At 43.5% G+C, this 144,179-nt stretch overlaps 2 protein-coding genes, 1 long non-coding RNA gene and 1 pseudogene across 5 annotated transcripts in view; 2 read left to right on the top strand and 2 right to left on the bottom strand.

The window, feature by feature from the left end:
- Window positions 1-11,335, bottom strand: part of LOC130368531 (uncharacterized) — a 40,981-nt gene extending 29,646 nt beyond the window's left edge. Inside the window, exons 1-2 of the long non-coding RNA XR_008892497.1 lie at window positions 11,235-11,335; window positions 8,536-8,677 (exon numbers count right to left, since the gene is read on the bottom strand). This is a non-coding gene — a long non-coding RNA (uncharacterized LOC130368531). The remainder of the gene's footprint in view (window positions 1-8,535; window positions 8,678-11,234) is intronic.
- Window positions 11,336-11,351: 16 nt separating this feature from the next.
- On the top strand, window positions 11,352-47,382 carry LYSMD2 (LysM domain containing 2). Of its 2 annotated transcripts, XR_008892496.1 has the most exons (4): window positions 11,352-11,731; window positions 31,763-32,103; window positions 39,392-39,493; window positions 45,882-47,382. XR_008892496.1 is itself a non-coding variant. In XM_056572321.1 (3 exons), exons 1-3 carry the CDS (start codon window positions 11,489-11,491, stop codon window positions 45,925-45,927), a joined length of 630 nt encoding a protein of 209 aa, XP_056428296.1. In that variant the 5' UTR covers window positions 11,352-11,488; the 3' UTR covers window positions 45,928-47,382. The 2 variants fall into 2 exon arrangements, 1 of the variants encoding a protein (XP_056428296.1); XM_056572321.1 differs by lacking the exon at window positions 39,392-39,493.
- An 18,801-nt stretch (window positions 47,383-66,183) lies between these two features.
- On the bottom strand, window positions 66,184-128,653 carry SCG3 (secretogranin III). 2 transcript variants are annotated; one of them, XM_056572312.1, is made up of 12 exons: window positions 128,146-128,653; window positions 127,701-127,753; window positions 127,122-127,170; window positions 126,815-127,021; window positions 124,973-125,115; window positions 112,258-112,410; window positions 107,527-107,689; window positions 106,891-107,007; window positions 82,624-82,707; window positions 78,799-78,918; window positions 75,885-75,965; window positions 66,184-69,519 (listed from the first exon to the last, which is right to left on the bottom strand). In XM_056572312.1, exons 1-12 carry the CDS (start codon window positions 128,231-128,233, stop codon window positions 69,401-69,403), a joined length of 1,377 nt encoding a protein of 458 aa, XP_056428287.1. In that variant the 5' UTR covers window positions 128,234-128,653; the 3' UTR covers window positions 66,184-69,400. The 2 variants fall into 2 exon arrangements, with proteins under 2 accessions (XP_056428287.1, XP_056428286.1); XM_056572311.1 differs by having other exon boundaries at window positions 127,116-127,170; window positions 128,146-128,652.
- LOC130267977 (U2 spliceosomal RNA) lies at window positions 102,897-102,969 on the top strand (annotated as a pseudogene).
- Window positions 128,654-144,179: the final 15,526 nt, after the last annotated feature.

The following is a 144,179-nucleotide window of genomic DNA, read 5'->3' as shown; positions in this document are numbered from 1 at the left end:
GAGCCGGAAACAGGAGTGGGAGAAACAAGTTTGGGAGAGAAACGGTTGATGATGAGTGGTTTAAGAAGAGAAACGTGAAAGGCATTAGGAATACGAAGAGAAGGAGGAAGAAGAAGTTTGTAAGAGACAGGATTAATCTGGCACAAAATTTTGAAAGGACCAAGATAGCGTGGTCCCAATTTGTAGCTAGGGACACGGAAGCGGACATATTTAGCAGAGAGCCATACCTTGTCTCCAGGAGAAAAAATGGGGGGAGCTCTTCTTTTCTTATCAGCAAACTTCTTCATGCGTGATGAAGCCTGTAAGAGAGAATTTTGGGTCTCTTTCCATATGGTGGAAAGATCACGAGATATTTCATCCACAGCGGGCAAACCAGAGGGCAAGGGAGTAGGGAGGGGGGGGAAGAGGGTGACGGCCGTACACCACGAAAAATGGGGATTTGGAGGAAGATTCAGAGACTCTGAAGTTATACGAGAATTCAGCCCATGGTAGAAGATCTGCCCAGTCATCCTGGCGGGAGGAAACAAAATGCCGTAAATAATCACCCAGGACCTGGTTAATTCTTTCTACTTGCCCATTGGATTGAGGATGATATGCAGAAGAAAAGTTTAATTTAATCTTGAGTTGTTTACAGAGAGCCCTCCAGAATTTTGACACGAATTGGACGCCTCTATCCGAGACGATCTGCGTGGGCAACCCGTGAAGACGAAAAATGTGTACAAAAAATTGTTTTGCCAACTGAGGCGCTGAAGGAAGACCAGGAAGAGGGATGAAATGTGCCATCTTGGAGAATCGATCAACGACCACCCAAACAACAGTGTTGCCACGGGATGGGGGTAAGTCTGTAATAAAGTCCATACCGATCAGAGACCAAGGCTGTTCGGGGACAGGCAGAGGATGAAGAAGACCAGCGGGCTTCTGGCGAGGAGTCTTATCCCGGGCACAGACAGTGCAGGCTCGCACAAAATTCACAACATCCGTCTCCAGAGTCGGCCACCAATAGAAACGAGAGATGAGTTGCACGGATTTCTTGATGCCCGCATGACCTGCGAGATGGGAGGAGTGACCCCGTTTGAGGATTCCGAGGCGTTGGCGTGGAGAGACGAAGGTCTTCCCTGGAGGAGTTTGCCTGATGGAGGCTGGAGAAGTGGAGATCAGGCAGTCAGGAGGAATGATGTGTTGCGGAGAGAGCTCTACTTCCGAGGCATCCGAGGAACGAGAGAGAGCATCGGCCCTAATGTTCTTATCGGCAGGCCGAAAGTGAATTTCAAAATTAAATCGGGCAAAGAACAGAGACCACCTGGCCTGGCGAGGATTCAGCCGTTGGGCAGACTGGAGATAGGAGAGGTTCTTGTGATCGGTGTAAATAATAACTGGAAATCTTGATCCCTCCAGCAGATGCCTCCATTCCTCAAGTGCTAATTTAATGGCTATAAGCTCTCGATCCCCGATGGAGTAGTTCCTCTCCGCCGGAGAGAAGGTCCTAGAAAAAAAACCACAAGTAACAGCATGCCCGGAGGAATTTTTTTGTAGAAGGACCGCTCCAGCTCCTACTGAGGAGGCATCAACCTCCAATAGGAAGGGTTTAGATGGGTCAGGTCTGGAGAGCACGGGAGCCGAAGAAAAGGCAGACTTGAGCTGTTTAAAGGCGTCTTCCGCTTGAGGAGGCCATGACTTAGGACTGGCATTCTTTTTGGTTAAAGCCACGATAGGAGCCACAATGGTGGAAAAATGTGGAATAAATTGTCTGTAATAATTGGCGAACCCCAAAAAACGTTGGATAGCACGGAGTCCAGAGGGGCGTGGCCAATCTAAGACGGCAGAGAGTTTGTCTGGATCCATTTGTAGTCCCTGGCCAGAGACCAAGTATCCTAGGAAAGGAAGAGATTGACATTCAAACAGACATTTCTCCATTTTGGCATAAAGTTGATTGTCACGAAGTCTCTGAAGAACCATGCGGACATGCTGGCGGTGTTCTTCTAGATTGGCAGAAAAAATCAGGATATCGTCCAGATATACAACAACACAGGAATATAAGAGATCACGAAAAATTTCATTAACAAAGTCTTGGAAGACGGCAGGGGCGTTGCACAGGCCAAAGGGCATGACCAGATACTCAAAGTGTCCATCTCTAGTGTTAAATGCCGTTTTCCATTCATCCCCCTCTCTGATGCGGATGAGATTATAAGCACCTCTTAAGTCCAGTTTGGTAAAGATGTGGGCACCTTGGAGGCGATCAAAGAGTTCAGAGATGAGAGGTAGGGGGTAGCGGTTCTTTACCGTGATTTTATTAAGACCGCGGTAGTCAATGCAAGGACGTAGGGAGCCATCTTTTTTGGACACAAAGAAAAATCCGGCTCCGGCAGGAGAGGAGGATTTGCGGATAAAGCCCTTTTTTAAATTTTCCTGGATGTACTCAGACATAACAAGAGTCTCTGGGGCAGAGAGAGGATAAATTCTGCCCCGGGGTGGAGTAGTGCCCGGGAGGAGGTCAATAGGACAGTCATAAGGCCTGTGAGGAGGTAGAGTCTCAGCTTGTTTTTTGCAAAAAACATCCGCAAAGTCCATATAGGCCTTAGGGAGACCGGTTACAGGGGGAACCACAGAGTCACGGCAAGGAGTACTGGGAACCGGTTTAAGGCAGTCCTTGAAACAAGAGGGGCCCCACCTCTTGATCTCCCCAGTGGACCAATCCAGGGTTGGGGAATGGTGTTGAAGCCAGGGTAGTCCAAGGAGAATTTCGGAAGTGCAATTGGGGAGGACCAAAAACTCAATTTTCTCGTGATGAGGTCCGATGCACATTAGGAGGGGCTCCGTGCGGAAACGTATGGTACAGTCCAATCTTTCATTGTTAACACAATTGATGTAGAGGGGTCTGGCGAGACTGGTCACCGGGATGTTGAACCTGTTGACGAGAGAGGCCAAAATAAAATTTCCTGCAGATCCGGAATCCAAGAAGGCCATAGTAGAGAAGGAGAAGGTAGAGGCAGATATCCGCACAGGCACAGTAAGACGTGGAGAAGCAGAGTTGACATCAAGGACTGTCTCACCTTTGTGCGGAGTCAGCGTACGTCTCTCCAGGCGGGGAGGACGGATAGGACAATCCTTCAGGAAGTGTTCGGTACCGGCACAGTACAGGCAGAGATTCTCCATGCGGCGTCGTGTCCTCTCTTGAGGTGTCAGGCGAGATCGGTCGACCTGCATAGCCTCCACGGCGGGAGGCACAGGAACGGATTGCAGGGGACCAGAGGAGAGAGGAGCCGGGGAGAAAAAACGCCTCGTGCGAACAAAGTCCATATCCTGGCGGAGCTCCTGACGCCTTTCGGAAAAACGCATGTCAATGCGAGTGGCTAGATGAATGAGTTCATGTAGGTTAGCAGGGATTTCTCGTGCGGCCAGAACATCTTTAATGTTGCTGGATAGGCCTTTTTTAAAGGTCGCGCAGAGGGCCTCATTATTCCAGGATAGTTCTGAAGCAAGAGTACGGAATTGTACGGCGTACTCGCCAACGGAAGAATTACCCTGGACCAGGTTCAACAGGGCAGTCTCAGCAGAAGAGGCTCGGGCAGGTTCCTCAAAGACACTTCGAATTTCCGAGAAGAAGGAGTGTACAGAGGCAGTGACGGGGTCATTGCGGTCCCAGAGCGGTGTGGCCCATGACAGAGCTTTTCCAGACAGAAGGCTGACTACGAAAGCCACCTTAGACCTTTCAGTAGGAAACTGGTCCGACATCATCTCCAAGTGCAGGGAACATTGAGAAAGAAAGCCACGGCAAAATTTAGAGTCCCCATCAAATTTATCCGGCAAGGATAGTCGTAGGCCTGAAGCGGCCACTCGCTGCGGAGGAGGTGCAGGAGCTGGCGGAGGAGATGATTGCTGAAGCTGTGGTAGTAGCTGCTGTAGCATCACGGTCAGTTGAGACAGCTGGTGGCCTTGTTGCGCTATCTGTTGTGACTGCTGGGCGACCACCGTGGTGAGGTCGGCGACAACTGGCAGAGGAACTTCAGCGGGATCCACGGCCGGATCTACTGTCACGATGCCGGCTGGCAGGAGGTGGATCCTCTGTGCCAGAGAGGGATTGGCGTGGACCGTGCTAGTGGACCGGTTCTAAGTCACTACTGGTTTTCACCAGAGCCCGCCGCAAAGCGGGATGGTCTTGCTGCGGCGGTAGTGACCAGGTCGTATCCACTAGCAACGGCTCAACCTCTCTGACTGCTGAAGATAGGCGCGGTACAAGGGAGTAGACAGAAGCAAGGTCGGACGTAGCAGAAGGTCGGGGCAGGCAGCAAGGATCGTAGTCAGGGGCAACGGCAGGAGGTCTGGAACACAGGCTAGGAACACACAAGGAAACGCTTTCACTGGCACAATGGCAACAAGATCCGGCGAGGGAGTGCAGGGGAAGTGAGGTATAAATAGGGAGTGCACAGGTGAACACACTAATTAGAACCACTGCGCCAATCAGCGGCGCAGTGGCCCTTTAAATCGCAGAGACCCGGCGCGCGCGCGCCCTAGGGAGCGGGGCCGCGCGCGCCGGGACAGGACCGACAGAGAGCGAGTCAGGTACGGGAGCCGGGGTGCGCATCGCGAGCGGGCGCCACCCGCATCGCGAATCGCATCCCGGCTGGAGGCGGTATCGCAGCGCACCGGGTCAGTGGATCTGACCGGAGCGCTGCAGTAGCGAGAGTGTAGCGAGCGCTCCGGGGAGGAGCGGGGACCCGGAGCGCTCGGCGTAACAATACGGTTCGCATACGGTTTTCCAACCGGAGGCAAAAACGTGGTCGACAGCGTTTTTGCCTACAGTTGAAAAATCGGTAAAACCGTATCCGAGGCAAAACGGATGCAACCGTACACAACATTTAGAATACGGTTTACAATGCATTCTCTATGCATACAGTTTCGGATACTGTCGTATACTTTTTTTGCGGAACGTGGTGTGAACCCAGCCTGAGACAGCTTGTATTAGCTCATATTTATCAGTGTAGAAGGCATTGTTGACTGCTGTATAGTGGTTGGAACTATAGAAAGGCATTGTTTGGAAAAACCTGCAGCTCCGAGGTACTCCTATAACAACAGGGTAAATATACTGTATATGTAATCAGAATACAATGCTCTCTTTTGCTATCATGACAACAAGAAGCAGCATGTACAATGTATGTACAATAAGGGCCATATTACACAGAATGATCTATATAATAGGGCAGCAATCAGTAAAGAAGCTAATGCTTGTTTGTCGGCTCATCACATGCTTTTGCCATGTTTAAAAATCGTTGTTTGTCGGCCGCACGTTGCCCTGTGTAATAGGTCACGTGTGGCTGAAAAAGGACAGAAGTAAACAGCCTGTTCACTGATACTTAGTAATAGGCTCAGTAAATGATCGCTGATCTAGGAGATCAGTGCTTGTATCAGACTGGGGTTAAGCTATGTAGTGCAGCAATAAAGAGAACCTGTCATGCAGGCATAATGTTATAAAGAAGGAGGAGCTGAGTAGATTGAAATATAGTTTTGTAAGAAAAGTTCCAAGATAAGTAGTCTGGGCTAAGTAGTCAGGTGGGCGGTCCTACTCAGTGACTGTCAGCTCTCTATGTGCACATTTATACACAGATAGCTATCAATCACTAAGTATGTAATACTCCAGGCAGGCAGCATTGGACATTTGGTTACATACTTTGCTACATTTAGATTGATCTGGTCACCAAACAATATAGATGAGAAAAACTATACAGTGGTCCTCATAACTATAAACTCCAAACACTACAGACCAGAGTATAAATAGTGATATATAACAAATCTTTATTGAGACATGAATAAAAAACAATTAAAAAACATATAATGAGAGGTAAAGCGGACAATATAGGAAGATAACAAGGTGGGAGACTCTGCAGAATATCCAAGAAGTTTTCTTCCAAGCACATATTGTATATGAAACAGGATGCTTCAATGGCATATATGTCAAGTTCAATATGAAAAAGTGAATAGCATCACATAATATACTAGTACACAGCACAGGAAAAAAGGATGTAAACACAGTAACATGTAAACAGAGTATGGATATTACCCAGAGATGGTGATGCACCCTGCCTGAGCTCCTCACCCCAGCCTCAAATGCATTTTCGCACCTGACGAAGCATGTTACTGTGTTTACATCCTTTTTTCCTGTGCTGTGTAATAGTATATTATGTGATGTTATTCACTTTTTCATATTGAACTTGACATATATGCCATTGACGCATCCTGTTTCATATACAATATGTGCTTGGAAGAAAACTTCTTGGATATTCTGCAGAGTCTCCCGCCTTGTTATCTTCCTGTATTGTCTCTTTACCTCTCATTTTATGTGTTTTAATTGTTTTTTTTATTAATGTCTCAATAAAGTTTGGTTATTTAGATTGACCTGTAGATGCCCCCCCCCCCAATAGGAATTCATAATCTTTTTAAGGTTTTGCCAATGGTTTTATAAAAACTAGTATTCCTCTTGTCGTATAGCCACAGCATTGGTAACATCATGTGGTCACTGGCCATTGCATGCAGGTGTTGCCTCATAGTATCTAGGGCTTAAACAACAAATCAATTAATCAGAAACTAATCAAATTATGAAAATAGTTGTCAACAGTTTTAATAATTAATCAGTTGGTCGATAAGCTGGTCAGACAGATTTGTAATTTGTAAAGTTCACATACACTTAGCGATTATCACTATGTATATATGGAATTGTGGTCCTCGGCAGGCTGTTTAGTGAAGAGGGGGTCCAGCACACACTATCTTCTGCTTCCTCCAGCTCATTCCTGCAGCTATTGGGAGTCTCCGTTTGTCAGGCTCTGTGCTAAATGCCAGATTCGCAATAGTTACGGAAAAAAGACGCAGAAACTGTGTGCTATGTGTGCTGACCTCCTCTTCACTAAATGGCTGCTGGGGTCATGTAGGATGGACAAGCAGGGAATGTGCTGCCTCTCCTATGTGGCCACAAGTAAGAAACAGGGAGGGGGGGGGGGGGGGTATAATCCTTACAAGGAGGGAAAAAAAAGAAAATTTAAAAGAATTATTATACCTATTTAAATATAATAATAAAAAAAAAACTATTCCTCTCACTCTCCGCAAGGCTCAGAATGTAGCCGACCCCACAAACTGTCTCTTAACACACAATGCATCCCTTACCTGAAACACACAGAAGACCTTCAGCCCGGTCCCCTCCCCCATTAACTCCCTCCCTAATCTAACCTACAAATTATCTTCTTCTGCACTATAGTTCTTTTTATCCAATTAGTCGCAACAATAATCGGAACAATAATCGGCCAACTAATCAATTCTGAAAATAATAGGTAATCGATAGTTACAGCCCTAGTAGTATCTAGATTTAATTCCTCAGGCAACCCCTTTAGGCTATGTTTACATGGTGGAATTTCTTGGCTTCCGCTCAGATTCCTTTCTGCCAAGCTGGCAGTGGATTTTTTTTTTGCAGTTTTGCAGATTCCTTGCAAACTGTGTGTAGAATTTATGCAGAATTTCTTGCACTCAATGCACAGATTCTGAACAGAACTCAGAGTCTGATTGACTTCATTGGATTCTGCTGAGGAATTCTGCAAAAACTATTGACAGGTTCAATGTTTTTGCAAAATCCGAATGCAGAATTTGCGCAGCGGAAATGCTGCAGCAAAAAAATTGCTGTTTGAATGGGACAAATGAAATTCCATTCACCACAATGTTTCCGAGCTGAATTTTTCCTCCGGATTCTGTATGGAAATTCTGCTATGTGAACATAGCCCTTAAAGGGGTATCCACCCCCAGACGTCTTATCCCCTGGGACCCCAGCAATCTCCCTGCTGCACCCGGCAATCGTTTAGAGCGTCGGGTGCAGTGCCGGAGACTCGTGATGTCGCGGCCAAGCCCCCTCAATGCAAGTCTATGGGAGGGGGCGTGATGGCTGCCACGCCCCCTCCCATAGACTTGCATTTAGGGGCCGTGATATCATGAGAGGGGCGTGGCCGTGATGTCACGAGTCTCCGCCCAACATCACCAGTCATCTGGCACGGAACAAAGTTCGCTCAATGCATCGGATGTCTGGGGTGCTGCAGCCGAGATCGCAGGGGTTCCCAGACATCTTATCCCCTATCCAAAGGATAAGATGTCTAGGGCAGAGTACCCCTTTAAAGGGTTATTCTATCCCCTATCTAAAGGAGAAAGTCACAAAAGTGCAATAAAAAGGTGCACTTTATTGTATGAAATGACCAGAATACAGGACATAAATTGGTGTTTATGTCCTATATGCCAGTAATTTGCTACAATAAGGCTATGTTGACACGGCGGAATGTCCTTGCGGAATTCCACATAAAAATTCAATGGGATTCTGCTGCACTGTGCACACAGAATTTTCCTGATTCTAGCATCCGCAGAAAAAATTGATTTGGATTCCTTCTGCGGATTTTGTTAAGAAATGCATTGGTGTCCATGAGACGGACCATTTTTGAGTGACTCTAGCGCCCGCCGGATTATGTAAATGTGTGGAATGTTTTCCAAGCGGACATTCTCGAATGTGCGAACCTGGCCTAAAATGTTCCTTTCTATTGCTTGGTTGTGAGCTGGACAGTTTTTCTAGAATCCTCGTCGTTGTTGATTGGAGGCGCTGCCAGCCAATACTTGCTCAGGTGCGGATCGTGAAGGTGGAAGCTGGTAATCTTGTACACTGCCCAAAAAAATAAAGGGAACACTAAGATAACACATCCTAGATCTGAATGAATGAACTAATCATATGAAATACTTTCGTCTTTACATAGTTGAATGTGCTGACAACAAAATCACACAAAAATTATCAGTGGAAATCAAATTTATCAACCCATGGAGGTCTGGATATGGAGTCACACTCAAAATCAAAGTGGAAAACCACACTACAGGCTGATCCAACTTTATGTAATGTCCTTAAAACAAGTCAAAATGAGGCTCAGTAGTGTGTGTGTCCTCCACGTGCCCGTATGACCTCCCTACAATGCCTGAGCATGCTCCTGATGAGGTGGCGGATGGTCTCCTGAGGGATGTCCTCCCAGACCTGGACTAAAGCATCCGCCAACTCCTGGACAGTCTGTGGTGCAACTTGGCATTGGTGGATGGAGCGAGACATGATGTCCCAGATGTGCTCAATCGGATTCAGGTCTGGGAAACGGGTAGGCCAGTCCATAGCATCAATGGCTTCCTCTTGCAGGAACTGCTGACACACTCCAGCCACATGAGGTCTAGCATTGTCTTGCATTAGGAGGAACCCAGGGTCAACCGCATCAGCATATGGTCTCACATGGGGTCTGAGGATCTGGTCTCGGTAACTAATGGCAGTCAGGCTACCTATGGCAAGCACATGGAGGGCTGTGCGGCCCCCCAAAGAAATGCCCCACACCATTACTGACCTACCGCCAAACCGGTCATGTTGGAGGATGTTGCAGACAGAAGATCATTCTCCACGGCATCTCAAGACTCTGTCAGGTCTGTCACATGTGCTTAGTGTGAACCTGCTTTCAGCTGTGAAGAGCACAGGGCACCAGTGGCGAATTTGCCAATCTTGGTGTTCTCTGTCAAGTGCCAAACATCCTGCATGGTGTTGGGCTGTAAGCCCAACCCCCACCTGTGGATGTCCGGCCCTCATACCACCCTCATGGAGTCTGTTTCTGACAGTTTGAGTGGACACATGCACATTTGTGGCCTGCTGGAGGTCATTTTGCAGGGCTCTGGCAGTGCTCCTCCTACTCCTCCTTGCACAAAGGCGGAGGTAGCGGTCCTGCTGCTGGGTTGTTGCCCTCCTACGGCCTCCTCCACGTCTCCTGATGTACTGGCCTGTCTCCTGGTAGCGCCTCCATGCTCTGGACACTACGCTGACAGACACAGCAAACCTTCTTGCCACAGCTTGCATTGAGGTGCCATCCTGGATAAGCTGCACTACCTTAGCCACTTGTATGGGTTTTAGACTCCGTCTCATGCTACCACTAGAGTGAAAGCACCGCCAGCATTCAAAAGTGACCAAAACATCAGCCAGGAAGCATAGGAAATGAGAAGTGGTCTGTGGTCACCACCTGCAGAACAACTCCTTTATTAGGGGGGGGGGTTGTCTTGCTAATTGCCTATAATTTCCACCTGTTGTCTGTTCCATTTGCACAACAGCATGTGAAATTGATTGTCAATCAGTGTTGCTTCCTGAGTGGACAGTGTAATTTCACAGAAGTGTCATTGACTTGGAGTTACATTGTGTTGTTTGCGTGTCCCCTTTATTTTTTTGAGCAGTGTAGTTTATCCACAGGATAAGGGTCTATTCACACGGCAGGATTTCCACATGCAGATTCTGCCTCAAATTAAAGCCCAATAGACTTCTATGGGATTCCGCACTCCTATTCACACCTCTGAATTTCCACATGCAGATTCCGCACCAAATCCGCACAAGCCAGAAACCACCCAAATGAATGCAGATGCGGAATTGGTGCAGATGTGCGGAAATTCTGCCGTGTGAATAGACCCTAAGGCCGCGTTCACATGGCAGAATGTCTGCACAGAAAATCTCAGTGCGGACATTCCGCACAGTGCGGGGCGCCGGCACTAGGACCCCACGGAATGCACCGTCTCAGACAGTTAAGCATTTAATGCGGAATCCGCACAAAGAATAAATACGTTCATTCTTTGTGCAGACACAGAAAAAGGAATTTCTGGCAACATCTGGCACGGGAATTCCGCTGTGTGCACAGTGAAGCAGAATCCTGTTGAATTCAACGGGACTCTGCTGCAGCGGAAATTCTGTGCGGACATTCCAAGCGGAAGTCTGCAAGGAATTTCCGCCGTGTGAACGCGGCCTAAGCGTCACATTTTAGAGGGTCCGACTGCAGCTCCATAGACAATAAATGGGGTGCATGTGTGATTCCATTCCAAAACAAGATCCGATAAGGGTTTTAACTAGTTATACCCCTTAAAGGCCATGTTTTCCAAACAGCGAGCCTCCAGCTCTTGCAAAACTACAACTCCCAGCATGCCCGGACAGCCAAAGGCTGTCCGGGCATGCTGGGAGTTGTAGTTTTGCAACAGCTGGAGGCTCGCTGTTTGGAAAACACTGCTTTATGAGGTTAATAATGTATTATTTCCCAATTCTATAATAAGTGGTGTTGGATACAAAATACTCAACAAATAAAATACTAATATTACTAATAATAATAATGCTTTTGACCTGTGTCCTGGAGATAGAACAGTGTACAGTAAACAACACCAGTATTTACATAACGATGCTGTGTGGAAAACCCCTGCAGGCTGACCGAGTGAGGGGCGGGGATGACGGTGTGTACCGGGTCCTGAGCGGGGAGGTGACCGTGCTCTATCCGGTATCATACAGGACGGTGAGGTACAGCCGCTCCTCCCCGTGTGGGGATCTTATCAGCGCCCCCTACAGCTGGCTGCGGGAGATGCAAGCGGGGGATCCAGTCCATGTAGTTGTGTTGTTACCGTTACCGGAGCGTCTACTCCTCCGCAGAAGATGGCGGAACTGTCTCCGGTGCTACAGCCGCACAGGGACGGAGGGAGCCGGCTCGGTTACACCATATTTCCCGGCTCGGAATGCGAATCTGAAGCCGAGCTGTCCCTGAGCCTGGCCCGGATCAAGACCCGCTCGTACGGGAGCACGGCCACCGTGACGGCGCCCTGGGCTGAACGCTTCATAGAGCACCGGCTCAGCCCCAGCGACACCCTGCAGGGCATCGCGCTCAAATACGGGGTGACGGTAAGCGGGGGCCGAGGCCTGGGGGGGGAGATTGTTGTGTGCCGGTATGTGGGCCTAGTGCAGACCGGAGGAGGAAGGATGCTGCTGTGGGCTGCGGGCACACCGACTGGCACCATCATAGCCAGACTCCTTCCTGCAAGATGTGTGCCTGATGCCACAATGGCTGTAGGCCCAGTTCACACTGTGCACTCTGATGCAGATCTTCCCTGCACGTTTGTGAATGGGGCCCAACAACAGTGCGTTATATACAGCGAACTATAGTCATTAAGGATTAGGGCAGGGGTTCTCAACCAGGGGTAGGGCAGTTCGCATTGGCCAGTATTCGTCAGCGCAGAGCGGGGAATGGACGCCGTAGTTGCATCGGTAGCTCACGATTAGGGTGTCCATTTTAGGACATTGTCAGTCGTCAGCCGTACCTCCGTCCTCCGTCAGGCAAAACAGTGTCCCGCCTCCTCCCTCTGACCAATCATCGTCAGCGGCAACTCCGTCAGGCAAAACAGCGTCCCGCCTCCTCCCTCTGACCAATAACCGTCAGTCGTCAGCGGCAACTCCGTCCTCCGTCAGGCAAAACAGCGTTCCGCCTCCTCCCTCTGACCAATCACCGTCAGTCGTCAGCGGCAACTCCGTCAGGCAAAACAGCGTCCAGCCTCCTCCCTCAGACCAATCGCCGACAGCCGCAACTCCGTCCTCCGTCAGGCGAAACGGCGTCCCGCCTCCTCCCTCGGACCAATCGCCGTCATCCTTCAGCCACAACTCCCTCATCCAAAACGCCGTCATGCCTCAGACGATTCTCCCTCAGACGCATAGCAGAGCCGACGCTGCACAGCACTGTATAGCAGAGCAGACATTGAATAGCATGTACAGCGGAACCTGTATAGCAGAGAGCTGACACTGACTCGGCACTGCTACACGGCAGGAAGATTTTTCGTCTGAGGGATGACAGAGTTTTGGATGAGAGACTTTAGGATGACAAAGGAGGGAGGAGGGACTTGCGGCTGACGCCTGACGGAGATTGGTCCGAGGGAGGAGACGGGACGCTGTTTTGCCTGACGGAGGACGGAGGTACGGCTGACGACTGACGATGTCCTTAAATGGACACCGTACACGATATTGTACTGTGGCCAGTGTTGGGTGCGAATATTCACATTTCGAATTTATGTCGCAAATTCGCGAGTATTGTAACTATATTCGCTATATATTCGAAATTACGAATAATCACTTTTTTGTGCGTATTCCTTTTCACTTGTGGGCCAATTAGAATGATGCAAATACACTTGTCAGAGGTTATGAACAACATCCCTAGCAACCAATAGTAAAGTTGCCCACCCCTTCGCTGTTTCCTTCCTCGACTATGCGAATATAACGAATATGCGAAATTCGCGAATATAGGATGAATATTCGTTTATATATTTGCGAAATATCGCGAATTCGAATATGGCCAATGCCGCTCATCCCTAGTGGCCAATTTACGTGAGCTGCCAGGCCTGACGTGTGACATCCCTGACGAGGTGACGGCACAGCGCAGAAGGACATCACCCGTCAGTGTGACCTACTGCGACTCCCGCCGAACAGAATAGACGCAGGCCTGGTAATCATGTCAAACCTAGTGTAACTCCGCAGTATGGGAGGGAGGGAGGGTGTTAGTGTATGTATCTCATATATTGGCAAGGGGATTAAGATGGAGGGAGGGATAAGACGTTAGATCGTGGAGGTTCCGCCACTCCGTAGCTTGCAGCTTCAGCATTCGGAGCGTCGCCGCACGCCCCCCCCCCCCCCCATTCATGTCAATGGGAGGAGGCATGACTGCTATAATGTAGCCGTCACTCCTCCTCCCATAGAAGTGAATGGTGGGGGCGTGGCAGCAGCTATGACAGTCATCGACCATAGAGCGGGTGCTGTGCTGGAGATCGCGGGGGTCCCCAGCGGCGAGACCCACGCAACCTAACATCTTATCCCCTATCCTTTGGATAGGGGATAAGATGTTTTGGGCAGAGTACCCCTTTAAAGCATATTCCCTTTAAGGGTAGGGTCACACCACACGGATCTGCAGTGTAATTTACGCTGCAGACCCGCCAGTGACCCGACCCTTCTTGTAGGGGGCAATCCGCCGCTCTGAGCAGTCACAGGGTGAATTGTGTGTGAGTAGACTGTGAGCACGTGCTGCGATTCATAGGCCCCTGTGACTGCTCGGAGCGGCGGATTTCCGGGGGGGGGGGGGGTTTGGGGGACACAGCTGGGGGCACACTAAGGGTCGGGTCATTGGCTGATCCACAGCTTAAAATACACTGTGGATCTCTGTCATGTGACCCTACCCTAAAACTTATAATTGGAGCCACCAGATCCTGCCAAGGTGTTCATTGCTTTAATAGAAACAATAGTGCTGCTTGGAATTCAATGACAGAATCTGACTACATCTAATTTGCAGGCACGTCATAGGTATAAAATAAGAGTACTCCCTAACCTATACGGTACTCCAACCTGTCCATGGGAATTTCGAGCGATAAATTCTGGTGCAGCAGCCTCCCATTGACTTCAGTAGGATTCTGTTGCATTGTGCAGACTGCAGAATTTCCCCAGCGTAAATTCAAATTCCAGACACTGCTAAAAGAATAATGACATTCATTCGTTCAGGGGAATCATCAGGGATTGCATTACAGTCTATTACCGTTTATGGCGCCTGCTGTGCATGAGATGTCTTCCTGGAATTTCATTTTTATCTGGTTCATTCGCAATAGAACACTGTGTATTAGATTTAGCTGTCAGTTTCCCTTTAAAGGGGTTATCCAGAAATTGAACAACAGAGCTAATTTCTTTCAAAAACAGCATCACACCTGTCCAGCTAATCGCCATTCACTTCAATGCAACTGAGTGGCAGTACCACACGCAACCTGCGGACAAGCGTGGTGCTGTTTTGGAAGAAATCAGCTCTGCTTTCCTAACCCTGGATAACCTGTTTAAAGGGGTATTCTGGGATTTATTAACTTTTAACTTCAAGCCTGTTATGCAAAGTTATGTGGGTTATGCATTTACTAGATTTATGTGTCTGCCACGGATCGTCCACTTTTTCATCTTTCTTTGGTTCCCCCCAGATTCAGCATTTGCGGCAGTACTGATGACTGTTGTCTCGAGCCTTTCCCACGATCCTGTTTGGCTTGTGACAACAGCTGATTACAGGGAGCTCATTCTGGACTTCCTGACAGACTGCCGAGCTCACCGGATGTCAGGACTTCCTCAAGCTGAACAGAATCATGGGAAAGGCTTGAGATGACCGTAATCCATACCGCAACAGAAAGCTGAACCTGGGCGGACCAGAGAAAGATGAAAAGTGGACGATCCGTGGCAGACCTATAAATGCATAACCCACATAACTTTTCATAACGGGCACCAAGTTAAAAGTTAATAAATCCCGTAATGGCTATGTACAGTGTGTGGTCAGGGGGGCTCCAGCTGATCCTTGGAGAGAAGTATCAGACACACCAGGGCAGCGCCGGCCACCTGTTTGGCGTCACATTGGACATCACATTGTTTGGCTTCTGACCAGGGCTTGTTCACACTGCGGACATTCCACCGTCAGAATTCCTCTTGCAGAATCCCATTGTTCTCAAAGGGATTCTGCTGCTATGTGCACAGTGCGGAATAGACGTCCGCCCAAAGCATGAACTACATTGTCGTCTATAAAACTGCGTACGTCCTCACAGTCCCACTGCCGATGATTTAAACACTGCCTGCTGTAGACACACATTCAGCTGGCGGAATTCTGACAGCAGAATATTCACAATGTGAACAATGCCTAAAAGGCTGTCTGTGAAGCCTCTGAAGGAAGCCTATCAAGAGTCAAAGGGACATGATACTTCCCTTGTTTTAGTGTGGTGTCTCAGGCTGTGATGGTGTATGGGGCAGGTGTTAATAACCCCTAAATGTTAGTTTTCCCAGTAACCACCCGAACGGTAGTACCGCTATCCCTAAGGTTAGGCAGGGCAATAATAGTCCAAAACCAGGTAAGGGTTAACGGTAGCTTTACTGAGGTAGACAGATGGAAATAGTCTTTACAGCTAGGCCAGGATCCCAGAGAGATGGCCAGTAACACAGAGGGGACCTTGCAGCTTGCTGGGATTTGTAGTGACTTTGACAGACTTTAGGACAGCCACGCTGACTATAATAGACTTGACTATAATTGACTTGACTGTAGGTAGTGACAGCAGACATAGATGACTTGACTTACTGGCATGTGGCTGTAGATGGCTTGAGGCCTCCAGATGTGCTGGACACTAGCTCTGAGATGTCTGGTCTTTACTGTGTCTCAGGATCTAAGAGAGAGATTGTAATGGCTCCCCCTCTTATAAAGGGGGGCTGAGCCAGAAGCCCATAGGTCACCTGGTTAGCTGGTGCTCTCTGGGTAACAAACACATCATGTGAACACTTTGACTAACTCAAAGGTCCTTAAAGGGGTACGCCCACCCTAGACATCTTATCCCCTATCCGAAGGATAGGGGATAAGATGTCTGATCGCGGGGGTCCCGCCGCTGGGGACCCCCGCATTATTGCATGCGGCACCCACCTGGTTTTTCACTGGAACCGCTGGAGGGTCTGAGTCGCGACTCCGGGAACGGAAGTCCGTGACGTCAGGACTCCGCCCCCCGTGTGACGTCACGCCCATCCCCTCAATGCATGTCTATGGGAGGGGCCGCGACTCAGACCCTCCAGCGGTTCCTGTGAAAAACCAGGTGGGTGCCGCATGCAATAATGCGGGGTCCCCAGCGGCCGGACCCCCACGATCAGACATCTTATCCCCTATCCTTCGGATAGGGGATAAGATGTCTAGGGTGGGCGTACCCCTTTAAGGCATAACAAACATAACACTATAAAATGTTTTATATATATATATATATATATATATATATATATATATATATATATATATCTCTATGAGGGAGACACTGCAGGAGAGCCCCTAGGACACAGAGGGACTCAACCTGACAGGGCCAAGTACTGTACAGGAAAATATCCCGTACTGGGACATCACATTAGTACAGTGTTTTTTTTATCCAGCGTGCCTTCAGCTGTTGCAGAATTACAACTCCCAGCATGCCCGGACAGTCTTTGGCTCTCCGGGCATGCTGGGAGTTGTAGTTTTGCAACAGCTGGGGACACACTGGTTGAGAACCGTTGTTCTAGAGATATGTGGTGATCCAGAAATTGATGGCATATCCTTGCTATAATCTGTCCCCTTGTTAGTATTGTCAGAAGGGATTTTAGAGAACCTATTAGTGCCAGAGTTTTGTTTTTGTTTTTTCATTTTTTTTATTTATTTCCCGTCCTCCTATCCCGACCCGTAATATGTGTACCAGGTATTTGACATACATTTCCCATTTCCCATTGATTTGCATGGGACTTTACATAAAAACCCTGACCCTCACAAATGGGGGTAGTTAAGGGTTAAATTAACTATCCTATATTTTAAGTTGACATATAAGTAACATGTGACCAATTATTATCGAAATATCTCCTGCCGTTTGGAAGTTATGCAGTAACATATATTTCCCATAGACTTGTATAGGACTTTAAACATAAACCCCGCCCCTGGCAAATGGGGGGGGGGGGGGGAGGGGAGAGTAAGGGTTAAAGGGTACCTCTCATCAAATAAACTTTTGATATATTTTAGATTAATGAATGTTGAATAACTTTCCAATAGCATGTTAATGAAAAATATGCTTCTTTCTATTGTATTTTTCCCGATCAGTCCAGTCAGCAAGCATTTCTGACTCATGCTGGAGTCCTAAACACTCAGAGCTTCCAGCCTGCTTTGTTCACAGCCAAACAGGCTGTGAACAAAGCAGGCTGGCAGCTCTGAGTGTTCTCCTTTGTGAACAAAGCAGACTGGCAGCTCGTAGTGTTTAGGACTCCAGCATGAGTCTGAAATGCTTGCTGCCAGGACTGGTAGGGAGACCCCTAGTGGTCATTTCTTCAAAGTGGAAAATGAAATAGAAAGAAGCATATTTTTTAATAACATGCAATTGTGAAGTTATTCTGCATACATTCATCTATAATATATCAACATTTTTTTTGATGAGAGGTACCCTTTAAATGACCTATTCTATGTTTGTTGCTGACATATAAGTAACGTGTGCCAAGTTTATAATATCTTTAGCCGTTTGAAAGTTTTTGTGGAACATACATACATACATACATAAACACACACACACACACACATACATACATACATACATACATAAACACACACACACATACATACATACATACATAAACACACACACACATACACACACACACACACACACTGAGTTTTCTATATATATATTACACTACTGTGTGTGTGTGTGTATGTATGTATGTATGTATATATATTATTATAATTTTTACGATACATATAACAGAGCTGCCCCACTCCCACCTTCTCTTCCCAACAGGACGGGGATGGTTTATAGTCAAGGGATCTGTAACCTGATTTGGCAGTGACATTACCCACAGTCCCCAGATAACCCAGTCAGACCCTTTGTTCTGTGCCTTATCTGAGGCGGTACAATAGATCTGTCTTTGGGTCATTATTCCTCTGCCAATGATAGGAAAGTGATAACATTCTCTTTCACCAAAGGCCGTACTATCAGATGCTATTATTTTACCCTTCTGTTTGGCTCTAGATGTCAGCAAATCTATAAACTGATATTCCATTATTTCTTTTTGCATATTAGTTTCTCATCTTGTCACTTGCAGGGTAGATAAGCACTTGGCGGATCATACAAATTGGAAGCTGCTTTATGTTCTACTTCTTTACAATGACTCTATATTCAGTATCACAGTATTTGTCATCCATAACCACACACATACTCTGGGGTAATAGTACGTTGTCACTTTTCACATAAAGAATTCTATCATCGGAAAAGTAGTGTATAAAAATACTTCATAGATCATTGGTTTATATTAAAGGAGTAACCTTATCTACCTTTTTGAAAAAAACTAAAATTAAAAATGAATGGTTTAAATGCCATAAAATAACAACAACAAAAAAAAATACATTTACTCACCTTTCCGATACTGCGCAGGAGCTCTTTTGGGTGCTCAATCTCTGTTTACTAACCAGCACATGAATGCTGCTGACATTAAGGTGTTTATATTGTTTTATAACATATGTGCCTTTTTAATTTTTGTTTCAGTATTTAAAGGGCAGATAACTTCTTTGTAGTGTTTTTGTGTGTGTGTTTACTGTGTCCCAGTTGTTGTTGGTGTCGTATTTGCTAGATGTGGACTTTGTTATGGGCAGTTGTTTTCACTAGACATCTAGTTGTAAGTTTTCGTTTGTGCTAGTTGTTCTTTGGACTGTTTAGATACAGATTTTCTTATCAGTTTTTTTCCTTTAACCCTCTAATATAAAAAAGTTTTTTTTAATCAACAGGTGCCAGAAAGTTAAACAGATTTGTAAATTACTTCTATTAAAAAATCTTTACCCTTCCAGTACTTTTTGCAGCCGTATGCTACAGAGGAAATTTTTTGCTTTTTGAATTTCTTTTTTGTCTTGACCACAGTGCTCTCTGCTGACACCTCTGTGGACAGTTCCTGATACGGGCATCAGGTGTCAGCAGAGAGTGCTGTGGAGAAGACAAAAAAGAAATTCAAAAAGAAAAGAATTTCCTCTGTAGCATACAGCAGCTAAAAAGTAGTGGAAGGATAAACATTTTTTAATAGAAGTAATTTACAAATCTGTTTAACTTTCTGGCACCAGTTGATTTAAAAAAATAAAAATAAATAAAAAGTTTCCCACCAGAGTACCCCTTAACCTCTTAAGGACCCAGCCATTTTACACCTTAGGACCCGGCCATTTTTTGAACATCTGACCACTGTCACTTTAAACATTAATAACTCTGGAATGCTTTTAGTTATCATTCTGATTCCGAGATTGTTTTTTCGTGACATATTGTACTTTAACATAGTGGTAAAAAAAAAAATTGTAACTTGCATCCTTTCTTGGTGAAAAATTTGAAAATTTTATGAAAAATTTGAAAATTTTGCATTTTTCTAACTTTGTAGCTCTCTGTTTGTAAGGAAAATGGATATTCAAAATATTTTAATTTTTTTTTCACATATACAATATGTCTACTTTATGTTTGCATCATAAAATTGATGAGTTTTTATTTTTGGAAGACACCAGACGGCTTCAAAGTTCAGCAGCAATTTTCCAATTTTTCACAAAATTTCCAAACTCACTATTTTTCAGGGACCAGTTCAGGTTTGAAGTGGATTTGAAGGGTCTTCATCTTAGAAATACCCCACAAATGACCCCATTATAAAAACTGCACCCCCCAAAGTATACAAAATGATATTCGGTCAGCCTTTTAACCCTTTAGGGGTTTCACAGGAATAGCAGGAAAGTGAAGGAGAAAATTCACAATCTTCATTTTTTACACTCGCATGTTCTTGTAGACCCAATTTTTGAATTTTTACGAGGGGTAAAATGAGAAAATGTATACTTATATTTGTAGCCCAATTTCTCTCGAGTAAGCACATACCTCATATGTCTATGTAAAGTGTTCGGTGGGCGCAGTAGAGGGCTCAGAACCAAAGGAGTGACAAGGGGATTTTGGAGAGTACGTTTTTCTGAAATGGTTTTTGGGGGGCATGTTGCATTTAGGAAGCCCCTATGGTGCCAGAACAGCAAAAAAAAATCACATGCCATACCATTTTGGAAACAAGACCCCTTGAGGAACGTAACAAGGAATTAAGTGAGCCTTAATACCCCACACGGGTTTCACGACTTTTGCATACGTAAAAAAAAAAAAAAAAAAAAATCATTAAAATGGGTGTTTCCCCCCAAATTTAAAATTTTTGCAAGGGTTAATAGCAAAAAATACCCCCCACAATTTGAAACCCCATCTCTTCTGAGTATGGAGGTACCCCATACGTTGACCTGAAGTGCACTACGAGCGAACTACAATGCTCAGAAGAGAAGGAGTCATATTTGGCTTTTTGAGAGCAAATTTTGCTCGGGGGGGATGTCGCATTTAGGAAGCCCCTATGGTGCCAGGACAGCAAAATAACCCCCACATGGCATACCATTTTGGAAACTAGACCCCTTGAGGAACGTAACAAGGGGTACAGTGAGCATTTACCCCCCACTGGTGTCTGTCAGATCTTTGGAACAGTGGTCTGTACAACATTTTTAATTTGCACAGCCCACTGTTCCAAAGATCTGTCAGACACCTGTGGGGTGTAAATTCTCACTGCACCCCTCATTACATTCCGTGAGGGGTGTAGTTTCCGAAATGGGGTCACATGTGGGGTTTTGTTTTTTTTGCATTTGTCAAAACCGCTGTAACAATCAGCCACCCCTGTGCAAATCACCTCAAATGTACATGGTGCACTCTCCCTTCTGGGCCTTGTTGTGCGCCCCCAGAGCACTTTGCGCCCACATATGGGGTATCTCCGTAGTCGGGAGAAATTGCATTACAAATTTTGGGGGGCTTTTTTCCCTTTTACCTCTTGTCAAAATGAAAAGTATAGGGCAACACCAGCATGTTAGTGTAAAAAATTTATTTTTTTACACTAACATGCTGGTGTAGACCCCAACTTCACATTTTCATAAGGGGTGAAAGGAGAAAAAGCCCCCCCAAAATTTGTTAGGCAATTTCTCCCGAGTATGGCGATACCCCATATGTGACCCTAAACTGTTGCCTTGAAATACGACAGGGCTCCAAAGTGAGAGCGCCATGCGCATTTGAGGCCTAAATTAGGGATTTGCATAGGGGTGGACATAGGGGTATTCTACGCCAGTGATTCCCAAACAGGGTGCCTCCAGCTGTTGCATAACTCCCAGCATGCTTGGACAGTCAACGGCTGTCCAGCAATACTGGGAGTTGTTGTTTTGCAACAGCTGGAGGCTCCATTTTGAAAACAGTGGCATACCAGACGTTTTTCATTTTTATTGGGGAGGGGGGCTGTGTAGGGGTATGTGTATAAGTAGTGTTTTTACTTTTTATTTTATTTTGTGGTAGTGTAGTGTAGTGTAGTGTAGTGTAGTGTAGTGTTTTTAGGGTACAGTCACACGGGTGGGGGGTTACAGCGAGTTTGAGCTGCCGCGCAAAATTTGCTGCATCGCAAACTTACAGCCTGATACTCACTGTAAGCCCCCTGCCCATGTGAATGTACCCTGTACATTCACAGGGGGGGGACCTCAAGCTGTTGCAAAACAACCACTCCCAGCATGCACAGTCTATCAATGCATGCTGGTAGTTATAGTTTTGCAACAGCTGGAGGCACACGGGTTGGGAAACACTGAGTTAGGAAACAGACAATGTTTCCCAACCAGTGTGCCTCCAGTTGTTGCAAAACCACAACTCTCAGCATTCTCAAGCATGCTGGGAGTAGTAGTTGGCAACATCTTTAGAGCCAGATGTTGCCGAACTACAACTCCCAGCATGCTTGGAGTTGTAGTTTTGCAACATCTGGAGGACTACAGTTTGCAGACCACTAATACAGTGGTTCCCAATCTGTGCCCTTCCAGATGTTGCAAAACTACAACTCCCAGTATGCCAAAACTGTCCAGGCATGTTGGGAGTTGTAGTTCTGTAACATCTGGCCCTTCAGATGTTGCAGAACTACAACTCCCAGCATGCCTGGACAGTAAGGGCATGCTGAGGATGTGTAGTTTTGCAACATCTGGAAGGGCACAGTGGTCTCCAAACTGTGGACCTCCAGATGTTGCAAAACTGCAACTCCCAGCATGCCCAGACGCCAAGGGCTGTCTGGGCATGCTGGGAGTTGTAGTTTACAGGGTCCCATTACAGCAATGCATGTCGCTTTACGGCGACGTGCATTGCTGTAAAGGGCCCGACCGCGGCTGAAGATCTACTCACCTGTCACCGCCGCCGCCATCTTCCTCGCCGGGATCCGGGTCTTCAGGGACGAGGTAAGTACCGGGGCCGGGCCCCAGCACTCCCCCGTCCCCCCCGCGTCCTCCGGTCTTCCTCCCGTCCTCTCCGGACTTTCAGGGGCCGGGCAGGACGGGAGGAAGTAACCGCCCCCCCTCCTGCGATTGGTCGGTTAACTAACCGACAGATCGCAGGGGATCGGAGGAGGTGGATGGCTTGCCACCTCGCTCCTATACATTAGAATGGTCCTGGCTGTCTGTGACAGCCGGGATCATGCGAAATTACCGGGCGGTGGGGTCCCAGAGACCCGATCAGCCCGGTATCGCCGCAGATCGCAAGGGCGATTTCCCTTGCGATTTGTGGCGATTGCCCACATGGGGGGCCTACATGGCCCCCCTCTGCGTTTGCCCTGGATGCCTGCTGAAGGATTTCAGCAGGCATCCAGTTCCGATCTCTGCCTGGCGCGCGGCAGAGACGGGAAAACGCCAGGGCGTATGGATACGCCCTGGGTCCTTAAGGCCCAGGGTGTGAGGGCGTATCCATACGCCCTGGGTCCTTAAGAGGTTAAGGACGCAGGACGTAAATGTACGTCCTGGTGCGGTGGTACTTAACGCACCAGGACGTACATTTACGTCCTGTGCATAACCGCGGGCATCGGAGTGATGCCAGTGTCATGCGCTGCTGATCGCAGCCAGGGACCCGCCGGCAATGGCCGACGCCCGCGATCTCGCGGGCGTCCGCCATTAACCCCTCAGATGCCGGGATCAATACAGATCACGGCATCTGCGGCAGTGCGCAATTTGAATGAATGATCGGATCGCCCGCAGCGCTGCCTCTGTCCGGCTCCCGGCATCTTCTGCTCTGGTCTGAGATCGAGCGGACCAGAGCAGAAGATGACCGATAATACTGATCTGTTCTATGTCCTATACATAGAACAGATCAGTATTAGCAATCATGGTATTGCTATGAATAGTCCCCTATGGGGACTATTCAAGTGTAAAAAAAATGTAAAAGTAAAAAAAAAGGGAAAAATCCCCTCCCCCAATAAAAAAGTAAAACGTCCGTTTTTTCCTATTTTACCCCCAAAAAGCGTTAAAAATAAATTTTATAGACATATTTGGTATCGCCGCATGCGTAAATGTCCGAACTATTAAAATAAAATGTTAACGATCCCGTACGGTGAACGGCGTGAACGAAAAAAAAAGTCCAAAATTGCTACTTTTTTAATACATTTTATTAAAAAAAAATTATTATAAAAAATGTATTAATTTTTGTATATGCAAATGTGGTATCAAAAAAAAAGTACAGATCATGGCGCAAAAAATGAGCCCTCATACCGCCGCTTATACGAAAAATAAAAAAGTTTAGAGGTCATCAAAATAAAGGGATTATAAACGTACTAATTTGGTTAAAAAGTTTGTGATTTTTTTTAAGCACAACAATAATAGAAAAGTATGTAATAATGGGTATCATTTTAATCGTATTGACCCTCAGAATAAAGAACACACGTCATTTTTACCATAAATTGTACGACGTGAAAACGAAACCTTCCAAAATTAGCAAAATTGTTTTTTTCTTTTTAATTTCCCCACACAAATAGTGTTTTTTTTGGTTGCGCCATACATTTTATGATATAATGAGTGATGTCATTACGAAGGACAACTGGTCACGCAAAAAACAAGCCCTCATACTAGTCTGTGGATGAAAATATAAAAGAGTTATGATTTTTAGAAGGCGAGTTGGAAAAAATGAAAACGTCAAAATTTAATTGTCTGAGTCCTTAAGGCCAAAATGGGCTGAGTCCTTAAGGGGTTAAATTTAATCTATTTACCATAAATAAGAAGTTCAAAATAATTTTCCTTGTGCTGGATGTCCTGGTTTCTTACATGTTTTACGAGGATTATATTAGCTGTTTCTATCATCAAGGGGTTGTCTAGTGAAAAATTTTATTAAACCAATGTGTCCGCTGTATAATAAAACAAAAACAAGCCTTTACTCCATGGTATCAGCACCCTGATGCCTTCAGTCCTTCTGTTGGAGCCCCTGTCGCTCTTGGACTTGTATTTAAAGGGGTACTCTGGTAGAAAAACTATTTTATTTCTCAAATCAACTGGTGTCAGAAAGTTAACCAGCTGCCGTCTAAGGACGAGCTTTATTCTTATCAATTGAGTGCAGAGCACACAGATCAATGTAGTTCTATGGAGCTAGATTGTTCTGTATGAGGAAGCCTAATGATTCCTCCTAGAAGTCCCCTAAGGGGACTAAAAGTGTAAGGAGGAGGGAAAAAAAAAACACATTTACCCCTTCCATATTAAAAGTATGAATCCCCTCCCTTTTCCCAAATTCCATATAGAAAATATGTAAACATAATAAAAATAAACAAATGTGGTATTGCCGCCTGTGCAAATGTCCAAACTATAAAAATATAACGTTAATCAAACCGCACGGTCAATGGCGTTTACATAAAAAAAAAAAAAAAACAATGTCCAAAATTGCATATTTTTGGTCACTTTCTAAAAAATTTCTAAAAAACAATCAAAAAGTCCTATCGAAGCAAAAATGGTACCTTTAAAAACTTCAGATGACAGCGCAAAAAAAGGAGCCCTCATACATCCCCATATACAAAAAAATAATAAAGTTATAGGGGTCAGAAGATGACAATTTTCAACATACAATATAATATAATTTTTTTTTTAGGTAGTAAAATAAAATAAAAGCTATACAAATTAGGTATCATTGTAACTGTATGGACCTACAGAATAAAGATTGTGTAATTGTTACAGAATATTGCACTGCGTAGAATCGGAAGCCCCCAAAAGTTACAAATGGCATTTTTGGTTGTTTTTTTTCAATTTTCCCCCACAAATATTATTTTCTGATTTTGCTGTAGATTTTGTGGTGAAATGATTGATGTCATTACAAAGTAAAATTGGTGGTGCAAAAAAATAAAAATAATAATAATAAAACTCTCATATGGGTCTGTAGGTGCGAAGTTGAAAGTGTTAGGATTTTTAGAAGGTGAAGAGGAAATAACAAAAGTGCCAAAATGAAAAATGGCCCGCTCCTTAAAGGAATAGTCCAGTTAGGGCTGGGCGGTATGACCAAACATGTGTATCGCAATATTTTTGTAACATTTGGCGGTTCCACGGTATAGAACGGTATTTCAGATCGTGGGGGTCCTACCACTGGAGCCCCCCCCCGTGATCTCCTGTACGGGGCCCCTGCTCGCTGGCCAGATAGCGGGTGTAGACCACCGCACAAATGGTGGCCGACACAGCCCCTCAATACAGCGCTATTGCAGAGCTGGAGATCTCCAAAGGCAGCTCACCGGCTCTGCCATAGAGCTGTATTGAGGGGGGCGTGTCAGCTGCCGCTTCTTGTGGAGGTCAACATGCCCCCTTACCGTTGGATGATGGGCTCTGTACAGGAGATCACGGGGCCCCCAGCAGTCGGACCCCCGCGATCTGAAACTTATCCCCTTAGGATAGGGGATAAGTTTTTCAGCACTGGGTATCTCCTTTAAGGGGTTAAACAGATTTGTAAATTACTTCTATTTAAAAATCTTACTCCTTCCAGTGATATGGATTTTATCAGTGACCCCCTTCCGAATTCGTAATCAGAATGCATGCAGAAAAGTAAATCAGACGGACGCTGTGCCAGTTGTGAATACTTCTCTCTTTATTTGAAGTTATATAGACATTGCAATTAGCATAAGTTCCCGCCCTCACTAGGGAGGTGTGTAGCCTTGCCATACCATATAAGGTATGCCTTTTCTCTTAGATATTTAGGAAGACTTTAGGCATTGGCTAGAACAGGAAATCTTCTTACACGGAGGGTGGGGGGAAAACAGGGAGCATGGGGGATGGGCTTTGGAAAATAGTCCTTTTTATACTGCATACACATGCACAAAAAAATATATATTATATACACTACACCAGTACTTATCAGCTGCTGTATGCTCCACAGGAAGTTGTATTTCTTTTTGGAGTTCTTTTCTGTCTGTCCACAGTGCTCTCTGCTGACACCCCTGTCAATATCAGGAAATGCCCAGAGCAGGATAAGTTTGCTATGGGAATTTGCTCCTACTCTGAGCAGTTCCTGACATGGACAGAGGTGTCAGCAGAGAGCACTGTGGACAGACAGAAAAGAACTCCAGAAAGAAATACAACTTCCTGGGGAGCATACAACAGCTGATAAGTACTGAAAGGATTAAAAAAATTTATATAGAAGTAATTAACAAATCTAACGTTCTGGCACGAATTGATTTACATTTTTTTTTTCCACTGGAGTACCCCTTTAATGCTTGGACTTTATATACTACTGTTGTCCTATCACACATTGTTTACATTACTAACAGCACCTCTCTATGTTGTAAGCATTATTCTTTTATTGTTTGATTCTGTGAATATGCAAAAATAGGAGAAAAAAATGTTTTGTTAAATATTTTTCTTTTTTAAAACGGGGATATGTTTTTAAGGGATGATATACCCCCTAAGTGTCTCATCATTTGGGGTCTGACCTCTGGGACTCCCAGCAATTGCTAGAATCCCCTTGATGCATTGAAGTATGAGCTGTGGGTCGCCCTACGCTCCATTCATTGTCCATGGGAGCATCGGAGATACCGAAGATTTTTCTTCCACAGAATTTAAAGGGGTTATCCAGGAAAAAACTTTTTTTTTTTTTTTTTTTTAATAAATCAACTGGCTCCAGAAAGTTAAACAGATTTGTAAACTACTTCTATTAAAAAATCTTAATCCTTTCAGTACTTATGAGCTTCTGAAGTTAAGGTTGTTCTTTTCTGTCTAAATCCTCTCTGATGAAACGTGTCTCTGGAACCACCCAGTTTAGAAGAGGTTTGCTATGGGGATTTGCTTCTAAACAGGGCGGTTCCCGAGACAGGTGTCATCAGAGAGCACTTAGACAGAAAAGAACAACTCAACTTCAGAAGCTCATAAGTACTGAAAGGATTAACATTTTTTAATAGAAGTAATTTACAAATCTTTTTAACTTTCTGGAGCCAGGTGATATATAAAAAAAAGTTTTTTTTACTGGATAACCCCTTTAACCTCTTAAGGACCGAGGACGTACCGGTACGTCCTTGGTCCTGCTCCCGTGATATAACACGGGGTTGCACGGTAACCCCGCATCATATCACGGCGGGCCCGGCGTCATAGTGAAGCCGGGACCCGTCGCTAATAGCGCGCGGCGCCGCGCGCTATTAACCCTTTAGCCGCGTGTTCAGAGCTGAGCTACGTGGCTAATAGTGAAAGTAAAAACTGCCGGTCAGCTCAGTGGGCTGTTTGGGATAGCCGCGGTAAAATCGCGGCATCCCGAACAGCTTGCAGGACAGCCGGAGGGTCCCTACCTGCCTCCTCGCTGTCCGATCTCCGAATGACTGCTCAGTGCCTGAGATCCAGGCTGAGCAGTCAAGCGGAAGAATCATCGATCACTGGTTTCCTATGAGAAACCAGTGATCAGTGTAAAAGATCAGTGTGTGCAGTGTTATAGGTCCCTATGGGAACTATAACACTGCAAAAAAAAAGTGAATAAAGATCATTTAACCCCTTCCCTATTAAAAGTTTGATTCACCCCCCTTTTCCCATTAAAAAAAAATGTGTAAATAAACATATAGGGTATCACCGCGTGCGGAAATGTCCGATTTACAAAAATATATCGTTAATTAAACCACTCGGTCAATGGCGTACGCGCCAAAAAATTCCAAAGTCCAAAATAGTGCATTTTTGGTCACTTTTTATATCATTTAAAAATGACTAAAAAGCGATCAATAAGTCCTATCAATGAAAAAAATGGTAGCGTTAAAAACTTCAGATCACGGCGCAAAAAATGAGCCCTCATACCGCCCCATACACGGAAAAATAAAAAAGTTATAGGGGTCAGAAGAGGACATTTTTAAACGTATACATTTTCCTGCATGTAGTTATGATTTTTTCCAGAAGTCCGACAAAATCAAACCTATATAAGTAGGGTATCATTTTAATCGTATGGACCTACAGAATAAATATAAGGTGTCATTTTTACCGAAAAATGTACTACGCAGAAACGGAAGCCCCCAAAAGTTACAAAACGGCATATTTTTTTTCAATTTTGTCGCACAATAATTTTTTTTTCGCTTCATCGTAGATTTATGGGCAAAATGACCGACGTCGTTACAAAGTAGAATTGGTGGTTATGATTTTTTAAAGGCAAGGAGCAAAAAACGAAAACGCAAAAACGGAAACCCCCCCCCCCCCGGTCCTTAAGGGGTTAACTTTACAGCTGGAATTGTTGCAGCTGTAAGATGGAGTTCAGAGGACTCTGTTTGCTCAGTTTGTAATTTGGGACTTATTTTGGGATGTTAACATGCGCTTGCTATTTATGCTTTTGCTGCAGCCCAAAAAAACATCTGGAAATGCAGAAAATGTTTAAAAAAGGACTGAAATGTTGTTGTTTTTTTTCATTATTTATTTGATGCTGTATTTAAAGAGACAGTTTTAATGTTCCTTTACTGTCCTGTGTCCACTCTTTATATTCTGTCGGTATGTAGGAATTTTAAGGCCATAAAACTGATCTATCTCAGTACAGAGACTGAATTTACACTCCGTAAATAGCTGTACAGTCACTACTTCTGCTGGCAGAGGAGTCATGAAGAATGACGTATTATCTGCTGTGTGGTTATCAACATTTCCCAGCCACATACAGGAAATATTAAGACTTTATTTATAATATGATGAAATCTGTCTTCCTGTTCCTCATTGGTTTTTCTTAAACCTTTTGCTTTGGCTTAGTCTGTAGAACAGTGGTCTTCAACCTGCGGACCTCCAGATGTTGCAAAACTACAACTCCCAGCATGCCCGGACAGCCGACGGCTGTCCGAGCATGCTGGGAGTTGTAGTTTTGCAACATCTGGGGGTCTGCAGGTTGAAGACCACTGCTGTAGAATATAGGCCAACTGGAAGCATTTATTTATTCATTGTCTGAAGGACAAAACATTTCTTGAGGGTATGAAGTATCTTTAGAGACCAAACTATACTCCGATCCCATTATCTGATGATAAACCAGGCTGCTGTAAACAAAAGGTATACTGTATATAAAATCACATTGACAGCAAACAATATATAATGTGCATTGGGAGATGTTTCTCCGGTGAATTTCTGTGTATATATTAGGGGAAGGAGCAGAGAATAGTGAAGGCTTTTACAGTTGTTGTGTCAGATGTAAACTAGTGATTATTGTGGTGTGTAACAAAAGCAATCTTTCAGTCATCCTTTTTTTTGTTGGGGGGAAAAAATAAAAATCTGTCAAAACTTGATTTGACATGTTGGATATTTTCATTTGCTATTAATGTGTAGTTAAAACATAACTATAATCATACTCCAGCAGCAGGATACCTGGTTAAAGGGGTACTTTGCTTTTAGACATCTTTTCCCCTATCCAAAGAATAGGGGATTAGATGTCCGATCGCGAGGGGTCCGGCCACTGGGATGACGGGCTGGGGATCACAGTGGCCGGACCCCCACGATTAGACATCCTGTCCGCTATCCTTTGCATAGGGGATAAGATGTCTAGGGGCAGAGTACACCTTATACCAATAGAGACAGGGGGATAAATGGGTGGTCTAACCGCTTTGGTACTCTGAGATCCCCCGGACAGGAACCCAAGACTGACGGGTCACACTTGTACACCCCCCACTCATTTTCTATGGGGGCTGCAGAAACAGCCAGATGCTGTATTCTGCGATCTCTGGCAGCTCCCATTGAGAAAGAATGGGGGTGCAGTGGCAGGCATGCACGACTCAGTTTCTTTATGACAGAACGCTTGGATCTCCAGACTTCGGAGGGCCCCTCCAGATCTCGGAGGGCCCCTGCAGTGACGTCCCGTGCGTACAACCATAGAGACGCGGGAGGACGGCAGGATCATCGCAGGACGCGCGCCGGCCGGGGCCTGGTAAGTGACCGGCGGCGCGTTATCTTCTTCAGCGTTCCGGTCACCGCTCGACCGGTCCTGGCACCTACTGCTATGGTCCATAGGCCATAGCAGTAGATTGTGACCCCGGGCCGGAGGAGCGGTGACCGGATCACTGTGGGGGCAGCACACAGACATACAGCCTCCAGCCATACACTGTATATGGCTGGAGGCTGTATGTCTGTGGGGAGGGAGGGAGTGGGGGGGGGGGGGGGGGTGCTGCCAACTAATGTGGGGGAACATGCTGCCTACCTAATGTGGGGGGAACTATACTGCCAACCTAATGTGGGGGAACTATACTGCCAACCTAATGTGGGGGAACTATACTGCCAACCTAATGTGTGGGGAACTATACTGCCAACCTAATGTGGGGGAACTATACTGCCAACCTAATGTGGGGGAACTATACTGCCAACCTAATGTGGGGGGAACTATACTGCCAACCTAATGTGGGGGAACTATACTGCCAACCTAATGTGGGGGGAACTATACTGCCAACCTAATGTGGGGGAACTATACTGCCAACCTAATGTGGGGGAACTATACTGCCAACCTAATGTGGGGGGAACTATACTGCCAACCTAATGTGGGGGGAACAATACTGCCAACCTAATGTAGGGGGAACTATACTGCCAACCTAATGTGGGGGAACATGCTGCCTACTAATGTGGGGGGAACTACAAGGTACCGTACATCGCGGTAGGAGGGGTAGTCTTATATGGCGAGTATATCCCAAACTCTACATTTTAACTGTAAAAGTTGGGGGCCGTCTTATACACCCAGTCGTCTTATACGCCGGCATATACGGTATGTGGGGGGGGGGGGGGGGCGCCTACAGATACAACCGGCCCTTTGAAGGTGACCAAACTGCTGATGCGGCCCCCGATGAATTTGAGTTTGACACCCCTGGTGTATGGTATTGCAGCTCAGTTGCATTCAGGTAAATGAAGTTGTAATACCACACATAACCTAAGGACATGTGTGGTGCTGTTTCTGGATTAAATTGGCTCTGTTTTTCTATTCCTGGATTACCCCTTTTAAGAAATGGTGGTGTTGGTTCAAAGTCTGCAGTCAAATAGCCAGAGCTGGAAAGTGCAGTATGTTGAATATTTATTATTATTATTGAATATTAAATGGTGAATATCTTTTTTTTTTTTTTTTTTTTTTTTTTTTTTTTATTGTTTTTTAGATGGAGCAGATTAAAAGAGCCAACAAACTGTTTTCTACTGATTGTATCTTCCTGAGGAAATCCCTAAATATCCCAGTTATATCTGAAAAGCCTGCTCTTTTTAACGGACTTAACTTATTGGACTCCCCAGAAAATGAATGTGAAGAGGATAGCAATGCACTTGGAGAAGAGGTGTCTCTTCCAGAACACCATGCTTCTCCACCCAGCTCTCCCGAAACAGGCCGAGCAGTAGTTACACAAGATGAGGAGCTATCTGCCAAAGACTTCCTTCAAAGATTAGATATGCAGATAAAGAGGTCCACACAGGCAGCCAAAAGACTGAAAGAAGAAGAATACCTCAGGTAAATAAAATGGGGGTAGTTGTAAAAAGAGGCAATGTGGGGGTTGTTGGATATAGCTTGCTTGAGACTGTAGTGCAGTGGTCTTCAACCTGCGGACCTCCAGATTTTGCTAAACTACAACTCCCAGCATGCCCGGACAGCCGTTGGCTGTCCGGACATGCTGGGAGTTGTAGTTTTGCAAAATCTAGAGGTCCGCAGGTTGAAGACCACTGCTATAGGAAAATGGGTGCCCGTCTGGAGCATCCCTGTCTTATAACTGATTATTGGGGTTTTATCTGCTGAACCTTCTTTTGTTTTGTCAAAACCTAAATCTGGTGTAAATTTTACAATGTTTGGCACTGACGCTCATGATCTGTCACATTGTTCATACATTAGGTGCTCATTAACACTACTAAATTTCCACCTCTGAAATAAATTGGTGCTATCACTGCGCAGACATGTGTTCCCATTGACGGCAATGCAGTCTGCACGAAATTCTGTCGCAAGAATGAACATGTTCTGTGTAAATTCTGCGGTGTGCACAGAGAAGCATAATCCCATTGAAAACAATAAGGAGATGCTGCCCCAAAATTTCATTGCAGAATTCCGCTCGGAAATTCCATAATATTAATAGCGCATTTTGCCTTACCCCAAAGATGTACAATTTTACATTTCTATTCCAGCATCTGATCCCCCTGTGCCATTATATTCCAGCATCTGATCCCCCTGTGCCATTATATTCCAGCATCTGATCCCCCTGTGCCATTATATTCCAGCATCTGATCCCCCTGTGCCATTATATTCCAGCATCTGATCCCCCTGTGCCATTATATTCCAGCATCTGATCCCCCTGTACCATTATATTCCAGCATCTGATCCCCCCCCCCCTGTACCATTATATTCCAGCATCTGATCCCCCTGTGCCATTTTATTCCAGCATCTGATCCCCCCCCCCCCCTGTACCATTATATTCCAGCATCTGATCCCCCTGTGCCATTATACTCCGGCATCTGATCCCCCTGTGCCATTATATTCCAGCATCTGATCCCCCTGTACCATTATATTCCAGCATCTGATCCCCCTGTACCATTATATTCCAGCATCTGATCCCCCTGTACCATTATATTCCAGCATCTGATCCCCCTGTGCCATTATATTCCAGCATCTGATCCCCCTGTACCATTATATTCCAGCATCTGATCCCCCCCCCCCTGTACCATTATATTCCAGCATCTGATCCCCCTGTACCATTATATTCCAGCATCTGATCCCCCTGTACCATTATATTCCAGCATCTGATCCCCTGTACCATTATATTCCAGCATCTGATCCCCCTGTGCCATTATATTCCAGCATCTGATCCCCCTGTGCCATTATATTTCAGCATCTGATCCCCCTGTACCATTATTCTCCAGCATCTGATCCCCCTGTACCATTATTCTCCAGCATCTGATCCCCCTGTGCCATTATATTCCAGCATCTGATCCCCCTGTACCATTATATTCCATCATCTGATCCCCCTGTACCATTATATTCCAGCCATAATCTAAAATAAAAAGAAGTCCTATCTGAAAACCCAAACCGATTAGAAAAAGAACATGTTACAGTATCTGGCTCTGATCAACAAGGTGACACACTTCCCTTTTGATATCAGGCCTACTACTACAGAATAGCCTACTGTATGTTTGCTTTGTTCGTGTTCCATTAGAGCAGTGTGCTCTGTGGCTGCACACGTGATACACTTGATGGCTGCGGCTTCAACACCTCGATGTCCTCAGACACACTGGCTGATTTCCCTCCTTGCTGTGTCACCTTGATATTCCTCCCGGTATAAATGCCTGTCAGAAGTGGTTGCATTCACATAACAGTGATAAGTAAATTACAGTCTAATTCATTCATTACATAGTGCTGACGGGAAGATGATTTCCTTTCCCATATGCCATCGCTAGTCATGCATGTCATGCTGCATTTTCTCCGAGGCTGTGCAGCCCAGCACGTTTCTTGTCTAGTCTGACATACATTTGGAGGTTCTGTGGAAAAGAAGATCTTTTTTGTTACTTTCTCCATTCTTAGAGGTCCCTTTTTTTTTGAAGTGTAAATGTGTATTAGAATTTGTTATAATAATATTTGTAACATAATTATGAAGAGTGACACATCTATCTGGTTTCAATAAATCTCTGACCCCTAACACATACTAGGGCAGTATTCAGCTTGTAACCCTAAATATGGATAGGACCATATACATGGACTGCTATATTTATCTAATGGTTTTACAACCGTCTATTGCTATACAATGTACAGTAAAGATGTGTAGATGTAGGGACTTGGGATGACTTGCTGATAAGCAATGCTTAGAGCAGTGGTCTTCAACCTGCGGACCTCCAGATGTTGCAAAACTACAACTCCCAGCATGCCCGGACAGCCAACGGCTGTCCGGGCATGCTGGGAGTTGTAGTTTTGCAACATCTGGAGGTCCACAGGTTGAAGACCACTGGCTTAGAGGAACAAATGTGCAGGGGGCTTCCTATTTCTGCCCTCAATAATAATGTTTTCCTGAGTGGTCCCTGGCTCTGCCAAGAGCGCTGCATTTCAATCTGCCAGGCTATGATGTTGCCTTTGAATCGGGAGCTTGGCCTCCATCTCTGTGCATTTGCTATGCAGATTATTTGTACTTTATGAAATCTTCACCAATGCGGCTGTCAAGAAATTGGCCTAGAGTTCATTTCCCCTGTATAAGGCGGAGTGGCAGAGGGGCTCTACAAAGAGCTGCTCTCCTACACACAGTCGTGCCTAGAGGTTTCACAAATTATTAAGTCCATTGATCTCAGGTAACTGAGGGTTTGGACACCTGAACAATCTTTATTCAGCAACTGCCGGTAAATCCAACAGATAAAAAACACACAAATCATTAATAACCAATTTAATCTAAAATAGGCCAGCAGGACATTCAAAAAGTCTGTGTAAAATGTATAATCTATATCGGGGGTACTCAACTACTTTTAATAGGGGTTCACTTATCTAGGTCTGCCATCCGGTGAAGGTCCGAGCTAAACGCTAAGACCTAGCTCACACCTAGCGGCCGCAGTGCCATGCAAGAAATATGACATTATTAGTACTCTAATAATAAGTCATAATTGTTCCCCAACTGCCACACACTGTGCCCCTGGTTAAATACTGGCACACACCGTGCCGCTGTTTAAATACTGGCAAACACACCGTGCCGCTGTTTAAATACTGGCAAACACACCGTGCCGCTGCGTATAATACTGGCACACACCGTGCCGCTGCGTATAATACTGGCACACACCGTGCCGCTGAGTATAATACTGGCACACACTGTGCCGCTGAGTATAATACTGGCACACACCGTGCCCCTGAATATAATACTGGCACACACCGTGCCCCTGAGTATAATACTGGCACACACCGTGCCCCTGAGTATAATACTGGCACACACCGTGCCCCTGAATATAATACTGGCACACACCGTGCCGCTGCGTATAATACTGGCACACACCGTGCCGCTGCGTATAATACTGGCACACACCGTGCCGCTGCGTATAATACTGGCACACACCGTGCCGCTGCGTATAATACTGGCACACACCGTGCCGCTGAGTATAATACTGGCACACACCGTGCCGCTGAGTATAATACTGGCACACACCGTGCCGCTGAGTATAATACTGGCACACACCGTGCCGCTGAGTATAATACTGGCACACACCGTGCCGCTGAGTATAATACTGGCACACACCGTGCCCCTGAATATAATACTGGCACACACCGTGCCCCTGAGTAATACTGGCACACACCGTGCCCCTGAGTATAATACTGGCACACACCGTGCCCCTGAAAATAATACTGGCACACACCGTGCCCCTGAATATAATACTGGCACACACCGTGCCGCTGCGTATAATACTGGCACACACCGTGCCGCTGCGTATAATACTGGCACACACCGTGCCGCTGAGTATAATACTGGCACACACCGTGCCGCTGAGTATAATACTGGCACACACAGTGCCGCTGAGTATAATACTGGCACACACCGTGCTTGGTGTGAAGAAATCAACTGTGGGAGCAATTATTATTGGCCTAGAGTTCATTTCCCCTGTATAAGGCGGAGTGGCAGAGGGGCTCTACAAAGAGCTGCTCTCCTACACACAGTCGTGCCTAGAGGTTTCACAAATTATTAAGTCCATTGATCTCAGGTAACTGAGGGTTTGGACACCTGAACAATCTTTATTCAGCAACTGCCGGTAAATCCAACAGATAAAAAACACACAAATCATTAATAACCAATTTAATCTAAAATAGGCCAGCAGGACATTCAAAAAGTCTGTGTAAAATGTATAATCTATATCGGGGGTACTCAACTACTTTTAATAGGGGTTCACTTATCTAGGTCTGCCATCCGGTGAAGGTCCGAGCTAAACGCTAAGACCTAGCTCACACCTAGCGGCCGCAGTGCCATGCAAGAAATATGACATTATTAGTACTCTAATAATAAGTCATAATTGTTCCCCAACTGCCACACACTGTGCCCCTGGTTAAATACTGGCACACACCGTGCCGCTGTTTAAATACTGGCAAACACACCGTGCCGCTGCGTATAATACTGGCACACACCGTGCCGCTGCGTATAATACTGGCACACACCGTGCCGCTGAGTATAATACTGGCACACACCGTGCCCCTGAATATAATACTGGCACACACCGTGCCCCTGAGTAATACTGGCACACACCGTGCCCCTGAGTATAATACTGGCACACACCGTGCCCCTGAATATAATACTGGCACACACCGTGCCCCTGAATATAATACTGGCACACACCGTGCCGCTGCGTATAATACTGGCACACACCGTGCCGCTGCGTATAATACTGGCACACACCGTGCCGCTGCGTATAATACTGGCACACACCGTGCCGCTGAGTATAATACTGGCACACACCGTGCCGCTGAGTATAATACTGGCACACACAGTGCCGCTGAGTATAATACTGGCACACACCGTGCCGCTGAGTATAATACTGGCACACACCGTGCCCCTGAATATAATACTGGCACACACCGTGCCCCTGAGTATAATACTGGCACACACCGTGCCCCTGAGTATAATACTGGCACACACCGTGCCCCTGAATATAATACTGGCACGCACTTTGCTCCTGAGTATAAAACTGCCATATGCTGGGCCCCCAAATATTTTATTGCCACTGTGCTCTGGACCAAATTATACCTCTGTGTCCCTTAAAACAGTGAATAAGGATCTGCCCCCCCCATATGAACTGTGCCACTATGCCTTCCCCCATATGAACTGTGCCACTATACCCCATATGAACTCTGCCACGATGCCTCCCCCCCCCCCCCCCAATATGAACTCTCCAGATGTTGCAAAACTACAACTCCCATCATGTAGACAGAAGAGCATGAAGAAAGCTGATGGGAAACAACTGTAGAGATAAAGGTTGGAAAATGCCTGTTATATACATACCAGGGCCAGACTGGAAGCAAAAATAGGCCCAGGCATATTAGACAATGCAGCCCTTTTTTTTTTTTTTTTTTTTTTTTTTATGATGAGGGTCGCAGCAGTCAGACACCCATTTAAATAAAATGAGATGCATACTCTAAAATCACATTGGTTTAAGTGGCTCTCCAGCTGTTGCATTGCAACAACTCCCATCATGCCTGCAAAGCTTCAAGCATTATGGGAGTTGTCATTTTGTAACAGCTGGAGAGCCACAGATTGGGGTACAGTGTCACCCATCATCACTGCAGAACTTACAAGTGATTGCAGCTCTGATGGGACAGTCAGGAGAATACACAATATCAGTGACCCAAGTGATGTCTTCTCTGTTGTCTTTCCTTTTCTTCTTCATCTGGTCAAGATGCTGTATCTTCTTTCAGCTCCATCTTCTCTGCAGAATCTGATGCCTGCACATCATTGATTACTTGTCAGCAGATCCTCATCCTGTGTATGACAACAATAATCATTATAACCCTGCCAGACATCATGACCCCTAAAATAATACTGGCAGACACTGTTTCTTCTGTTTTCAGAATCCCACCCCTGTACTCCCTGCACCCCCCCCCCCCCCCCCCCCCAGACCCATTCTCTCCTTCTGCAGACTCCTAAGGGCTTCTCCACACTGTGGACATTTAGTCGGCTGAATGTCCTCTTGCTGCAGGCGCCACTGAATCCATTGGCGGTTGGACTGCACGGATGTGCGCCATCTCTATAGATGACAATGCAGTCTGGTGGAATTCCACCAGCAGAATGAACGTCCACCCAAAGAACATGTTCGTTCTTTTGATTTCCGTCCATTCTGCTGACGGAATTTCACTGTGGTGATTCCACAATATGCTAAGAGCAGCAAAAAACATTGAAAACCGTAGGACTCTACTGCAAACAGATTTCTGCCAGCAAAGGTCCTCAATGTGGATGGGCCTTAAGTCCTCTTCCAGACCCATCTTTCCCCTCCTCCTTCAGTCCCTAACCCCTGCATCATTATTTTTTACACTTTTCTGCCCCTCGACCCTTCTGTCCTAACACCCACCTTCCTCCCAAGACCCCTGCATCATTCTTCTTTACACTTTTCTGCCCCCCGACCCTTCTGTCCTAACACCCACCTTCCTCCCAAGACCCCTGCAACATTCTTCTTTACACTTTTCTGCCCCCACAGGCCCCTCTATCCCCTTCTGCCCTAACACCCCCATCCTCCCAAGACCCCCTGTATCATTATTTTTTACACTTTTCTGCCCCCCCAAGACCCCACTATCCCTTTCTGCCCTAATACCCCTGCATCATTCCTCTTTACACCTTTCAGCCCCCCCCCCAGACCTTTCTATCACTTACTGCCCTAACACCCCCCAAGGACCTTGCATCACTCTTCTCTACACTTTTCTGCCCCCCAGACCCCTCTATCCTCTTCTTCCCCAACACCCCCCCCCCCCCAGACCTTTCTATCCCCTTCTGCCCAAGACCCCTGCATCATTCCTCTTTACACTTTTCTGACACCCCTGGGCAACAGAACTACAGTGATTTTGGAGTGGAGTAGTTGAACAAAGAAACTAAGTTCAAACACAAAGCAAAGTTACATGTCAAAAAGAGTACATATAACGGCAATTCTCAAACCTAACCTGTGATTCTCATATTACCTGCCCTATCAAAAGGAGATATCTTGCCAAAAGTGGTTAAAAAAATAAATGATATATATGCGCTCAGCTTGACTCTACAAGCCATAGCCTCCATAAATACCCTTTGAAAATCCAGGTACTTCTTCCTGTTTTTTTTCAGGGAGCTGAAAACTGCAGAAAACTATAGACCATGAGCCCCTGTGCTGGTTTCCTGTATGAGTTGCGGAAGTAGGTCACATGGTTAGAGAATCAGCGAATACAGGTATTTCTTGAGCGTTAAGTCCCAGGGGACAAGGATGTACCTGTATGCCTGATGACCCTAATGAGTTAAAAATGTTAATCCTTCCAGTACTTATCAGCTGTTGTATACTACAGAGAAAGTGTTGTAGTTTTTTCCTGTCTGACCACAGTGCTCTCTGCTGACACTCTGTCCATGTCAGGAAATTAGATTTGCTATAGGAATTTGCTCGTGCTCTGGACAGTTCCTGTCAGGGACAGAGGTGGCAGCAGAGAGCACTATGGTCAGACTAGAAAGAACTACACAACTTTCTAGTATACAGCAGATAAGTTCTAGAAGAATTAAGATTTGGAAATAGAAGTAATTTACAAATCTGTCTTAACTTTCTGGCATCAGTTGATTTGAAAACCTTTTTTTCCCACCGGATTACCCCTTTAGAAAGACTAGTCAATTTATTATCAGCCATCATCTCATTTATTTTGGATCTGACTGAATGTAAAGGGACAGATTGAGTTTTCCAGCTAGTGGCTATAGCAATATTGGCAGCCAAAAAGATAAAATGGGAACTGCAGTGATCTTAAGACTTCATGCATTTATATTGGCTTTCTAATTGTTGGTATCATTGAGCAGTTATGTCCTACACAGACAGTCATACAGTCATACAGCCCTTCTATTGCGCTTGGTCACCTGAGCCCATGTCTCATTATTACTTGTATTTGTACAGGCTTTTCTGTAGAAGACTAGACAGGATCAAGTGAATGAAAGTGTATAAAAATACTGAAAAATCCACATGGTATGATCCATGTGTAAATGTCACAGATCCATAGCACTTTTGTGCCAGTTGTGTTGCTGAACAAAAAGTGGTACTATTAAACAGTCTCTCAGTTGGGGTGTATATATTATTTATTATTATACATTTTATTTTTATTTATTTTTTTTAGAGAGAATGTATCACCTGTTTTTTATATAGAGAGACATTGTTATCAATAGTTTTTAGGCTAATTTTTTATTTTATTTTTTATTTTTCTGGCTTTTTATTTTTTTTCAGAAGTGGATCCAATAGGAAGAAGTATAAGTCCTTCCTTAATATGTCCCAATCCTTTTGAATACACTTCTGACTTTGGCTCAAAAACTGCAGTGGCGGTTCTCCAAAATACGCCAGTAAACAAACCCTGTTTGGAAACCAGCCTTACTGATATTTAGAGCCAGAAACGGAGATTCTGTTTCTGATTTGTGTTTGTATTTTTTACTTTATTTGTACATTATTATGTGGACAGCCATCTTGCCTGATATGTTTGAAACAGCAAGCACAAATATGCTTTAAAGAAAGCCCCATGGATATAGGCAGGAGCTGTGCCAAGGACATGAATGGGGGAGGTTTCTGGTCATATTCTGTGACCCTTGAAGATGTCATTCCACAGGGAAGGGCGGATGAGTTGTGAACGTCACCTTTTGTCTTTTCTATCTAAAGGTGTCACCTTTCACTGTAATGCTGGAGACATCACTTTCCAACAGCCTCCTCTTTAGGGCTCATTTACAACACATTTTCTGCCTTCAAGGCTTGGCTACGTCAAAATATTGGGAGCTGTCAAAACATATATCCATGGGTCATTTTCTAAGCGTTTCTGAGTTTTTGGCTTGGACTTAGAAGCGTGGTCTCCGGCACAAAACTGATTACATTCGACAAATAACCTGAACAGAGTTACATAAAAAGCATTGCACCTTTTGTGTTACACAAGCGGTATATGCTTTGAAAAATATTACGCATACAGAATTCCTATAAATTCAGCCTTAAAGGGGTACTCCGGTGGAAAACTTTTTTTTTTTTTAATCAACTGGTGCCAGAAAGTTCCACAGATTTGTAAATTACTTCTATTAAAAAAATCTTAATCCTTCCAGTACTTTTTAGCTGCTGAATACTACAGAGGAAATGGTTTTCTTTTTGTAACACAGAGCTCTCTGCTGACATCACAAGCACAGTGCTCTCTGCTGACATCATGAACACAGTGCTCTCTGCTGACATCTCTGTCCATTTTAAGAACTGTCCAGAGTAGGAGATAATCCCCATAGCAAACATATGCTGCTCTGGACAGTTCCTAAAATGGACAGAGATGTCAGCAGAGAGCACTGTGGTCATGATGTCAGCAGACAGCTCTGTGTTTCAAAAATAAAAGAATTTCCTCTGTAGTATTCAGCAGCTAATAAGTACTGGAAGGATTAAGATTTCTTTAATAGAAGTAAATAACAAATCTGTTTCACTTTCTAGCACCAGTTGATTTATAAAAAAATAAATAAAATAAAAAAAAAAAAAAAATTCCACGGGAGTACCCCTTTCAGAGCGAACCTGCCACATTGAAGATGCAATTTGATGTGGCAGCAGCATCTTGTGGATCAGATTCCCAGTCTCCGGTGAACTGAAGACTTCCTGACATGGGGCATTGTGACCTATTATCTTAAACTCTAGGAATTAAAAGTCACTGGAGACTGGGTGTGGGGATACTGGAAACCTGGAATGTGCAATGATTAACCCTTTAATGACCAAGTCAATTTGAGCCTTAGCCGGCGCCGAGAGCTCGTAACGTCATAGCCCAGCCCCTCATGACGTCACACCACGCCCCCTCAATGCAAGTCTATGGGAGGGGGCATGACAGCCGTCACGCTCCCTCCCATAGACTTGCATTGAGGGGGCAGGGCTATGACGTCACAAACTCCCGGCTACAGCGTTCGGAACAGTTTGTTCCAAACGCTGCGCAGCGGAGTACCCCTTTAAAGGAGTTATCCACTGAAAATGTTTATGTAGTTAATATGCCCAGGTTGCTTAGTAAAACAAAAACAGCTTTTACTTGCCTCCCTCGCTTTCTCCAGTATCTATTCTGCACCCAGTCTCTGCCATAATGTACTTTCCAATCACCGAGAAAGCAGAAATTCAGATCTGCTCGACGTCACCCGTTTTATGATATGCAGCTGGCAGATCAGATTGCATGTTCAGCGTCACAGGTTTTCTTTCATAGTGGACTGGAGCATTGTTAGTTTGGTCTGTGAGCCAGTAGCTAGGAGCTTGCACTAGGGCTGGGCGGTATGACCAAATGTGTGTATCACAGTATTTTTTAAACTTTTGGCAGTTCCACGGTATATAATGGTATTTCCTAGCCCCCCTCCCATATTAATTATCAGCCCACATCCCCATCGGGGTAAATACTCACATACCACCCGCAAGCGCTGCCCTCCTCGTCCTGTTTGTTGCGGTCTCCAGCGCTGGCACTCTATACTGTGCGGTATCCCTATGCCCGTGCTGCACTAGGTAAACAAAATAAACTTTAACGCACCTACGTCGGCCTTACGCTGGGGACGGGAACGTCGGAGAGCCGCCAGCCTATCACCGGCCACAGCGATGTTCCGCCTCGGCCAGTGATAGGCCGAGCCCACTGTCATGTAAGAAGCCGGCTTCTTACATGACGGTGGGCTCAGCCTATCACCGGCCGAGGCGGAACATCGCTGCGGCCGGTGATAGGCTGACGGCTCTCCGACGTTCCCGTCCCCAGGAAACAAGTGAGGCCGGTACCTGACCAACGGGAGGTGAGTTAAAGTTTATTTTGTTTACTTTTTGCAGCCCGGGCATAGGGATACCGCACAGTATAGAGCAGTGGTCTCCAACCTGCGGACCTCCAGATGTTGCAAAACTACAACTCCTAGCATGCCCGGACAACCGTTGGCTGTCCGGGCATGCTGGGAGTTGTAGTTTTCCAAAATCTGGCAGTCTCCAGTTTGGAGACACTGATCTAAGATATATGGGCACCTTAAGGCTAGGTTCACACTGGGCCGGAGAATGAGCAGGCGGCGCTAGGGAGTTGTAGCTTTGCAACATTTGGAGGTTCACAGGTTGGAGACCACTGGTATAGAGTTTCAGCGCTGGCGGCCGCAACATACAGGACGAGGAGGGCAGCGCATGCAGGTGACATGTGAGTAGTACCCTGATGGGGACAGCGCTGGGCTGATAATTAATTGGGGGGGGGGGGGCAGAACAGCGCTCGCAGGTCACATAGGATTAGTTTCCCGATGTGGGGACAGTGCAGCGCTGGGCTGATTCATTCATTCCAGAGGGGAAGGGGCCAAACCGGTATTGCAGTATGGGTTAGAATTCATATTGTGCAGCACAAAAATGTCAGTATTCGGTATGAACCGGTATACCGCCCAGCCCTAGCTTGCACAATGCAACAATATTTTTTCCCTAACAAGGAAAATTGGTTATTTGGTAAATATAATGTATAGAGTTATAGAACAATAAAGCATTTTATTGGATTTTATTTTGACGGATTTTCACACTGCACTGTAAAGGGAAAACTCAATGTAAAATGAAAAGAAATAAATGGTCCAGATTTATTAATACTGTCTGCATGGGACCATCTGGACAGGCCAATAATCGCTCTGTGTAATCGACCCAGCTATCAGCCCATGAATGAGCAAAGGCTTATTAGTAGGGTGATTGTGTGGTTTTAACCTGTTACACACTGACATCGCTGACAAATGACCCAGCCATAGGCCTATTAGATGAGCACGTATCTTTGTTGATCAGTGCTTGCATTGATCAGTCATCTCCCTTTCTTCTACCAGCCTTCGACAAGTTTCTAGTACTACCGTTAGATTACTTTGCCTTAGCAAACAACCAGCGAGGTTTGTGCAGATGCTGATGTGTTCAGCTGATTGAACATTGCCTAGACTAGATGCAATGTCCATTCTCATCTGAGAGGACTCCCCTCCTGGTCTGCAGTAGGGATCGGCCGATATCGATTTTTTTTTAGGGCCGATACTCTGTGGAGGATAGCCGATAACTTATACCGGAATATCGGTATAAGTTATCGGCTATATAGCTCTTTCCCACCCCCCCGGAGACACCGCTGCAGATCATTGATTTAAAGCGCCCGCTTTAAATCAATGAACTGCAGCGGCTTTTGCCAGAGACCGCTGCCGCCACCCGCTTTTCTCCCCCTGCCTGTCCTGGAGTCCTCCTGAGTCCTTTCACCGCGACCGCATCGCGCTGGACCCCCCACCGCACCGCCCGGCCAGAGACCGCCGCTGCCCCATTGCCTCCCCCATTCCCGGTTTTATAATTTCCTGTTCCCGGGGTCCGCGCTACTTCTGGCTCTAGCGGCGTCCTCCTGAGCTGTCACTGTGCTCACTGACGGTGACGTTGCGTTGAGGACGTCACTCGTCATTGCGCAGCGCACAGCGTAACACAGGACGCCGCAGGAGCCAGGACCCCGGGAACAGGTAATTATAAAACCGGGAATGGGGGAGGCAATGGGGCATCTCTGGCCGGGGCGGTGGGGGGTGCGGTGTGGAGGGAATTATCGGATTATCAGCAACTTATTGCCGTTACCAATAACATCCAAAATCGTGAATATCGGCCGATAATATCGGCCAAACCGATAATCTGTCGATCCCTAGTCTGCAGCTATTGGGAGATGAAGCCTCATTCTTTGAGAACAAATATCTTGCAGTGGTAAGAAATTTAAAAGTTCTACAAATTATCTTAGGTTTCAAAGTGTACGAACTGCAGTAAAGGCTATAAAAATAAATAAATAAAAATGCCTCTACTTTTCTACATTTTTTACACTAATTTTCAAAACTCTGACAACCAAATTTCTTGATACACTGACTGAGCTTTATTCACCCGTTTAGGGTTCGCACCTGCTGTATATGCTACAGCAGTGGTCTCCAACCTGCGGACCTCCAGATGTTGCGGGCATGCTGGGAGTTGTAGTTTTGCAACATCTGGAGGTCCGCAGATTGGAGACCACTGTGCTACAGAGTTGATGCTGCTAATTTTATTTGTAAAGCAATGTAAATGGCTAAATACAGTATGTGTGAATGTAGTCTTGTGATCTGGGAAAACCTTATCTTGGATGAACAAACATGGAAGCCAATAAAAGTATAAATCTATTCTATTGGAAGTAGTTATTGAAAGAGCTTTATTGGTTGTTCAGTCATTACAAGTCATACAATCAATTACAATCACACAAAGCATGACAGTACAATAATGTTCCCTAAGCTATATATCGCACAGCATGCTACTATAACACTCCGCTCAATCCTGAAAAAGAAATGCACCAAAAATCGACATAACCAAATAATATACCCTGTGATCGGGGGAGGGGCCTGGGAGACTATGGGGGTAGGGAGGGGGGTGGATCACAGGGCCAAACCACTGGGCGATAACTGCAGGGGGACATGGGGAAGGAGAAAGATTTTCAATCCTCTTCTTCATCGACGCTCAGACTGTCCAAGAGGGCGTAGTCTCTCAGCAGGCTCCTGATGAAGCTGCAGCCACATGTAAAACCTGTATACATCTATATGCAGACAGGTGCTGTCTGGTCTTACATATCCTTACAGTGATTTCCTTATGTGTTTTTAGGCATGAAGAGGACAACTCCTATGCAACTTCTTCCTATCAGCATTGAGTGAGAAGCGGAAGCGGACTACCGATCCACCAACGGAATATCTAAGAGACTTCTTCCTATAAAACAAGCTCCATAGCTGATATTTTATTACTGTATTGCACTGAAAGAAGTTCTTTCTTCACAACTATTCAGTGTCCTTATTATGTCACCATTTATAATCTCAGCCTTTCAGAAACTATATTATTTTTCATTGCAGACATACTGTATCTTGTAGCAAACTATATGTAAGACAACTTCCTTTGTGTTACATGATATTTTATCAAGAGGCAGATCCCACTTCTGAAGACTGTTTCCAAAATGAACTGCTCAACTGCAGGGTTTATTTGCAATATGGTGTGGATGTTACTTTATTTTTTCTTTTTTTATTGCAACTTTTACTGGTAAATGAATTGAGTTAATCTCTGTTAAGAATTTCTGGTCTAAAAACAGAATCACTTATTAGCCAAAGTCTGAAGGGGTTTCAGAAGGAATAAGAAATGAAAAGGAAATCCTTTGGCTCCAAAAATTGTACAAAAAAAACATACAAAAAAAACATGCAAAATAAATGGTTTCTCATCCTTTGTTTCCAGTGGTGACAATGTCAAATTGCTCAAGAACTGATCCAACCTAGCTGTCCCAGACTCTTCAAGTGCCTAATAATTCTGCTGTAACAGACCCCCACCCCCTGCCACACACCATATATTCTTGAATTAGAGGGAGACACAGGTGACCATACATATAGAATTAGTAATGGTAGCCACTTGCGGTTGTTGGAAACGAGTTAAAGGGGTACTCCGGTGGAAAACTTATTTTTATTTTTTTATCAAAAAAAGTTAAACAGATTTATAAATTACTTCTATTAAAAAATCTTAATCCTTCCAGTACTTATTATCTGCAGAATACTACAGAGGAAATTCTTTTCTTTTTGGAACACAGAGCTCTCTGCTGAATCACGAACACAGTGCTCTCTGCTGACATCTCTGTCCATTTTAGGAACTGTCCAGAGCAGCATATGTTTTCTATGGGGATTTTCTCCTACTCTGGACAGTTCTTAAAATGGACAGAGGTGTCAGCAGAGAGCACTGTGGTCATGATGTCAGCAGAGAGCTCTGTGTTCCAAAAAGAAAATAATTTCCTCTGTAGTAGTCAGCAGCTAATAAGTACTGGAAGGATTAAGATTTTTTAATAGAAGTAATTTACAAATCGGTTTAACTTTCTGGCATCAGTTGATTTAAAAAATAATAATAATAATTTCCACCAGAGTACTCCTTTAAGAATAGGCAAAGAGAATTTGCAACAAATTGACTCAAGACTATTGAGGACAACTCAATGACTTATTTACTATAGATTTTTGGTTTTAGCTGTTTGGTCATTTAACATGCATTTACATGCAGCTTTCTTTTATTATTTTTACTTTTTAATGTGCTGAGAGGATGCAGTTATTTTTGTGTGTGTTGATTAAAATCTTAAACTGTCCTGTCCTGGTGTCATTTTATTGTATTTTTATTTTTTTCACATCGATATACTTGGACAGATCTTCTTCTGAAAGTTCAAAAGAGCACAATGACCTCCATAATTCTTAAAGAAAGATTCTTAAATGTGAACTCCGCAGGATAGGGAAGAAGTGTCTGATCATGGGGGACCTCCTGCCTGGCACCCCAACTCTCTCTGCAGGAAGTGGTGGTTGACACGTCCCCTCCATGCATCTCTATGGGAGAGCCAAAGATACAGCATCTCCCATAGAGATGAATGGAGGGGGCATGTTGACCACTGCTTCAAGCTGTGGCCTCTCCGTGCATGGGGAGAGCCAAGCAGAAGATCGCGGGGGTTGCTATGGGCAACTCAGCAACTTCCTCTGCACAGGTTTTGATGAATCTCCCCCCAATGACTAGTGAGGGTATAGTCCAAGCAATGTCAGTACAAGATGAAATGCTTGGAGGCGTTAAAGCAAAGAAGGGACACTTCTAGTGTAACTTTTAGTTAAATCTAATGTAAAGGAATCAATTCTGAAAGAATGGATTGATACAAAAGAGATTATCCATTCCCAGGGAAATAAAGAATAGACTGCCCTTTCTTTCGGATTCTAAAATCTGGGATGAAAAAAATGAACATACAAGTGGTCGAGTTGGTTAGATTAGGTGCAATTCCGTTTGTCCAACTCTGTTTCCGGAGGACTTTGGCTTAGCTCCTTTTAATAATTTTTTTTTAATTTTTTACAGAGATTATAAAGGGGAAAAAAACAGCCTTTGGGGTTACCCTAAAGGCACACTCTTAATCCTTAAAGGGGTACTCCAGTGGAAATTTTTTTTTTTAAATCAACTGGTGTCAGAAAGTTAAACAGATATGTAAATCACTTTTATAAAAAAAAAAAAAACTTGACCCTTCCAGTACTTATCAGCTGCTGTATGCTCTACATGAAGTTATTTTCGTTTTACATTTCAGCAGAGAGCACTGTCGTCAGACAGAAAATAAATTCCAAAAGAAAATAATTTTCTGTGGAGTATACAGCAGCTGATAAGTACTGGAAGGGTTAAGATTTTTTTAATAGAAGTAATTTACAAATCTGTAACAAGCATAGAAGGAAAAATACGGAGCACTCACACTGCGACTCTTGTACGGAGGCTGATGGATGAACTCAGAGTCGTAGTGTGAGTGCTCCGTATTTTTCCTTCTACGCTTGTTACAGTCGGTATGAGTATCTTTATACACGTAGAGCACCTCCTGGCATCGTAGCTCCCTCCGATCTATATTCCTAGCCCAGGTGGGACACATCTACCTTGTTGATAACATACTGCTAAGGGACAGTTCACACTATATTGGAAGATTGAAGTACTAGTGCCGTCTCCTTCCTTTCTTTCTTACAACCGGACCATATCATTTACAAATCTGGTATGTAAAGAATTGGGGCTCAAAGGTCAAAGATAGTGGATCCAAATAATAGGTATGAATAACAGTGGTTTATACAAGATAGTGTAATAAACAGTGGTACCAGTGATTCACAGGGCCCTTGTGATATCACGATATTCACTAATAGAAAGGTAATAATAAAGATAAAATGAATATATATATGTGACCATCACAATAAAAATACGCATAATGAAAGCAATAAAAATTGTATATAAAATATAATAAAAAATTGCAATATAAATCAGTCCACTAGGGTAGTATTAACTAAAAAGTCCATAACAATATAGCAGCAGTAGTAGAAAAGAAATTGATGGTAGTAGATTTGCAGCTGCAGTAACCCGTAGCAACAGTCTTTTTTAATTCTTTATCTGCAATTGCATTTGAATCCTGATACTCAATAGACAGACAGTGTAGGAAATGGATGAACTGCCGGCATAGATTAAGTCAGTGAGTGATTACACTGTTTCAATTGAACTGAACAGTAGCGCTTAGGTAATAAGAAATTGATACTTTGTAATCTCACCGCTCCTGGGCTGCTGCAATGTGTAAAGCAGAGGATCGCTTCCAGATGTCTGCGATCTCCCAGATAGACTCTCTGTGCGTGGGAAAACACTGCCGGAGACTCAGCCTTCTCCTAAGGGGCAGTGTCCGTCAGCGGTGGTCTCGTAGTAACGGTCCTGCAGCTATTCTATTCCTGGTTAGCTGCGGCGTCCTCGTGGCAGCGAGGCGCGCGTATCACAAAACGGGTGGCTGATAATAGTCCCTCCTTCTGGCAACGGGGTAAGTAGCCAGCAAGGGTTGAGTGAATAATAATTATGGTGGTCACAATGTCTTTCTAATAATGCTGGACGCGTTTCAAAACAGTTTTTTTCTTCAGCAGCAATTTTATACGTCTAATTGCTGCTGAAGAAAAAACAGTTTTGAAACGCATCCAGCATTATTAGAAAGACATTTGTAACCAGGAATAGAAGCGCTGCAGGACCGTTACTACGAGACCACCGCTGACCGACACTGCCCCTTAGGAGAAGGCTGAGTCTCCGGCAGTGTTTTCCCACGCACAGAGAGTCTATCTGGGAGATCGCAGACATCTGGAAGCGATCCTCTGCTTTACACATTGCAGCAGCCCAGGAGCGGTGAGATTACAAAGTATCAATTTCTTATTACTTAAGCGCTACTGTTCAGTTCAATTGAAACAGTGTAATCACTCACCGACTTAAAGGAGTACTCCGGAGCGCTGGTACTTAAAAAAAAAAAAGTTTGCCTCATCTGATAGCTCTTTCAAAGACCTTTCCAACGATACCTCATTTGTCAAATTTGGCTCAGCCATTCTCTTGTAATTGCCACCTGTAGCAGTAAGCAGCCATGTCATAAAGACTACATTTCCCATGACTCCCTGCGCCAGCTTCCTGTTAGCTGCTGCTCTCTCCCCCTCCCCCTGTGAATCACTGGTACCACTGTTTATTACACTATCTTGTAAAAAAAAATTGGTTCAGATTAGAGATGAGCGAATTTACAGTAAATTCGATTCGTCACGAACTTCTCGGCTCGGCAGTTGATGACTTATCCTGTGTAAATTAGTTCAGCTTTCAGGTGCTCCGGTGGGCTGGAAAAGGTGGATACAGTCCTAGGAAAGAGTCTCCTAGGACTGTATCCACCTTTTCCAGCCCACGGGAGCACCTGAAAGCTGAACTAATTTATGCAGGAAAAGTCATCAACTGCCGAGCCGACGAATCGAATTTACTGTAAATTGGCTCATCTCTAGTTCAGATACAACAGGAGCCACTCCGCTTTTAATTTTATTTAATTTACAAATCTGTTTAACTTTCTGGCACCAGTTGATAAAAAAAAAAAAATATATATATATATATATATATATATATATATATATATATATATATATAGTTTTTCACCGGAGTACCCCTTTAAACAGATTTGTCAATTACTTCTGGTTCAAAATCTTAACCCTTCCAGTACTTATCAGCTGCTGCATGCTTCACAGGAAGTTGTATTTCTTTCTGGAGTTCTTTTCAGCCTCACCACCTCTGTCCGTATCAGGAATTGTTCAGAGCAGGAGAGGTTTGCTATGGGCATTTGCTTGTACTCTGGACAGTTCCTTACATGGACAGAGGTGTCAGTAGAGAGCACTATGGTCAGACTGAAAAGAATTCCAGAAATAAATACAACTTCCTGTGGAGCATGCAGCAGGTGATAAGTACTGGAGGGATTAAGATTTTTATATAGAAGTAATTTACAAATCTAGCAAAGTAGAAGAGTAGTCAGCTCACCCTGCCACCGCACGGCAATAAAATCCTCCAAGGATACGAAGAAAGCAGGTAGATGCCAGCGATTATGAAACTTCACCTTTATTGGAACCACCTAAAATCATCGACATGGAGAGACTTCAATAAGACAAACATGTAAAATTCCAGGAATCAGCGCCAAGCATGACGCGTTTCAGGTCATGTGACCTTTCATCAGATGACCTCCATGCATCTGATGAAAGGTCACATGACCTGAAACGCGTCATACTTGGCGCTGATTCCTGGAATTTTACATGTTTGTCTTATTGAAGTCTCTCCATGTCGATGATTTTACGTGGTTCCAATAAAGGTGAAGTTTCATAATCGCTGGCATCTACCTGCTTTCTTCGTAATTTACAAATCTGTTTAACTTTCTGGCACCAGTTGATTTTGAAAAATTTGCTTTCCACCAGAGTACCCCTTTAAACCCGATTACAACCCTCTCTTCCTCTAAGGCCTGGGTCACTATTTGAAACCTTTTTTGAAAGGAAAATAAATGGGGCATATCTGACAATAATAAACAATGGAGAGTTTATCAATTCTTTAAAAATCAATAAAATCTAAAAATAAATATAAAAATGTAATATTTTTATATTTGTGTATTAATAAACACTAGCCTTTCTACTAACATTGATTTCCTATTAGTCTTAAATATATACATATACTGTGACCACATTGTCTTCATGCACCTGGTGTCAGACAGGGTGATATTCTGACCACTAGTATATTTTTTCCTCTTTAGGGTCTATTCACACGTACAGTATTCTGCGCAGATTTGATGCGCAGGATTTTCTGCAAGGATTGATGGGATAGGTCTCTGGCGTAGGATCTCCAGTGATTCTAGTGACCATTTCATATTCATGCCTATGGATTTAGAATGGGCTGTCTTAAAAGCTCCTGTAGGCATCACACTTTTTGTACATATTGGGGGAAATTTAGCAAAACTTGTCCAGAAGAAAAGTTGCTGAATTGCCCATAGCAACCAATCATTTTGATTCTTTCATTCTTGAAAACACCTCTGAGAAATGAAAGAAGAGATCTGATTGGTTGCTATTTGCAATTCAGCAACTTTTCCTCTAGACAGGTTTTGATAAATCTCCCCATAGGCCCAGATATATCAAAGAATGTCTACGGTAGAGCTATTTTCCCACGTTTATTTGGGCGGTGGGTTTGACAAGCGTTCATCTTATTTAATAAGAAGGTGCAGCAGGATAATGAATTTTGCGCAGCTCTGCTGTGGTGGGAAACGCTCTACCACATACACTTTTTCTAGCCGCTTGTGAGGGAGGGAAGTAGACACTTTCCCGGGTCCTGAATTTGGCAGGTTAGGTGTTTTTATTTACTTTCACAGAGCTGCCGGGACATTTTTACTTGCATTTTAGATGCTACAATCAAGATTGATTGCAGTGTCTAAGGGGTTAAAGCCAGGCATCACCGTGATCAGTGATGTCTGGCATTAGAGGTGGGTCCTGGTGGCAGATAGCCGCCAGCCCAGGACCACCCAGCTATGACCCGCGCTCAGCACAGGTCATAGAAGGGGAGTGGGACGCTGTCGTCCACAAGAGGTTAAAGGGGTACTCCGGTGCTTACAGATCTTATCCCCTATCCAAAGGATAGGGGATAAGATGCCTGATCGCGGGAGTCCCGCAGCTGGGGGACGCCCGTGATCATGCATGTGACACCCCGTTTGTAATCAGTCCCCGGAGCATGTTCGCTCCGGGACTGATTACGGTCCACCGCAGGGTCAGCCGCATGTGATGTCACGCCTCCGTCCCCGTGTGATGTCACGCTCCGCCCCTCAATGCAAGCCTACGGGAGGGGGCATGATAGCGTGACGTCACACGGGGGCGGAGGCGTGATGTCACACGCCGCCGGCCCTGCGGTCGACCGTAATCAGTCCCGGAGCGAACACGCTCCGGGGACTGATTACAAATGGGGTGTCACATGCATGATCACGGGCGTCCCCAGCTGCGGGACTCCCGCGATCAGGCATCTTATCCCCTATCCTTTGGATAGGGGATAAGATGTGTAAGCACCGGAGTACCCCTTTAAAGATTGAATTGCGGAAGGTAGAAGTGATTCTCACGCCTACTGGTAGGTGGTGTAGCTTTGCGCCTAAAAAAGTACCTTTGCGCACAAAATAGCGACTTTTGACAAATGCTGTATACCTCCAATTCCACGCAGATTTCATTCTCCTGTCAGATCTCACATGAATGTTTAAGGATACAGATATGCACAATAGTTAATGACTATGCATTATTTTATTTAAATCATTCTTTTCTTCCTAAATATGTTACTTAGTGTGTACAATAAATAAGACCGTCATCTGCCATTACATTAATAAACCTCCAGTGCTTCAATGAATTGTTCCTCCTAACATCCAAATAGAAGATGAAATGACTATTCACACCCTGTTATTATTCTATACATCTGTGTGGAGAATTGAGCTTGACACAAGTGTCTAACTATATAACATGCTACAGCTTCGGGGGGTTAAAATGTTCTCCGTACACATGACACTCTGGAGGTCTCTGAGCTGAGAGCTGTTTACAGGAGTGCTATATCTTTATCTTTGTGGGGGTCCCAGGAAGTAAAAATATGTATCCTGTAGAAAATAAAGGGGTGCTTCCTAGTACAGTACTGTAAAACAGAAAATAAACTTAAAGGGGTACTCCGCTTCTCAGCTTTTGGAACACTGGAGCCGGCACCGGGAGCTCGTGATGTCATAGCCCCGCCCCCCTCAGTGCAAGTCTGTGGGAGGGGGCGTGGCGACTGTCACGCCCCCTCCCATAGACTTGCATTGAGGGGGCGGGGTGTGATGTCATGAGGGGGCAGGGCTATGAAACTACACTGGCTTATGTACCACCACAGAGATTCTCCTAATCTTATAACAGAGCTGGGATTGATCCTGGGCGAGATACCTCCGAGATATCTGACAATTCCCCTAAAGGCACTGCTCGCTTTGTTGTTAGATGCTATGAATGTTCTTCAAATGGGTGAAAATATGAGGTTCTCCTTTGGTTACACAATCAATCTACAAGCGGCACATCCATTCAGGGATCTCCATCACATTTATACTCATAATATCTATTGTATCTGGAGCCTGCGCAAGGGCCCTGCACTAGACTCCATTTGCTTAATTTAATATATTGCATTTTATTTAATAAATATTATAATATTCAAGAAAAGAAGATTGTCCAGCGCACACACGTGTAAAACCGAGCTGCTTTATTGCATAGTTGCCATAGGATACATCGGACACTCAGGTAACGTGACGCGTTTCGGCCCGCAGGGTCGAAACGCGTCACGTTACCTGAGTGTCCGATGTATCCTATGGCAACTATGCAATAAAGCAGCTCGGTTTTACACGTGTGTGCGCTGGACAATCTTCTTTTCTTGCATATGGTTGGACTGGTCCTGGTCCTGTCCGCGCGCAGAAGTCTGGGGTTGAGCTGGTTCTACTCGCTTGCACCTTCTATATTATAATATTGTACCATACTGGACCTAATATTCTTTCCTTTGTATACCTTTGAGAACTGGTTACATTATATATATATATATATATATATATATATATATATATATATAAAATTTATTTCTTGTCCTGACAACTAGCCTCAGGCTCGAAATGCAACCCAGTTTGAGTACAGTCAAATCTGCTGATTCATTGGCTAGCACTTACACAAGCTGATGATCGGGAATGAGCGTTTCTAGGAATACTCATTTGCCTGATAATCGGCCCGTGTAAAAGGACCTTAAACTCATCCTCTTTTAGGCCATGGCTGCTTTGAGAGTTCATAGTCACTTCTTCATAACCAGTAAAAAAAAAAAGTATTTTCTTCCTTTTGGGTCTTTTTCTAGTTTTTTGGCTCAAAATCGGCATTGGATAATAATCTGCATGTTTTTAGTACTACTGAGTTTAAATTCTCCATTAATATCAATTAATACCAATCCACTCGCCAGTCAGATGATGTTGCAGAAACCCCATAAAATAATGATTCTTATTACTAGTGATATATATATTATTTTAGAGGGTTGCAAAGAAGAATGATCCAGCTCTCTGCCAACATATACAGATTTAGCTGTTGCCAAACACATCCGCACCTGCTGTTTCTGTAGCCAAAAAGATGTACAGTAGAGTACTGTAGTGGCAATGCACTGCATACAATAAAATGTTAATGCCGTTTGAAAATATATAAAAAAAAAAAACCTCTATAGTTTTGTTGTTTAAACCCTTTAGACCATGTGATTCTAGGTATTGATCCCCCACCAACTATTTAATTCTTAATTTTAAGGTTGAGACCAGAGCTGAGCTGTTTGCCAGTAGTAGTCTTGGTCCTTGCAGACCTTTCTCAACATGTAATCAAAAGAACAATAGTTTTAAGTAATGCCATACATGCAACTACAGCGTCACATAGGGCAGGGAAAAGTGCAGCCCTGAGCTCACCGCGACTGCTTTCCCTGTGTACTTGAATATCCGCCCTAAATGATGGATCCTCAACTAGACGGTGGTCACTGTTATTAGTATGTTTAGGGTCATGACAAGGTCTAAAACAATAAACACAGCACAGACATCAGGAAAGCAGGTCAGGGTACAAATGTTTAACAGGCAAGTACAAGGAACAAAACACAGGATAAACAGACAAACAGAGAAGTCTAACAAGCCAAGTCCAATCTGAGATAGCAGCAAAGGTACCAAATCACTAAGCAGAAAATAAACATGTTACAAGCTGAGGTCAGAATACACAGAATAGAACAAGCTCGGAGCAGTATTAGAGCTAGTGCAGACAGATTTAACACCCCATCCTCACAGCAGCGCATGATGCTTCAGCTTAAACCCCAGAAAACTTAACCCTTCAGCCAGAACCAGGTGGAGTCTCTTTGCTGGCATCACTATACTACTTTACTATTGTTCTCTTGATACCATGTTGAGAAGGGTACACAAGTACTGAAATGTCCCTTAATTTGCTATCATCTGGAGATTGCCTAACTATACTAGCACCTAATTGACCAATGGGCAATATTAATGGTTACATACAGGAGACATTGTTACATTAACAGGTCAGTCATATTTTTATGAAGGTATATGATCTGGGAAAGAACTACTGACACTTAAAACAGAGTCTATGGTGGCAGTGTCAACATTTATAACAGCTTTCTCGGGTGTACTCAGTTGGAAAAAAAACAGCTCTAGGATACAAATATAAGTTGTTTTAGATGTGGTTCACTCTGTAAAACCTTCACTAATAAAAGCACGTTACTTAAGCCAGACCTGCCTTCTAATGGGAGGAGTCAACCAACATAATTCAAGGCATACAAATAAATACAAGAAGGTCTGTTTGGAATATTTCATTAATAAGGTCTTATAGGTTTTTTTTGTGGATAAACCAATCAGATATAGACCCTATTGACTAGTAATTGACTCCAAAGTCATCTCCAAATCAGGTTGTCTTCTACTTGATATTTGGGATTTATTGTTGTATTAGAGACATCCTTTTAATTTAGATGGGAGGTATCACCTAGATTATTATTTATTTTTTCCTGTTCTTAGTTTTTTTTAATCTGTTTCTATTTCTGATTGTATTTGTTTATATTCATTTTTTTTGCAAAATAGAAAATAAGAAAAAAACGTAAAAAATGTTTAACTTAAAAATATGTTTAACATAAAAACTTAATTTAAATAATAGGTCATTTTCTGATGATACATTCTCTTTAAATAGAAGATTGGATGGAACTTGTAGGATAGATATCATGGCATTTTACTAACAGTTTATAGAAGATTGCTTGACCTAATACTGTATGTCTCCATGATTAATGATACTACATTACATGACAACACAATAAGACTTAGAGTGTCATTGTAAATCATGGACACAAGCTTTAATTCTCAACATCATTACATTACCATACCTTTAGCAGAATTTGCAAGAAGAATGTATTACACGCATCAACAAATAAGAATGCACCCAGACAGACATGTAGGATTTCAGCAAAATTCATCATGCAGCTTTGTCTCAGACAGAAATGCAAGTGTTTACAGGTTGTGTAAAATGCTTCCCCACTGCCTATAAAAATACTCTAAAAGGCTACTTTGGGGTAGTCCGACTGTTAGACATCTCTATTATGGACTCAAAGACATCTTCCCAGTTGACAGACTTTGAAAAGGGGCATAGCATTGGATAGCAGAAACTTGCCTGCCATCTCAGCCATTCTCACCAAGCAGTTAGGAGGTGTTGGAGCAGTAGTTATGTAGAAGCATGCATACATGGCAAATACCCTACAGACAGGCCAGACAAACCACCAGTAGAGAGGATCATTTTATTCATCGACAAGCACAAGCATCTTCTACAGTTTCTTTGTCCACCATCCATAAACAGGTGGCACCTTTATTACAAACCTTTCTCTGCCCAGACCATTTCCAGGCACTTAAAAGAAGAATATTTGATGTCACAGTGCCCATTACGTGTCCTGCCTGTTACGCCGAGCGCTCCGGGTCCCCGCTCCTCCCCGGAGCGCTCGCTTCACTCCCTCCGCTGCAGCGCTCCGGTCACGTCCTCTGACCCGGGGCGCTGCGATCCTGCTGCCAGCCGGGATGCGATTCGCGATGCGGGTAGCGCCCGCTCGCGATGCGCACCCCGGCTCCCCTACCTGACTCGCTCCCCGTCTGTTCTGTCCCGGCGCGCGCGGCCCCGCTCCCTAGGGCGCGCGCGCGCCGGGTCTCTGCGATTTAAAGGGCCACTGCGCCGCTGATTGGCGCAGTGGTTCCAATTAGGGTTTTCACCTGTGCACTTCCCTATATTACCTCACTTCCCTTGCACTCCCTTGCCGGATCTTGTTGCCTTAGTGCCAGTGAAAGCGTTCCTTGTGTGTTCCTTGCCAGTGTTTCCAGACCTTCTGCCGTTGCCCCTGACTACGATCCTTGCTGCCTGCCCCGACCTTCTGCTACGTCCGACCTTGCTTCTGCCTACTCCCTTGTACCGCGCCTATCTTCAGCAGCCAGAGAGGTGAGCCGTTGCTAGTGGATACGACCTGGTCACTACCGCCGCAGCAAGACCATCCCGCTTTGCGGCGGGCTCTGGTGAAAACCAGTAGTGGCTTAGAACCGGTCCACTAGCACGGTCCACGCCAATCCCTCTCTGGCACAGAGGGTCCACTACCTGCCAGCCGGCATCGTGACAGTAGATCCGGCCATGGATCCCGCTGAAGTTCCTCTGCCAGTTGTCGCTGACCTCACCACGGTGGTCGCCCAGCAGTCACAACAGATAGCGCAACAAGGCCAACAGCTGTCTCAACTGACCGTTATGTTACAACAGTTGCTACCACAGCTTCAGCAGTCATCTCCTCCGCCAGCTCCTGCACCTCCTCCGCAGCGAGTGGCCGCTCCTGGGATACGCTTATCCTTGCCGGATAAATTTGATGGGGACTCTAAGTTTTGCCGTGGCTTTCTTTCCCAATGTTCCCTGCATCTGGAGATGATGTCGGACCTGTTTCCCACTGAAAGGTCTAAGGTGGCTTTCGTAGTCAGTCTTCTGTCCGGAAAAGCCCTGTCATGGGCCACACCGCTCTGGGACCGCAATGACCCCGTCACTGCCTCTGTACACTCCTTCTTCTCGGAAATCCGAAGTGTCTTTGAGGAACCTGCCCGAGCCTCTTCTGCTGAGACTGCCCTGTTGAACCTGGTCCAGGGTAATTCTTCCGTTGGCGAGTATGCCGTACAATTCCGTACACTTGCTTCAGAATTGTCCTGGAATAATGAGGCCCTCTGCGCGACCTTCAAAAAAGGCCTATCCAGCAACATTAAAGATGTTCTGGCCGCACGAGAAATTCCTGCTAATCTACATGAACTTATTCACCTAGCCACTCGCATTGACATGCGTTTTTCTGAAAGGCGTCAGGAACTCCGCCAAGATATGGACTCTGTTCGCACGAGGCGTTTCGTCTCCTCGGCTCCTCTCTCCTCTGGTCCCCTGCAATCTGTTCCTGTGCCTCCCGCCGTGGAGGCTATGCAGGTCGACCGGTCTCGCCTGACACCTCAAGAGAGGACACGACGCCGTATGGAGAACCTCTGCCTGTACTGTGCTAGTACCGAACACTTCCTGAGGGATTGTCCTATCCGTCCTCCCCGCCTGGAAAGACGTACGCGGACTCCGCACAAAGGTGAGACAGTCCTTGATGTCTACTCTGCTTCTCCACGTCTTACTGTGCCTGTGCGGATGTCTGCCTCTGCCTTCTCCTTCTCTACAGTGGCCTTCTTGGACTCTGGATCTGCAGGAAATTTTATTTTGGCCTCTCTCGTCAACAGGTTCAACATCCCTGTGACCAGTCTCGCCAGACCCCTCTACATCAATTGTGTAAATAATGAAAGATTGGACTGTACCATACGTTTCCGCACGGAGCCCCTTCTTATGAGCATCGGATCTCATCATGAGAGGATTGAACTTTTGGTCCTTCCCAATTGCACCTCGGAGATTCTCCTTGGACTTCCCTGGCTTCAACTTCATTCCCCAACCCTGGATTGGTCCACTGGGGAGATCAAGAGTTGGGGGTCCTCTTGTTCCAAGAACTGTCTAAAACCGGTTCCCAGTAACCCTTGCCGTAACTCTGTGGTTCCTCCAGTAACCGGTCTCCCTAAGGCCTATATGGACTTCGCGGATGTTTTCTGCAAAAAACAAGCTGAGACTCTACCTCCTCACAGGCCTTATGATTGCCCTATCGACCTCCTCCCGGGTACTACTCCACCCCGGGGCAGAATTTATCCTCTCTCTGCCCCAGAGACTCTTGCCATGTCCGAATACGTCCAGGAGAATCTAAAAAAGGGCTTTATCCGTAAATCCTCCTCTCCTGCCGGAGCCGGATTTTTCTTTGTGTCCAAAAAAGATGGCTCCCTACGTCCTTGCATTGACTACCGCGGTCTTAATAAAATCACGGTTAAGAACCGCTACCCCTTACCCCTCATCTCTGAACTCTTTGATCGCCTCCAAGGTGCCCACATCTTCACTAAATTGGACTTAAGAGGCGCCTATAACCTCATCCGCATCAGAGAGGGGGACGAGTGGAAAACGGCATTTAACACCAGAGATGGACACTTTGAGTATCTGGTCATGCCCTTTGGACTGTGCAATGCCCCTGCCGTCTTCCAAGACTTTGTCAATGAAATTTTTCGTGATCTGTTATACTCCTGTGTTGTGGTATATCTGGACGATATCCTAATTTTTTCTGCCAATCTAGAAGAACACCGCCAACATGTCCGTATGGTTCTTCAGAGACTTCGTGACAACCAACTCTATGCCAAAATTGAGAAATGTCTGTTTGAATGCCAATCTCTTCCTTTTCTAGGATATTTGGTCTCTGGCCAGGGACTACAGATGGATCCAGACAAACTCTCTGCCGTCTTAAATTGGCCACGCCCCTCCGGACTCCGTGCTATCCAACGCTTTTTGGGGTTCGCCAATTATTACAGGCAATTTATTCCACATTTTTCTACCATTGTGGCTCCTATCGTGGCTTTAACCAAAAAAAATGCTGATCCCAAGTCCTGGCCTCCTCAAGCAGAAGACTCCTTTAAACGACTCAAGTCTGCCTTTTCTTCGGCTCCCGTGCTCTCCAGACCTGACCCTTCCAAACCCTTCCTATTGGAGGTTGATGCCTCCTCAGTAGGAGCTGGAGCTGTTCTTCTACAAAAAAATTCTTCCGGGCATGCTGTCACTTGTGGTTTTTTCTCTAGGACCTTCTCTCCAGCGGAGAGGAACTACTCCATCGGGGATCGAGAGCTTCTAGCCATTAAATTAGCACTTGAGGAATGGAGGCATCTGCTGGAGGGATCAAGATTTCCTGTTATTATCTACACCGACCACAAGAACCTCTCCTACCTCCAGTCGGCCCAACGGCTGAATCCTCGCCAGGCCCGGTGGTCTCTGTTCTTTGCCCGATTTAATTTTGAGATTCACTTTCGTCCTGCCGATAAGAACATTAGGGCCGATGCTCTCTCTCGTTCCTCGGATGCCTCAGAAATTGATCTCCCTCCGCAACACATCATTCCACCTGACTGCCTGATCTCCACTTCTCCTGCCTCCATCAGGCAGACTCCTCCAGGAAAGACCTTTGTTTCTCCACGCCAACGCCTCGGAATCCTCAAATGGGGTCACTCCTCCCATCTCGCAGGTCATGCGGGCATCAAGAAATCTGTGCAACTCATCTCCCGCTTCTATTGGTGGCCGACTCTGGAGACGGATGTTGGGGACTTTGTGCGAGCCTGCACTATCTGTGCCCGGGATAAGACTCCTCGCCAGAAGCCCGCTGGTTTTCTTCATCCTCTGCCTGTCCCCGAACAGCCTTGGTCTCTGATTGGTATGGATTTTATTACTGATTTACCCCCTTCCCGTGGCAACACCGTTATTTGGGTGGTCGTTGATCGATTCTCCAAAATGGCACATTTCATCCCTCTTCCTGGTCTTCCTTCTGCACCTCAGTTGGCTAAACAATTTTTTGTACACATTTTTCGTCTTCACGGGTTGCCTACGCAGATTGTCTCGGATAGAGGGGTCCAATTCGTGTCTAAATTCTGGAGAGCTCTCTGTAAACAACTCAAGATTAAATTAAATTTTTCCTCTGCATATCATCCCCAGTCCAATGGACAAGTAGAAAGAATTAACCAGATCCTGGGTGATTATTTGCGACATTTTGTTTCCTCCCGCCAGGATGACTGGGCAGATCTCCTTCCATGGGCCGAATTCTCGTATAACTTCAGGGTCTCTGAATCTTCCTCCAAATCCCCATTTTTCGTGGTGTACGGCCGTCACCCTCTTCCCCCCCTCCCTACCCCCTTGCCCTCTGGTCTGCCCGCTGTGGATGAAATTTCTCGTGACCTTTCCATTATATGGAGAGAGACCCAAAATTCTCTCTTACAGGCTTCTTCACGCATGAAGAGGTTCGCGGATAAGAAAAGAAGAGCTCCCCCCGTTTTTTCCCCTGGAGACAAGGTATGGCTCTCCGCTAAATATGTCCGCTTCCGTGTCCCTAGCTACAAGTTGGGACCACGCTATCTTGGTCCTTTCAAAATTTTGTGTCAAATTAATCCTGTCTCTTATAAACTTCTTCTTCCTCCTTCTCTTCGTATCCCTAATGCCTTTCACGTCTCTCTTCTCAAACCACTCATCCTCAACCGTTTTTCTCCCAAATCTGTTCCTCCTACTCCTGTTTCCGGCTCCTCGGACGTCTTCTCTGTCAAGGAGATTTTGGCTGCCAAAAAGGTCAGAGGGAAAAATTTTTTTTTAGTAGACTGGGAGGGTTGTGGTCCTGAAGAGAGATCCTGGGAACCTGAGGACAACATCCTTGACAAAAGTCTGCTCCTCAGGTTCTCAGGCTCCAAGAAGAGGGGGAGACCCAAGGGGGGGGGTACTGTTACGCCGAGCGCTCCGGGTCCCCGCTCCTCCCCGGAGCGCTCGCTTCACTCCCTCCGCTGCAGCGCTCCGGTCACGTCCTCTGACCCGGGGCGCTGCGATCCTGCTGCCAGCCGGGATGCGATTCGCGATGCGGGTAGCGCCCGCTCGCGATGCGCACCCCGGCTCCCCTACCTGACTCGCTCCCCGTCTGTTCTGTCCCGGCGCGCGCGGCCCCGCTCCCTAGGGCGCGCGCGCGCCGGGTCTCTGCGATTTAAAGGGCCACTGCGCCGCTGATTGGCGCAGTGGTTCCAATTAGGGTTTTCACCTGTGCACTTCCCTATATTACCTCACTTCCCTTGCACTCCCTTGCCGGATCTTGTTGCCTTAGTGCCAGTGAAAGCGTTCCTTGTGTGTTCCTTGCCAGTGTTTCCAGACCTTCTGCCGTTGCCCCTGACTACGATCCTTGCTGCCTGCCCCGACCTTCTGCTACGTCCGACCTTGCTTCTGCCTACTCCCTTGTACCGCGCCTATCTTCAGCAGCCAGAGAGGTGAGCCGTTGCTAGTGGATACGACCTGGTCACTACCGCCGCAGCAAGACCATCCCGCTTTGCGGCGGGCTCTGGTGAAAACCAGTAGTGGCTTAGAACCGGTCCACTAGCACGGTCCACGCCAATCCCTCTCTGGCACAGAGGGTCCACTACCTGCCAGCCGGCATCGTGACACTGCCGTTGACAGCCAAGCACCATCACCTTTGTTTGCAGCTATGTAATGAAATCTTATGGTCTTCAGTGACAAAAGTAGATCCTTGTGCTCTAAAACATTCATCTGGTAAAATCAATAACTGGGACAGTGTTATTGGTGTAGTTATTCAATTGCTATGGCCTCAAAGTTCATACAATGCTTAATCCGCCTCTACCACATACAGATGAAGGATTTGTAAGTTTGCTAGCCAGTCCTGCACAGTTCATCAAGTCCTAAGTGTTGGGGTCAACTGCAGAATAAATCAAAATGACAGGCCAGCACCCAGGGCACATGCCTCACTTGCCCCCCAGAATGCCTCTGTTGATCATCTTCAACCAGCTCTGACCTCTTGAATGTGCTACGTACTGAGACCTCATCCCATCCTGAGTATTGAATTAAATCCTCCTGCCTGACATCAACTTACTGTACCTTTCTGCACTCTGGCAATACTTCTGAGTTCTGTGTAGGGCCTTTGGGAGTGTTCCTGCGTTGTTCTGGCAATCAGCCTGTCGAGCACAGGGCTTCTTGTAAGAACAAGTGGTAGAATAGGCAAGAATAAGGGTGCCAATCAGGCATCCAAGCACTCTATTTAAACAGGGGTCGACTGGCCACGGACACCTGTGATTGGTGTTCTTATACCCACACCATTTACCTGGACCTGATTCTGCCTTCTGCCTGCCCATTTGGACCTGACTTTACCTTTCCTGGTATGACCTTATCTAGTTAATGTTTCTGAGGTTCTGACACTGTTCTGCATATCTTTCTTGGTTTGGACCCTTTGCTTCTTCTTTTAATGGGTTTGGTTTTGGCTTGGCCCATTTGACTTTCCCCTTCCTCTCTTAGTGTAGGGACCTTCACCCAGTTGGGCGACGCCATTTAAGGCAGATCGACCAGGCAGGTAGAAATAGGGGCTTGGGTAAGTTCAGGGCTGCATTGTTCCCTACTGGACACGGCAGTCACTAAGAGACAACAAAAATGCATTAATGGGAAGGTATCATCAAATGTTTCGTCAGACATATTAAGTTGGGTTTTACCTGCAAATATTTTTACTAATGTTTTTTCTTTTATGTGACTATCCACATAAAAAATAATGAAATCTTCCAGTTATCACTCGGGGCACTAGAGCATTCCTCAGAGCCTGACTACTGGCATCCACAGTCTGAACCTTTTCCTTTCTCCCTGTACACCTGGTGTAGGAATGTTGCCCAATTGAGGGTTGCTGTTTAGGGTGGATCGTTCAAGTAGGTATGGACAGTGGCTGGGTGAGTTCAGGGCTGCCCTGTTCCTTACTTGAATCACAGGCCTACCCAATTCTGCTGGTGACACTTCTAGTATGGCCGCTATGCCTGCTTTGGTGGACCAGATGCAAGAGTTAACCCAGCTGATCAAAGATCTTGATGAACAAGTGCAACACAATGAGACATCACAGTCTCAGACACCTTAGTGCCCCTAAATCTTGCTCTGCGGATTGCTTTGCTGGTGACAGAAGGGCTTTCAGGATTCTTGAGACACTTGAAGAGAGTTAAAAATTGTACTTTCATTTGAGATCCTTTTTCCCAGTTCCATGACGAGTTGGAATTCGTATGTCTCTTTTGCAAAGGGATCCTCAAGGATGGGTATTCTCCCTTCCTCCTAATGCCCCCTGAACTTGCCCCTGTAGACTGCTTGTTCACGTCTCTCAGCCTACTCTATGATGAACCAGACAGATTTGTATATGCAGAGAATCAGTTTGTCTTACTCTGTCAGGGTGATAGGCCAGGCGAGGAATGATCCAGTGTTGACATGTCAGTTAAGATTTAGGATGTCTGACACTCTTAAAGACCTATTGGTTAGTTATCGTCCCCCTGACTTTTTGGACCAGGCAGTGACTCTCTCAACATTTAGATAGATGACAGAGTGAAGGATCATTTCTGCCTGCGCTCTCTCCACGTCTTCTTCTCTTCTATTTGCTCCCCGATGGTTGCATAATAACCTATATAACCTGGCACAACTGTGACTCTGCAGGAACAGAGATTTTAAAGACGCAGAGGACTGTACTTTTACTTCAGTGATGCAAATTATCTCCTGAAACTTTGTCCGCAGCCAGAAAACTCCAGCATCTAAGTGGTCATCGGGAAGGCCACTTAGGTGCACAGATATTTTTTTGAGCCTGTCACCAAAATTCTCTTTCTGGGGTGGTGTTTGTTGATTCAGAATCAGCTGCTAATATTATTGATTTCAATCTTATATATGTATTATTGGGGTGGATAATACTCATCTTGCCGGGGGTTTGAATTTTGTACCCCGTAAATTGATATATGTGTATGCGCAGTGCATTCTAAACTCATTCTTTAATTGCTATAAAAAAAAAAAAATTCTTTGCATGCCTTCATTAAAGTCACATGATCCTGCCGTTCTCTGGGGAGCTTGTTAAACAGGGATCTAAACAAGGGGTATGTTCACACAGAGGAATCGGAAAGGAATTTCACTTATTGCTCTCCATTTCATTTAGCAGTGCCTTACCCCATTGATTTAAAATGAATTCCACGTGTAAATCCCCATAGACCGCAATGTTATTTAGTTTTTTCCGCCGAACGTGTTTTTGAGCGGAATTCACGCAGAATTCCCCCCCCCCCAAAAAAAATTCTAATTGGTGACTGTCGTCCATTTAATAAAGTGAGTGTTGTCCCCCATCAGGCAGCAAGATCTCACCGCCATGCAGCTTTATTAAATATGTACACCCCCCGCTATAGGTAACACACAGAACACAGCACACATTATAATTACATCCTGGGCACTTTGACAGAGTACTGAGATCATCAAAGGGGGTACAAATTTCTGGAACAGTCAACATAAAGAGCCATCTATAGGTAGGACTAAATCATTATAAGTATCAGTTAAGTTAAGTTTATGTCTTTATGCAGTTCTGATTAAAATGTGCACAATGAACAGACAGGTGCCCATCAATGTCTTATTGCAAAATACCGTTCTTGTAAAATTTAATCAAATTTAGATAAAGAATTATACAAATGAACAGATGAGAATTATTGTTGGACTGCATAGAATGGTACATACAACTTTATGGTGCAAAACAGAGCACGTACAACTAATAATAACATATAGTGAATTGTAAACCAATGTGTAATATAGTTGCAGATTTGTGTTTCCAGTCAATCAATAGTTTAAATTGTATTCTTAACGTTCAGATGTAATGGAGCTGATCCTCCATTAGTTCTTTGTACAACATTTTATTATAGTTAAAAAGCAATACATAACATATAAAGATGCGATGATTTAGGAGTTTAGATAACTTAGTAGATTTTCCCACAGTCCATTTTGATACAACTGTGAATTACGCCAAATTAGAATCTGCAATCCAAATTCATTATGGCAGAAATGGTTGGAATTTATTTCTTGTTTCTGCCATAGTAAGAAAGAGAGGATTAAAGTTTGTATTTTGATACAATTCAGTGTGATACTATCGTTTTTCCATAGGACTGAGCCCACTGAGTAACCTTAAAGGGGTACTCCGCCCCTAGACATCTTATCCCCTATCCAAAGGCGTCATGACGTCACCAACCTCTGCCCCGCATCGCCAGTCATCCAGCACGGAGCGAAGTTCAATCCGTGCACCGCAAGTCTAGGGTGCAGCAGCCGAGATCGTGGGGGTCCATAGCGGCGGGACCCCCGTGATCAGACATTTTTTCCCCTATCCTTTGTATAGGGAATAAGATGTCTAGGGGCGGAGTACCCTTTAACACTAATAGCAGGTCTGTCTGAGCTGCACTCTGCACCCTTCATGCTACCTCCTCTTTGTCAGTATTGAGGTCTCCCTGGCCCCGGACAAATCCTGTCCTGCTCCCAGCTAAACGCCAGGAAATCCATTTTAGTTCTGTGTCTACCTTACTCACAGTGTTCTGCTGCACAGACAACAAGAGGTGAGAAACCAGCAGACACAAGGGGGGAAAGTTATAAATATGCAATCAATGTATTGTTGTGAGACAACCCCTTTAAACCACTGAGTTAGCCTGTGCCCCCACATGCTAGTGAATGGATGCATCCAAAAACCACACTTCTGTGCTTCATCAATGGCCACACGATGTCGCCGGGATTATCAGCAACATTGGGGGAGATTTATCAAAACCTGTCCAGAGGAAAAGTTGCTGAGTTGCCCATAGCAACCAATCAGATCGCTTCTTTCATTTTTCACAAGCCTTTTCAAAAATGAAAAAAGCAATCTGATTGGTTGCTATGGACAACTCAGAAACTTTTCCTCTCGACAGGTTTTGATTAATCTCCCCTATTATGTGTCCATTGGTGAATGCATGGGTGGCACACTTTCCGATGCATGCGTTCACCAGCATGTGGCCGCACAGCCTTATTCTAATGTCCAAAAGAAAACATAAAACAACAAATAATTATTTCCTCATATATTGTTGTCTATAAATACTGGAAATTAAACTGATATCTTAGTTCACTGTTCATAGTTCTCATAGGTTACCTTAGGATGTATTCATTTAGTCAAATACTATGTTGTATTTAGATTATTAAGAAAGTTTACTGGTTTATGAAAGGTTCACTGTATATGAAATTCCACTACCTCAGTCCTATAAATAAGTATAACTGAAAGCATCCTAATAAAGAACTACTTAAACAAATGCAAGCAAATGCACTTACAAATAAGACTGATGCAAAGGGATTAAATAGGCTGATTTATTAAAGTGCACCTGTCATTATCACGTAGAGCTAAACTAATGGCAGAAGTCTCACAATTCACCAAGAACTAGTGATTTCTTACTACTGTGTCCATGAGGCAATGGATATCTGCTGAGCTGCCTTCTCATTCATTTATTCTCATACTATAGGTCCCAGTTGCCTCTATCGCAGTGGTCTTCAACCTGTGGCTCCCCAGCTGTTGCAAAATCACAACTTCCAGCATGTGTCTATCAAAGCAAGCATGAATTTGGGATATCTGCTACTGCTAGATCAGTGTTTCCCAACCAGGGTTGCCTCCAGCTGTTGCAAAACTACAACTCCCAGCATGCCCGGACAGCCAAAGGCTGTCCGGGCATGCTGAGAGTTGTAGTTTTGCAACAGCTGGAGGCACCCTGGTTGGAAAACACTGTGCTAGAAAGCCAGAGAATGTATAAATGGGGGACAATTCAGTTGCCTGTTCATGGGTAAAGCCCAAAGTTTGTACACATTCAGTATTTATGAATTGGGAAATTCAGATCAAAGTTCTGCTTGACATCCTGATTATGGAGTTTTACAAATGTTTGGTGCTAGGTTGAAAAACAATAATTTCCATGCACCATGAATATTCATCCAGAGCTTCAGCATATAGTGGAATTCCAACCCGGGGACCAGATTGACCAAATTAAAGGGGTTATCCAGGAAAAAACTGTTTATATATATATATATATATATATATATATATATATATATATATATATATATATACTGGCTTCAGAAAATTAAACAGATTTGTAAATTAATTCTATAAAAAAAAATCTTAACTTCAGCAACTCATAAGTACTGAAAGGATTGAGTTCTTCTTTTCTGTCTAAGTGCTCTCTGATGACACCTGTCTCGGGAACTGTCCAGAGTAGAAGCAAATCCCCATAGCAAACCTCTTCTACTCTGTACAGTTCCCGAGACAAGCAGAGATGTCAGCAGAGAGCACTGTTGCCAGACAGAAAAGAACAACTCAACTTCAGCAGCTGACAATTATTGGAAGGATTAAGATTTTTTTGATAGTAGTAATTTACAAATCTGTTTTAACTTTCTGGAACCAGTTGATATATATATATATATATATATATATATATATATATATATATATATACACGTTTTTTTCCCCTGAAATACCCCTTTAAGAAGACAGGCTGTTGAAAGGGTTGTTTTTATTTTAAGCAGACTTTTAGGGATTACCGTATGTGTACCCTATTACGGCTATATGTAACATATTTTTCTATGTTTATTAGATATATATAAAATTTATCAAAATAAATATATAATGAAAAAGTCCAAAGGCCTCAACCTGCCTGATAAACAGATTTCTACTTTAGTAAATCAACCTGTTTTCTAACAGTACATTGGAAAAGTGTGGGTTTTGGATCCTAGTGATGGATTCTAAATCTAAAGCGTATTTCGCATGGTAGTGAAGAGCACTCCTCTGGGTCTTCCTCACAGGCTGCTGTAGATACGCTTTATTACATTGGCTTCTTCTTGGTCCAGGATTCCTTTTTCTACGTAGGTGTCTGCCTGCTGGTCAATGAAGTCTCTTAGTTTAGAAAGATCATACTCTGGAAAGAAAACAGAGCAGATTACAATCTATTTCTATGTATTTATCATGTGGGTCATGTACCATATTAAACAGATCTGTGGTTTTCTTCTCCGAATAATACATTCCTATGCTATCATATTCTATAGCCCTTTCATTCCAAAGCAGGGTTTCATCGAACATATTCATGGATATGGGTAAAGCAGTCAGCAACCTTAAAGGGGTACTCCGGTGGAAAACATTTATTTTTTATTTTTAATCAACTGGTGCTAAAAAGTTAAACAGATTTGTAAATGACTTCTATCCTTCCAGTACTTATTAGCTGCTTTATACTACAGAGAAAGTTCCTTTCTTTTTGGATTCCTTTTTTTTTCTGTCCAGGGTGCTCTATGCTGACACCTCTGTCCATTTTAGGAACTGTCCAGATTAGAAGCATATCTCCATAGAAAACCTATCCTGCTCTGGACAGTTCCTGACATGGACAGAGGTGTCAGCAGAGAGCACTGTGGACAGACAAAAAAAAAAAAAAAGAAATCCAAAAAGAAAATAACTTCCTCTGTAGTATAAAGCAGCTAATAAGCTAATAAGATTTTTAAATAGAAGTAATTTACAAGTCTGTTTAACTTTCTGGCACCAGTTGATTAAAAACTAAATGTTTTCCACCAGAGTACCCCTTTAAAGGGGTTGTCTGGGGAATATAATATTTTCCTATTTTCCCCAGGCTGACTAATAAATAACAAACACTTTACTCACCTTCCTCTGCTCCCTCGTATCTCCAGAATTAGGGCACCCTGTGTCTAGACAGTCTCGGCTAACAGTCGGTGTCACAGAGCTGGCTGGAGCTGTAGACGTGACGTCACAGCGCTGCTCTGCCATTCTATGGCCACAGTGATGTTCTGCCTTGGGGGAAGGCGGAATCACCGACCACGGACAGGGCGCCTATTTCCAAAGCTATGAGGTAGCGTAGAAAGGTGAGTTAAAGTGTTTGTTATTTTATTAGCCAGCCTGGGGACAATAAAAAAATATTGAATTCTATTGGACAACCCCTATAAAGGGGTACTCCGGCGCTTAGACATCTCATCCCCTATCCAAAGGATAGGGGATAAGATGCCTGATCGCGGGGGTCCCGCCGCTGGGGACCCCCGTGATCTTCCACGCCGCACCCCATTAGACTCAGTCTGAGTCCATCTCGACGCCCCCTCAATGCAAGCCTATGGGAGGGGGCATGACAGCTGTCACGCCCCTCCAGTAGACTTGCATTGAGGGGGCGGAGTGTGACATCACATGGGGGCGGAGCCATGATGTCACAATGCTCCGTCCTCATGGTCGAGATGGACTCAGACTGAGTCTAATGGGGTGCGGCGTGGAAGATCACGGGGGTCCCCAGCGGCGGGACCCCCGCGATCAGGCATCTTATCCCCTAACCTTTGGATAGGGGATAAGATGTCTAAGCGCCGGAGTACCCCTTTAAAGGGGTTGTCCAATAGAATTAAATATTTTCTTATTGTCCCCAGGCTGGCGGAGCCGTGACGTCACAATGCCCCGTCCTCGTGGTCGAGATGAACTCAGACTGAGGACCTCCAGCGGTTCTGGAAGCCGCTAAAGGTGGGTGCTGCATGGTAGATCCCGGGGGTCCCCAGCGGCGGGACCCCCACGATCTGACATCTTATAAGATGACTAGGGGCGGAGTACCCCTTTAAAGGGGTTATTCTAAGAATAAAATGTATCACCTATCCGCAGGATTGGTGGTTACAAGCTGATTGGTGGAGGTCTAACCACTAGGATGCCCAGTGATCACTAGAACGGAAGTCCCTTCATTACAGTCAAAGGAGCGGCAGCGCACATGCTTGGTCACCCCTTTATTCACTCTCTATGGGATGTTCAGATGTCCCATGGATAGCAAATGGAGCAGTGGCCTAGCATGTTTGCTGCTGCTTTATTTACTTGAGGGATAAGGGACCTCTGTACTAGTGATCACTAGGGGTCCCAGTGGTTGGCCCCCAACTGATCAGCTAGTAGGTGTGATAACCTCTTTCCTTAAGATAACCCCATCAAACATTATGTTTTGCTTGCACCTACAGCAACATTCACTAAAGGGGTACTCCGGTGGAATCCTTTTTTTTTTTTTTTTTTAAATCAACTGGTGCCAGAAAGTTAAACAGATCTGTAAATTACTTCTATTAAAAAATCTTAATCCTTCCAGTACTTATTAGCTGCTGAATACTACAGAGGAAATTATTTTCTTTTTGGAACATAGAGCTCTCTGCTGACATCACGAGTACAGTGCTCTCTGCGGACATCTCTGTTCATTTTAAGAACTGTCCAGAGTAGGAAAAAATCCCCATAGCAAACATATGCTGCTCTGGACAGTTCCTAAAATGGACAGAGATGTCAGCAGAGAGCACTGTGTTCCAAAAAGAAAATAATTTTCTCTGTAGTATTCAGCAGCTAATAAGTACTGGAAGGATTAAGATTTTTTTTAATAGAAGTAATTTACAAATCTGTTTAACTTTCTGGCACCAGTTGATTGAAAAAAATAAAGTTTTCCACTGGAGTACCCCTTTAAATTAGGGTAGGATTAGTGGTTCCATAGGAGGTAGTATTGTACCATTTAAATTGGCATAGTCCCATGGGTAGGTTAGTTCTGGAATAATCTCAATAGTCAGTGAATATTGCATTATTCAGCAGTGCCATGGCGAGCCATGTAGTAGTTGGTTGCAGGACACATGCATCTCCTGAGCGATTGGTTGGAGTAAATGATTTCAACCAGAAAATACAGTGACCCCCCGACCTACGATGGCCCCGACATACGATCATTTCAAGATACGATGGTCTCTCAGAGGCCATCGCATGTAAAAGGCAGCATCAACATGCGATGCTTTTGTATGTCGGGGCCATCGCATAAATGGCTATCCGGCAGTGCAGACTGCTTCAGCTGCCACCGGATAGCCGTTTACGGTGCCCCATGTGCTCCGCTGACTATTACTTACCTGTCCTCGGGGATCCGGTGCGTCCTCTTCGGGATCCCCTACATCGTCGGCGCTCTCCATCGTCGTCATCGCGTCGCTGCGCACGCCATCCTGTCATCTAATAGGAGCGGCATGTGTAGCGACGTGATGGCGGCGACGGAGAGCGAGGATGCCGGGGAAGAAGAGGCCTTGCCGGAGAGTCGGGGACACCACGGGGACGCGGCGACAGCGATGGAAGGTGACATCCAGGGCAGCGGTGACGAGTATAACCTCCAATAACAGTGGTCTTCAACCTGTGGACCTCCAGATGTTGCAAAACTACAATTCCCAGCATGCCCGGACAGCCGTTGGCTGTCCGGGCATGCTGGGTGTTGTAGTTTTGCAACATCTGGAGGTCCGCAGGTTGTAGACCACTGTCCTATATTTTACATTGCACGGATCCCTCAACATACGATGGTTTCAGCAAACGATGGTCCATTTGGAACGGATTACCATCGTATGTTGAGGGACCACTGTAGTCACAAATGTCCGGGCATTTTCTCTTCTTTGTGTGGCTATAAATGTGAATATTTAGCCAACAAATCCCTTCTAGTTAGCACTGCAGGTATATGGGGCATCAGCTTTCCAAACAATTTAAATTGAGCTATTAGAAAGATTAAAAAAATAAAAAAAATAAAACCTGTCATATTTTAGATACTTGCAAAAACTTTTCAAACTTCTTTTCTGTAAGGAAAGTCACGGAGGTAATAGAGTGTCGGTGGCCCTAGGTGGTGAAGACCCAGAGCAATGGCCCCTTTTGCCCTTCCATTTAAAGGGGTATTCCAGGAAAAAACTTTTTTATATATATATATCAACTGGCTCCAGAAAGTTAAACAGATTTGTAAATTATATAAACACAATGGAGAGGCTCCTGTCTATCTGACCGTCACTAAAGACCCGAGCGACCCAACAAACACCTATACCCACGGTGTAAAAAATAGGAACAATGTATTAAAAGAAAATGGGGCTCAAAGGTCAAAGATATCTGGTTTAGATTAATTTGTATTTATTAATATAGAATATAAAATGAATTAAATAGGGAATGCACAGGGCCCTTGTACTCCCCTAATTAATTTAATATACAGTAAAATATATATATTAATCCCAATATAAAAATAGCGGCTAAAAACTAAAATTAAATACAAACTAAAAATAACTGTAAAAATTATTCTGCGATTTGAGCCTGTGTGATCAATATAGCGATCGGCTAATCCTGTAGAGAAGCACAGTACAAATGTTCATTCCTGTTCACAGATACAATGTAGCAGCTGCAGATAACAATAAGTCAATTAATATTGTATCTGTCCAGCCAGTGGCAACTAGATTCCACCAATATATGATACAGTGTAGCGCTTTGTGGATAGTCGCTTGAGATCGATCTTTAAGTGTCTCTGTATAAACCGCAAATTATCACATCAACCAGTTGGCAATATAATCCAAAAAATGCTCACCGCTCCCGGGATACCATGGATCTCCCTTCGGTGTAGTCCTGTGGACCGGCTGTATAGCGTATTTCGCCAGGTGACTAGCCTCAGTCAGGGATTGTGCTGCTGGAGTCTCGGCCGACTCCTAAGGACGCAGCACTTGGTGGTGGGCACCGTTTGGGGGGACTGCAGCGCTGTCAAGCGGAGTCCCTTGATCAAACCAACTGGGAAAAAAAGCGGTCAGCAAACATCGAATCCTTGTTGTAGATAGCCCGGTTGGCTTCAAACTTGTAATTAAAGTAGCGGCTGGATGCGGTATACAGAGTGGGTGACCCGGCGGCGTTCCTCGTGCACAGGTCGCGCGCTCGGGAGATAGCACACTGTAACAAATGTCTTGTATCTGTCAGATGATCGCTGGTGCTGTTAGGCAGATGTTCTATATTAGCAGGCTCAATATCGCATATTTAGAATCGCTGGACGCGTTTCAAAACCATCCTCGGTTTTTTCTTCAGCAGCGGAACGTTCCGCTGCTGAAGAAAAAACCGAGGATGGTTTTGAAACGCGTCCAGCGATTCTAAATATGCGATATTGAGCCTGCTAATATAGAACATCTGCCTAACAGCACCAGCGATCATCTGACAGATACAAGACATTTGTTACAGTGTGCTATCTCCCGAGCGCGCGACCTGTGCACGAGGAACGCCGCCGGGTCACCCACTCTGTATACCGCATCCAGCCGCTACTTTAATTACAAGTTTGAAGCCAACCGGGCTATCTACAACAAGGATTCGATGTTTGCTGACCGCTTTTTTTCCCAGTTGGTTTGATCAAGGGACTCCGCTTGACAGCGCTGCAGTCCCCCCAAACGGTGCCCACCACCAAGTGCTGCGTCCTTAGGAGTCGGCCGAGACTCCAGCAGCACAATCCCTGACTGAGGCTAGTCACCTGGCGAAATACGCTATACAGCTGGTCCACAGGACTACACCGAAGGGAGATCCATGGTATCCCGGGAGCGGTGAGCATTTTTTGGATTATATTGCCAACTGGTTGATGTGATAATTTGCGGTTTATACAGAGACACTTAAAAAGATCGATCTCAAGCGACTATCCACAAAGCGCTACACTGTATCATATATTGGTGGAATCTAGTTGCCACTGGCTGGACAGATACAATATTAATTGACTTATTGTTATCTGCAGCTGCTACATTGTATCTGTGAACAGGAATGAACATTTGTACTGTGCTTCTCTACAGGATTAGCCGATCCCTATATTGATCACACAGGCTCAAATCGCAGAATAATTTTTACAGTTATTTTTAGTTTGTATTTAATTTTAGTTTTTAGCCGCTATTTTTATATTGGGATTAATATATATATTTTACTGTATATTAAATTAATTAGGGGAGTACAAGGGCCCTGTGCATTCCCTATTTAATTCATTTTATATTCTATATTAATAAATACAAATTAATCTAAACCAGATATCTTTGACCTTTGAGCCCCATTTTCTTTTAATAGATTTGTAAATTACTTCTATTAAAAAATCTTAATCCTTTCAGTACTTATGAGCTTCTGAAGTTAAGGTTGTTCTTTTCTGTCTAAGTGCTCTCTGATGACACCTGTCTTGGGAACCGCCCAGTTTAGAAGAGGTTTGCTATGGGGATTTGCTTCTAAACTGGGCGTTTCCCGAGACAGGTGTCATCAGAGAGCACTTAGACAGAAAAGAACAAGCTTAACTTCAGCAGCTCATAAGTACTGAAAGGATTAAGATTTTTTAATAGAAGTAATTTACAAATCTGCTTAACTTTCTGGAGCCAGTTGATATATATATATATATATATATATATATATATATATATATATAAAGTTTTTCCCTGGAATACCCCTTTAATGCGCTTTGCTAACAGTATCATTACAAATACACATGACATTTTTATATAACACTTTTGTTACCTTCTTTTTTCTCCTGTTTGTTGTGAGTTTTCAGCCATTCAATATTCTTTCTAATGGCTTCTAAATATGTTTCAGCTTTCCCTGGGGAGAACAGTAGAAATTGTTAATGATTGATGAATAATGGGATTATAAGCAGTTTGACGCAGCAATGCTATTCTTAGGGTCCATTTGATTTCAATGTTCTCCTTTTTCCTAGAACATAGAATTATTTTAAGAGCTCATTTACAAGTAGAATGATGCCAGTGAACACCGATGTGATAACCTCAGTAAATATGATAATAGCTCAAGACCAATTTTCCTGTCCTGGCACAGTATACGCATAATGTAATGGATTTTATCTGGAAGACGAAACACAGCTTAAAACATTAATTCCTTGAGTAAAAGTATATTAAAATCTTATTAGGAGATCCTTATTTAAAAGAAATTCTCTCCAAAATGAAAATAAAAAAATGAGTAGAAATATTGACATGTGTTGGCCACGTGAGACGTCTGCACATGGCGGCCTGCAGTAATATGTACTGTATTGTGTTGCTCCCTCATTTAAAGGGGAACTTCAGTGGAAAACTTTTTTTTTTAAATCAACTGGTGCCAGAAAGTTAGACAGATTTGTAAATGACTTCTATTAAAAAAATCTTAATCCTTCCAGTACTTATTAGCAGCTGTATGCTACAGAGGAAATTTTTTTCTTTTTGAATTTCTTTTTTGTATTGTCCACAGTGCTCTCTACTGACACCTGATGCCCGTATCAGGAACTGTCCAGAGCAGAAGAAAATCCCCATAGCAAACCTATGCTGCTCTGGACAGTTCCTGACACGGACAGAGGTGTCAGCAGAGAGCACTGTGGTCAGACTGAAAAGAAATTCAAAAAGAAAAGAATTTCCTCTGTAGCATACAGCTGCTAAAAAGAACTGGAAGGGCAAAGATTTTTTAATAGAAGTAATGATTAAAAAAAAATTTTTTTTTTTTTTTTTTTATCAACTGGTACCAGAAAGTTAAACAGATTTGTAAATTACTTCCATTAATTAATCCTTCTAGTACTTATTAGCTGCTGAATACTACAGAGGAAATTCTTTTCTTTTTGGAACACAGTGCTCTCTGCTGACATCATGACCACAGTGCTCTCTGCTGTCCATTTTAAGAACTGTCCAGAGTAGAAGAAAATCCCCATAGAAAACATATGCTGCTCTGGACAGTTCCTAAAATGGACAGAGATGTCAGCAGAGAGCACTGTGCTCGTGATGTCAGCAGAGAGCTCTGTGTACCAAAAAGATAAGAATTTCCTCTGTAGTATTCAGCAGCTAATAAGTACTAGAAGGGTTAAGATTTTTTTTATGGAAGTAATTTACAAATCTGTTTAACTTTCTGGTACTAGTTGATTAAAAAAAAAAAAAAAGCATTCCACCGGAGTACCCCTTTAGTGAATGTTGTGTAGGTGCAAGCAAAACATAATGTTTGATGGGGTTATCTCAAGGAAAGAGGTCATCACACCTACTAGCTGATCGGTTGGGGACCAACCACTGGGACCCCTAGTGATCACTAGTACAGAGGTCCCTTATCCCTCAAGTAAACCTTTAATGGCTTTTTTGATTATGTCTTTGACAGTCTAAAGCTGACTATACACATTAGGTAGCCATACAATTTTAGTAGCTGTAGAACGAATGTATGTTAGGCTGACATCCCCATACAAATGAACATTTGGCACAACTGAAAGTTCATATTTCCTTTATGGGGAGGGGTGAGCCGCAGTCAGACAACTCTGGTGGTAGCTTATCTTTTCTAGAACAATAGGGTTGGACAGCGAAGATCCAACAGGTCAGTGGAGATTCAGGAGGCCGCGATACACTTTAGACAGACAGCTGAACCTGCATTTTAGTATCCAGGGTATACTCATGCCCAAGCAATGCTTTTGAACATAATATAGATCACCATATAGTCCTGAGCATTCCTCACCAGCCCTAACTTCTCACCTTTGACTGACAATACTAGGGGAGGATCTTATTAAAGGAAGCTCCATGTATGAAAGGAGAAGATTTTTTCTCTCTGACACTTCAGGATCCAGTGGCCGTGATAAGTTGTGCAACCTGATGGCTATTGCCTTCTCGCCATCTCATGTATCTAGCAAGCATTAAAGGGGTTATCCAGGAAAAACTTTTTTTTATATATCAACTGGCTCAAGAGAGTTAAACAGATTTGTAAATTATTTCTATTAAAAAATCTTAATCCTTTCAGTACTTATGAGCTGCTGAAGTTGAGTTTTTCTTTTCTGTCTAAGTGCTCTCTGATGACACCTGTCTCGGGAACTGTTCAGCGTAGAAGCAGATCCCCATAGCAAACCTCTTCTACTCTATTCTGTGCAGTTCTCGAGACAGGCAGAGATGTCAGCAGAGAGCACTGTTGCCAGACAGAAAACAACAACTCAACTTCAGCAGCTGATAATTATTGGAAGGAGTAAGATTTTTTAATAGAAGTAATTTACAAATCTGTTTAACTTTCTGGAGCCAGTTGATATATAAACATTTTTTTTTCCTGGAATACCCCTTTAAGCTAGCCATAACTTGAACTAAGCGTGAATTGTTAATATCATTAAAAAAAAAAAAAAAACTTCCTGGTGCTTTGCAACCACACCATATAAAGAGGGGCACGAGTTTGGGTTTGGGCATTGACACACATCTCACTTCCCTAAAGATGCTGCATATACAACACTGAATATACAAAACTCACGATACCGTTTTTATAGTAATGTATATTTCTTTACAATAATACAATCATGAAAACCAAATACTAGATCCTCTTTGTTACTGTTCTGTCTATTGCACATGCGTCTCTACAAGGGAACATGGCCTTACACTTTCCCTCCACCTCCATAAATAATGAAATATGTGTATAAGGTTATTCAGCACTTATCTAAATTTACCTTTGTGATTGTTACTCTCTTCGGTTTCTTTTGGCTCCTCTGGTTTTGTAGAATCCTTTAATTTTTCATATTCCTTTTCCATATTGGCTGCAGCTTCCTTAGTGCTATCGGATTCCTGATCTGTTTTGTCAAGAGAAGATAGAGCTTATCTGAAGAGACTGTTCAATAAATTATTCAGTTCTTGGCAAAGTGCGTATACTCAACTTTCTTCTAACCTTCATCTTGGAACACGTAAGAATGGCGTTCTAAAGTATTCAGCTAGCGCTAAAGCATGGTAAAAATATGTCCTACTATGTAAATAAAAGCTTTGTATATCTTTAGTACATAAGCATTGAGTATTTGTATTGACGAAAACCCAACCTTATCTCTAATATAAGAAGTTTTAATTATTTTCAGCATGTCCTTTAGGGGTCAATAAAAGATTCCTAAAACCTCAAAACTGACCTTTATAAAGTTAAAATATAAAAACGCTTGCACTTTGTATTTGGTTCTAATAATAGAGAGACTGGTATTGATTGATGTAGCGATGTACCTTCAAACAAGACTGTGATGTCTGGGGGAAAAAATGGTACAAAAATGGTATGGGATGATTGATGACTGATGAGGGACAAGTGACAAAAAATGTACAAGCCATGATGGATGACATAGATTATGAGTATTCAAGAACCAGACACTACTAGTGGAGCAAGGGAAATTAGTTAAAGGGGTACTCCGCTGCTCAGCGTTTGGAACTAACGGTTCCAAACCCTGGAGCCGGTGTCGAGAGCTAGTGACGTCATAGCCCCCTCTTGACATCACTCCCCGCCCCCTCAATGCAGGTCTATGGGAGGGGGCGTGACGCCGTCACGCCCCCTCCCATAGACTTGCATTGAGGGGGTGGGGTGTGACATCATGAGGGGTGGGGCTATGACATCACGAGCTCCAGTCTGTTCCAAACACCGAGCAGCGGAGTACCGCTTTAAGACCCTAAAAATATATGTTCTGTCTTTAACTGCTTAAAATATTAGAAAGGATTCCAATAGTTGCATTTATTTATTCTATAAACAAACAAATGAACATCATTTTAAGCCAGTGACATAATAAGTTGGACCAGGTGTTGATGCAACCCTGAGCACCTTGTGATTGGCTGAGAAGCATCACCTGGTTGTCCCTCCAACAACACTTATCCCCTATCTATTATCCCAAGAATGGGGTCCCAAGTCTCCTGGAGTAGGGGTCACATATATAAACAACTACTGCTCCATTATTGAAAATAGCCAAGCCCTGTATTAATCTAGTTTCGATAGTTCCATTGAGGGGGAGAAGAGGAAGGGAGGCTCAGATCCCCTCTTCTGAAGATACCTGGGGGGCTTAAGATTTGAATCTACAGCGATAATTTACATAACATCAGAGAGGTGTTATCGCTGAAGGAGCCCCTTAAATTAAATCTGCCAACCCCAATATGGTCACTAAAACACAGGCGCTGTAGCATACATTGGAATAACAGCTTTCATGTCATACTTTCCAGACTTGTCTAGTCTGTCTTTCTTTATTTCAATGTTATTCTGGCCATGCATGTGCCCAAAGACATGGCTTGGGATCTTCTGGGCCCTAGGGCTACAACACCCCTGTGGTCTGATCGCCTGTTCACTTGATGTTTGAGGGACATGCAGCACCATGCTCATAGCGCCGAGCCCTGCTTAAAGCACAATCCTTGTTACCAATTGTGGCGCAGGCGCGGTGAGCGGTTGTAGCCGAAGCCTCTGTTATCACACTTACCGCACCTGTGCCGACAGAGAGACAGGAGCAGTTGCCTATTGTTGCCTCTGGGTGCTGTCATTCTGGTGGGGAGAACGGAGGCTGTGGCTTTTACCCTCTCACCCCCTATCGCTTGCGCCATAATAGGAAATGATCACCCACGCATGGGATTTAAGCAGAGCTCAGCACTGTAAACCTAGCCCTACATGTTCATCAAACAACAAAGGGGCAGGCATTCAGACCACAGAGGTGTTGGGGTCCTAGGCTACAGAAAACCCCAGAATGCCTCTTTCATCCTTGCATGGCCGGAATAACATTTAAAAAAAAAAAAAAGAAATCCAGACAAATTTGGAAGGTACAAATTGAAAGCATTTATGGCGATGCATTCTATAGTGACAGCAGTTCAGTGACCATTTTGGTGGAGACAGCTTTGGCTTAAAAATAGGTAGTGACAACACCAAGGAAGAAAGCCATAACCGTTTTCACTGCAGTCCCATAGGAAATACATTCCTGACCTTTAGATGCTTTTTGTAGTAAGTTTTAAGGGACCGCTGGATAGAACCTGGTTCTCAATACTAACTCTAATATATATATTTTTTTTTTAACTCTGCCTATGTTCAGGGGTTATCCAGGAAAAAAACTTTTTTTTATATATCAACTGGCTCCAGAAAGTAAAACAGTTTTGTAAATTACCGTATTTTTCGCCCTATAGGACGCACCGGCGTATAAGACACACCCAATTTTTAGGGGCAAAATCTAAAAAAAAAAAGATTTGAACCCAATAGTGGTCTTCAACCTGCGGACTTCCAGATGTTGCAAAACTACAACTCCCAGCATGCCCGGACAGCCAACGGCTGGGAGTTGTAGTTTTGCAACATCTGGAGGTCCGCAGATTGAAGACCACTGCATAGAAGGCAATACTCACATGTCCCCGCCGCTCTGGACCAGTCACCGCTGTCCTGGATGTCACTCCATCGCTGTCGCCGTGTCCCCGTCGCTCCGGAACGTCTCTGCTGCCGGCCGGGTATCCTCGCGTGATGACGAGGAAGGAGAGCGCCGGTCATACAGGGGATCCCTGAACGGAGAAGACACCGAGGAGGCAGGTAAGGTGCCCCCCGGTGTCCTGTAAGCACTAACCCGGCTATTCAGTCAGGCTGTTCGGGACCGCCGCGGTGAAATCGCGGCGGTCCTAAACAGCCCGACTGAACAGCCGGGTTAGTGTCACTTTCCCTTCAGACACGGCGGTCAGCTTTGATCGCCGCGTCTGAAGGGTTAATACAGGGCATCACCGCGATCGGTGATGTCCTGTATTAGCCGTGGGTCCCGGCCGTTGATGGCCGCAGGGACCGCCGCGATAGGGGTGTATTCGCCGTATAAGACGCACTGACTTTTCCCCCCCAGTTTTGGGGAAGAAAAAGTGCGTCTTATACGGCGAAAAATACGGTACTTCTATTCAAAAATCGTAATCCTTTCAATACTTATGAGCTTCTGGAGTTAAGGTTGCTCTTTTCTGTCTAAGTGCTCTCTGATGACAAGTGTCTCGGGAACCGCCCAGTTTAGAAGAGGATTGCTATGGGGATTTGCTTCTAAACTGGGCGGTTCCCGAGACACGTGACATCAGAGAGCACTTAGACAGAAAAGAACAATTCAACTTCAGAAGCTCATAAGTACTGAAAGGATTAAGATTTTTTAATAGAAGTAATTTACAAATCTGTTTAACTTTCTGGAGCCAGCTGATATATATATATAAAAAAAAAATTTCCTGGATAACCCCTTTAACGTTACCATAAATCTGTAGGATAAGTATCTTCTCTTTCTTCATATAAAGATATTAGATGCAAATGGAACAATAACTGATTTTCTATTGGCCTCAGTATAAAAGACTGAAATGTTCTGCATATATAGTGCTGCTATACTGCATATATAGTGCTGCTATACTGTAGCGGAGTATGAATATTGACTAAGAATCAGCAATTATTGTAGCCTGTGTCAGTACATGTTTACTGGAAAATTCTAGGCATCCTATCTGCTTATTACAATAATTATAGAAGCCAATGCACAAACAACACATTACGCTGGCTGACATACCTGCTAGCACTCTGTTACTGTGCGTCTCTGAATTCTTTCCGAGCTTGTTCTTTGTCTGTACAGCTATCATGGCGTCCAGGTTCTCTGCAAACAAATATTTTCAAACTGTTAGAAATATTTTGTCCCTGTTTCTCAATGAATCCCTAACAGTCCAGTACATGCATCAGAAAACAGCTTTAGAAAATGTACACATTCATGCCGCTTACATATATCAAGGAAATTATTTTATTGATAGAGGAACATTGGCCAAGTAATACTTGCGAGCTTAAAGGGGTACTCCGCCCCTAGACAGCTTATCCCCTATCCAAAGGATAGGAGATAAAATGTCTGATTGTGGGGGTCCCGCAGCTGCTGCACCCGGCGTTCGTTAAGAGTGTTAGATTCAGCGCCGGAGGCTCGTGACGTCACAGCCGCGCCCCACTCATGATGTCACAGCCACGCTCCCTCAATGCAAGTCTATGGGAGGGGGCGTGACGGCCGTCACGCCCCCTCCCATAGACTTGCATTGAGGGAGCATGGCTGTGATGTCACGAGCGGGGCGTGACCGTGACGTCATGAGCCTCCGCCCTGCATCACCAGTCATCCGGTGCCGCAGCCAAGATCGCAGGGGTCTGCCGCTAAAGCCCCCCACAATCAGACATCTTATCCTCTATCCTTTGGATAGGGGATAAGATGTTTAGGGGCGGAGTGCCCCTTTAAATATAAATCTCATGTCTCAAAATACACTCAAGAAAATGATGACCATTCTTGGTGCATTGGAATCATCTTAAGAGCAAATGTGTTTGGTAATCTATTTTTTTTTGGGAAGAAAGCTTCACCTTTACACATCTTCTAAAATGCCCCTTTGTTCTGTTAGAAGATATTATCTTTTGGGGGCCTCTGGTGAACATTTTGCCCTCTGTCTCAAATTTGTATCTCCAAGTCTGTCATCTGAACATGCTGCATGAATGCATATCACTTTAATACATTACATTTACATTACTTTAATGATCTTCTAGCAATCGGTAGGGTTTACAGTGCACAGACTCCCATCATGGTTAATAAAAGGTCAAGCATTAAAATATGATAGGGATTGTAGTTGAAGTACAGACAATAGAAAGAAGTTGCTCAGGAAACAGCTGTCACTCTTGAAGATGAAATCTAAATATGGATACATTTATTAAGAAGAACCTTAATTTTAATGTGTAAAAAAGCAGATTATCTGAGAAGCAAAGGAATAGCCTAGGAGACCAACTGAGAAGGTCACATGAGTTTAGATATTGTTGGCCTAGTTGGCAGAACCCATAGCCATAATGAAGGCTAAATACTCGGAATAACACTTGCTATAGGATCGAAAGAGAAAGACAAGGTTAGAGTAGGATGACGCATGAGCATTTCTCTCCATGTCTTGTGTTACTCTTCTTAAGCTCAAGGTCAACAAAACAAACTAGCAATGTTAATGTAGGAACAATCATGAAAATAATAATAATCCAAGGTCTTCATCTCTAAAATGACATACAATACCTTGTGTCCTGGAAGGTTACTCTGGATACACATTAAAGGCCAAAAGACTGGACCAAGTACTGCAGAGTGGAATCTGCATCTGTCAGGCTTAAAGTGTTCCAAGTGAGAGGGACTGTTCCCTCGTATGTCTACATCACTTACTGTAGTATGGCAAATAGGTACAAGAGACAACCTCTATGTAACAGCACCAAAAGAGACTGTGGGGACTCATTAAGTCGAAGTCTAACAGCAGTACCAAGGCAGTGGAGCAGGGGTAACAATTAGTAGTACCAAGGCAGTGGAGCAGGGGTAACAATTAGTAGTACCAAGGCAGTGGAGCAGGGGTAACAATTAGTAGTACCAAGGCAGTGGAGCAGGGGTAACAATTAGTAGTACCAAGGCAGTAGAGCAGGGGTAACAATTAGCAGTACCAAGGCAGTGGAGCAGGGGTAACAATTAGTAGTACCAAGGCAGTGGAGCAGGGGTAACAATTAGTAGTACCAAGGCAGTGGAGCAGGGGTAACAATTAGTAGTACCAAGGCAGTGGAGCAGGGGTAACAATTAGTAGTACCAAGGCAGTGGAGCAGGGGTAACAATTAGCAGTACCAAGGCAGTGGAGCAGGGGTAACAATTAGTAGTACCAAGGCAGTGGAGCAGGGGTAACAATTAGCATTACCAAGGCAGTGGAGCAGGGGTAACAATTAGTAGTACCAAGGCAGTGGAGCAGAAGTAACAATTAGTAGTACCAAGGCAGTGGAGCAGAAGTAACAATTAGTAGTACCAAGGCAGTGGAGCAGGGGTAACAATTAGTAGTACCAAGGCAGTGGAGCAGGGGTAACAATTAGTAGTACCAAGGCAGTGGAGCAGGGGTAACAATTAGTAGTACCAAGGCAGTAGAGCAGAAGTAACAATTAGTAGTACCAAGGCAGTAGAGCAGGGGTTACAATTAGTAGTACCAAGGCAGTGGAGCAGGGGTAACAATTAGTAGTACCAAGGCAGTAGAGCAGGGGTTACAATTAGTAGTACCAAGGCAGTGGAGCAGGGGTAACAATTAGTAGTACCAAGGCAGTAGAGCAGGGGTTACAATTAGTAGTACCAAGGCAGTGGAGCAGGGGTAACAATTAGTAGTACCAAGGCAGTGGAGCAGGGGTAACAATTAGTAGTACCAAGGCAGTAGAGCAGGGGTAACAATTAGCAGTACCAAGGCAGTAGAGCAGGGGTAACAATTAGCAGTACCAAGGCAGTAGAGCAGGGGTAACAATTAGCAGTACCAAGGCAGTGGAGCAGGGGTAACAATTAGAAGTACCAAGGCAGTGGAGCAGGGGTAACAATTAGTAGTACCAAGGCAGTAGAGCAGGGGTTACAATTAGTAGTACCAAGGCAGTGGAGCAGGGGTAACAATTAGTAGTACCAAGGCAGTGGAGCAGGGGTAACAATTAGTAGTACCAAGGCAGTGGAGCAGGGGTAACAATTAGTAGTACCAAGGCAGTGGAGCAGGGGTAACAATTAGTAGTACCAAGGCAGTGGAGCAGAAGTAACAATTAGTAGTACCAAGGCAGTGGAGCAGAAGTAACAATTAGTAGTACCAAGGCAGTGGAGCAGGGGTAACAATTAGTAGTACCAAGGCAGTGGAGCAGGGGTAACAATTAGTAGTACCAAGGCAGTGGAGCAGGGGTAACAATTAGTAGTACCAAGGCAGTAGAGCAGAAGTAACAATTAGTAGTACCAAGGCAGTAGAGCAGGGGTTACAATTAGTAGTACCAAGGCAGTGGAGCAGGGGTAACAATTAGTAGTACCAAGGCAGTAGAGCAGGGGTTACAATTAGTAGTACCAAGGCAGTGGAGCAGGGGTAACAATTAGTAGTACCAAGGCAGTAGAGCAGGGGTTACAATTAGTAGTACCAAGGCAGTGGAGCAGGGGTAACAATTAGTAGTACCAAGGCAGTGGAGCAGGGGTAACAATTAGTAGTACCAAGGCAGTAGAGCAGGGGTAACAATTAGCAGTACCAAGGCAGTAGAGCAGGGGTAACAATTAGCAGTACCAAGGCAGTAGAGCAGGGGTAACAATTAGCAGTACCAAGGCAGTGGAGCAGGGGTAACAATTAGAAGTACCAAGGCAGTGGAGCAGGGGTAACAATTAGTAGTACCAAGGCAGTAGAGCAGGGGTTACAATTAGTAGTACCAAGGCAGTGGAGCAGGGGTAACAATTAGTAGTACCAAGGCAGTGGAGCAGGGGTAACAATTAGCAGAACCAAGGCAGTGGAGCAGGGGTAACAATTAGTAGTACCAAGGCAGTGGAGCAGGGGTAACAATTAGTAGTACCAAGGCAGTGGAGCAGGGGTAACAATTAGTAGTACCAAGGCAGTAGAGCAGGGGTAACAATTAGAAGTATCAAGGCAAGAAAGCAAGATCATTGTCAGAAAGTGAAAGGTCATGTCAGGTAGAGTTCAATTACTTCAAAAAATAGGCGGAGGCCATGACGGGCAGCATAGAAGAAATCATGGTCAATGAACAAGATAGGTCAAATCAAAAGTGCTGTCCAGGCATGCTGGGAGTTGTAGTTTTGCAACAGCTGGAAGCACTATGGTCGGGTAACACTATTCTCAGAATTCTCAGGTTCTGTTTTTCTATGTCTACAATTCTACCTTGATAAAATTAGTATAGCAAAAATTATATTATTTCAATAAATCTCTTCAAATAATTGGGGTACCAAAATAAAACTATTTCTACTATAAGGACCTCCTATTGATCACGTGACTTATACTGGTGGCATACGGCAGAAACATGATATGAATACTTTCTTGCTTGTAAATGATTATAGGGGTACTCCGGTGGAAAACAATTATTTTTTTTCTTTTTTAAATCAACTGGTGCCAGAAAGTTAAACAGATTTGTAAATTACTTCTATTAAAAAATCTTAACCCTTCCAGTACTTATCAGGTGCTGTATACTACAGAGGAAGTTCTTTTCTTTTTGAATTTCTTTTATTTCTGACCACAGTGCTCTCAGCTGACACCTCCAGAATGTTATTATTTATTACCCCAAAAAAACAACCTGGTGTAAGGACAACAGGGACCGAACCTCTAAAGGGGTACTCTGGTGGAATTTTATTTTTAAGTCAACTGGTGCCAGAAAGTTAAACAGATTTGTAAATGACTTCTATTTAAAAATCTTAACCCTTCCAGTACTTATCAGCTGCTGTATACTACAGAGGAAGTTTGTTTCTTTCTGAATTTCTTTTATTTCGGACCACAATGCTCCCTGCTGACACCTCTGTCCAAGTCAGGAACTGTCCAGTTTGCTAATGGGATTTGCTCCTGCTCTGGAGAATTCCTGACATGGACAGAGGTGTCAGCAGAGAGCACTGTGGTTAGTCAGAAAAGAAATTCAAAAAAGAAAAATACTTCCTCTGTAGCATACAGCAGCTGATAAGTACTGGAAGGATTAAAGGGGAACTCCGCCCCTAGACATCTTATCCCCTATCCAAAGGATAGGGGATAAGATGTCAGATCGCCGGGGTCCCGCTGCTGGGGACCCCGGGGGATCGCTGCTGCAGCACCCCGCTATCATTACTGCGCAGAGTGAGATCGCTCTGCAAGTAATGAGGGGCAATACAGGGGCCGAAGCATCGTTACGTCACGGCTCTGCCCCCTCGTGACGTTATGGCCCGCCCCCGTCAATACAAGTCTATACGAGGTGGCGTGGCGGTCATCACGCCCCCTGCCATAGACTTGCATTAAGGGGACGGTCCGTGATGTCACAAGGGGCGGAGCCATGACGTCACGCTGCTCCGTCCCCCGTATCGCCCGTCATTACGCACAGAGCGAACTCGCTCTGCGCAGTAATGATGGCGGGGTGCCGCAGCGGCGATCCCCGGGGTCCCCAGCAGCGGGACCGCGGCCATCTAACATCTTATCCCCTATCCTTTGGATAGGCGATAAGATGTCTAGGGGCGGAGTACCCCTTTAAGATTTTTAAATAGAAGTCATTTACAAATCTGTTTAACTTTCTGCCACCAGTTGATTTAAAAAAAGATATATTTTCCAGTGGAGTACCCCTTTAAAGCTTCGGTCCCTGTTGTCCTTACTTATGTTTTTTTAGGTAATAAATAATAACATTCAGGTAGTAGCATAGTAAAAGTAAACATCTTGTTGTTGACCGCTCCCGCTGTTGTCTTCTTTCCTTAGCCTCCAGTGCGTCACTACATGATTCCTTTTTTCCAACACCCCAGTTTATTTCCGTTTTTCCATTGTCAGGCTATCAATAATGGAAAAGCGCTGCCTGCTTGTCCACTCGCAGCTCAGCACACAAGTCATTTGTCTCTACCATGGATACATAATAGGATGGCAGCCATCTGTGCACAGGTGGACAGTGTTTGCTGTGAGGTGCATTAAGGCATTACTCATCCCAGGCTCCGGCCTTGCGTCTGTGGCTGGTTTCCAAGCAACTTAGTGTCCTAATGGCTTTGCAGAATCTTATTATTCTACCATTCTTGTTGTCGCTTCTAATTTTAAGGATTAGACAGAAGTCCAGAGACCTTTGTATAACCCCAGTCCCTTTTCCGTTCTCCACATCCACAGGCTGCACTCTTTTGTGTCTTTACGTTTTCGCAATCTATTTTTATATTGATTGCACCCGGACTATGAAAAAATACCTGCAGGTAAAGGTGCCTGTTCACATTAGATGTCATGGACAGGCAGATATCCAGGAAAAGAAGCAATGGGATGTTTGGAGTTGGGCAGAATAGCTGTCTAAGGCAGTGGTCTCCAAACTGTGGACCTCCAGATGTTGCAAAACTACATCTCCCAGCATGCCCGGACAGCCGTTGGCTGTCCGGGCATGCTGGGAGTTGTAGTTTTCCAAAATCTGGCAGTCTCCAGTTTGGAGACACTGATCTAAGATATATGGGCACCTTAAGGCTAGGTTCACACTGGGCAGAATTTCTGCCGGAGAATGAGCAGGCGGCGCTAGGACCGAGCACACTGCATTGCTGCTCCCATAGACTGCAATGCGTTTCTGGGTGGATCTTTTGGGAGATCTGCTCAGAAATGCATTGCCATCTATGGGGACGGCAATGTAGTCCACGCAGTCCTAGTGCTGCCAACTCGATCTCCGGCAGAAATTAGGCCCAGAAATTCCACAGTGTGAACCTAGACTAATAGATAGATCAATTTTAAAGGGGTTATCCAGGAATTTATATATATATATATATATATATATATATATATATATATATATATATAAATGGATATAGGCAGCACACCAAAATGGGTGAAAAAAGTAAGTGCTTTTATTCCAAGGAAAATTGACAACGTTTCAGTGATCTCTCACCGCCATTTTCAAGTGACTTGAAAATGGCGGTGAGAGATCACTGAAACGTTGTCAATTTTCCTTGGAATAAAAGCACTTACTTTTTTCACCCATTTTGGTGTGCTGCCTATATCCATTTATATCTAAAGAGGACCGGAGCACCGAGGTTCAAGGGCTTGCACCCAATCACCTGGATACGAGGAGGTGCTGCTTTGTATGATAATTGTTATATATATATATATATATATATATATATATATATATATATATATATATCAACTGGCTCCAGAATGTTAAACAGATTTGTAAATGACTTCTATTAAAAAATCTTAATCCTTTCAATAGTTATCAGCTGCTGAAGTTGAGTTGTTGATTTCTGCTCTCTGCTGACATCTCTGCTTGTCTCGGGAACTGCACAGAGTAGAAGAGGTTTGCTATGGGGATTTGCTTCTAAACTGGGTGATTCCCGAGACACATGTCATCAGAGAGCACTTAGACAGAAAAGAACAACTCCACTTCAGCAGCTCATAAGTACTGAAAGGATTAAGATTTTTTAATAGAAGCAATTTACAAATCTGTTTAACTTTCTGGAGCCTATTGAGATATATATATATATATATATATATATATAAAAAAAAAACTTTTTTCCTGGATAACCCCTTTAAAATTTTCCCTAAAGTGCTGACATCTACAAGTGCACATCCCTCATCTTCCTATGTTTTAATAGCATGCTGTGTGTAGTAGTGCATGTGCTTGTTAAAAGATTGTAGAGTATAAGAACAATCTATCTATGCTGCATGTAATGAGTAATAGCATTTCTTTTAAAGGGGAACTCCGGTGTACAACCATTTTTTAAAATCAATTGGTGCCAGAAGGTTAAACAGATTTTTAAATTACTTCTATTTAAAAATCTTAATCCTTCCAGTACTTATCAGCTGCTGTATGCTCCATATGAAGTTCTTTTCTTTTTGAATTTCTTTTCTGTCTGACCACAGTGCTCTCTGCTGACACCTCTGTCCATGTCAAGAACTGTCCATAGCAGGAGAGGTTTGCTATGGGAATTTGCTCCTGATCTGGACAGTTCCTGACATGGACAGAGGTGTCAGTAGAGAGCACTGTGGTCAGACAGAAAAGAAATTCAAAAAGAAAAGAACTTAATATGGAGCATACAGCAGCTGATAAGTACTGGAAGGATTAAGATTTTTAAATAGAAGTAATTTACAAATCTGTTTAAATTTCTGGCACCAGTTGATAAAAAAAAAAAATGTTTTCCACTGGAGTACCTCTTTAAAGGGGTACTCTGCCCCTAGACATCTTATCCCCTATTCAAAGGATAGGGGATAAGATGTCTGATTGTGGGGATCCCTCCGCTGGGGACCCCTGAGATCTCTCCTGCAGCACCCCCGTTTCTCAGCTGCACAGAGCGAGGATGGCTCTGTGGCTGATGACGGGCGATGCAGGGGATGGAGTATCGTGATGTCACGGCTCCACCCCTGGTGACGTCACGCCCGCCCCCTCAATGCAAGTCTATGGAAGGGGGCGTAATGGCCACCACGCCCCCTCCCATAGACTTGCATTGAGGGGGCGGGGCGTGACATCACAAGGGGGCAGAGCCATAACGTCACAATACTCCGTCCCCCGATCCCCCCTCTGTGCAGCTGATAAACGGGGGTGCTGCAGGAGAGATCCTTTGGCCAGGGGATAAGATGTCTAGGGGCGGAGTACAGCTTTAAGGCTTGAGATGTCGCCTGGAATACAGGAAGAATAAGCTATATATTTCCCTTTTGTAATTCATATTTCCCTAGATCATAAATTTAATTACTTTTCCAAACTGGAATGCACAGAGAAGAGAAAGAACAATAAAAACACAGAAATAATGTTTCTGCCAGCAAGTCAGGGACAAAACAAAATTAGTGTTTTTTTGCCATGTTACAGAAGTAAGATGAGTCTTATATTACTATTGTGCCTGCATTAGTGTACCTGTCTATACATTTCTGTATATTTATTTGGGCCACACACAGACACATATACTAGGAACACTAGGGATAGGGGAATTATCAGTGGTGTCATAGGATTTATGAATGTAAGGAAAAAAAGTGCATAGTGCATACAGCAAAAATAATACACGGTGCATGCAAAATATCATTTTACACAATAAATGTGCTGCAACTCATGCGCTATTTTAGACAGACTGCTGAGCCTAATGGTCCTATTAAATGCATACAAGGCTTTGGTATTACGGGAGACAATCGCTAGTTAATTTGCGCAGCCCTATTATGCCACCAGTCATTGGTTGCACATCCTCTATTACACAGAGAAATCTTCTCAAGAGAACTGTCCAAACAATCCAATCGGCCAATGAACAGACATTTGCCGGCCCATACAACTGATAATCGCCTTGTATAATCGGGTCCTTATACCTGGCATAAGGCTGGCTGTTGTGCACAAATAATTTGCACCAAATGTACAATGTAGGGCAAATTACCACTTCTCATTCCCACACCCCTTTGAAAACCTTTGAGACGCAAAATATTAAATTGTCAGTTTAGTGATGCCGTCCTACACGCTCTTCTCAGTTAGGTGTAAAGAGACTCAGCTTATATTGGGCAGTCGTGTTCCTAAGGCAACTGTACGATGCCCAAGGACTACTATGTACAAGTCCTTTTCTAAATAATAGGAACAGAATTCACTGGGCATTGTACAGTTGCCTCTGCATGAGTTGCATCTCTTCATGGCGAACTGTTGGGGGCATAACTGAACAAAAATTTTAAGGTGGCCATACACATTGGGTAAGTGTTGGCCAAACCTGCCAATTATGTCAGGATCAGCCAACCATCTAATATACATGGTGGCCTCCTGACTCCCGGGCAACAGCAGATGATGCAGGAGAGAAGCATCAGGCATGTTGAATTTCAGCTGCTTAAAGGGGTACTCCGTCCCTAGACCTCTTATCCCCTATCCAAGATGTCTGATCTCCCTGCTGCACCCGCCATTCGTTTAGAGTGTCGGGTGCAGCGGCGGAGGTGTGTGACGTCATGGTCAAGCCCCGCTTGTGAGGTCACGGCCACGCCACCTCAATGCAAGTCTATGGGAGGGGGCGTGATGACTGTCACGCCCCCTCCCATAGACTTGCATTGAGGGGGCATGGCAGCTTATCTCCCTAAAGGATAGGGGATAAGATGCCTGATCGCGGGGGTCCCGCCGCTGGGGACCCCCATTCTCTTGCACGCAGTGCCCCGGTTACAATCGGTCCTCGGAGCATGTTTGTTCCAGGTCTGATTACTGGCCATCACGGGGGCTGGAGCATTGTGAAGTCATGGCCCCACCTCTGTGTGGCGTTACGCTCCGCCCCCTCAATGCAAGCCTATGGGAGGGGGCGTGACAGCCGTCACGCCCCCTCCCATAGGCTTGCATTGAGGGGGCAGAGCGTGACATCACACGGGGACCTTGGTTAGGGGATAAGATGTCTTAGCGCCGGAGTACCCCTTTAAATCCACCTACATACAGTAACACCTGCACTCGTTTCTATTGTGACCAGTTATAGATCTACCCATAAAGGTTCATAGTTACATTGATATTGAGGGCTTTTAGGTTTCCTTCCGTTCCTTTTATGTAATTGTTTTGATGCGTCATGGTTTTTAGATTAGGTTATATTTAACACCAAATGGGGATGATTTTATGGCCTGTGTCATTCGTCCTTTGTACAAGTTGCTAATGTCATTGAGACCTATAGAGGCACAACCATAATCAAGATGAATTCTGCACATAATGAGAAGAGAAGACGCCGAGGAAGCGTCTGGCAGTAAGAACGCAACTGGTCTATCAGAGCACTGCTGCTAATATGACATTAACTAACAAAAGGTCACGATGCTTCCTATCTCTGCTGCTATTTGTAGTGCTTGCTGAGCCAAAGAACAGCATGTCGTCACTGAGTGCGAAGAAGAAAACACTGTGAACACCGGTACGGCCAAAACGGCCATTACTATGAGATATTTAACTGTGTTAATGCCAGATTATAGAATGTATATATAAAAATTATATATACAACACAGTAAAAATACTGATTTATTTTTTTTAATTGGTTGTACAGTTGAATCCATTCTTTTATTGCCAACAAGAAGCTAAAAAAATGAATTCTCCTCTCAAAAACCTTTTCCTTCATAAAGGAAGTTTTAGCATTAAATAAATAATAACTTTTCACTGTTATCCCCATAACCTTATGTAACCAGCATATAGAAAAGACATCAAAGAAAAAAACAGAATTTAGCAATACAATTTGCCAGAATTCAAAAAGCCAGATAAAATTTCGCAAATTATACTTGTTCCTCTGAAGTCCAAAACCGAAATAACAACTGAAAACTTTTTTTCTCTCTCTCTCCTTTCTTAATGGGTGGGGGTGGGGGTGGGTGGGGGCTCGACCCTTTAATAAAAGGGGGAAAACATTGTAAGAGATGATTCTTCCTCGTGTAAATCCTTTGTAAAAACTAACAATGTTATGGAAGATAAGATGATTAGGAGTGAGGAAATATATGTCGCTCTCATGGTATTGGAATTTGATTTCCCCCTTTTCTAATGGGATCGGGGGTAGGGTGGGTGGGAGTTGGGAAAAAATATAAAATGTGGAAGGTATGACTAAGAGCGCTTACAGCGCTTGAAACGTGTTACTTGTTCCTTCCTTGTCCTATGGATTAAACCTGATTTTACCTGCATTGAGCTGGATCTGATCTCTTTCATTTTCCAAAATGTGGAAGAGGAACGTTTTATTGGTTCATACAGCAATGTAGTGAAAAATTGAAGATTGGATGTGTAACATTGTGATGTCTACCGTATTTTTCACCGTATAAGACGCACTTTTTCTTCCCCTTGGTGCATCTTATACGGCGAATACACACACCTATTGCGGCGGTCCCTGCGGCCATCAACGGCCGGGACCCGCGGCAAATACAGGACATCACCGATCGCGGTGATGCTCTGTATTAACCCTTCAGACGCGGCGATCAAAGCTGGCCGCCGCGTCTGAAGCGGAAGTGACACTAACCCGGCTGCACCGGGAGGGACCTTACCTGCCTCCTCGGTGTCTGCTCCGTGCCGGGATCCCCTGCATGGCCAGCACTCTCCTTCGTCGTCATCACGTCGTCGCGCACGCCGCCCCGTCATCCAACAGGAGCGGAGTGCATAGCGACGTGATGACGGCAATGGAGACCGAGGATACCCGTCTGCAGAGATGTTCCGGAGCGACGGGGACACCCCGGGGACGCGGCGACAGCGGTAGAGGGCGACATCCAAGGCAGCGGTGACGAGCAGTGACGGGTCTGGAGCGGCGGGGACAGGTGAGTACAACTTCCTATACCAGTGGTCTTCAACCTGCGGACCTCCAGATGTTGCAAAACTACAACTCCTGGCATGCCCGGACAGCCAACGGCTGTCCGGGCATGCTGGGAGTTGTAGTTTTGCAACATCTGGAGGTCCGCCGGTTGAAGATCACTGTGATCTATACTTTACATTGTATTCTAGATTTTCCTCATTTAAAATTGGGTGCGTCTTATATGCCGGAGCATCCTATAGGGTGAAAAATACGGTATATCTTAATCAGCATTGTTGTAATTTTTATGAAATTTCTAATAAATTATAAAAAAAAGAAGAAAAAAAAACCCTCAAAAACTACACCTGTAAACAGTTTTATTATGTCTTCAACTCCTATGCAGACCAATGTCTTTCTTGGATACTATCTACAAACAGTGTGTAGTCAGATCCTAAAGGGTCACCATCCGGGCAGTCCAGCCACATTATCATTGGGACTCTAGGACCTCTGTAGTTTCACCAAAGTAAGGAACAGTTCTCATAACATTGAAAAAGCTTATTTTAACAATCGGTCATTTTCTAAAGACCTATTCCCTGCAGGCGGCAAAAGAGAGGCAAATGGAATTTTGTAAGGAATGACTGCAGGATCAAACTAGGGGTTGTTTGTGGGATTGCACAAGGCTAGCTTTCCACACAGGCTTTTTTTTGGGGAATTTTGGGGGGAACCGTTTTTTATTTTTTTATTTTTTTGCCAGACAGAAGTGGATTTAGTTGGAAGGTGAACTATAAGGCTAGGTTCACACTGCAGAATTTCTGGGAAGAATTTCTGCTGGAGATTGAGCTGGCGGTGCTAGGACCGAGCAGACTGCATTGCTGCCCCCCTAGACTTCAATGCATTCTGGGTGGATTTTTTGGGAGATCTGCTCAGAAATGCATTGCCATCTATGGGAACGGCAATGTAGTCCACGTGGTCCTAGTGCCGTCAGCTTGATCTCCAGCAGAAATTCTGCCCAGAAATTCCACAGTGTGAACCTAGCCTTCCAAGTCCTTCCTTATGTTTCCCGTTCCTTTTGAATACACTTCTGGCTTTGGCTTAAAAGCTGCAGTGGGAGTTTCCCCAAAAATGCCTGTGTGGAAACCTATCCTAAGCCTGCATACAGAACATAGTAGGATATATTAAATGAAGCTTATAGAGATGAGCGAACTTACAGTAAATTCGATTCGTCACGAACTTCTCGGCTCGGCAGTTGATAACTTCTCCTGCATAAATTAGTTCAGCTTTCCGGTGCTCCGGTGGGCTGGAAAAGGTGGATACAGTTCTAGGAAAGAGTCTCCTAGGACTGTATCCACCTTTTCCAGCCCACCGGAGCACCTGAAAGCTGAACTCATTTATGCAGGAAAAGTCATCAACTGCCGAGCCGAGAAGTTTGTGACGAATCGAATTTACTGTAAGTTCGCTCATCTCTAAAAGCTTTCTTGAAAATTTGCTTTATTTTTATTTTACCTATATTGAACCATTACAAAAAGCAATAGCAAAAAGTGCACGTAGTTTTTATGTTCAACTTGTCAACATTAACATCAAATTGATGATTCCTATTTTGGTTTAATGGGAGCTTAAAGCCCAAATTGGTTATTACAGATCGGCCTAGCACTTTTAAGCTGGCATATACTCTTAAAAGACATGTTCAGGAGTATATTTACTTTATAGGAAGCACTTCCAGTAATGAATGAATTATTTGTTCTCTTACCCAATGCATTTAACCATACTCTATGTTGCTGGTAATGGATATGAAACTTGATACGGCTTAATTTCAGTAGTTAATCTTTAATATGCTGCTTTGATCTGTCGGGATGTTCATCTTTACATTATTTATTGCAGTCACTGAATGTACACTGCTCAAAAAAATAAAGGGAACGCTTAAACAACACAATGTAACTCCAAATCAATCACACTTCTGTGAAATCACACTGTCCACTCAGGAAGCAACACTGATTGACAATCAATTTCACATGCTGTTGTGCAAATGGAACAGACAACAGGTGGAAATTATAGGCAATTAGCAAGACACCCCCGATAAAGGAGTGGTTCTGCAGGTGGTGACCACAGACCACTTCTCAGTTCCTATGCTTCCTGGCTGATGTTTTGGTCACTTTTTAATGCTGGCAGTGCTTTTACTTAAGTGGCTACGGTAGTGCAGCTTATCCAGGATCAATGCGAGCTGTGGCAAGAAGGTTTGCTGTGTCTGTCAGTGTAGTGTCCAGAGCATGGGGGTGCTACCAGGAGACAGGCCAGTCCATCAGGAGACGTGGAGGAGGCCAAAATCCCAGGAGCGGGACCGCTACCTCCGATTTTGTGCAAGGAGGAGCACTGCCAGGGCCCTGCTAAATTACCTCCAGAAGGCCACAAATGTGCATGTGTCCACTCAAATGGTCAGAAACAAACTCCATGAGGGTGTTATGAGGGCCCGATGTCCATAGGTGGGGGTTGAGCTTACAGCCCAACACCATGAAGGACGTTTGGCATTTGCCAGAGAACACCAAGATTGGCAAATCCGCCACTGGCGCACTGTGCTCTTCACAGATGAAAGCAGGTTCACACTGAGCACATGTGACAGAGTCTGGAGACGCCGTGGAGAACGTTCTGCTGCCTGCAGCATCCTCCAGCATGACAGGTTTGGTGGTGGATCAGTAATGGTGTGGGGTGTTATTTTTTGGGGGCCACACAGCCCTCCATGCTCTTACCAGAGGTAGCCTGATTGCCATTAGGTACCGAGATGAGATTCTCAGACCCCTTGTGAGTCCATATGCTGGTGCGGTTGGCCCTGGGTTCCTCCTAATGCAAGACAATGCTAGGGAGGACATCCCTCAGGAGACCATCTGCCACCTCATCAGGAGCATGCCCAGGCATTGTAGGGAGGTCATACGAGCACATGGAGGCCACACACACTACTGAGCCTCATTTTGACTTTTTTTAAGGACATTACATGAAAGTTGGATCAGCCTGTAGTGTGGTTTCCCACTTTGATTTTGAGTGTGACTCCATATCCAGACCTCCATGGGTTGATAAATTTGATTTCCATTGATAATTTTTGTGTGATTTTGTTGTCAGCACATTCATCTATGTAAAGACGAAAGTATTTCATACGATTAGTTCATTCATTCAGATCTAGGATGTGTTATCTTAGTGTTCCCTTTATTTTTTTGGGCAGTGTAGTAACAGGAGTAGATCTCCAAGTTCTTACTGCAGCATTGTGTCTATGTTAAATGGGTTCTAAATAGGAATAGATATTTTATTTGGCATAGCAGTGTATAGTAATGGTTCTGAAATTAGGTTGCGTTGCTGTGATTTGTAAGAAGAACTATACTCATTAGCCCTTCTTTACTAAGAATGGTAGGTGTAGGTTTCTTTGTGGGTTTTAATTCCCTACAATTTATTTTCCACGGTATTTACTAAGGTTTCCCTACATTTTCCACTTTCCCTACATTTAGCTTTTTTTTTTTTTTTACACATGCTCTGACCTGTAGGGTTTTCCTCAGCTCAAATCCACCACATTTTCTATGGAAACCTTAGTAAATATGTTGGGTTTTTGTGATAATGTCGGGAACACGCCCCTTTTTGGAGACCATGCCCCTTTTCCTGGCCGCCACGCCCCTTTTTTGGGTTTTCTTAACAAAATGGAGAGTTTTCAACTCTGGTGCAAAATTTGGCGCAGACAGAATGTCTGGCGCAATGCGACAGAATCTGGCGCACAACCCGACAAAACATGTCGGGCTGGCAATAGTAAATGAGGGCCATTGTTCCTTAAAAAGTGAGTTTAAGTGTTTTCTTTAGAAAATAGCAATAAGTTAACAAGTGGAGGACATGAAGGTGCTCGACCAGCAGGAACTGCAGGGGACTGGGGTAGGTAAGCATCACTTTTTTAAAAAAAATTATTTTATTTTTACAGAATCCCCAGAAAAATATATAAAAAAATTACATACCAGAATACTCCTTTAGTGAATGTTCTACTTTACTACTTTCTACCCCATATTATTTATGTCTAATATGATTTCAGATTACTTAGGTAATCTGAAAGAGTTACTGCAAATTGTTCTATTATCCTGCATTCAGACTACATTGCATTGCAGTGTTCATTAGACATATAGGATAATAGGATTTCCCCAAGAATCCCTCCAATGGATGGACATGCAGAGGCTTTTCTTTCTGTATAGCAGGCTGCACTATACCATTTAACAAAAAAAGCCATACCAACCAATCAGACCACAAAGACCCTGTTTTGAAAACATCCAATGAAAATGCAGTTTGAAATAAGCCCTGTTAATGTAATCCCAGCTTTACATTTATTGCATAGCAAAAGAATATGCCAGAAATGTCAGACAGACTCGAGTGCCAACTCTAGTACCCACATCTATTACAAGATTGAGGGCTCCCCCAACCTCCTCCAGCCTGCTTGCTGAAACTGGAGAAAACGGCTGAAACGGCTGTCCGGACATGCTGGGAGTTGTAGTTTTGCAACATTTGGAGGTCCGCAGGTTGAAGACCACTGTTGGGTTCAGAATCTTTATTTTTTTTAGATTTTGCACCTATAAATTGGGTGCGTCTTATACGCTGGTCCGTCCCATAGAGCGAAAAATACGGTATATCCTGGGATATGCCATAATGTTAAGATGGGAATGCCCCTTTAAAGGGGTTATCCAGGAAAAAAAAATGTTTTATATATCAACTGGCTCCAGAAAGTTAAACAGATTTGTAAATTACTTCTATTAAAAAATCTTAATCCTTTCGGTAGTTATGAGTTTCTGAAGTTAAGGTTGTTCTTTTCTGTCTAAGTGCTCTCTGATGACACGTGTCTCGGGAACCGCCCAGTTTAGAAGAGGTTTGCTATGGGGATTTGGCTCTAAACTGGGCGGTTCCCGAGACAGGTGTCATCAGAGAGAATTTAGACAGAAAAGAACAACCTTAACTTCAGAAGCTCATAAGTACTGAAAGGTTTAAAAAAAATTTAATAGAAGCAATTTACAAATCTGTTTAACTTTCTGGAGCCAGTTGATATATATATAAAAAGTTTTTTCCTGGATAACCCCTTTAAGCTCGGTTTATAAACAGTATGCGAAACACCCCAAAGTTACCGTTTATGGTGGCTGTGGCAAGACAGAACTTTTTTTTTTTTTTTTACCTGAAAATGTCCTCCATCTATTGAATTACTATTTTGATAAGTTAATAATAATAAGGTAATATTTAAATGACTCAATCAAGTAAATATTGAACAGGTGATTTATGTCATGATTAAAAGGGTATTCCAGGAACTATTTTATTTCACTTTGCTACAGTGATCTTTGCCCCAAAGTTTATTTTTGACAGCATACAGAATGAGTGTAGTCTCAGGTTTTCCCAGGTTGCAGTGTGGGCAGAGACATTATACAGTATCACTAGTCAGTTGTTCAATGGGAGCCTGTCTGCTTCAATGGATGAAGCGACCGCTGGGGCGGGGGGGTGGGGGGTGGAATCATTCTCCACAGGGCTCTAGGGAATTGTCCCAGGTGTACTGCAATGGGTGTGGTGATTAATATGTGAGAAGGAGAAAAGTGACCTCATACTTACAAACAAAGTTTCCTTGGACTTGTAGTTGGAGGAAGGGAACTCCAACAGAAAATACCCATTTCACAAAAAAGTAGCAACATTATGGTGGACTCACCACACAGCCACTTAACCCCAACACAAGCATGGATCCTTTATAAGTATGTGCATTACTATCCGGCAGGTAAGTACTAAAACCACCTTATTGCGGATCCCCCCTTTTAAGAAGCATAATTCAACTTTAGATTTCCTATTAAAGGGGTTATCCAGGAATAGAAAAACACAGCCACTTTATCAAAAAAACGCTCCCCGTCTGTCTCCAGGTTGGGTGTGGTTCTGCAGCTCAGTTCTATCGAAGTGAATGGAGCCAAGTTGTAATACCACACCAAACCTGGAGACAGACATGGAGCTGTTTTTGAGAGAAAGTAGCTGTGTTTTTTTTATTCCTGGATAACCCCTTTAATTTTTTGATTTCCTTGAAACTAGACAGAGATAAAATGGTTATCCAGAAATAGAAAAACAACTAATTTCTGTTTAAAAAAAAAAAGCATCACGCATGTCCTCGGGTGTGTGGTATTACAACTTGTCTCTTTTAAATTCAATGGAAAGGAGCTGCAATACCACACAAAACCTGAGGACAGTGGTGGTGCTGTTTTGAAATAATTTATCTAAGTTTTTCTGTTTTTGGATAACCCCTTCAAAGGAAGACATTGACACTCTAAAGGATTCTTGAATGCTGTTAAACAGTAGAACTGCAATTCTAGCCACAGCCTATAGACAAAATTGGTACCATTTGTAGACCTTTTCTTTACAGTCCCTATAAACTTAAAGCGTACCTGTCAGAACCCACACAAAAAAAACACCATAATAATATGTTACCTAATAATATGTTACTTGGTACTTAATCCTGACCATGTACATCTAATTTTTATGCATCAAACACCTAAATTTATTACAAAAATGCCTCTTTTCCTTAGCTCACTGTGTTAGAAATCCTCTTGGGGAAGGGGGCGTGTCCCTCCCTTGTGGTGGGAGGTGATTGGTGGGTCTGCTCATGCAGCCTTGTCCATGAATCATCTTATGTCCATGACTTATGGATAAGCCTGATGCTGCTGCAGGACTGGTTAGTGTCCCAGTAGATATGGGGACCCCTAATGGTGGGTTTTCAGAAGCCATTTTCATTATTAAAATTTCAAAGGATTTTAAACAACCATATTACAAAAGGTCTTTAATTTTATCAGTAACAACATATAAAATGTTTCGTGGATCTGACAGTGCCCATTTAAAGGGGTCTTCCAGGAAAAAACTTTTTTATATATATCAACTGGCTCCAGAAAGTTAAACAGATTTGTAAATTATTTCTATGAAAAAAATCTTAATTCTTTCAGTACTTATGAGCTTCTGAAGTTAAGGTTGTTCTTTTCTGTCTAAGTCCTATCTGATGACACCTGTTTCGGGAAACACCCAGTTTAGAAGAGGTTTGCTATGGGGATTTGCTTCTAAACTGGGAGTTTCTCGAGACACATGTCATCAGAGAGAACTTAGACAGAAAAGAACAACCTTAACTTCAGAAGCTCATAAGTACTGAAAGGATTAAGATTTTTTAATAGAAGTAATTTACAAATCTGTTTAACTTTCTGGAGCCAGTTGATATATATAAAAAAGTTTTTTCCTGGAATACCCCTTTAAGGCACTAGAATCCTTTTAACTCACCAAGATAGTTTCAGATCAACTTTCACAAAGAGCATTGACTGGCTCAGTTTAATCCTGATATTTGTTCTAAAATTGGGGAATAATTTCAAAGTGTCCTTAAAAGAAAACACACTTGCAAAACTTCATGTAAGACATCAATCTCCTCTGTAGAACGTAGTTTTGTGGAGTCTGGGAGCTTTTTTGTGTACATTAATATTCATCACACAGATACATTGCATAGAGATAAAAGGAACCAAGGTTAGGAAAGGTGAGGAGATTCACAAGGGCAATCCATTCTACATCAGTCTGCCTGCATGGCTGCTATTTATTGTTTAGATCACAATTTTCTCTTCAAAATAAATTGTCAAGGGGAATGTGAGAGACCTTGAGCTTTAGTGGATCATTAAAATATTGCTGCGTTGTCAAAAATATGCAGACTTTATCTTATTGACATTCAGATCCACAGTACAGAGGCTGCAGAATATTTCCGATTATGCACATGGCATGAAATTACATCTATCTGTTATTCCGTAAGATTGAGGAAAAAAAAATCAATAACCTGTATATAAAAATGTGCTTAACTGCGTCTGGTAAGATTGTCAACATAAAATCTCTGTTACAGTATTACTATATATACCTAGAGGGAATACTCTGTTATCCTGTATTTTAATCCAACATGATCATGTTTTTACCAGTTTTATGTTTGTTATTGCAATTAATAACTTCTTTATATGTTCCCTAAGGGTATGTTCACACGGATGGAACTTGTGAAGAATGTCTGTTCGGGATATTCCACATGGATATTCCGCTGCAGCAGAGTCCCCGTGATTTCAATAGGATTCTGCTGCACTGTGCACACGGCAGAATTTCTGCACCAGATGTTTCCTGTCCGCAGAAAGAATAGACAGGTCTTTGCTTCTCGGCCTTTTGGCTAAGATCAAGTGTAGTATCTTTCCTGTTAGTTGGCGGTGTGGAAGACCCCCAAGGCAGGATGGGGAACCACACAGCGGGGCAGGTGCACCAGGAATGGCTGTGGAGAGCAGCAGTCATCTCTTATGAGACCTGTTCCTGCTGGATCTGACCATAGGGTCCAGGTAGAGTAAGAGAAGAGGTGCAAAAGTGTCCTGGGAGTGGTCACCCCAGGGTGCTGGGACTCACATGGGATTGGCAACCCAACTTTACTGATGGCACGTAGCACACACTTTTTCTCTCACTCTTCTGGGCACCCACCCTTAGTATTCCGGCCTTCCGGCTAGGATCAGGGAATTTTTATAGATCTGGTCAGATGTCCGGGTACACTGTGCACATGCACTTATTTATTTATTTTTTGTCACTGAGTCCACGTATTGTGTTCTATTTGTTCACAATGATTGGTCAGGGTGCGGTAGAACTGGTTTTAATGGTTCATTGGTGGCAATCTGGTTAACACCTAGTTGTTCACTGGGAACACTTTCGGCCCCTTAATAGCTTCGGCAAAAGGGGACATTGTACCTAGAACTTTGCAGGTGCGTTTTGGCATGGAGGCGAAGGGTTTGGTTTGTTGGGGGGCCTCTCTCCTTTCAGAGAAGGTTCTTGCGATAGACCGCATCCTCATGCTCGTTTTTTTGTGTGAACACTAGCACTTGGGTGACTTGAAAGCACGTACCTCTGCTACAAAAAATGAATAAATAAATAAAATAAAAAGAATAGACAAGTCTATTCTATCCACGGAGTCCGCAAGGAAATGCATGTGCTGATGGCACATTTCCAAGCGATCCTAGCACCTGTTGGATCGGGCAAATGTGTGGAATGTCTGCATGTGTTTTCTGTGCAAGCATTCCGCACATTTTCCTAATGTGTAAACCCGGTCTAATGCTCTTACTGATGCACATTAGGCATGTGCAAACGCATACTGTGTCAAATGAAATGGACATTACCTTGAATATTTGATGTAGATGCATTCTAAAACTGTCAATGCTTATGGTTGGTCTGTGAAAAAGTATGTTTTTGCATGACAACGCTATATGTTGTCATGCATCCAGCAGAGGTGAACTAAGCCTAAATCTCAATGCAACTGATGCCACAACTGATGACATGTTGTCATCAGTTGTATGGCATCCTGCGTCCATTGTTTCTGGACGGTGGACAGGGGAATGCAACAAGCGGCAGTCCCCTGTCCGGTGCCCTCTGGCGTGTCCAACCATCGGGCGTCAAAATTGAGATGCTGGATGATTGTGAACTGTCCCATTCAAATGAATGGGATGAGTTCTAGCATCAGTTTCCCTCCAGTGCACGTTGGAGGGAAATTATGCCGGACGTCAGATATGTGTGAACCCAGCTTAAAGGGGTACTCTGATGGAAAACAATTTTGCTTAAATCAACTGGTGCCAGAAAGTTAAACAGATTTGTAAATCACTTCTATAAAAAAAATCTTAATCCCTCCAGTACTCATCAAGTTCTTTTCTTTTTGAATTTCTTTTCTGCCAGACCACAGTGCTCTCTACTGACATCTCTGTCCATTTTAGGAACTGTCCAGATTAGGAGCAAACCTCCATAGCAAACCTATCCTGCTCTGGACAGTTCCTGACATGGACAGAGGTGTCAGCAGAGAGCACTGTGATCAGACAGAAAAGAAATTCAAAAAGAAGAGATCTTCCTCTCTAGTATACAGCAGCTGATAAGTACTGGAAGGATTGAGATTTAAAAATGTACAAATTTACAAGTAATTTACAAATCTGTTCAACTTTCTGGCACCAGTTGATTTAAAAAATGTTTTTTTTCCCACCGGAGTACCCATTACAAGGGTAAGAACCTTTACAAGGCTTGTTCAATCATGTAGCCCATTAAATTCCCTGTTTACCACACATCACCTGCTAACATTGGGTCATGTGCACCTGATAGCGATAATTTATATGGCCGCACAAAGAATGAGCTGACGAAGAAGTGATTCCTGGTTCGTCGGCTGATCGCTAGCTCTTGAACACGGACCGATCTTTGGGAAGGAGTGTTCCTAGGAAAGCTCACTTGCCTGACATTTGGCCTGTGTTAACTGGCCTTTCATTTATTCTCCCCAAATCTCTCTGGCTGGATATTGTCTCTGAACTTCCTAGACAGCCGCCTCCGTACTGAGTTATCACAGCTATACATTTTATTCTGGATGCTTCTCTTCCATAAGGATATCAGCTTCTGATCATATCTCTGCAAGAAGAGATGATAAAACTCCTCATAAAGCATTTAGCATCTTGTCCACTGCTGATATTATAGGTACTATGTTAGGCCCAGCGCCATTCGCCCTTTTGCACAGTTTCATACAAAGCTTTGATAATTTCCTTCCCAGAAGCAACATACATTGCTGATATATTCAGGGATGAAAAGCAAGCAATTCCAGCGCTACACATGATTTACATCAGCTAAAAGTGTTTGATCTACGTCATTTCATTTATTCCTCGGAAATATTCATTTAAAAGCCTTAAAAAGCTCATCTACCAAGAGATAGAAATCTGCCCCAGATTCATTAAAGCGTAAAATGGGCTAGCAATGATTAAGACATTTTCTATTTAACCCATGCGTCCACATACTTAAAAAAATAGGTTTTCAATGTTTTGCAAATTAATTTCCTGCTATGACTGATTTGGATGACAATGGGAATTTGGAAATATTTTATATTAATGGTGTGATGGAAAAGCACAAGGGAATTTGAGTATATACTCTGAAAATGAATCTTCTTCTATTCACATCTTGTTGTTTTTTAGATTTAAAGGGGTACTCCAGTGAAAAACTTTTTTTTTTTTAAATCAACTAGTGCCAGAAAGTTAAACAGATTTGTAAATTACTTCTATTAAAAAATCTTAATCCTTCCTGTACTTATTAGCTGCGGAAATTCTTTTCTTTTTGAAACACAGAGCTGTCTGCTGACATCATGAGCACAGTGCTCTCTGCTGACATCTCTGTCCATTTTAGGAACTGCCCAGAACAGCATATGTTTGCTATGGGGATTTCCTTTTACTCTGGACAGTTCCTAAAATGGACAGAGATGTCAGCAGAGAGCACTGTGCTCATGATGTCAGCAGAGAGCTCTGTGTTTCAAACGGAAAATAATTTCCTCTGCAGTATTCAGCAGCTAATAAGTACAGGAAGGATTAAGATTTTTTAATAGAAGTAATTTACAAATCTGTTTAACTTTCTGGCACCAGTTGATTTAAAAAAAAAAAAAAAATGTTTTTTACCGGAGGACCCCTTTAAAGGTGTGATCTTTTAAAATGATGTGCAAAAATAAGTCATGTGACCATGATTGTATGACATCTCTACTCCGAATAGTTGGTTACCCCTATTTCCCAACCCCTAGTAGAATAGGACTTCACACATATAATGCTTTTTCTAATTGTGCTCTCTCCACTTTTTTTTTTTCTGTCCCTGGAAGGATTGTGTTTCACATGCTGGGCAGCAGATAACACAAAGTGAGCATCAGAAGAGCAGGGCAGACATGGAGTGAAAACAACACTGCCTTATAAATTGTAATAGTAGGGTATGCAGGCAGCTGTCAGGAGAGGCAATATCCTGTATCATTTGTATAGTGATTGTATAGTGACGCAGAAGACCTGTGCTTTATAGCACTTGCAATAAATTGTAGTCAATAAAGAGAAAATGAGAAATGTCATAGACGATTACACATTTTCGGAAGCGATTAAGTGCCTTATCTTTGTGTATAGTGTTACTATCATGCTTTATCTATTTATTTAACAGTATAATAGAGCTATCATCTGTCATTAACTCTTACCAGTCTGCACAGCAAACTATATATACGTATTTCCAGCCTACTGTGTGTGTTCTAGTGAAAACGGCGGAAACTGGTCTATTTTAAAAAAAAATGTTGTTTTACATGGACAGTCATGTGAAAAAGAAATACATGGATTCATTTCTGCTTACCCAAATAACTGACTCCTTCATCTGGTGTGATTGTCCCATATTTTACCATCATTTTCACAAAATCAATAAGAGTTTTCATAATAGTTATCAGTGTTTCCTTTTCTTTGGCATCATTTTCTGCAAATTAAAAAGGGAAGGATTTATTTAAACAAAAAAAAAAAAAAAAAAACCTTAAAGGGGTACGCCACTGCTCCCTGCAGCACCTGGCGTTCTGAATTGTATTTTCTGAACGCTGGGTGCAGTCGGCAGTGTTCGTGATGTCACACTATGACCCTTTGTGATGTCACACCACCCCCCCTCCATTTATGTCTATAGGAGGGGGCGTGGTTTTAGCCACGCCCCCTCCCATAGACATAAATGGAGGGGGCGTGGCGTGACATCACGACCACCACTGCCCACACCCAGTATTCAGAAAATACAATTCAGAATGCCAGGTGCTGCAGGGAGCAGTGGAGTACCCCTTTAAAAGTATATAACCAAAAATAATGCCTTTGTCTTTACTGAGGTAAGAAATGAAAAGCTTTTTATGGAAATACAATACTAATGAATATATATTTGTAAAAAAAAAAAAAAGATTAAAAAAACTGAGTTATGAAAAGAAAATATAAAAATATATTTAATGGTTTATATGTTTACCTGAATTTAGACTTTTTATGAGTCTGTAGAAATTTGGGAAATACTGAAGGTCTTCAAAATTTTCTTCTAGCGGCATATCATTCCTTCTCTCCAAGATGGCTGCCGGGGTCCAGTCACCGTCTCCAATGCTGTTTCCTTCAGATCTTTCTTTATCTTGAGGCTTCTGTGATACAGTTATTATTATAACAGAATGTTTCTTATTTGGTAAAAATTCTAATTTATTAACTTAATAGAGTTTTTTTTATTTTTATAGTATATTGCCTTATGGAAACATCACAGAATTAACTATTTTATTTATCTATTTTTTCTTCAAAACCATTTTGGGTTTTTATTAGAGATGAACGAACTTACAGTAAATTCGATTCGTCACGAACTTCTCAGCTCGGCGGTTGCTGACATTTCCTGCATAAATTAGTTCAGCTTTCCGGTGCTCCGGTGGGCTGGAAAAGGTGGATGCAGTCCTAGGAAAGAGTCTCCTAGGACTGTATCCACCTTTTCCAGCCCACGGGAGCACCGGAAAGCTGAACTAATTTATGCAGGAAAAGATATCAACTGCCGAGCCGAGAAGTTCGTGACGAATCGAATTTACTGTAAGTTCGCTCATCTCTAGTTTTTATAATAACATTTCTTACAATCAGCTGTCCTATATTACAGTCATCCCTCTGCATACCATGTAAGTGGACTTTGTTTTGTAACATGGTGTCATATATATATATATATATATATATATATATATATATATACATATATATATATTTTTGGTGCTATGTTTAAGGTGACCACAGGTTGTTCAGTAATATATACAGGTGAAACTCGAAAAATATAAATTTCATGCAAAGTTCATTTTATTTCAGTAATGCAACTAAAAGGTGAAACTAATATATGAGAGAGACTCATTACATGCAAAGCAAGATAGTTCAAGCCTTGATTTGTCATAATTGTGGTGATTATGGCTGACAGCTCATGAAAACCCCAAAGCCCCCCCCCCCCCCCTTATTTACTATGATTTGGGGAGCCATGTCATCTACTGGTGTTGGTCCACTGGGCTTCATTAAAGGGGTTATCCAGGAAAAAACTTTTTTTTATATATATCAACTGGCTCCAGTAAGTTAAACAGATTTGTAAATTACTTCTATTAAAAAATCTTAATCCTTTCAGTACTTATGAGCTTCTGAAGTTATGGTTGTTCTTTTCTGTCTAAGTAATCTCTGATGACACGTGTCTCGGGAACCGCCCAGTTTAGAAGAGGTTTGCTATGGGAATTTGCTTCTAAACTGGGCGGTTCCCGAGACAGGTGTCATCAGAGAGCACTTAGACAGAAAAGAACAACCTTAACTTCAGAAGCTCATAAGTACTGAAAGGATTAAGATTTTTTAATAGAAGTAATTTACAAATCTGTTTAACTTTCTGGAGCCAGTTGATATATATAACAAAGTTTTTCCTGGAATACCCCTTTAAGTCCATGGTCAACGCATCCGTCTACCTGGAGATTTTGGAGCACTTCATGATTCCTTTCCTTTTAAGTTGCATTACTGAAATACAGTGGACTTTTGCACGAAATACACGAGATACATGGAGGGGGTGTCCGAAGTGCCTCCTGCACAGGAGAGCCGCAACAGAGCCAGGGCCCCATACAGGAGATCACGGGAGTCCCAGCGTTTGGACCCCCCTTGCAATCAGACACGTATCCCCTATCCTGCGGATGGGGTATAAGTGTCTAGGGCTGCAGATCTCCTTTCAGGTAAAGGGGTACTCCGGTGGAAAACTTTTTTTTTTCTTTTTCCTTTTAATCAATAGGTGCCAGAAAGTTAAACAGATTTGTAAATTACTTCCATTAAAAAATCTTAATCCTCCCAGTACTTATTAGCTTCTGAATACTACGGAGGAAATTCTTTTCATTTTGGAACACAGAGTTCTCTGCTGACATCACGAGCACAGTGCTCTCGGCTGACATCTCTGTCCATTTTAAGAACTGTCCAGAGTAGGGGAAAATCCCCATAGAAAACATATGCTGCTCTGGACAGTTCCTAAAATGGACAGAGATGTCAGCAGAGAGCACTGTGCTCGTGATGTCAGCAGAGAGCATTGTGTTCCAAAAAGAAAATAATTCCTCCGTGGTATTCAGAACCTTATAAGTACTGGAAGGATTAAGATTTTTTAAAGAAGTGATTTAAAAAAAAACAAAAAACAAAAAAACAGTTTTCCACCGGAGTACCCCTAATATTCATAACTTCCTCCTGGTTTAACTGCTGCAATTCTCTCTGTCACACTAACTATAATAATTGCATACAACTTAATTTTATTTTATTTTTTTAAGGAAAAAATATGACAGAATTGTCCCTTCATCAGGTTCAATCAGTTTCAGAGGAACTTTGCTTTTAAACTATTAGGTTATGTCTTTTTTGCAGCATTTGGTGAAATCGTGACAAAAACACTGTGGTTTTACCCCTATTTTGGAGAAACAGAGCAAAAACTATTACATTACTGTGGCTCAACCACAAATGGAGAATATAGCCTGATGCAGTGGTTCCCAACCAGGGAGCCTCCAGCTGTTGCAAAACTACAATTCCCAGCTTGCCCGGCCAGCATTTGGCTGTCTGGGCATACTGGAAGTTGTAGCTTTGCAACAGCTGGAGGCACCCTGGTTGGTAGACACTGGACTCTCTTCATATCATCTTAACGCACAACTGAAGCTGCATAAAACCAGACAAAGCCTAAGGCCGGCATAAACAACCATGCAACGTTCCCTGAGCAGAGTAACCTGCATTCATCTTCACTCAATCATCAGCCAAGCTTTATATTTGGCCAGAAAACAGCCGAAGGGAAGCAGCTTAGGGATTGTTCACACTGAATCCGCTTGTGTCAGTTTTGGATAAAAAGTTATGTTGCGATAATCCCCCTCATTTTCAGTGAAAATACTAACAGAAGCATACGACAATAGTCACTATGCTAAATAATCTACTTTGTTATTCAATCTGCAAAGAATTATATTAGTTAAAGGGATTGTAAAAGATTAATCAGTGTTTTCCAACCACTGAGTCTCCAGATGTTACAAAACTACAACTGCCAGCATGCTGGGAGTTGTAGTCCTGCAACAGCTGGAGGCACACTGGTTGGGAAACACTAGATTTGGATAAACATGACTGTTTTCTTTAAGAAACAGTGTAAGGGTATAATCACTTGGCGAAATGTCTCTGGAATATTCCACAAGGACTTTCTGCTGCAGAAGAGTATCACTGATCTCTATAGGATTCTGCTGCATTGTGCACACAGTGGAATTTTCAAAACAGATGTTTCTGCCGTGGAAATGCCGAATCCGGCAGAAAGAAATGACATGTCTATTATTTGGTCGGAATTGCATTGCCGTCTCCGGATGGAGCTCAAACACAGATGTACATAGTCCACAGGCTGTGTCTGCTATTGCAGCTTAAGACACATTTCATATTATACTGCAATAAAAGCACATGAGGAATTTATTAAAGGGGGCCATACACCTTCAATAGCTGAATGTTCAGCTATTTCTACTGACATACATATGACTTGTCAACACGGGCGAACAATCATGTGTCCTCTATATAGAGGGGAAGGGTAAGCCGCTGCCAGACAGCACTGGCAGCTTTTCTCTTTCAGAACAAACAGTTTAGGCCGCTAAACCAGCAAACCTGGCCATTCTATGGAGGCCACCATACACTTTAGAAAGTCTGTAAATAACCTCCAAGATAAAGAGGTACTCCGCTGGAAAACCATTTTATTTTTATTTTTTTTAAATCAATGCGTATGTAAATTTTAATCAATGCGTATTAAATTCAACGCCTTGTGTAATTAATACAAAGTTGCTTGTGACAATTATTCTGTGTTATAAATGGCGGTCACGGCCCATATCTAAAGGGGTACTCCGCTGCTCAACGGTGGAAAATTATTATTATTTTTTTTTTAAATCAACTGGTGCTAGAAAGTTAAACAGATTTGTAAATGACTTCTATTTAAAAATCTTAATCCTTCCAGTACTTATCAGCTGCTGTATACTACAGATGAAGTTCTTTCCTTTTTGAAGTTCCTTTCAGTCTGACCACAGTGACCTCTGCTGACACCTCTGTCCATGTCAGGAACTGTCTAGAGCAGGAGTGGTTTGCTATGGGGATTTGCTCCAGCTCTGGACAGTTCCTGACATGGACAGAGGTGTCAGCAGAGAGCACAATGGTCAGACAGAAAAGAAATTCAAAAAGAAAAGAACTTCCTGTGAAAGCATACAGCAGCAGATAAGTACTGGAAGGATTAAGATTTTTAAATAAAAGTCATTTACAAATCTGTTTAACTTTCTGACACCAGTTGATTTATAAATAAAAAAACAAATTCCACCGGAGTACGCTATTTAAATATGGGTCGTGACCGCCATTCAGATAACACAGAATAATTGTCACAAACAAACTGTTTATTAATTACACAACGCATTGAATTTACATATTAAATACCATCCATGCCAGAACGGGCAAATGATTATTTGTATTCCAAATGCCATGTGCGCTCTCGGTTCTGAGGATAAACATTGTCTGCTAGCATCTGCAGGCTATTTTGTTTCATTCATATAATTGAATTTCTGCCCACTATCACACAGCATTACACTGAACAACTTTCATTACGTACTACAGTAAGGTCATTATTTCCTCAGGCTACAGGCTCCTCTGTAATTCACATTGGTTGTTCTGGATATGTAAAAAAAAAATGCATTACCGTTCTTTCCGCCGGCTTTTCCTCTCCATCGCTGTCCGCAAGATAATTGGGCCCTTCTGACTCCTTCTCTCGGTTTTGGGCCTCATTAGCAATTATTTGCTGTAAAACAAGGGCCACCTCATCTTCTAATGTGTACGCCTGGCTTTCTGTGATCTGGAAGAGAGCGGAGCGCCCATCAGACTATACTTCGCCCATGACATCATACTGCCCATTCAGTTTACATACAAGTGTTGCCAAGTGTAGGTCAAGCCAAACGGGCCATTCACTGGACTATTCTTTTTACACAATCAAAGAAACCTCTATCTCCATCAGTGCAATAGCATTAGTCTTCCTAGACCAAGGTTTGTCAACCAGAGTGCCTCCAGGTGTGGCAAAACCACAACTCCCAGCATGCCCGGACAGCCTTCGGCTGTCCGGGCATGCTGGGAGTTGTAGTTTTGCAACACCTAGAGGCACCCTGGTTGACAAACACTGTCCTAGACAGAGAATATATTGTTCACAAATCTGATATACCGTACTATTCACTTGTTACATTACCATAGGATAACATGTGCTATAAAATAACCGTACTCTTGAAGATCCTTTCTAATCCTTAAAGGGGTATTCCAGGAAAAAAAAAACTTATATATATATTAGGGATCGACCAATATCGTTTTTTTAGGGCCGATACCGATGATCGGTGGAGGTTAGGGCCGATAGCCGATAACTTATACCGATATTCCGGTATAAGTTATCGGCTATTTATCCCCCCGCGACACCGCTGCAGATCATTGATTTAAAGCGGGCGCTTTAAATCAATGCACTGCAGTGGCTTTTGCGGTGCCATAGGCCGCCACCACCGCCACCACCCGCTTCTCTCCCCCTACCTGTCAGGGTGGTCCGGGCCATCCATCCTTCCTGTAGTGTCCGGCAGCATTCCGGGTGGAGGGTGAACCGGTCCGGGCTGTCCTTCTTCTCCGGGGGTCACCTTCTCCACTACGGGCAGGCTCCGGCCTAGTACGCTGCATAGACGCCGCTGTGCAGTGACGCCCGTGTGCAGCGACGCACCTGACGTCACAGCGTAGCGGCGTCTATGCAGCATACTAGGCCGGAGCCTGTCCGGAGTGGAGAAGATGACTCCTGGAGAAGGACAGCCCGGACCGGTTCACCCTCCACCCGGAATGCCGCCGGACACTACAGGAAGGATGGATGGCCCGGACCACCCCCATTACGGGTAAGTTTAAATTTTTTTATTGACTCGGAGGGTGGGGGAGGGGCCCGACCGGTATAGCGGTATGGGCTAAAATCCATACCGGTATACCGCCGAGTACTACGGTGGGGGGTGCGACTCAGTGCGGTGGGTCGGGGGGGCAGTCGCGGTGTGGTGTGGTGAGGCGGGTCGTGGGCGGTCGCGGTGCTGTGGGGGTGGTGCGGGGGGCGGGGCAAGGTAGTTGCCGATACCGATAATGCCCAAAATCGGGATTACTGGCCGATAATATCGGCCATACCGATAATCGGTCGATCCCTAATATATATATATATATGTATATATATATATATATATATATATATATATATATATATCTCAACTGGCTCCAGAAAGTTAAACAGATTTGTAAATGACTTCTATTAAAAAAAATCTTAATCCTTTCAGTACTTATGATCTGCTGAAGTTGAATTGTTCTTTTCTGTCTAAGTGCTCTCTGATGACACCTGTCTCGGGAACCGCCCAGTTTAGAAGCAAATCCCCATAGCAAACCTCTTCTACTCTGTACAGTTCCCGAGACAAGCAGAGATGTCAGCAGAGAGCACTGTTGCCAGACAGAAAACAACAACTCAACTTTAGCAGCTGATAATTATTGAAAGGATTGAGTTGTTGTTTTCTGTCTGGCAAAAGTGCTCTCTGCTGACATCTCTGCTTGTCTCGGGAACTGCACAGAGTAGAATAGGTTTGCTCTAGGGATTTGCTTCTAAACTGGGCGGTTCCCGAGACATGTGTCATCAGAGAGCACTTAGACAGAAAAGAACAATTCAACTTCAGCAGATTATAAGTACTGAAAGGATCAAGATTTTTTTAAAAGAAGTCATTTACAAATCTGTTTAAGTTTCTGGAGCCAGTTGATATATATAAAAAAAGTTTGTTTCCTGGATAACCCTTTTAAAGTAAAGGAATATATTACATAAACCCTATATCCACCATAAATTGATTTGCTGACTAGAATTCTCCCTCATACACCAATATAATTCAGTACAGCTTAAAAAACCCAGGCACTAGACATCAATACATGTTATCCTTAGGAAAACTGTAGTTATGGTGTGGCCAAAGAAAGCAAAACTAATCCTAAATATTTTTTTAGATATATAAATGCAAAAAAACCAAGGACAGAGCATGTAGGACCCCTTAATAATGATAATGGGGAGGTTGTCACAGGCGATCAAGAGAAGGCGGAGCTAATGAATGGGTTCTTTAGTTCTGTATATACTATGGAAAAAGGCGCTGACATTGGCCAGGTCAGTGCTGGTAACACATCATGTAATGTACTGAACTGGCTTAATGTAGAGATGGTACAAGGTAAGTTAAGTGATATAAATGTAAGCAAATCCCCAGGGCCAGATGGACTACACCCAAGAGTTCTTAGAGAGGTAAGTTCAGTAATATCTATACCCCTGTTCATGATATTTAGAGATTCACTGGTGTCTGGTATTGTGCCAAGGGACTGGCGCAAGGCGAATGTGGTACCAATCTTCAAGAAGGGCTCTAGGTCTTCGCCAGGCAATTATAGACCGGTAAGTCTAACGTGCATTGTGGGTAAATTGTTTGAAGGACTTATAAGGGATTACATACAGGAATACATAGGGGATAATAGTATTATAAGTGATAGCCAGCATGGGTTTACTAAGGATAGAAGTTGTCAAACCAATCTAATTTGCTTTTATGAAGAGGTGAGTAGAAGCCTTGACAGAGGAATGGCTGTGGATATAGTGTTTCTGGATTTTGCTAAAGCGTTTGATACTGTCCCTCATAGACGTCTGACAGGTAAGTTAAGGTCTTTGGGTTTGGAAATTTTAGTTTGTAACTGGATTGAACACTGGCTCATGGATCGTACCCAGAGAGTGGTGGTCAATGATTCGTACTCTGATTGGTCCCCGGTTATTAGTGGTGAACCCCAAGGTTCAGTACTGGGCCCGCTGCTGTTTAATTTATTTATCAATGATATAGAGAATGGTATTAACAGCTCTGTTTCTATCTTTGCAGATGACACCAAGCTTTGTAGCACGGTCAGTCTATAGAGGATGTGCATAAGTTACAAGATGACTTGGATAGACTAAGTGTCTGGGCATCCACTTGGCAAATGAGGTTCAATGTGGATAAATGTAAAGTTATGCATCTGGGTACTAATAACCTGCATGCGTCGTATGTCTTAGGGGGGATTAAACTGGCAGAGTCTCTGGTAGAGAAGGATCTGGGTGTACTTGTAGATCACAGACTACAGAATAGCATGCAATGTCAGGCTGCTGCTTCCAAAGCCGGCAGGATATTGTCATGTATCAAAAGAGGCATGGACTCAAGGGACAGGGACATAATACTCCCCCTTTATAAAGCATTGGTACGGCCTCACCTGGAATATGCTGTTCAGTTTTGGGCGCCTGTTCATAAAAGGGACACTGCGGAGTTGGAAAGGGTGCAGAGACGCGCGACTAAACTAATATGGGGCATGGAACATCTTAGCTATGAGGAGCGATTTAAGGAGTTACAATTGTTTAGTCTTGAGAAGAGACGTTTAAGGGGGGATATGATAAACGTATATAAGTATATAAATGGCCCATACAAAAAATATGGAGAAAAACTGTTCCAGATTAAACCCCCCAAATGACGAGGGGGCACTCCCTCCATCTGGAGAAGAAAAGGTTTAGTCTAAAGGGGCGACACGCCTTCTTTACCTTAAGAACTGTCAATTTATGGAACAGTCTACCTCAGGAACTGGTCACAGCAGGAACAATTAATAGCTTTAAAACAGGGTTAGATACATTCCTGGAACAAAATAACATTAATGCTTATGCAGAATTATAAAACAACATCCCTTCCCCTTATCCCCTTACACCCTTCCCTTCAATTCCCTGGTTGAACTTGATGGATGTAGGTCTTTTTTCAACCATACTAACTATGTAACACAGAGCTCTGGAGCACAGTGCTCTCTGCTGACATATCTGTCCATTTTTAGAACTGTCCAGAGTAGGAGAAAATCCCAATAGCAAACATATGCTGCCCTGGACAGTTCCTAAAATGGACAGAGAAAGGGGTATTCCAGGAAAACACTTTTTTATATATATCAACTGGCTCCAAAAAGTTAAACAGATTTGTAAATTACTTTTATTAAAAAAATCTTAATCCTTTCAGTACTTATGAGCTTCTGAACTTAAGGTTGTTCTTTTCTGTCTAAATCCTCTCTGATGACACCTGTCTTGGGAAACGCCCCGTTTAGAAGCAAATCCCCATAGCAAACCTCTTCTAAACTGGGCGTTTCCCGAGACAGGTGTCATCAGAGAGGATTTAGACAGAAAAGAACAACCTTAACTTCAGAAGCTCATAAGTACTGAAAGGATTAAGATTTTTTCATAGAAGTAATTTACAAATCTGTTTAACTTTCTGGAGCCAATTGATATATATAAAAACGTTTTTTCCTGGAATACCCCTTTAATGTTAATGGGCTTGCCATGGTATATGGTGGCATACCTTTTTGTTGGCATCCCAATGTATTGCGCCAACATACTGCAGTTTTCTGCATAGCCTAAACTGTACTATATACAGTATTCATAGAGCTTATCTATCCTAAGGTTGCAGAGGCCTAGTGCTTACATCAGCTACAATATACGAATAATAAGTTAGAATGTGACACACCCTTGGGCAGCAAGCAGTTATGCCAGACTCATATCTGTCTCTCACTCACTATATTAAGCCCATTTCACAATCTTCTCACCTGCACCACAAAAACATCTCCAGAATCTGCCCTTTTCTAATTGTTTAAAGGGGTACTCCGGTGGAAAACTTTTTTTTTTTAAATCAACTGGTGCCAGAAAGAAACAGATTTGTAAATTACTTCCATAAAAAAAATCTTAATCCTTCCAGTACTTTATAGCTTCTGAATACTACAGAGGAAATTCTTTTCTTTTTGGAACACAGAGCTCTCTGCTGACATCACGAGCACAGTGCTCTCTTCTGACATCTCTGTCCATTTTAAGAACTGTCCAGAGTAGGAGAAAAGCTCCATAGCAAATCTATGCTGCTCTGGACAGTTCCTAAAATGGACAGAGATGTCAGCAGAGAGCACTGTGCTCGTGATGTCAGCAGAGAGCTCTGTGTTAAAAAAAGAAAAGAATTTCCTCTGTAGTATTTTATTAGAAGTAATTTACAAATCTGTTTAACTTTCTGGCACCAGTTGATAAAAAAAAAGAAAAAAGTTTTCCAACGGAGTACCCCTTTAAACAGCTAAAACTTTCATTATTGCTCTGAATCATTCTCATCATGACTACTCTTTACTAAAAGGCCTTCCCTTCTCTAAACTCTCCCCTCTCTAGTCCTAAATGCTTTAGCAGGAGACATCTTCCTCTCCAGTTGTTACACCGATGCCTCCCCCTGTGTCAATCACTTCACTGGTTACCTATTCAGTCCAGAATATAGTATAAAATCCTCCCTCTCACCCACAGAGCTCTCCACAATGCTGCACCTCCCTACATCTCCTCCCTCATCTCTGTCTACCATTCTACACGTGCTGTCTGTTCTGCTAATAATCCAAAACTAACATCTATAATCTGAACCTCATGAAAATATCATTATTATTATTATTAGTTGTCTGTCATAGGACTTCATAAAGAGTGGATATCAGCTACTCTTAATTTAAAGAAAAAAAAATAGTTTATTACAACCATATGTTATATAAAGGGGTATTCCAGGCAAAAACTTTTTAATATATATCAACTGGCTCCGGAAAGTTAAACAGATTTGTAAATTACTTCTATTAAAAAATCTTAATCCTTCCAATAGTTATTAGCTTCTGAAGTTGAGTTGCTGTTTTCTGTCTAACTGCTTTCTGATGACTCACGTCCCGGGAGCTGTCCAGCTCCTATGGGGATATTTTCCCATCATGCACAGCTCCCGGGACGTGACATCATCATTGAGCAGTTAGACAGAAAACTTCAGAAGCTAATAACTATTGGAAGGATTAAGATTTTTTAATAGAAGTCATTTACACATCTGTTTAACTTTCTAGAGCCAGTTGATGTATCAAAAAAAGTTTTTGCCTGGAAACTGATATTTAATGCCCTTTGGATTTAAGTTATCTCCTCTTCCTTAAAGGAGTATTCCGGCTTTATACATCTTATCCCTTATCCAAATTATAGGGGATAGGATGTATGATCACAGGGACCCCCGCGATATCCGGGCAGCCCCTGGCATTCTGTGCTGAGTGCTGCCTCCGAGACGGGGACGTGATGTCACGGCCATGCCCCCAAGTGACATCACACCACGCCCCTCCATTCATGTCAATGGGAGGGGCCGTGACGGCCCCTCCCATAGACATGAATGGAGGGGCGTGATGTGATGTCACTAGGGGTGTGGCCGTGACATCACATCCCCGTCTCGGAGGCAGCACTCAGCACAGAATGCCAGGGGCTGCCTGGAGATCGTGTGGGTCCCCAGCGGCGGGATCCCTGTGATCATACATCTTATCCCCTATACTTTGCATAAGGGATAAGATGTATAAAGCCAGAATACCCCTTTAAGGAAGAGGGGCTATCTTAAATCCCCCTTTAACAACTAATTGTTTGGTTTTCTACAAGACGTAAAACATCAGGTTCTTTTAAAGTGAAATCTGGTAAAATATACATACTGTCAAGCACGTTACTTATAGGGGTTACTTGTACGTATCGTTCAGAAGGGAAATAAACCCCATGGAGAAAACACATTTCTCAGATAAAATTAGACTGATATTGTGATGTTATATTAAAATAGCTGTTTAACTCTCCATAGAAACAAATGGATATGCATGCTGAGAAGAAACATCTAATCCCTCCATAAGAAATGCATTATATTCATTGGTTGTATTGCAGGTAATGTTTAAAAGAACACGGAAGACGTCATCAATAAAGCAGCTGCCAATGTTTCCCTTCCTGAGTGTTAGTCACACAGTTCATGTCTTGCATGTTAGGATAAGCATTGGCTTTATCATCTCTCTTTTGCTGGTGGAATTGATTTATTAAGCCTGCTGGCGTCTAATTTCTTTATATTGTCTGCAGAGCTCTCGGAGACGTGCTCCAGCCGGCTCTGCATTCTTTTTCCCTACTAGTTTTACCTATTGACTGTAACTTAAGCAGACGACGTACTATGCTGGAAGTGATACATCACTGACATCAATTTCCCTGACTCTTCTATTCTTCATTTCTTTTCTCTCATGACACATCTTCCCCGTCTGCTATTACATGAAAATGAAAATCTATGGGATGTATATGCATTCTCTTCTAGAATCAAACTTTATCTATGCAGGCAGAAATTGTTTCATACATGTATAGATTTTTTCTGTTACTTTATGGTTGGAAGAAATATTTCATAGAACCAGAAATTGTAGATCCACATAGACTTAAAGAGTCACTCCGATGATCGCGCTCTGGCGGCAGGACATCTGTTTAAATTTCCTGCAATTCCATAGCCCAACACTTGCCCGAGATTACAGTGATCAGCATACAAATTTGTCTAAAGTTTAAAGGGTACCTCTCATCAAAAAAAACTTTTGATATATTATAGATTAATGTATGCAGAATAACTTTACAATTGCATGTTATTAAAATATATGCTTCTTTCTATTTAATTTTCCACTTTGAAGAAATGACCACTAGGGGTCTCCCTACCAGTCCTGGCAGCAAGCATTTCAGACTCATGCTGGAGTCCTAAACACTACGAGCTGCCAGTCTGCTTTGTTCACAAAGGAGAACACTCAGAGCTGCCAGCCTGCTTTGTTCACAGCCTGTTTGGCTGTGAACAAAGCAGGCTGGCAGCTCTGAGTGTTTAGGACTCCAGCATGAGTCAGAAATGCTTGCTGACAGGACTGATCGGGAAAAATACAATAGAAAGAAGCATATTTTTCATTAACATGCAATTGGAAAGTTATTCAACATTCATTAATCTAAAATATATCAAAAGTTTATTTGATGAGAGGTACCCTTTAATGCAAGTCTATGGGACTTCCAGCTAATACATATTCTGATCTCTACGCAACCTACACAAAAATATAGGACCTAAACCCTATGGATGCTGAAACCACATCCAACCCCAATATTGGCAAGACGCCATACAATAATGAAACCTACAAAGCGTGCCCAGTTCTAAATAAATAAATATCACAAAAGTTCATGTCAATCAAGATAATATGCTTTATTGAAAATACATAATAAATAACATAATTGATGGATCCCACCCTCCCTAGTTAAAAACCTGTTAAAAACAGGTACACAAAAGACAAGTTAAAAACAATAGATGGGGGAACATCCTGAACAGTCACAAAAATAAGGACTGCAGATAAATAGATTTAGAGAGAGAGAGGAAATACAGATAAAGCAGCATAACCCAAAAACAGCAAAGTGCAGGAAATATGTGGGTGCAGGCAACTAGAGATGAGCGAACTTACAGTAAATTCGATTCGTCACGAACTTCTCGGCTCGGCAGTTGCTGACTTTCCCTGCATAAATTAGTTCAGCTTTCAGGTGCTCCCGTGGGCTGGAAAAGGTGGATACAGTCCTAGGAGACTCTTCCCTAGGACTGTATCCACCTTTTCCAGCCCTCCGGAGCACCTGAAAGCTGAACGAATTTATGCAGGATAAGTCAGAAACCGCCGAGCTGAGAAGTTGGTGACGAATCGAATTTACTGTAAGTTCGCTCATCTCTACAGGCAACCAGTTGGGTCCGGTGTATGACCCCAATCCAGATATAGCAAAAACAAGATGGTCGCAGCACTACAGAGGTAGAAAAAATAAAGTGACTTTTATTCCACCGTATTTGCTAATGGAATAAAAGTCACTTTATTTTTTCTACCTCTGGAGTGCTGCAGCCATCTTGTTTTTGCTATATATATATATATATATATATATATATATATATAACAGTAGTGATATTGTTACGCCGAGCGCTCCGGGTCCCCGCTCCTCCCCGGAGCGCTCGCAACATCCTCGCTACTGCTGCGCCCCGGTCAGATCCACTGACCGGGTGCGCTGCGATACCGCCTCCAGCAGGGATGCGATTCGCGATGCGGGTGGCGCCCGCTCGCGATGCGCACCCCGGCTCCCGTACCTGACTCGCTCTCCGTCGGTCCTGTCCCGGTGCGCGCGGCCCCGCTCCCTAGGGCGCGCGCGCGCCGGGTCTCTGCGATTTAAAGGGCCACTGCGCCACTGATTGGCGCAGTTGTTCTAATTAGTGTGTTCACCTGTGCACTCCCTATGTATACCTCACTTCCCCTGCACTCCCTCGCCGGATCTTGTTGCCATCGTGCCAGTGAAAGCGTTTCCTTGTGTGTTCCTAGCCTGTGTTCCAGACCTCCTGCCGTTGCCCCTGACTACGATCCTTGCTGCCTGCCCCGACCTTCTGCTACGTCCGACCTTGCTCTTGTCTACTCCCTTGTACCGCGCCTATCTTCAGCAGTCAGAGAGGTTGAGCCGTTGCTAGTGGATACGACCTGGTTACTACCGCCGCTGCAAGACCATCCCGCTTTGCGGCGGGCTCTGGTGAATACCAGTAGTAACTTAGAACCGGTCCACTAGCACGGTCCACGCCAATCCCTCTCTGGCACAGAGGATCCACCTCCTGCCAGCCGGCATCGTGACAGATATGCAGCACACCGAAATGTCATGCAAAGTGCTTTATTCCATGCGGTACAAAAGTGACGTTTCGCCGGCCTCACGCCAGGCTGGCGAAACGTCGCTTTTGGAATAAAGCACTTTGCATGACATTTCGGTGTGCTGCATATCACTACTGTTATTACCAAGGAACCAGAGGACCGTGGCTCCAGCATGCGTGCACCCTGCCTACAGACCTTCATCTTTCTTGATGTGCTGCTTATTTTTGGATTTTATATATATATATATATATATATATATATATTTAGCTTGTCTTTTGTGCACAGGTTTTTAACTAGGGAGGGTGGGATCCATCAATTATGTTATTTATTATGTAGTTTCAATAAAGCATATTATCTTGATTGACATGAACTTTTATATTCTGATCTCTGTAGTCTTGTGCCACGAAGTTGTGGGAGATTTAAACCGATATCCTGCCGCTGGAGCGAGATGGGACTCAGGCTTTAACATAAATATGGATTTCATATTTCATGAATCTTGCTTCCATCTGTTTGTTATCATTTACATCTATTTGTCCTGTGATATTTTCCCATATACTCGTTATACAGTAGTAGGAGTAAATAAGAAAGCTTGTAAAGGTAACCGTGTTAGATGCAGTTTACAGAATAATAATATCAGGCATTTCTGTTTATGAAACATAGATTCTATACCCTATACACAGACACAATCCTTGCACCATATGACATTATTGATATATCTATTACATAAAAGAGAACCCAAACAAGAAAAACGTAGTCATTGTATAAACGCAATTCAGATATTGGATTATAATCTATAAAAATTTGATAACAAAGCACCTTAAAATTAGTACAAAGTATATTTCGAAGGATATGCACAAGTCCAGAGGTAGCGTGTTAAGTCCGTTCACCAGTGCTATATATCACCTGACACACCTGTGCTGCCGACCCGCCCCCGGCTTCTCAGCAATGAGCAAAAAGATATGTCCGGCACTCAAGTCGTGTGGATAAAATGCTTGTCTTTATTGAATCTTGCACAGAAATGACATACAGAAAGGACGCGTTTCGCACCAGCCGATGCTTAATCGTAGACTTATGTAAACTCTACGATTGGTGCGAAACGCGTCAGCCATCCTTCCTGTATGTGATTTCTGTGCAAGATTCAATATAGACAAGCATTTTATCCACACGCCTTGAGTGCCGGACATATCTTTTTGCGATATGCACATGTATATCATTGCAATGTTTTATTCTAGTACTGGTTAAAGAAAAGTAAGAAATGATTTGATTGATATGGAAAACACCTTCTATTTACAGTTTATAGAAATAAACATCTAGGCTTTGAGCATGTAATGAATCTGGTGACCACTGTCCTATTCATTCTCTATGGGGCTTCTGAACATTGATAATCCTGGAACCCCTGCTCAGTTAGTTTCCCCCTACCCTATACATAGGGGAAAACTTTTGATTGTCGAATAGCTCCATTAAACCCCTCTTCACAGTCCTACCTGGAAAAAAACTTGGTTTAGGAGAGGGTAAAGCATTTTATAAGGAGGCTAAAATTAATATGATATCTCTATTACAAACATGATAGTTCTTAAGGCTGCTTTCTAGGAAATCCCTCTAGTATCAAGGAACCAAACTGTTTTAAAGGGGTACTCCACCCCTAGACATCTTATCCCCTATCCAAAGGATAGGGAATAAGGTGTCTGATCATAGGGGGCCTGCCGTTGGGGACCCCCACGATCTCCCTGTTGCACCTGGTGTTCCACGATCTCCCTGCTACTCCTGGTGTTCATTTAGAGCATCGGGTGCAGCGCCGGAGGCTCGTGATGTCACAGTCGCGACCCACTTGTGACATCACGGCCACGCCCCCTCATCGCAGGTCTATGGGAGGGGGCGTTATGGCAGTCACGCCCGCTCCCATAGACTTGCATTGAGGGGGCGTGACCTTGACAACACAAACCTCCACCCCGCATCGGCAGTCATCCTACACGGAGCAAAGTTCACTCCGTGCACCGGATGTCTGGGGTGCCGCAGCCGAGATCACAGGGGTCCCCAGCGGTGAGACCCCTGCGAACAGATATCTTATCCGCTATCCTTTGGATAGGGGATAAAATGTCTAGGGGCGGAGTACCCCTTTAAGGAACCCCTGCTGGGAGTCCCTGGCATACAGAATAAATATGAATTCAGGTAGAAGAAACAGACATGGTCGCACATCTACAATCTTGCACAATGATATAATTGCTTCTCAGCATAATTTCAAAAACTAACAGGTTGTTAGTATATAAGTTTTGATCAAAAAGTACAAGCCCACTCGCCACGTCAAGGCCACCTATTTAGAGTGGGTCCCTAACGTCCCTAGCATAAAATGGCGTAGCACTGGGTGGCGACCACCACCGCCGCGACACCAGTGCCCACAGGGGGAACGACCCACTGGCAGAGCGGCCCCAATGCCACTCAAACCAGTCCATGGGTCGCACCTCCCCTCAGACATGGCGCCACGGCAGCAATGGACGCCGCACAGCACCACACCAGTGTGAACAGGATGCTACAGCTCACTTACCATGCTCTCCCAGTCAGACTGGGAGGCTGCCAGGGAGGAAAAGGCCCATGTGTAGCTAACTACTGCTTATATAGGGTTGGGCTGAGGGGGTGGGGAAGAGTGCAGACAACATGTTCAAAAAAAAAAAAAGAGGGGATAGAAAACACAATGTGAATTCAGGTAGAAAACAGACATGGTGCACATCTACAATCTTGCACAATGATCTAATTGCTTCTCAGAATAATTTCAAAAACTAACAGGTTGTTAGTATATACGTTTTGATCAAAAAGTACAAAGATATACAGAATAAATAGTATGAGAGATTTTCACTTACCAGCCCAAGGTTTAGAAGCTTAGAAACAATCTTGTCAAATACTCCTCTGTCATTTTCTTCATAAATTCTCATAGCAATCTTCTGTACAATATCTTCTGCAGTGAGCGGTGTTCCATCTAACTGGTGAAGCCCATCAGGATCATCTGAAATAATAAATAATTTCTGACCTACTCTCTGCCATCAAATGATATCCAATCTGGAGAAATGCTGCTAATGTCTCCCTCATTAGTGCTGAATGTTTAAGCTCCAAACCCCATTAACTCCATCCTACATTCATTTTCATTCATAAAATAGCACCCCAGATAGGGAAAAGCCTATGAGTTATTAAATTGGTTATTAAGAATAGTCATAAAAAGGAAAAAATCTACAGCATCATTTATTATAAATGTACCTAAGTCTCATTGGCTTATTTCATCCTTAAAGCCTTAATGCATCCTATTTAAGAAGGACATACTGAATATATAGAACTTTGCTTGTTCTAGTCTAAAGGCTTTAGCTAATTTATAAAGCTTCAGTTATTTACAAACATGAAACCTTAAAGGGGAAATCCACTCAAAATTGATCTCTAGATATTCATTCACAATCAGATGCAAGGATTGGAGCACTCACCTCTGACACCGATAGATGCAAATAAACTTCTTAATTAGATGTGCACATGAAGTGACATAGCAGGGAGGTGGAAAGATGGTACAGGAGCGGGTGGGTGCAGCCGGTGGGCGACGGTCCGTATTGCGCGTTTCGCGCTTTGTCAGGCCACTTAACGGGGCCTGACGAAGCGCGAGACGCACGATACGGACCATCGCCCACTGGCTGCGCCCACCTTTAACAGGGCCTGACGAAGCGTGAGACGCGCGATACGGACTGTCGCCCACCGGCTGCACCCACCCTTAACGTGGCCTGACGAAGCGCGAGTCGTGCGATACAGACCGTCGCTTACCGGCTGCCCCCACCCTTAACGGGGCCTGATGAAGCGCGAGACACGCGATATGGACCGTCGCCCACCGGCTGCACCCACCCTTAATGGGGCCTGACAAAGCGCGAGATGTGCGATACGGACCGTCGCCCACCGGCTGCACCCACCCTTAATGGGGCCTGACGAAGCACGAGATGTGCGATACGGACCGTCGCCCACTGGCTGCACCCACCCGTTCCTGTACCATCTTTCCACCTCCCTGATATGTCGCTTCATGTGCACATCTAAAAAAGAAGTTTATGTGCATCTATCGGTGTCAGAGGTGAGTGCTCCAATCCTTGCATCTGATTGTGAATGAATGAACTTTGTTTCTACTGTGAACGCTGCAGACATAGATGCACATTGCTATCTAGTAGCTTGGACTTTGCATTGAAACAGGGCCCAGTTTCCATTCTTCTATATTGAGCTACATGATCTCTACATGATCTCTAGTGATGTCATAGGTGTAGCTGTAAAGTCATTGAAACCTCCTACAAATTTCAATAGTATAGTGGGTTAGTCAATTCTTTTATGACTGGAACATTCTGAACACATGGCCATTCAAATCAATGGAGCTTTGCATCAGGGACTTCCAGTAACTGAAATATCAGAGCAATGCCAAAAGGGTCGAATCATTAAATAGAGTCATTTCATCCTTAAAATCAATATGAGTCTGCAGAACAGACTGCACCCCTGGGGTCATCCCATGTGTGTCTAGGACCTATCAGAAGATCATTTTTTGCTGTTTTTCTCCGGTATCTGACAAATGACTTTCCCACTAATGGAATTGTTGAATGTATTAGTCATCCGCTAAAGATGACATAATACATTATACAGCAATATGAAAAGAGTGGATGAGTAATAATAAGACACAATAATTCCAAAAATACCTTCATATTTATAATCCAATCCACTTTTAGTAGAGTCAAAATACTCCACTGGCTTTATGTTTTTAGTGGAGTCTACTTCATCCATAGAGGTCTTGTGGTCACCAACTGTGTTTTTTGTCCAACCACTTCTTTTGACATTATTTTCTTTCTCCGCAACTGACATTAAGAAGTTTAGGTCATCCACAAAGGAGTCATTTTTTACTTTATCTACAGGATAGGGAGAAAAAAAACTTTAGGTTTTTTTTTTTTTTTGCTTCCTCACTTATTGCAAAAAATAATGTATTTGGTTTAAACTTTTTACCTTTACCTGCCCCTCTGCTCACTGAATCCGTCTCAGCAATCTCTGCCTCAGCAATCTAAGGGAGATGATGATGAAAACCAGAAAATCATTAGTACCGTACAGTCTCCAGACTTCTTGGTTATTTAGTTATTTCCTCTCAGATAAAGCGGCAGGAAGCTGACATACTGCCAAACAATGATCATTAACCCTTCAAACCAAAGTACTTGGTAAACAGGCATCAGATACTTTTCTATTAACGTAACTGTTTTTATAAAAGAGTTAGAAATTTGGCACTTTGACTAAGTTTCATTAAAATAACATAAACGATCAAATGAATCTCTATTAAGTCAATATTTATTAAAAACTAAAAGAGTCCTCTGCACTGGCACTAACTTATATGTACTGCATCCTCTTACTAATGGATGCTCAGCGGTACTATGGTAAGAAGATGGTCCATACCACGTTAATGTTCTATCTGTGTATGGATATTGCCAATATTAATAAACTACTTAAAACAATTCACTACAATCTGTTTACTTTTTATTTTTTTTTATAGAAATTCTCTATGCAAATTGCAATAAATGATGTAAATGTCTGGAAACCTACCTGTTCTTCCAATGGTCTCTCTACACTTAGTTCTCTGTTATGAAGAGCCTTGTCTAGAAGGGATGAAGAGACAAACAGATCACTACTTATCCATCACTGGATATGTCATATGCCTAAATGGGGCAATCATTACTGAACATTAACTATAGCTACATATCTATATATAAACAACTATACACCTCAATATGCATGTTATAAAAAAAAAAAAGAAAATAGGGGGGTTTGTTTCTTTAAGAATTGATTTGTAAAAAGGGATTTAGTTGGATTACTGTAATCGTTGGATTAAAGAGAACATCTGAGCTGCGCTCTCTTCATATACATCTTTTTATTATATCTTTGTAGGATGCATTACACATTCATAGCATACATTACATGATCTGCTGTATCTATAGTACATACACCATCCTAAATAATAACAAGCATGCTTAGTAAAGAGTACACTTACCTTGGCTACTGTCTGGTTTAGGAAATCCATGAACAACACATATCACCCCAATAAGGGCACAGAAGATAAACATAGGCTTAAGAGCCATTTGCCTCCAAGGCCAGTGTCCTTGTCCAACCCTGCCTTTTTAGATGGGGTAGTTGACTTTTATTCTTGTGCCAGTGACCAGTGCATTGAATGTGTGGTGCAGGGGATGAGTGTGATCTTCAGGAACAGGTGAAGGTACAGGAGGCTCCGGAGCTGTCCACTGATGTGGTGCTGAACCAGTGCTGGGCTATGCTGCCAGATGAGATCTGTCCACCGGTGTAGGGCTGAATGTAGACTGTGCGGCTGTCCACTGCTGTAGTGCTGAAGCTGAGCACTTATACCGCGGCTGGCTGCCTCCTATTGTTCATCATAGTATGAATGGGATGTGGTCTGCTCGTATAGATCAGGAATCACAGTGTACGTCACCTGGAGGAGAGCAGCCGAGCACCGCCAATGCTGCTATGCGGGACATGGTGACCTTTACTACAGCCGGGGATGTAAGAGCCTGTGTGATTGGAGCGCGGAGAGCAGTGATTGGTTAGAGGAGACACACCCGTCTACTGCTCTCTGTAGACGGCTCCTTCACCGGATTGGGGCTGATGTTGGTAACATTCTAGATGGCTGTATTTTCTATTACAACATTCCTCCTGTCAGTGAATATGGAGGCTTAAAGATTTATGAAGGAAATAAGAAGGTTTATTGGATACACATGACATTTCTCGATGAAATGTAAAAGCCTCTTTACACAGTATGTGTGAGTGTCCTGATTGTTAGATGCAAAACAATTCTGCATTAATGAAGTGCAACCATTAGGTAAGGGATTAACAAACGGCGTGGTCCAGCTGTTGCAAAACTACAACTCCCAGCATGCCCTGACAGCTAAACGCTGTCAGTGCATGCTGGGAGTTGTAGTTTTGCAACAACTGGAAGCTAGAGATGAGCGAACTTACAGTAAATTCGATTCGTCACGAACTTCTCGGCTCGGCAGTTGATGACTTTTCCTGCATAAATTAGTTCAGCTTTCCGGTGCTCCGGTGGGCTGGAAAAGGTGGATACAGTCCTAGGAGACTCTTTCCTAGGAATGTATCCACCTTTTCCAGCCCACCGGAGCACCTGAAGGCTGAACTAATTTACGCAGGAAAAACATCGACTGTTGAGCCGAGAAGTTCGTGACGAATCGAATTTACTGTAAGTTCGCTCATCTCTACTGGAGGCAAGTATGTCTCCAGCTGTTGCAAAACTACAACTCCCAGCATGACCAGACAGCCAAGGCTGTCTGGGCATACTTGGAGTTGTAGTTTTGCAACAGCTGGAGATGCACTGTTTGGAAAATACTCAGGTAGTAAATCAAGTGCATGTATAAAATGATTATTATTAGTGTTGTCCCGATACCTTTTTTTAAGACCGAGTACGAGTACCGATACTTTAATTCTAGTACTCGCCGATACCAAGTACGAGTTCTTTTATTTTAAAGGGAATCTGACACCAGGGTGACCCGGTCTCTGGCGCTGCTTACCGTATGATATGTGGGTTCCTTGTTGTGTACAATGGAGGTGGCTGCTGTAGTATGAAAAGATTTCTCTCTTCTCAATTGGGCAGAACAGGGAATTTGCATTGGCATCGAGACCAATGTCTCCGGAGCGATTGCGCTGATGTTCACTAGTGTTGAGCGGCATAGGCTATATTCGAATTCGCAATATTTCGCGAATATATGGACGAATATTCGTCATATATTCGCTAAATTCGCATATTCATAATATTCGCGTTTCATTTTCGCATATACGAAAATTTGCATATGCGGAAATTAGCATATACAAAAATTTGCATATGTGAAAATTCGTATATGCGGAAATTTGCATATGCAAATTTTCACATATGCGAAAATTCGCACGCCAGTCTCACACAGTAGTATTAGAGCCTTCTTTACACCACACAAGCTGGAAGCAGAGAGGGATGATCACTGTGATGTGTACTGTGAAAAAAAACAAAAAACGAATATTCGTAATTGCGAATATATAGTGCTATATTCGCGAATATTCGCAAATTCGCGAATATGCGATATTCGTGAATAAAATTCCCATTGCGAATATTCGCAAGCAACACTAATGTTCACATGGTGAGTAGCGATAGAAACCGGGTCTACCTATAAATTCAAGTTAGTGCAGGTGACTCTGCTGTAAGATTGCCTTAAATAGTAGGTGGTATCCCCTTGTTGGTAGTATAGACAGCTGCAGACATTAGACAGCAGGACCCCCTTGTAGCCAGCAGCCCCCCCCCCTTGTAGCCAACAGGACCTCCTTGTAGGCAACAGGACCCCCACCTGTAGACAAAAGCCCCCCTTTGTAGCCAGCAGGACCCCCCGTGTAGACAGCAGCCCTCTTTTGTAGCCAGCACGACCCCCCTGTAGAGAACAGTCCCCCTTTGTAACCAGCAGGACCCCCTCCCTGTAGACAGCAGCCCCCCTTTGTAGCCAGCAGGACCCCCCCCCCATAGACTGCAGTCCCCCTTTGTAGACAGCAGCCCCCCTTTGTAGCCAGCAGGACCCTCCCCCTGTAGACAGTATTCCCCCTTTGTAGACAGCAGCCCCCCTTTTGTAGCCAGCAGGACCCTCCCCCCTTTAGACAGCAGCCCTGCTTTGTAGCCAGCAGGACCCCCCTGTAGACAGTAGCCCACCTTTGTAGCCAGCAGGAACCCCCTGTAGACAGCAGCCCCCTTTGTAGCCAGCAGGACCCCCCCACCCCCACCCTGTACACAGCAGCGCCCCTTTGTAGTTGCTCCCTGTCCGGTGTTGCCGATCCGCAGCCCCGTTCTCATCACTGCCGCTGCTCCGTTCTGCTCCTCCATAAGACACCATAATGCAGACGGCAGAACGGGGCAGCAGCAGTGATGAGAATGGGGCTGCGGCAGTGATGCGAACCCGGAGGAAGGGGCAGCGAAGCACTACACCAGGTATCGGATTTGGTATCAGGGACATTAGACGAGTCCACGATACCATGCAGATACCTGGTATAAGCCCCGATACCAATACTAGTATCGGTATCGGGGCATCCCTAATTATTATTAAATGGGCACTGTCAGATACAAAAACTTTTGATATGTTGTAAAGCATGTAAAACCAATAGGTTTTGCAATTGCTTTTATTAGAAAATGTTCAGTATTTCATACTGAAAAAGCCAGTCAAACAACTGCCCCCTGCCTGCTTGGGCACATACTAGTCCTGCTGTGTCCATGCGTCATCACCTATGTCATGGACACACTTCCTTGATTGACAGCTGTGAGTGCAGGGCTCAGAGCTGGAGGAAAATCCTCCCACTGTCAGCTTGTGTCCCGCTACTGTCAGTCAGGACAAGCTGGGAGTTGTAGTTTTGCTAATGCTAGCGGAGATGTGAGCAGACAGCATACTGAGGGAGGGGGCGGAGACCTGCACAGTGAGGCCACACCCCAACCCTTTGAGAGGAATTCAGACTAGTGAGCTAAATTAAAAGTGTAATAAAAAAATAAATAAAAGGTGCTAGACACATAAAACAATTTGTTAATGCAAGTGTGTCTCCAGCTGCTGCAAAGCGACAACTCCCAGCATGCCCGAACAGACATTTTTGCAACAGCTGGAGGCACACTGTTCGAAAAACACTCAGGTAATAAATCAAGTGAATGTATAAAACAACTATGTATACAAATAGTGCCTGTAAAATGCAAATATGTATAAAACTATTTATTAATGAAAGTACATGTATAAAACAATTATGTATACGAGAATTGCCTGTAAAAACCAAATATGTATAAAACTATTTATTAATGAAAGTGCATGTATAAACCAATTATGCATTAAAGAAGTACAACAGATAGGTCAGTGTTTTCCAAACAGTGTGTCTCTAGCTGTTGCAAAACTATAACTCCCAGCATGCCCGGACATCCAAAATCTGTCCAGGCGTGCTGGGAGATGTAGTTTTGCAATAGCTGGAGGCAAGTAAGTCTCCAGCTATTTCAAAACTACAACTATAACTGCCTGCATGTAAAAAACTATTATGTATACAAGTAGTGTCTTGTAGTAGCAGCACACCGGATAAAGTGCAAAAGGTGAAGGTTTATTGACCATTGGTACAGATACAACGTTTCAGCAGCATCACGCCACCATTCTCAAGCCGTGATGCTGCTGAAACGTTGTATCTGTACCATTGGTCAATAAACCTTCACCTTTTGCACTTTATCCAGTGTGCTGCAAGAATCTTTCTGCTTTGGATCTACTTCCATGGTCTGTGATTGGGACCATGTATTTAACTTGCCTGCACCCTACAACTACCTGCAACTACGGTTGTGCTGCCTCTACCTTGCTATATATATATATATATATATATATATATATATATATTTATATATTTAACAATCAGCCATTATATAACGACCAGCCATTATAAGTGCCACACTGCTGCAGATGCCGTGATCTGTATTGATCACAGCATCTGAGGGGTTAATGGCAGACATCAGCGCGATCACTGATGTCCGCCATTACTGGCGGGTCCGTGGCTGAATGAAGCGAGCACATCTCCTTCGCTCGCGGCACAGCTGCGCCCTAAATGTATGGCGCTGTGCGCTAAGTGACACTAAGTACATTTACGGTGCATGTCCCTAAGGGGTTAAGGATCTGCCAAATGGAGATGGCTAGATGTCTGGTTCAGAGCATCCCCAATGCAACAGCTGTTACCCGCAGTATGGACTGATCCACAAGTCGCGCCCTGACATGCTGTTTGCTTTTACTGCACTACCGAAATAAACGCAGCGTCAAGCTTTTGTACCTGATCCATGTGAGTGCGACCTTCATTCTTTCTGCTGGATGTACACATGAACTTTGTTCTTTGGGGAACGCACCGCTTATGAGGTACTGCTTGACACGCTCACACTACCCAAGGCCGTATGGAATTGTTGGCGGACTGATTGTCCACATCATAGCCAGAGAAAAAGAACTTCTTCTAATTTACAAATCTGTTTAACTTTCTGGCACCAGTTGATTAAAAAAAATTAAAGTTTTCCACCGGAGTACCCCTTTAACCAGTCACTGGTGGTCCAGTGGGGTGGATCGCCCCCTCAGCACGATCATGGGGGAGTGATCCACTTCTGAGGTAGCCGGGGGGCTTACCTCTCCTCCAGAGCTGGCTGCGGCTCTGAAATTCATAAAGCCTGGCAGGACCAGGCTTTATCAATCGAGCGCAGAGCACACAGATCAATGTGATTCTATGGAACTACATTGATCTGTTTGAGGAATCTAATGATTCCTCCTAAAAGTCCTCTAAGGGGACTAATATAGTAGTGTAAAAAAAAAAAAAAAGTTCAATAAAAGTTTAAAAATACACCCATTAACCTCTTCCATATTAAAAGTTTAAATCCTTTCCCCCTTTTCCCAAATTCCATATAAAAAATATTTACACATAATAAACGTAGTATCGCCGCGTGCCCAAATGTCTGAACTATAAAAATATAACAATGACGTTTACGTAAAAAAAATACCAATGTCCAAAATTGTATATTTTCGGTCACTTCGTATACCCGAATTCTTTTTTATAAAAAGTGATCAAAAAGTCCCATCAAAACAAAAACGGTACCGATAAAAACTTCAGATCATGGCACAAAACATTAGCCCTCATATAGCCCCGTATGCGGAAAAATAAAAGTTTAGGGGTCAGAAGATGACAATTTTAAACATACAAATTTTGGTGCATGTAGTTATAATTTTTAAAATAAAATAAAACCTATATAAATTGGGTATCCTTGTAACCGTATGGACCTACAGAATAAAGATAAGGTGTCAATATACTGAAAATTGCACTGCGTAGAATCGGAAGCCCCCAAAAGTTACAAAACTGCATTATTTTTTTAAATTTTGCCCCATAAATATTTATTTTCAGATTTTACAAAGTAAATTGATGGCACCCAAAAAAAACAAAAAAACAAGCCCTCATATGGGTCTGTAGGTGGAAAATTGAAAGTGTTATGATTTTTAGAAGTTGAGGAGGAAAAAACGAAAGTGGAAAAATGGCCCAGTCTTTAAGGGATTAATAAAAGTATCAAATTCACTACTTTGTTTATCTGTTTATGTAAATAAAGTTAACCCCTAAGGCAAGGATTCCACTTGGTATATTTTTCCTGCATTGTTTTGCTGGCGTTTTTTTCTCCATATATTTTTACACGTTTTACTCTTTCATGGGTCTCCATTCATGTGGTTTAATAACACTTTGACACCTTTCTAGTCAACGGCCTATCTATGGTCTATACTCATGGTTTAGCGCCGACTCACGGTAGAAATTACATTTTTGTCCCCTTTGGTGTTATTTTCCAAATTTGTTGGATACCAAAAAAAAAAAAAAAAAGTGGGGATGTGAAAATATGTATTTAACGAAATTTTAATTTTTTATAACAAGATTTTTATTTTTAATTAAGTGTGTGTGTGTGTGGGTGTGTGTTTCACTTTTTTTTACATTTTAGGTAGTACTATTACTCCCAGCATGGAACAGACTGTTCCATAATGGGAGCAGTAATACTTGTACCCAGTGGCGTAGTTATAGACGTTGCATAGGTCACCATTGCGAACGGGCCCCTACAGGCAGGTCGGGCTGACAGGTCGGGCCCTTGAGCATTGCCCGTTGCTGATTTGCTTTGAGTAGGCTCCCGGTCCCCCGACAACCTCCTTCCCCCTCCCGTCCCCCGTTAATTATGACTGGGGCCCGCAATGTCAGGGGAGCCCAGCCACCTAGGACATGTACCATTACTCTGCTGGCTGCACATCTCTCCTCTTCAGATTCCTGCTGCCATCGGGTCTTAGAGGAGGAGGGAGAGGGTATGAATAGGAAGATGTGCCTGCACCTGCCTGTGCCGAGTCCTGTGTCCCCTCCTCTCAGCTGTGTTATCTGCTATTGACCCCTCTATGACCATCCAGGAATGAAGAGAAAGTCAGGGGAATGCCTGCATGAGGTTAGTGTAGTGTTAATGAAAGGGCATGTATGTATATAAAGTAGTAATGAGAGTGCACGTGTGTGTATAAATTGTTAATGGGAGTGCATGTGTGTGTATAAAGTGTTAATGGGAGTGCATGTGTGTGTATAAAGTGTTAATGAAAGGGCATGTATGTATATAAAGTGGTAATGAGAGTGCATGTGTGTGTATAAAGTGTTAATGGAAGTGCATGTGTGTGTGTATAAAGTGTTAATGAGAGTGCATGTGTGTGTATAAAGTGTTAATGAGAGTGCATGTGTGTATAAAGTGGTAAGTAGAGTGCATGTGTGTGTATAATGATGATATGTTCACACGTCAGAATTTCAACCGGAAATTCCACCATAATTTACTGCCCATCGACTTTAATGGGATTCTGCTGTCCCATTCAGACACCAGAATTTCTGCGGAAATTCCGCATTCCACAAATATATAAGATCAGTCTTATTTTTTCAGAATTCCACAGCGGAATCCCATTAAAGTCAATATGGCTTGAATTTCGGCAAAATTCTGTGCTCTGAGAACACAGAAATTCTGCCAAATTCCCCAAGAAGCTTTGCTTAACAGAATTTCTGCTCAATTGCAGAAATTCTGCTGTGTGAACGTACCATAAGGCTCCCTTTAGATATATAGCATATTTTAGCATATTTAGTCTTCCGCTTTGCAGACACAAGTCCAGGCCTCAATAGAGGTAATCAAACCCATGGCATAGTGTGTGGTAGTACTGTACGCAGATGGCATGGTGTGTCGTAGTACTATATTCAGTGTGCGCTGGGTGTGGTAGGATTTTGTTCAGAGGGCACCGTGTGTGATGGTATTATATTCAGAGTGTGCAATGTGTTGTAGTATTATATTCAGAGTGTGCAATGTGTGGTGGTATTATATTTAATGTGCACAGTGTGTGGTAGTATTATATTCAGAGTGTGCAATGTGAGGTAGTATTATATTTAATGTGCACAGTGTGTGGTAGTATTATATTCAGAGTGTGCAATGTGTGGTAGTATTATATTCAATGGGCACAGTGTGTGGTAGTATTATATTCAGAGTGTGCAATGTGTTGTAGTATTATATTCAGAGTGTGCAATGTGTGGTGGTATTATATTTAATGTGCACAGTGTGTGGTAGTATTATATTCAGAGTGTGCAATGTGTGGTAGTATTATATTCAATGGGCACAGTGTGTGGTAGTATTATATTCAGAGTGTGCAATGTGTTGTAGTATTATATTCAGAGTGTGCAATGTGGGGTGGTATTATATTTAATGTGCACAGTGTGTGGTAGTATTATATTCAGAGTGTGCAATGTGTGGTGGTATTATATTTAATGTGCACAGTGTGTGGTAGTATTATATTCAGAGTGTGCAATGTGTTGTAGTATTATATTCAGAGTGTGCAATGTGTGGTAGTATCCTATTCAGAGTGTGCAATGTGTGGTAGTATTATATTCAGAGTGTGCAATGTGTGGTAGTATTATATTCAGAGTGTGCAATGTGTAGTAGTATCATATTCAGAGTGTGCAATGTGTGGTAGTATTATATTCAGAGTGTGAATCCAGGTAGAAAAAACAGACATGGCCGCACATCCACAATTTTGTATTTTGATCTAATTGCTTCTCAGTATACTAACAGGTTGTTAGTATACATTTTGATCAAAAGGTACAAAGCCCACTCACCACGTTAAGGCCACCTATTGAGAGTGGGTCCCTAACGTCCCTAGCATAAAATGGCGTAGCACTGGGCGGCGTCCACCACCGCTGCGACACCAGTGCCCACAGGGGGAATGACCCACTGGCAGAGAGGCCCCAATGCCACTCAAACCAGTCTCCGGGCCGCACCTCCCACAGACACGGCGCCACGGCAGCAACGGACGCTGCACAGCACCACACCAGTGTGAACAAGGTGTAATAGCACACTTACCATGCTCACCCAGTCAGACTGGGAGGCCTCTAGAAAATGAAAGGGCCTTGTGTAGCTACCTGCTACTTATATAGGTTTGGGCTGAGGGGGTGGGGTAGAGTGCAGACCAAGTGGAAAAAAACTAAAAAGGAGGGGATAGAATACACAATGTAAATCCAGGTAGAAAAAACAGACATAGCCGCACATCCACAATTTTGTATTTTGATCTAATTGCTTCTCAACATAATTTCAGAGAAGCAATTAGATCAAAATACAATTTGTGGATATGTGACCACATCTGTTTTCTCTACTTGAATTCACATTATATTCAGAGTGTGCAATGTGTTGTAGTATTATATTCAGGGTGTGCAATGTGTGTTAGTATTATATTCAATGGGCACAGTGTGTGGTAGTATTATATTCAATGGGCACAGTGTGTGGTAGTATTATATTCAATGGGCACAGTGTGTGGTAGTATTATATTCAATTGGCACAGTGTGTGGTAGTATTATATTCAATGGGCACAGTGTGTGGTAGTATTATATTCAGAGTGTGCAATGTGTGGTAGTATTATATTCAATGGGCACAGTGTGTGGTAGTATTATATTCAGAGTATGCAATGTGTGGTAGTATTATATTCAATGGGAACAGTGTGTGGTAGTATTATATTCAGAGTGTGCAATGTGTTGTAGTATTATATTCAGAGTACGCCAAAACAGAAGAATATAGACACAGCATTTAAGGTATAAAAGATAAAAAGTAATAATTTTATTTAGATGATAAAGACATAATTAAATATGAAACAGCAAGTGAAAATGATAAAAAGGGAAAGAGCAAAAGGCACCAGGATACAGTAGAACAATGGTGGGTATATGGACAGGCTAGATATATACATATATAAATATCATGGGCAACCAAATAAGCATACGTGTAAGGCGTCAAGTGAAAGGCTTGAGCCTGGATCAGTGATAAAGGTCCAAAAGGCTGCCAAAGAAAAGTCATACAAAGCAGACAACAAATCATATCATTTAGGATGCCAGACCATACCCACCAGACCCCAACGATCCTTTCGCTTTCTAAAGTTCTTCCTCAGGGGGCGTTTAACCCCTTAACGACGCAGGACGTATATTTACGTCCTGCGCCGGCTCCCGCGATATGAAGCGGGATCGCGCCGCGATCCCGCATCATATCGCGTCGGTCCCGGCGCTAATCAACGGCCGGGACCCGCGGCTAATACCACACATCGCCGATCGCGGCGATGTGCGGTATTAACCCTTTAGAAGCGGCGGTCAAAGCTGACCGCCGCTTCTAAAGTGAAAGTGAAAGTGACCCGGCTGCTCAGTCGGGCTGTTCGGGACCGCCGCGGTGAAATCGCGGCGTCCCGAACAGCTGATCGGACACCGGGAGGGCTCTTACCTGCCTCCCCGGTGTCCGATCGACGAATGACTGCTCCGTGCCTGAGATCCAGGCAGGAGCAGTCAAGCGCCGATAATGCTGATCACAGGCGTGTTAACGCACGCCAGTGATCAGCATTAGAGATCAGTGTGTGCAGTGTTATAGGTCCCTATGGGACCTATAACACTGCAAAAAAAATGTAAAAAAAAAGTGTTAATAAAGGTCATTTAACCCCTTCCCTAATAAAAGTTTGAATCACCCCCCTTTTCCCATAAAAAAAATAAAACAGTGTAAAAAAAATAAAAAATAAACATATGTGGTATCGCCGCGTGCGTAAATGTCCAAACTATAAAAATATATCGTTAATTAAACCGCACGGTCAATGGCGTACGCGCAAAAAAATTCCAAAGTCCAAAAAAGCGTATTTTGGTCACTTTTATATCATTAAAAAATGAATAAAAAGTGATCAAAAAGTCCGATCAAAACAAAAATCATACCGATAAAAACTTCAGATCACGGTGCAAAAAATGAGTCCTCATACCGCCCCGTACGTGGAAAAATAAAAAAGTTATAGGGGTCGGAAGATGACATTTTTAAACGTATAAATTTTCCTGCATGTAGTTATGATTTTTTCCAGAAGTGCGACAAAATCAAACCTATATAAGTAGGGTATCATTTTAACCGTATGGACCTACAGAATAAAGATAAGGTGTAATTTTTACCGAAATATGCACTGCGTAGAAACGAAAGCCCCCAAAAGTTACAAAATGGCGTTTTTTTTTCGATTTTGTCGCACAATGATTTTTTTTTCCGTTTCGCCGTGCATTTTTGGGTAAAATGACTAATGTCACTGCAAAGTAGAATTGGCGACGCAAAAAATAAGCCATAATATGGATTTTTAGGTGGAAAATTGAAAGGGTTATGATTTTTAAAAGGTAAGGAGGAAAAAACGAAAGTGCAAAAACGGAAAAACCCTGAGTCCTTAAGGGGTTAAAATGTAAGTAATCACACAAGTCTCTCCAGCTCCACAGATTCACTCCGCACAGCAGATATCTCCTGTTTTACAACTCTCTTTCAGCTGCCTCTCTTCCAAAGCAGATCATGGCACAAAAAAAGAGTCTCACAGCTTCATAGGCAGAAAAAAAGTTATAGGCGTCAGAACAGTTTAAATTCAATTTATTTTTCAGGGTTGCAGCGTAATTTATGGAAATAAAGCATGTTACTACAAAGCACAATTGGTCCCACAAAAAACAAAGGCACCAGCCTCATTTCTCTCATAAGAGTGCTAGCCCAGTAGTATCACATATAATGCCCCCATAATAGTTATAGCAATTGTGACGCTCACAAGTGTTGCCATGAGTGTTATTAACATGGACATTATATTGCCCCACTAGTGCTGGCCTTAGAGCTGTTCAAATAATCCCATTCATAGTGGCCATATATTAATGTCAAACATAAAATCCCCATCAGTGCCAGATATACATTTTAGTAAGATTAAAATTTAGCTGATCAGTGGTCATTAGACTAATGGGACCCCAGTAATCTCGACAACAGAGGTCAATTGTCCCCCAAATGAATGGAGTGAGAGGGTAGGACTTCGAAAATTGTTTAGCACTCACCGATGAATGGAAGTCCCACGGAGAAGGAATTCACCTTCATTATTATAATTGGTGAGGGTCTCAGTTGTAAGACTCCACTTTTCAGCTAGTTATCCAAATGCCCTGCATTTTGGACAGTATTTTAATTAGTATTTTTTAGCCAAAATCAGGAGTAAAACCTGCAGAAAAATCTTTTTCTATGTTTTGGACCCACTCCTAGTTTTCGCTTAAAGGCTTACCAAAATACTGTGTGTTAACTTATGGTTAATATTGGGATAAACCTTTTAATGTTGTTACTATACATATGAGCAGTTAAAGAGTTCTCATATTACTGCTACTTCTCTAACCATTTCATGGTATTTCATTTAACTACAATTGAAACTGAACGACCACTAATTCATATGTACTCCCCTCTCCTAAAAGACTCTTATTTTTACCAAACTTGTTTGACTGACTGGCTATCTTTTTCTGACCTCCCCATACACGTGCATGGTCGGCTTGGCAGAGCATACATGTGTTCTGAATGTGTAGAGGTGAGTAAGCTGCTTTCAGATGTGGCAGCCACTAGTGCTACTGACTAGGGTGCAGGGTGTATAGATCCTGTGCATGACTTGGGATGGTTAGATGTATCACTTTGTGACGTCAGGGCACGGTTTACCTACATGGTCCGAGGGTATGACAGCTCCTCTTGGGCCAGGTGCGTGATAATAAATACACCAATGCCATGTTATGGATAACTGTCTCTTTACTTGGCTGGAGGTAACAGAACTCAAACAATACAGACTTTGGTTGCAGAGGGATGGGCAGAGTGGAACCCAGGGAGCCTGTTGCCTTGCTGGGAGTTCTAGTGGCTGTTGATTGCAGCTTTATGATTATTAGCAGCACATGCTGACTTGAAAGATTTAACCTGACTGACTGACTGAAGTAGAGATTTTGCCCAAGAGCATTGCTTACCGCCAGGCTTTGACAATTCACCTGAGCGCTGGGGTCTTTTTCTAAGATTTGGCGTGGCTGTGGAATTTTGTAGACTTCTTCTCCCTAGGCTTCTCCTTACTGCAACTGCACTGGACTACAGCTCCTCAGAAGACTCCTCACTAAACTCCAACTCCAACTGAACTCTCCTCACCAACTGAACTCTCTTCCCCCCCTACACTACACTACAGGCTAGGTTTGGGGGTCTCCCATTGGGTGTCAGGGTCACCTGGTCCCTCTGCCTTAATGGGGTACTCCGGTGAAAAACTTTTTATTATTTTTTTTTTATAAATCAACTGGTGCCAGAAAGTTAAACAGATTTTTAAATTATTTCTATAAAAAAATCTTAATCCTTCCTGTACTTATTAGCTGCTGAATACTACAGCGGAAATTATTTTCTTTTTGGAACACAGAACTGTCTGCTGACATCATGAGCACAGTGCTCTCTACTGACATCTCTGTCCATTTTAGGAACTGTCCAGAACAGCATATGTTTGCTATGGGGATTTCCTTTTACTCTGGCAGTTGCTAAAATGGACAGAGATGTCAGCAGAGAGCACTGTGCTTGTGATGTCAGCAGACAGTTCTGTGTTTCAAACGGAAAAGAATTTCCACTGTAGTATTCAGCAGCTAATAAGTAAAGGAAGGATTAAGATTTTTTAATAGAAGTAATTTACAAATCTGTTAAACTTTCTGGAACCAGTTGATTTAAAAAAAAAAAGTTTTTCACCGGAGTACCCCTTTAATCCCTTAAAGGTACAGAGCATAAATTAACACATAATATGACACAGCAATAAATCACATTACTACAGGTTAGACAATGGAGCAGTGGGCCCAACAAATAGCCAGCAGGGATGCCCGAGTCAATCTTAAGCCCACAGGACAGCCTTCTCTTCTCTTACATATGCCATCACTGTAGAACTGGGAGCCCCAATACACATTAAATGGTGTGTGCTGGGACATAAGGAGTTGGATCAAAAACGGATCGGGGATAGGTACGTTTCGTTATCATCAGTGTCACCCACACTATGTTACTGCAGGTGACACTGATGACAGATTCCATTTAATATGTAATGTGTGATTTTGTCTGTGCATGTACCCCTGAAGAGTAAAGCACAGCTATTTATTCTCTCATGGTATAAACATGTTTTACCATTCTCATTGCAAAACCACCATGCTTACCCTCACCTCACAACTATACCATACCTGGCTAGGCTTGTCCATTCTAAAATAGCTGTAAACTGTAGAGAACGAAGTGTTAAGAATCAATAAAGGGTTCAACACTATCTACAGGGGGTGGAAAAAATGACTAGTTCAACACTTCTTGACACACCTCCACAATGAAAGCATCACCTTTTTTCTTAGTCACGTAGCTTATATTTCTATAAATAAACTGTATCACTTGTGCTGTTCTAAAAATCTGTTCATTTATTTAGTGGTGTGATACTTCAGACCTGACACTTCCAAAAGGTAATGACTTTTAGTGCGCACCTGGTAGGGGCATCTGTGACCTAAGTTAATAGATGTGTTGATGTCTACTGTTTCCTTGATCACATCGCTGCATACAAAGACCAGCTAAACATCTACAGATAGAAATAGCTGTGGTCGAAAGTCAAAGCTGGATGAGCGGGACAAAACTGAAGAGCACCTTATCAAACTGTAGTCAAAATATTTATGGAACTGTAGTCAAAACTCTTGAGCTCATGGGTTCAATAGAACCTATTGAGAAAAATATGTCTGATTTTTGGGGCATTTTTGCCTAAAAATAAAGACTTGCAACAGTAAATCATTTCTTAGAATAGTCTGTGTATTTTCTGAAGCCATTACCCACCAACTATATGTTGTATTCTTTAAACAGAATTGGTGGGTAATTGCTTCAGAATGTACACAGACTATTCTAATAATGTATTGAGTGTTGCAGCCTGTTTACTGACTGTACACAGAACACTATGCAGTAACCACATGCCAAAAGTGCGCATGGTAGCCTTGAGCTGTAGCTGTGCTTCATCTGTATGTCATTTGTTGTTCCTTTCAATCCTTGACAATTTAAGCAGTTTAAGCAAAGTGTCAAGGATCTACGGCAACTACAGATGCAGTTCAGATAATGCACAAGGCGACCTTGTTACTACAGGGTTTGTGGCCACCTAATAGTGTAGCTTTGTATGTTTTCATTACATAAAGCACAACTGGGCCGAGAGACGTTACAGTGATCCCCCGACCTACGATGGCCCCGACATACGATGATTTCAAGATACGATGGCCTCTCAGAGGCCATCGCATGTTGAAGGCAGCATCAACATACGATGCTTTTGTAAGTCGGGGCCATCGCATAAACGGCTATCCGGCAGCGCCAACTGCTTCAGCTGCCACCGGATAGCCGTTTACGGTGCCCCGTGTGGTCCGCTGACGATCACTTACCTGTCCCGGGGCTCCGGCGCGTCCTCTTCGGGATCCCCTGCATCTTCGGCACTCTCCATCGTCGTCATCACATTGCTGCGCACGCCGTCCCGTCATCCAATAGGAGCGGAGTGCGTAGCGACGTGATGGCGGCGATGTGAGAGCGAGGATGCCGGGGAAGCAGAGGCCTTGCCGGAGCGTCGGGGACACCACGGGGACGCGGCAACAGCGATGTAAGGCGACATCCAGGGCAGCAATGACGGTCCGGAGCGGCGGGGACACGTGAGTATAATCACCAATACCAGAGGTCTTCAACCTGCGGACCTCCAGATGTTGCAAAACTACAACTCCCAGCATGCCCGGACAGCTGTTGGCTGTCCGGGCATGCTGGTTGTTGTAGTTTTGCAACAGCTCGAGACACACTGTTTGGAAAACACATCTGGAGGTCCGCAGGTTGTAGACCACTGTCCTATATTTTACATTGCACGGATCCCTCAACATACGATGGTTTCAACAAACGATGGTCCATTTGGAATGGATTACCATCGTATGTTGAGGGACCACTGTATTGCTATGCTGGAGCTGCAAAAGAAAAGACATTTTAGGGTAAACAAAAAAGCATAGTTAAAAGAGCCTGAGCCCAATGTAATATTGCTGCTCTATTGATTCTTTATAAGAACTCACCTTTAATGTGGGTAGAATAAATGACAGGACTTCAAGGGGATGTCCATTATGAGAAAAATGCTGCTTCTTATTTAGCAAAAACAGCAC

Source organism: Hyla sarda, chromosome 4 (genome assembly GCF_029499605.1).
Source record: "Hyla sarda isolate aHylSar1 chromosome 4, aHylSar1.hap1, whole genome shotgun sequence".
Lineage (NCBI taxonomy): Eukaryota > Metazoa > Chordata > Amphibia > Anura > Hylidae > Hyla > Hyla sarda.
The sequence above is the reverse complement of the archived record's forward strand: the minus strand, read 5'-3'. Positions and strand labels throughout refer to the sequence as shown.

Excerpts from the sequence above, each read along its gene's own strand:
- SCG3 (XM_056572311.1), bottom strand. The coding sequence starts at position 128,233 with ATGGCTCTTAAGCCTATGTTTATCTTCTGTGCCCTTATTGGGGTGATA. Across the intron at positions 107,690-112,257 it reads AAAAGCCGGCGGAAAGAACG|AAGCCTCAAGATAAAGAAAG; the intron begins GTAATGCATTTT and ends ACTGTATCACAG. Across the intron at positions 107,008-107,526 it reads CATAAAAAGTCTAAATTCAG|AAAATGATGCCAAAGAAAAG; the intron begins GTAAACATATAA and ends TTTAATTTGCAG.
- LYSMD2 (XM_056572321.1), top strand. The coding sequence starts at position 11,489 with ATGGCGGAACTGTCTCCGGTGCTACAGCCGCACAGGGACGGAGGGAGC. Across the intron at positions 11,732-31,762 it reads CGCTCAAATACGGGGTGACG|ATGGAGCAGATTAAAAGAGC; the intron begins GTAAGCGGGGGC and ends ATTGTTTTTTAG. Across the intron at positions 32,104-45,881 it reads AAAGAAGAAGAATACCTCAG|GCATGAAGAGGACAACTCCT; the intron begins GTAAATAAAATG and ends ATGTGTTTTTAG.